Consider the following 137,508-nt stretch of genomic DNA (forward strand, 5'->3'; position numbering starts at 1 on the left):
CAGCGGCTCACATGCCCGGGAGCCGCAGAGCCCGAGCGTGGAGAGGAGGGAGCTGGGGGGTGCACGGGGGCCGCCGCCCGCATGCATCTGCTGCAGCCTGCGGGTAGGGGGCACCGGGCCGCAGCCTGGGCAGGAGGGGCGGGGGGCGCGGCTGCTTCCTGCTGGTGGCGCCGCCGCCTTTGCAGGGCTGCTGCCCCCTCTGTGCCGCACCGGCTCCTCCATGGCTGGGGCTTGCTGCTTTTTGGTGCCCCCAACCACTTGGCGCCCTAGACGACCGCCTAGTTTGCATAGTGGCTGCCCCGGCCCTGAGCGAGAGGAGGACTCGGAGAGCGCGTTGCGGTTCAGAGCTACCCCTGCAGCTGGCTGGAAAACGGAAACGGGAACGTTTTCACTGAAATATCGCCCCCTTTTTTCAAGCTGAGTTTTCCAGCCAGCCCTAGGTCACAGGCCACTGCGGTGATCGCAGGCACTGCCACCTCTCTAGCACCGCTGGCATCAGGGCACACGCCTCGTCGCACCCATACCGGCTTGAAGTGTATTTCTTTTCTGCCAGGCCAGCTGGAAATGCCCTCCCCACGCGCCCTGCAGGGAAAGGTTCCCTCTCACTTGTTTGACCCTTTGCTTTGTGCAACGTAGTGACCTCGAGGAGCAATTCCTTAACCAGTTAGCCTGGGATACCTGATAAAACACATTCCTCGGTGGGAAGTATTTGTCCTGCAGTGTCCACAAGGTGGCACTGTCGATCTCTCTTGCGAGATCAATTCTGCCACCCAAACTTCTGTATCAGATGCATGTGGATTCAAAACGGAATGAAGTTGGTGCAGGAGCCGTTTACACAGAATACGTAGCAAGTTCCCACCTCTAGCCGCATGCAGGCGGAAGTCTAGTTCCCTGTGGTTGGAAAGCTCTGTGCTTGGGAGCCTGGCCACGGGGAGCCTGGCAGCTTTGCTCTCAGGGCGCCGTTTGTCAGAGCGCAGGCGCCCAGCACTGGGTAACCAGTAACACCTGCTTTTGCTTGGCCCTGTCAAGGACGTGGCGAATTGCACTGGGGCCACCGTAGCCAGAACTGTTATTTATGAGCTGTGAATGATACAAATGGACACTACAGGGCACCCACCAGCAAGGAAAGAAACTCCTCAACGGGGTAGGGAGACTGACTTTATCTGCAAAGTCCCTGTTAGAAAGAACAGACGCGGCTCTCTAAGCAGTGGGGTGCAGAAGAGATCTCCAAGGAGAAACTTTCCATCTGCTTATCGAGAAGCATTGGAAACAGTCCCGCATTCACAGCCCAGCATCCCACAACCACCCCACAATAACGAACGAGCATGCGCAGCCCAGCAGCACTCGTCGCAGCGCAATGCTGAGATGCCCACACAACACAGCCGGTGAGCAGTGACTGCTCTGTATCGTGCTGGGCGTTACAGCCTCACTCTTAGATCATAGGAACGGCCAGGCGGGGTCAGACCAAAGGTCCCTCCAGCCCAGTATCCTGTCCTCTGACAGTGGCCAATGCCAGGTGCCCCAGAGGGAATGAACAGACCAGGGAATCATCAAGTGATCCATCCCCTGCCGCCCATTCCCAGCTTCTGGCAAACAGGGACCGGGGCACCATACTCTCCCCTTTGTTCCACCACCTGCTGTTGTATCTCCCTGTGAACCCTCATCACACACTTGCGCCTGGTCGACACACTAGAAAATGAGGTTGGCATAACTATGTCGCTCAGAGCTGTGAAAAATCCCCCCCCCCCCCGAATGGTGCACTTAAGCCAGCCTAAGTCCCTGTGGAGACCGTGCTAGGATGCTACTGCCTCTTGGGAGGTGGGTTACCTACGCTGACTGGAGAGCTCCAGATACACGGACACTGCTGCAGCATTTTGAATGTAGACAAGCCCTTAGACTGCAGGCTCTTCGGAGGCAGGAACCGTATTTTTGTTATGCATGCGTACAGCACCTAGCGCGGGGGGCCTGATCCCCAGCTGAGGCCTGTAGGTGTTACTTCAGTACACACGCCCAGCCCCGTACTCTGCAAACACCTACTGGAGGAAAAATAAGTCACAGGAACTCTCCCATTTCAAGCCCCTTGATACTCGTCCTGTATTGTAGGAAGGGGGCGGGGGGGGGGGCTGGTTTACATGTAGCTTTAGCTGAACTAGCCAAGCGCTTGGGCAATGCAGTCTGAAGCCATGTGCCGTCCCAGGGAATTATTGCTGATACACCCCGGGGAGGGCTGCTCTTTCGGGCAGGTCGAGCTCCGCTCCAGCGCAAGGAGGCTGTTGACAAACTGGCGAAGGGTCAGAGACGAGCCATGGGGCTGGATCACGTGCTCAGTAGCGACTCCAGGAGCTCAGGCTGGTTAGTTTAACGAAGAGCAGATTAAGGGGTGAGTTGACCGCAGCCCAGGGGTACCTGCCCGGGGCACAGATATTTGATAACGGGCTCGTCAGTCTAGCCGACAAAGGTCTAACCTGAGCCAGTGGCTGGGAGCTGAAGCCAAAGGAAACCCGGTGGAGATTTTTAACAGGGAGGGTCAGTAACCCCGGGAGCAGTATCCCAAGGGCAGGGCAGGGGGATTCTCCCTCACTGGCCATTTTAAAATCCAGATTGGCTGTTTCTCTAGAAGATCTGCTCTAGCTGGAACAGGAATGAAGTCAGGGCAGTCCCAGGGCCTGTGTTACACGGGAGGTCACAGGGGTCCCTTCTGGCTTTAGCATCGAGGAATTTATTAAGCCTCAGATTTCCCCTGGCCACAGAGTTTTTCTGCAGAAATATTTTCAGCTCCTCCCGTTCTGCGAACGTCCTGCCACCTCGGTCGCCTCAGCTGCTGCTGGGCCAGCTGGCTTGGCCTGGATGTGTCCCTGGATGGAGGTGGCTGCGGTGCCGCAGGCCGCTCGCCGTCCGTACACACCAGACAGGTGGAGGCAGGTACCGAGGGCAGGCAGCGTGTGTGACCCTCAGTGCCCCAGCTGGAACCAGAACCAGAACCAGATCATGCCGGCAGGCCAGGACTCCAGCCCTGCTTTGCACGGAGCTGAGCACAGAATCAGTTCCTCAGGCACCAGCCCCACTGGTTCACCTTGTTACACCCACATCGGCTGCCCCAGGCGTGCTCGATTAACCCTTTCTCTGCTGGCTCTCCACCTCGCCTGCTGTATGGAATGGGAGGGCAGCGCTGCAGAAACAAAGCTGGTACCTTCAGCCGCACAGCATGTGCTTAGGGCACTGGAGAGGGACTCAGGAGCTCGGGGTCCTTGGCCTCTGGCCTGCTGGGTCACTTCCCCTATCTGTGCCTCAGTTTCCCCATCTGTAAAATAATGATACTGGCTCTGTAAAGTGCTTTGAGCTCTACTGATGAAAAGGGCTAGAGACAAGCGAGGGGTTGTGGGTACCTGGGTAACGCTGGGATAATTAGCAGCGCTCGGGTGCCTAAGCCAGCTTTGGGCTTCCTGCTGTTTCTCTTCCGCAGCTCAGACACGGCCCCCAGGTTCAAACGTTCTCACTAACCAGCTCTTCTTCCCCAGCATTCGCTGTCACCTCCTCTCTCCCACACGCCCGGCCTCGAGGCCCCACTGGCTGGATTCTTCACACACAGCACTGATTTGATCACGCTAACGACCCAGAAAGGGGGATCTGAGCGCTGGGGAGTCGCATGTCCTGCGCTCTGCAAGGCGCGCAGCTGCTCTGGTGTAAGAGCCTGCACAGAGTTTTAACCGAGCTCGTGGCTCTAATTCTAAGAGGCTGCGTTTCCGGCTATTGGGTCTTTAGCTGGAAGAGCGTGAGGCAGGCCCCAGGAGCCGGGTGGTGCGATGCAGCTGTTCCAAATGCCTGAGGGGCTTATCCCGCACCCACAAGGTAGCGATTCACAAACAAGTGCTGAGGCTGGGAGGCGTTAGCTGGGGCAGGGAATTCCTGGCAAAGCAGCTGTGCTCCTGGAAGGACCCCGACAGCCTTACCCAAAGCGGAATCGCAGTCTGGTGTCTGTATTTGCTATTCCCAGGATGGAGCGTGCCGGACACTCAGTAGCGTCTCCTCTTTATTCAAGGGCACCTTTCCAAATGGGTCTCGCACAGTGTGCTGGCCACGCGTCCCATTGCACGCAGGGACGTGACTGTGGGCATTCTGAGCACACGGCACTAGCAACGTGTGCGATAGCGGGATCGGTGCCACGTGAGCTGTCCTGCTCTCCAGCCTGTGTTCCTGCCAGAGAGGGGCCCAGGCGCTGGCTGCCGAGGAGGCCGCTGCTCAGGGGGGCTGGGGCAACCTGAGCGTCAGCTGGGCCATGGTCACCTCCCGAGAGCGCTCAGCCGTGGCTGGGGTGGGGTTGGTGCAATCCGTGCATCCCGGGCAGATGACTCCAAACGTCACGCAGCCGGCAGCGGGTCTCAGGGCTGCTTTGCCTGGCACCCACTTTGGGATGCATCCAGGTGTTCTGTGCCCACCTTCCTTGGCACGCTGCGGGGACTGGAGCATGCTCTGTAAACACACAGGGCCAGATTCTGTTCCCCATCAGCCAGCAGCACAGCTGGGGCTGACAGGTCAGAATCCAGGCCTGGCCGCCCTCTTGTTGTAAAGCAAGTTTGGCTGAAAACAGAAGAAAACAAGTCAACAGCTGTCTGTGTTCCAGCTGGTGACAGTGCAAACGCTGCTGCCTGGGCAATAGGGGAGAGGTCAGGTGCATTGCCTCAGCCCCTCCACTCCCTATATAAGGGAACTCCCTGGGGATTCGGTGCAGCCTGACTCCTTGTCACTCTGCACAGGGAGGGATTTGGGCTGCGAGGTGCCTTCAGCCGACCATGGCCAGTTTCTCCCGCTCTGGGGTTACTCTGGGACCCAGGCTGAGCTGGGTCCGCATGGTGGGGCTGCAGGGGGCTGTTCTGGGAGGGCTCAGTGTCTGCGGAGGGGCTGGGAGCACCAGCAGCCGCCTGTTTTCCGGCAATGCCAGTATAGTCGGGCCTGGGCTGGGAGGAGGTGCCAGGGAAACAGGCCTCCTCAGCATGAATGCGAAGGACACCATGCAGGACCTGAACGACCGCCTGGCTGCCTACCTGGAGACGGTGAGTGCGCTCGAGGGACTCGCGGGGCTGGGAGGTAGCCTCACGGCTCAGCAGGAGAGCAAGTGAAACCCAGCGGGCAGCAAAGCTCTAGGCTCGTGAATTCTTCCTGGTAACCCTGTTTGGTATGGCAGTAACGAGGGGCCAGCTGGGAACGGGGCCCCGTGGTGCTGGGGGGCTGGCCGAACACAGGGCAGCCGACACACGCCCCAGTGGGTTATACAAATACCAGTGCAAGGGCAGAGCTGAGTTCTGGAGAGTGCACAAGCCGCGTGGGTGCAGAAATCTCTCTCGCTAGGCTGCCCATCACCATAGTCTCTAGGCCCCCTGGCCCTGACAGGTGAGGAGCCTTTTCCATCACCATCCGCTTGGGTCTTCACCTGCCTTCAATGCCCTGCCAGGTGCGGTCTCTTGAGGACGCCAACGGGCAGCTGGAGCGGCAGATCCGGGAAGTCTATGCAAAGAGAGCGCTGGCTGGATGCCAGGACCTGAGTGGCTACTTCAGCACCATTGCAGAGCTCAGATCACAGGTACTGGGACTCCGAGTCCTTCCCCTAAGGGGGGAGACCTGGCATGGACTCATGGCTCCATTTCCCCCCCTGCCTCCAGGAACTGCCCCGTGTTGTTACAGGGGCTGGCTGGATTTCAGGGGCTGCCCTGTGGGGGCTTGGTGAGCCTTCCTTTAAAGCACACAAGCCCTTGTAATTAAGAAGCTAATCTTCCCATTGTGACTCTGGTGTGGCTGGTGCAGAGACACCAGCCTGAGCCGTGTTTGGCCTCAGCCAATAGCTCTGAGTGGCGTGAACTGTTGCTGTTCATCTCAGAGGGGTGTTGACTCTGAACCCTAATAATGGTAATTCAATGATCAGCAGCATTCACTATTTCTCTGCTGAAATAGGGACCAACATTTTGTGCCAGTGTGAAAAATGAATGCAGCTCAGCAATGGAAAGCAGGAGCGTTCAGATTGTCTGAATCCTTCCCTGAGAGGGGTGTGTGTGTGTGAGGGGTTGTGATGGCAGATGGTAATTTCTCCTCATTCTGATTCCCATCATGCTCATATTTCCACTTCAACTGCAATGGGATTTTAAGAGCCACTATTCTGAGATCTGCTGGGGCTGACAACCCGCCCTGCAGCATTATACACCTGAGAGCTGGCGTGTGGCACACATAACAGCAGGGGGTAGCCAACAGCCCACTGACCTGTAACTGACCTACCCGACTGTCATCCAGTAAAGCAACAGCAGCACCCGTTCCCTCCTTCTGCAGGTCCAGGCAGCGTCAACCAGCAATGCCCAGCTGATCCTGCAGATTGATAATGCCACCCTAGCTGCTGACGACTTCAGAGTGAAGTAAGGGATCGTCACTGGGCACCCTTCCTCCTCCTCCTCCTCCTTGGCCTTTTTCTTTAAGGACAAAACTTTCAGAGCAGCCTCTGAAATGGCCCCAGTGACATTTGCAAGCACGTCCTCCGCAGGCGTGAGACAGGCATTTGCACATGCAAAGGAGCTCGGTGCACTGGCAGATGTTATTTATTTAGGGTTGCTACCCGTCCGGGTTTTGGTTTCTGGGTCCAGGTACCATTTAGGGTTGCCAGGTTCTTGGTTTTCGACTGGAAAGTCTGGTCAAAAAGGGGACCTTGGCAACCCGAAATGGCACCTGACCAAAAGCCTGGTTACCTGGGGCAGGGAGAGGAGCCAGGTTATCAACCCCCACCAGCCCCTGCTCTGCCAGGGCTGCCTCCTACCAGCAGGCAGGCTCCTGGAGATGATCCAGTAAGTGACGGGGGGGAGACGAGCAAGCGATGGGGGTGGGACCTTGGGGGGAAAGGCAGAAAAGGGGTGGAGCCTCCAGGGAAGAGGTGGAGTGGGGGTGGGGCCATGAGAGAAGAGGTGGGGCCGGGGTGTGGGGCCTTGGGGGTCTGGTTACCAGCAACCCTCTATTTATTATGATTTGTTTTGTGCTAGTGTCTAGAGGGCTGAGTGTGGGCGGCGGCCGCATGGTGCTGGGAGCTGTACACGTGCTCCCTGCCCCAATGGGCTCACGATCATGACGGCTGCTTTGAAAACCCAGCTGAGGTGAATGTTTTCCCGGCTGCAGCCGCCCATGCACTCTGCTCAGCCCCAGGCCCAGGGGCTGGCTGACGGCGTCGGCGTGAGGGTCCCAGAGCAGGGGCCATCGGGTCGGTAGCACCCCTAGGACAAACCTGGCCGGGTTTCCATGCTCAGCCAGCAGGGTCCCAGCGGGAGTCCAGGACCCACGGAGCGCTGACTGGGTCACTGAGACGCAGCCTCTCCATAAAGGTTTGAGTCGGAGCTGGCCATCCGGCGGGGCGGGGAGAGCGACGTCGCCGGCTTGCGCAAGGTCCTGGACGAGCTGACCCTGAGCAGAGCCAGCCTGCAGGAGGAGCTGGAAAGCCTGCAGGAGGAGCAGGCTCAACTCCAGAAGAACCATGGGGAGGTGCGGTCACTGCGAGGGCCAGACAGGGTCACTCGGGGGCCTACAACAGGAAAACTGAGAAGCTGTGTGTGATTCAGTAACAATTCCCCTCACTCCCCACACCCAGCTCCACAAACGCACCTCAGTCCCCACCCGCAGCCCCTCTGTTAGCCCAGGCCTGGCTCCTCCAACGCCCAGCTCCACAAACGCACCTCAATCCCCACCCGCAGCCCCTCTGTTAGCCCGGGCCTGGCTCCTCCAACACCCAGCTCCACAAACGCACCTCAGTCCCCACCCGCAGCCCCTCTGTTAGTCCAGGCCTGGCTCCTCCAACGCCCAGCTCCACAAACGCACCTCAGTCCCCACCCGCAGCCCCTCTGTTAGCCCAGGCCTGGCTCCTCCAACGCCCAGCTCCACAAACGCACCTCAATCCCCACCCGCAGCCCCTCTGTTAGCCCAGGCCTGGCTCCTCCAACGCCCAGCTCCACAAACGCACCTCAATCCCCACCCGCAGCCCCTCTGTTAGCCCAGGCCTGGCTCCTCCAACGCCCAGTTCCACAAACGCACCTCAATCCCCACCCGCAGCCCCTCTGTTAGCCCAGGCCTGGCTCCTCCAACGCCCAGTTCCACAAACGCACCTCAATCCCCACCCGCAGCCCCTCTGTTAGCCCGGGCCTGGCTCCTCCAACGCCCAGCTCCACAAACGCACCTCAGTCCCCACCCGCAGCCCCTCTGTTAGCCCAGGCCTGGCCTCCTCCAACACCCAGCTCCACAAACGCACCTCAGTCCCCACCCGCAGCCCCTCTGTTAGCCCAGGCCTGGCCTCATCCAACGCCCAGCTCTGCAAACGCACCTCAATCCCCACCCGCAGCCCCTCTGTTAGCCCAGGCCTGGCTCCTCCAACACCCAGCTCCACAAACGCACCTCAGTCCCCACCCACAGCCCCTCTGTTAGCCCAGGCCTGGCTCCTCCAACGCCCAGCTCCACAAACGCACCTCAATCCCCACCCACAGCCCTCTGTTAGCCCAGGCCTGGCTCCTCCAATACCCAGCTCCACAAACGCACCTCAATCCCCACCCGCAGCCCCTCTGTTAGCCCAGGCCTGGCTCCTCCAACGCCCAGCTCCACAAACGCACCTCAATCCCCACCCGCAGCCCCTCTGTTAGCCCAGGCCTGGCTCCTCCAACGCCCAGCTCCACAAACGCACCTCAGTCCCCACCCGCAGCCCCTCTGTTAGCCCAGGCCTGGCTCCTCCAACGCCCAGCTCCGCAAACGCACCTCAGTCCCCACCCGCAGCCCCTCTGTTAGCCCAGGCCTGGCTCCTCCAACGCCCAGCTCCACAAACGCACCTCAGTCCCCACCCGCAGCCCCTCTGTTAGCCCAGGCCTGGCTCCTGCAACGCCCAGCTCCACAAACGCACCTCAATCCCCACCCGCAGCCCCTCTGTTAGCCCGGGCCTGGCCTCCTGCAACACCCAGCTCCACAAACGCACCTCAGTCCCCACCCGCAGCCCCTCTGTTAGCCCAGGCCTGGCTCCTCCAACGCCCAGCTCCACAAACGCACCTCAGTCCCCACCCGCAGCCCCTCTGTTAGCCCAGGCCTGGCTCCTGCAACGCCCAGCTCTGCAAACGCACCTCAGTCCCCACCCGCAGCCCCTCTGTTAGCCCAGGCCTGGCCTCCTCCAACACCCAGCTCCACAAACGCACCTCAGTCCCCACCCGCAGCCCCTCTGTTAGCCCAGGCCTGGCCTCCTCCAACACCCAGCTCCACAAACGCACCTCAGTCCCCACCCGCAGCCCCTCTGTTAGCCCAGGCCTGGCTCCTCCAACGCCCAGCTCCACAAACGCACCTCAGTCCCCACCCGCAGCCCCTCTGTTAGCCCAGGCCTGGCTCCTGCAACGCCCAGCTCCACAAACGCACCTCAGTCCCCACCCGCAGCCCCTCTGTTAGCCCAGGCCTGGCCTCCTCCAACACCCAGCTCCACAAACGCACCTCAGTCCCCACCCGCAGCCCCTCTGTTAGCCCAGGCCTGGCTCCTGCAACGCCCAGCTCTGCAAACGCACCTCAATCCCCACCCGCAGCCCCTCTGTTAGCCCAGGCCTGGCTCCTCCAACGCCCAGCTCCACAAACGCACCTCAGTCCCCACCCGCAGCCCCTCTGTTAGCCCAGGCCTGGCTCCTGCAACGCCCAGCTCCACAAACGCACCTCAATCCCCACCCGCAGCCCCTCTGTTAGCCCGGGCCTGGCCTCCTGCAACACCCAGCTCCACAAACGCACCTCAGTCCCCACCCGCAGCCCCTCTGTTAGCCCAGGCCTGGCTCCTGCAACGCCCAGCTCCACAAACGCACCTCAGTCCCCACCCGCAGCCCCTCTGTTAGCCCAGGCCTGGCTCCTCCAACGCCCAGCTCCACAAACGCACCTCAGTCCCCACCCGCAGCCCCTCTGTTAGCCCAGGCCTGGCTCCTCCAACGCCCAGCTCCACAAACGCACCTCAGTCCCCACCCGCAGCCCCTCTGTTAGCCCAGGCCTGGCCTCATCCAACGCCCAGCTCTGCAAACGCACCTCAATCCCCACCCGCAGCCCCTCTGTTAGCCCAGGCCTGGCTCCTCCAACACCCAGCTCCACAAACGCACCTCAGTCCCCACCCACAGCCCCTCTGTTAGCCCAGGCCTGGCTCCTCCAACGCCCAGCTCCACAAACGCACCTCAGTCCCCACCCGCAGCCCCTCTGTTAGCCCAGGCCTGGCTCCTCCAACGCCCAGCTCCACAAACGCACCTCAGTCCCCACCCGCAGCCCCTCTGTTAGCCCAGGCCTGGCCTCCTCCAACACCCAGCTCCACAAACGCACCTCAGTCCCCACCCGCAGCCCCTCTGTTAGCCCAGGCCTGGCTCCTCCAACGCCCAGCTCCACAAACGCACCTCAGTCCCCACCCGCAGCCCCTCTGTTAGCCCAGGCCTGGCTCCTGCAACGCCCAGCTCCACAAACGCACCTCAGTCCCCACCCGCAGCCCCTCTGTTAGCCCAGGCCTGGCTCCTGCAACGCCCAGCTCTGCAAACGCACCTCAATCCCCACCCGCAGCCCCTCTGTTAGCCCAGGCCTGGCTCCTCCAACGCCCAGCTCCACAAACGCACCTCAGTCCCCACCCGCAGCCCCTCTGTTAGCCCAGGCCTGGCTCCTGCAACGCCCAGCTCCACAAACGCACCTCAATCCCCACCCGCAGCCCCTCTGTTAGCCCGGGCCTGGCCTCCTGCAACACCCAGCTCCACAAACGCACCTCAGTCCCCACCCGCAGCCCCTCTGTTAGCCCAGGCCTGGCTCCTCCAACGCCCAGCTCCACAAACGCACCTCAGTCCCCACCCGCAGCCCCTCTGTTAGCCCGGGCCTGGCCTCCTGCAACACCCAGTTCCACAAACGCACCTCAATCCCCACCCGCAGCCCCTCTGTTAGCCCGGGCCTGGCTCCTCCAACGCCCAGCTCCACAAACGCACCTCAGTCCCCACCCGCAGCCCCTCTGTTAGCCCAGGCCTGGCTCCTCTAACACCCAGCTCCACAAACGCACCTCAGTCCCCACCCGCAGCCCCTCTGTTAGCCCAGGCCTGGCCTCCTCCAACACCCAGCTCCACAAACGCACCTCAGTCCCCACCCGCAGCCCCTCTGTTAGCCCAGGCCTGGCCTCATCCAACGCCCAGCTCTGCAAACGCACCTCAATCCCCACCCGCAGCCCCTCTGTTAGCCCAGGCCTGGCTCCTCCAACACCCAGCTCCACAAACGCACCTCAGTCCCCACCCACAGCCCCTCTGTTAGCCCAGGCCTGGCTCCTCCAACGCCCAGCTCCACAAACGCACCTCAATCCCCACCCGCAGCCCCTCTGTTAGCCCAGGCCTGGCTCCTCCAACACCCAGCTCCACAAACGCACCTCAATCCCCACCCGCAGCCCCTCTGTTAGCCCAGGCCTGGCTCCTCCAACGCCCAGCTCCACAAACGCACCTCAATCCCCACCCGCAGCCCCTCTGTTAGCCCAGGCCTGGCTCCTCCAACGCCCAGCTCCACAAACGCACCTCAGTCCCCACCCGCAGCCCCTCTGTTAGCCCAGGCCTGGCTCCTCCAACGCCCAGCTCCACAAACGCACCTCAGTCCCCACCCGCAGCCCCTCTGTTAGCCCAGGCCTGGCTCCTCCAACACCCAGCTCCACAAACGCACCTCAGTCCCCACCCGCAGCCCCTCTGTTAGCCCAGGCCTGGCCTCCTCCAACACCCAGCTCCACAAACGCACCTCAGTCCCCACCCGCAGCCCCTCTGTTAGCCCGGGCCTGGCTCCTCCAACACCCAGCTCCGCAAACCAGGGCCGGCTCCAGAGCCCAGCGGGGCAAGCACCCACCTGGGGTGGCCCTTTCCCGGGGGGGCGGCAGGCTGGGCCGGCGGACCTGCCGCAGTCATGTCTGCGGCAGCTCAACCGGAGCCGCCGGACCAGCGAACCGCCCGCAGCTGCGGGAGGTCCAGCCGAGCCGCGCGACCAGCGGACCCTCCGCAGTCATGCCCGCGGCAGGTCCGCTGCTCCCGCGGCTCGGGGGCGCCTCCCGGGCATGACTGCTTGGGGCGGCCAAATTTGTAGAGCCGCCCCTGCCGCAAACGCACCTCAATCCCCACCCGCAGCCCCTCTGTTAGCCCAGGCCTGGCCTCCTCCAACGCCCAGCTCCACAAACGCACCTCAGTCCCCACCCACAGCCCCTTCTCCTGTTCCAGCCCTGGGCCTCTCACATACCCAGCTTGCTCTGCCAATCCTGCCACATGGGATGTTGCATCCATGACCTGGACAAACATCCTCTGGGGATTAACTAAACTCCTTCCTTTCCCTTCCCTTGGCTAAGTCACCCCACCCCACCCCACCGCCCACCTCCTGCTCCTCACAGGGACTGGTTCCCGTTACATCCCGCAGGAAACGGCTGCTCTCCGAGGTCACCTGGGAGGCTCAGTCAGTGTGGAGGTGGATTCTGCTCCCGGTGTCGACCTGGTGAAAGCCCTGGCAGAGATCCGGGACCAATACGAGGACGTCATTGAGAGGCACCACAGAGAGGCTGCGGCCTGGCACAAGGAGCAGGTAGGGGCCTCTCCGCAACAAGCCACAAGATGGTCTGTGCCTGCCCTGTGGCGGATGGTTTGCTCTGCTACTGCTCATCTCTGGCCCGTGGTCCCGTTCCTGCGCATCGCGGGAGGTTTGGTGGTGGGTGGCTGCACTGACCCGGGTCACACACCCCCACGGTCCAGGTGTCTCTCTCCATCCCATGCCAGAGAGGATGCAAAATACCCCCTGAGCCATGGGATGGCACCTGCCATTGCTAGTGTCCCTGGCCCCTGAGGCTCTTCTCTTCTGTGCAGTGTGAGTCGGTCACCCTGGAGGTGGCCACCAGCTCGGAGGCCGTCCAGGGAGCCAGGACGAAGATCACGGAGCTCAGGCGCGTAGTCCAGGGTCTGGAGATTGAGCTGCAGTCACTCCACAGCATGGTGGGTACACAGGCCTCTTGCCATCAAGGCTGGGGTCAGAGCGGCTGTAGAACGGTGCCGCGAAAAATGTTCCTTTCGGGTCGGCCTGAGACGCTCCCCCTCCCGCCCCCAATTGTTTGGCCGAATCGAAAAATCGGTTATTGGCCTCGCTCTAATGAGCCAGCCAGGGTGTCGCTCCCCCGCGTGCACCTGGGATGGCGTCAGCTGCTGGGCTCATCCTGCCTCTGCTTTCAGAAAGAGGCTCTCGAGGGCACACTGGCTGAGACCCAGGCTGGCTATGGGGGCGAGCTGGCGCAGCTGCGGGGGCGCGGCGCTAGGAAGGAGGCCGAGCTGGTGCAGCTGAGAACTGACGCCCAGCGCCAGGCTGAGGAGCACCAGCAGCTGCTGGATCTGAAGACCAGGCTGGAGATGGAAATTGCCACCTACCGGCGCCTCCTGGAGGGTGACGATGTCAGGTCAGGGATACGCAGCTCTGAGTTCCAGGGGCCTCAGGCTTGGGCGGGCGGAGACCCTCAGACGGGCAGTACTCGCTGTACGGGTAGTGTGGTCTGGGGCAGGAGCCAGGGGGATGGGAGTCAGGACTCCTGGGTTCTATTCCCAGCCGTGACTCACTGTGTGACTCTAGGCAAATCCCTCCCCCTCTCTGTGCCTCAGTCTCCCCAGCTTTAAAATGGGGCTAGTGATACTGACACCCCCCCGTCACGTTATTAATGAGGGCGAACTTGGCAAAACGCCTCTCTTAGAGCACCCCCTAGTGGCCACTGATGAGCACAATGGCAGCCTGGAACTTGAGGAGGAAAGTGAAGAACCCATGAAGGGCGGGGATTGGTCAGGGGAGTCTCAGAGAAGGGCCAGGCCCAGGCCACTAGGCCATGCTACCTCAGTGCTGAGGACAGCCCCGTGCAAGGGTCTCCCCCATCCCTTCTGTTCTGGGTATTGGCCCCATTCCCTGTATCTCCAGCAGCCAGGAGATGGGGTCCCTGGTGTCTGGCTCAGCGCTGGCACGCGAGAGCAGGGCCCATATGCAGGTGCCTAGACCTCCCCTTGCTGCAGAAAAGGGGAGGCTGCAGCATTCTGGGAGAATCACAAGGGATTGGGGGGCTGGAGGGGCAGGGGCTGGCCAGGGTCCCGAGGAGGGAGAGGCTGAGCCCAGGAGGGGCCTGGCTCAGCTGGGTGCCTGTCCTTTCTTTCTGCAGATCTGACGCCAAGTCCCCCGGGAGACAGACACCCCCAGGTGAGCGGAGGAGGGAGAACAACGCTGGCCTCACCCATGGGCAGCGTCCCAGGGGCTGTGCCCTCCCGGGGATCACCCTGCCCCTCCCCTCTCTTTATTCTGCCGGTTAAATACAGAGTTTGGTGCTGGGGGGGGGGAAGGGGGCTGGCTCTGGGGGACGGAGCCCCCTGGGTGTCACAGAGCAGGTGCAGCCCAGCCACGGCCTCTCCTTTGCCTCTGGGACGTGCCGCACGTGTGACCGCCAGGGCAGCGGGGCAGCCGGACTCTGTGGCCCAGCCAGGCTCAGCCTCTCTGCAGGGGCTGCAGCCGGAGCCCAGTGGCGGTGCTGGCCCTGGGAGGCAGGACCGAGCCCGTGGCCCGAACACTCTGTTCAGTCACTGCTGACCTGGGCCAGACGGGAACCGGCGACAGACTCGGGGGCTGACTACACCGGGGCGGGCAGGGGTCACAGCATGGCATGTCCCTGTGCCCCCGGCAGTGGGGCTGGGGTTCTCCCCACTGCTGCTGGGCAGTCACGGGGTGCCTGGCACCATGTGAGCGGGTGATTCTCCGTCCACCCCCGCCGCACGGTTAATTCCCGAGCCCCACTCTCCTGTTTTCCTTCTCCAGAGGCTGTTAACAGCTCCCCCACCTCCAGGAGGGTGAAGACCGTGATCGAGAAGCTGCTGGACGGCAGGGGGGTGTCTTCCCACCCGGAGGAGCTGGAGCAGCCCCTCTGAGGCATGCTGGGATTGGGGAAGAAAGGGGGATCCCGCCCCACCAATCGGCCCCAGCTGCCCCTGCCCCACTGATTTTGCGCTTGGTTTTCTGTGGCTTTGGGTTCCAATAAAGCAAGTGGCGCAGCGCGGGCTCAGGACGGGGCTGTTGTGTGGGGCTCTCTGGGGTGGGGCTCTCTGGGGTGGGAGACCCAGTGATCTCATGGCATGTGTGAGCCAAGGCAGGATTCCAACCCAGCGTGAGGGCACCCCCCCCGCACAGCCTCACCAGCCCCCTGCACTGCCCCACCAACCTCCCCCTGCCCCACCAGCCCCTCCACTCTGTGGACTCACATCCGTAGCAGACCACAAACACTGGCTGGTGCTTTGCAGCGCTGAACGGTGCGGTCCCAGCCCCGGAGGAGGGAGAACGTTAATGCAGGAGACAGGCCCCCTTTAGCTGCTGGTGCCTTTCGGAGGCACTGGGCTCCCGTCCCCTCTGGAGCTGCAGCCAGACGGCAGCTAGTGATTAGCCTCCTTGAGCCTGGTACAACTGCCCCCAAGGAGAGCTCCCTATGGCAGGTCCCAGAACTCCAGGAGCGAGAGACCCGCAGTCCTGCCTGCAGGCACCAGGGGGCAGCAGCGGCTAGTTCATCCCTCACTCCCTGGCCCATGAGCTCTGAGCTCAGCCCCAGGGAGGGGAGCTGGGTCCCTCGCTGGGGTCTCTGGGCCTGGGGTGGGACCTGCCCCCTGCCCTCGCCCTGGGCGGGAAGGTGCAGCCGGACCGTTAGCTGCTGCAAACAGAGGCCCCTGGGCCCTGGGCCCCCCACGGTTCTGAGATCCAGTCAGAGCCGGCTGGGAGAGGGACCATGGGGCGTGGGGAGCTCCCGGTGAACAAGCCCCAGTCACCGAAGGATGGGTCAGATTTAGCCTCCCGCCCCCTTTCTTCCCATCTGCAAGGGGGGAGGGGGGCGTTTCAGGAACAAGGGAGCACAGATCCGACCCTGCTGTCCTGGCCAGGGCGTCCAGGCCTGGGCGCTAGCCTGTGGGGCACAACCCTGCCTTGGCAGAGGCCAAACGGAGCTTTTCCATCCCTCTGTGCCATGGTTCTGCTGCTCATTCACCCGCCCCGGCGCCCCTTGGTGCCTGAGCAGTTTGGGAGACACCGATGCCTTTGGCCCGGCAGATACACCCCAAATCCTGCCCAGGGCGTTTGATTCACATTTCCCTGGCACACGTTTTTGCTCAGGCTAAAAGCCGCTACAGCAAGTGCCCTGGCTTTGTGTCCCAGGCATGGCCACTGGGTGTCAGCACAGACCAGCCCTTGGGCACAGCGACCCAAGTGGCCTACATGGAAGAGTCCCAGCTCCAAGCATCTGTACCTCCTGGGAGGAGACAATCCGAGAGTCACCTCTTTTCTGCCCCCCGAGCTGGCCGGAGCGGAAGGCCCATTCCCCTCTGGTTGTTGCTTGGGCAGCGACAGTGAATGCAGGGTGCACCCAGGCGCGCTGGGTCAGAGTCACGTCAGCTGCACATTCAGCGGCAGAACCCCCGGGTTTGGCTATCGCTCCCTGGTGGCTGCTGTCCCCCCACCCGCTGCCTGTGGGGGAGCAGAGCTGCCAGGCAACGCCCCCAGTCTGTACAAGGCCTTTCCGAGGCCCCAGTGTCTGGGAAGCACCTTGGGGCCCTGCGGGATGGAAGGGTCTCGGGACACGTGAAATGTCTCGCCTGGGGCTGCAGAGCGACGGGGTTCCCAGGGTGTTAATAACGCTGGAGCTGGGGCCCTAGGCACTGCAGCTGGGATGGGCTCCTGTTGGGGCAGTGGCTGAAGCAGCATCGCTGAGATTCCCCTGGCGTGTCTCTCTGGACAGGCTGCCTAGCAAGGAATGGCCCCATGGAGTCTGGACAGCAAAGCAGTGACCATCCAAAGAATTCAGCCCCTTCCTTGCCTTTCCATTAGCGGGGCCCGGCCGCACAGGGGTTTGCCAAAGCCCCCACTTTCTCCGTGCTCTGGAGTGTGCCAGCCTCTTCTGTCCACAAGATGGCAGCATAAGTGTTCTAATCCAGCGGGGTTCAGGTTCACCGACCCCCCTTCTCCATCCCTGCGAAAGAGGCAGGTAGCGCCTCTCCCAGCAGCGGAGGGGAGCGCGTCTGGGAAGCTCTGGGCGTTGCTGAGGTTAGGAGGCCAGCCTGGTCCTTGGACAAATCACCTGCCCTCCCTCCCTTTGGACTAGGGGCAGGGACTGGCTCTCGCTGTGTGTGTGCAGCGCCCGGCATAACAGGACCGAGCTCGGTTGTCTCTGTAGCTGTTACTGTAATGTAAGTAACAGCAAAGGTGATTTCCCTTCTCCCTGGTCATCTGCCCCGTAGCTAGTCTGTGCTGCTGGGTTCTCTGCGCTGAGAATGGGGATTGGGTTGGGGCATCGAAGGCCCAGGAGGGTCTGCACACAGCCCACCACCTGCCAGTGTCTTTTTCACCCGGAATGTGGCTGGCAGGCCGGGGTGGGCCCGTGTGCTGCCAGAATTCGCACGGGCGATTCCTGCAGAGCCCGGCCCCAGCGAGGTGGGAGGGAGTGCGGCGAGGCTGCTGTAGTTCACGGTGGACGCAGACTTTGTCGTCTCCTGCCCTTGGCAGAGTTGCCAAGTGCTCCAAAGCAGAGATGGCGAGTGATGCAATCCCTGCACAGAGCTTGTTAAAGTCCCTCGGGACCAGGCACTGTCCAATCACCCCCTGACGTTCCTGTGCTGCCGGAACGGTCACCGGCCAAGGGAGTGTAACCCACACCCCTCCTGGGGGTGGGGGTCTGGCCCAGCGCGTGGCACTGGGGCCACGTAGAGAGAGTTAATGACTCTGCTCTGCAGCCACTTGGCATTTAGCTCATGCAGTAGAGGTTCATGCACTAAGCTCCCAAGGCCCCAGGTTCGATGCCGCCCGCCCATGACTGGGCTCTGTGGGCGTTACAGGACTGTCAGCCAGGGCCTCCAAAGAGGACCCCACAGAAGGGGAATCAGGTGGAATCAGCCCGCCGCCCTGGGTCCGAACCCTGAGAGCCTCTTGGCACTAGCCTGGGCGGCAGGGGCCAGAATCGAGGGTGTCCTGCAGCAGGAGAGGAGCTTTCTGGGGAGACCTTGCAGATGTGCCAGTGGCAGCCGGACGTGGTCAGGGCTGAGCCAATGTATGGGCTCTTCCCAAACAATCCCACCCCTCAGGTGGTGCTGTTGGTTCATCCTGCCCAGCCAAGTACGTGGTGGAGGACGGCAGGCAGGTGACGGGGTGAAAGAGCAGCCCCAGGCTGACGGAGCTGGGAGGAGATGAGAGGGCGGAGAACGTCCTTCTGCCAAGAGGTTACAGCGGGATCCTGCCATGCTGCATTCCGACCATCGGGATTTCGCTGCCTTGTGCCCCCCTTGATGCTCAGGCATCTGCCCAGAGCCTCTCAGAGGGCAGCAAAATGACTGTTTCCAGGTGCAGCACAAAGCTACCAGTGGCTCTGTCAGCAAACAAGGCCCCGACCTCCACCTGGGGTGGCTCCCAGAGTCACTGCAGAGGGGGCTGCTGCAGCCTGTGGTCTCTGGATCTGCCTGTGCAGGGGGCAGCCCCAGGTGACGCCCCAATGGGCTGGGGGCTGGTGTGTGCCGCTGAGCCCCACGAGGCTCTTCGAGAGCTTTCTCTCCCAAGCCCTTCGGCAGCCCCTCAGCAGCAGGTCATTTGTGCCGGGGGGCACAGCACAAACCTAGGATCCATGTCAGCAGGAACATCTTGGGGTGCAGCACACGTCCTGACTGGGGTCCCCAAGTCCTGGCAGTGTGAGATATGACGATGGGCTGCAGGACTTCCTGGGCCAGCGTCAGCCATGCAGACAACCATGGCGAATGGCTGCGTGCTGCTAGAGAGCTGAGCCCCCCCAGCGTATCTGTGCCCAGAACGCAGGCCACCCCCAGGTACCGGGGGGCAGCTGAGCGTAGCTAACTGCCAGCTCCTCTGCCACCAGGCTGCTAGCAGCCAGGGACAGAAGCCGATCGGACCCAGATGCTCTTGAGTGCAAAGGCAGCCACCGAAATGACAAACAAACGGGAGGAAGCAAGTTTCCAAACGTTAGAACCTCGGCAAAGGCCAGGCCTGAGCTCAGGTTGGTTCTTCTCCAGACTGGCTTGCTCACCTCTAGCAAGCACCATCCCTTGGGCCCAGTGCCCCTCACTGGGTCAGCACTGGTGCCGGAAGGACAGGGATATGGCTGTTATCAGCTGGTCCACAGAGCAGCAGACGAGCCTCCCACCACGGCCGCCAAGGACTCTGCACTGCCGTGAGCTGCTGGCCATGTACCGCCGTGGCAAAGGGCGAGAAAAAGAGGGATGTTTCCTGCCAGAGCCAGGGCTGGTGACAGCCCATTGTGGTGTTTATGGAGCTGTACGTCGACCGGGCATTTACAGCCTTCCCGACAGCCTCTGATTGGGTGTCTCGCTGTGCAGCCCTGGGCTGGTCTCTGCTTACTGTGGAGTTAGCCACAAACCTGAAGGCTCCCAGAGGCCAGGGCTTTCGGAGAGAGCCGGGCAGCAGGCGCTGGCAGTTCAGCTGAAGCTGAGATGAGACTTGCCCGAGCGCCTGACGCAAGGGCACTGCCATCCACTGGGGCGAGCCGACTCCCTGGTGAGAGAGGAGACAGAGCACAGGACCTGGGCCACACATGGGAGTCCAAAGGGGGAGCCGGGTGGCATGTGGGAGGGGTGGGGCCTTTGGACATTTCTTTCCAGGGCTCTCATAAGCTCCTTGCTCCCCTCGCTTCTCAGCTGCATGGACAAGGCCTTGCTCAGCGAGGCTGCAGGGAGCCACGGCTGCAGAGCGCAGTGTTCTGGGAGATCCTCTCAGCTGGGAACAGTGGTTTGCGTCTCAGGTCTCTCTGCAGGACCACACCGGATCTGAAGGCAGGCAGCATTTGTGGACCTGCCTGACATGCCGGATCCGTAGTACTGCCCAGCAGTCGTGCATAACCATTGCACTGCACGGCCGGCCTTCCTTTCCTGCCTCGTTGCCTAAAAAACAGCAGCTGTGCAGAGCATCATGGGAATGACACGTGGCCACTGCAGCTAGGTGGGGCCTTGCCCGGGTCAGCAGCAGCAGAGCGGTCTCAGTGGAGGGCTCGGAGGGTCCAGCCAGAGGCTGCATTTGGTGGGCTTCAAGGCATGATTTTTTACTCAGATGTTTGGCTTGACAATAGAGCGACTGAGTAAGAGGCACCTCCTGATAGCAGCAGAGGGGGAGGTTTTCCACCTGCACTTTTCGGGGGTGTTGGATCTTTGTGTGTTTTCCATGTTGCCAAGGAGCCCAGATGCGAAGGTGAGGGGTGTGTGGAGGAAGGAACTAAAAGACAATTTGGGGAGAGCCGTGATATTTACATTTGGTCTTTATTGTAGAGCCAGCTGGACAGACGGATCAAAGAAACCCTCCCACCACCCTCTGTGCAAGATTTCATGACTAGTCTGCGCTTGACTCAAAGTTTTGCAGCAAGCCCTGCCCAGGGAGCCAGTAATTACTTGCACGGGAACTCACCTGGCATCAGCAGCTGGGCTGCTCTTCCACATCATGATCTGTTTCCACATGCCAATGAGCCCATTGGTGCTAGACATGTCCTGCTTTGCTGGAACTATTCCCAGATGCTCCAGCTATGATCATATCTATCTGGAAAGGCATCAGTCTCAGCAGCCAAGAAGAGGGGAGCCGGGAGACCCTCTGGGTTCTGTCCAAACCCTCATTTCTCTCTAAATAAGAGAGAAAAAGCAGAGCTGATCCCATCATTACAAGAAACAACCCGTGTCTCTGAGGTCCAAAAGTAGACTTACAAATATTAGCTCTGCTTGGTTTGTGCATCCGAACCTCAGAGCGGGGCAGTGACGGCTAGTTGGGGTCGGAAATGTCTCCTCGCCCTGCTTCCCGGGGGCACTGGCCTTTCGTTTCGTGTTGTGAGAAACCATGTGGGTCTATGCAAGGGACAGGAGGAGAGCGCTGGGCAGTGCAGTCACACACGGCATCTCTGGGGTCAGTGCAGCAATTCGGTGCTGCCCCCAGCCACAGACCCCAGGCCAGGCCAGCAGCCCCGCTGCTCTCCCAGGCCTGGGTCCACACTCAGATTGGCCAATGCACTTCATCCTTGACCTGCAGCCTCCACTGCCATCCAGCACCCGGCCCTCCCGCAGTGCCTGACCTCCGCCCCCACTGCAACTCCAGGCCTGGGCCCATTCACCGCTCTGCCAATGCCCCTCAGTCCTGACCTGCAGCCCCTCCCCTTGAGCCAGTCTCGAGCCAGACCAGGAGAAGGACGAGACCCAACAAATTCATTGTGACTCGAGGCAGGATTCCAGCGCAAGATGCAAGAGCTGAGAGGTCAAACCCCCAACCCTGGGCCCACCTGGCCCGTGCAGTTGAAAGACTCCCCTCTCCTGACACACCAGCGGCTCGCTGCCCTGTATCCTCCCCATGGGGCGTCATTCCTGGGGGGCGGGATGCTCCACAGCAGTGCTTCCCTTTCTGCCCCCTGGGGTGATTTTCAGATGCTGGAGCCTTTGTCTCTGGCCCGGTCCCTCTGGGCTAACACGTGGGTTGTTATTGGGATTCACATTTGCTGCAGACCTGGGGCTTTGGTGCCACCTGGAACTGCTGGACTGAGACCTGAATGGACAATAACTCCCGATTCCCAGCTGGGATCGCAGCGCCGGTGGCCTCCATCTTCACGCTGCTTGAACACCGTGCAGGGAACCAAACACCAAGGGAATGAGCCTGCAGTGAGGCTAATGGCAAAGGCATTTCAGCCGATGGGTCCCTGTCTGGGGATTTCTAAGGCCCGGTTGACACAGACAGTTGCATTGGCTCCCCACTCATTTCGGGTCCAGGCCAAAATAGCCCTCCAGGGTTTAACCCTCCATGGACCTGCCCAGCAGGGATCGCTCTCATCCCTTGTCCCTCCATCCTGGCCCCTGTCAGTGGACGCGTTCTCTCCTGTGCAGCTCCATGTTCCTGGCTCTCCCTCACTCTGCAACCCCCATCCCGGTGCCTCTGGAGCTGTGGTGTGAGTGGGGCCCAGGTCTGGGGTTAGTTAGCTCTGCCGTGGGGAGCTGGGTCACTGAGCTCCGCTGTGCTCACTCGTACTGGATCGCACAGAGAGCTGGGCTCCCCTTGTCTCTGTGGACGGAGACGCTGGTGTGGACACTGGTATAAATCAGGGACAACTGCGCCGAGCTGACAGAGATGCCACACGGCAATAGCGGGGGAGTGAGAGGAGAATCAGGGACATGCCGTGGATCCTATTCGCCACCACAGGCGAGGGGGAACGTCGGAAAGGACCCTGGCTCTGCTGCCTGCGCCTGCTCTGGGCCTCAGTTCTTGGCTGCTTTCCTCCCTCTTCAGATTCAGGTTTCACTTACTAGGCAAAAAAATCAAAGGGAGGAGCACATGTCTCAATCTGCAGCGTCCCGTCCCGCTGGCTCCAGCCCAGCCCCTGCATTCTCCCAGCCCCATCCCTGCCCCTCGGCCAGGCTCCCTGCCCACACATCCAGCCTCCCCCTTAGGGCCAAACACTGGCTACGTTCCAGCAGCTCCCTCCTGTGTACCTGGCAACTGGAGCAAAGCTTCCCACGGTGCACAAACACCCCACCCAGCCTGACAGGGACAACACCCAGCCCACAGAGCGATTTCCATCTGCACGGCACCAAGCAGAGACGTCACCTTCTACACCCAAGGGATCCATTCTGAGATGGGAGGGGGGGTGTTCCCTGGCTGGGACACACGGGGCCAGAGTCACTCCGGGGTCCCCCTGCTGACTTCTCTAGGGTGACGGGTTTGGCCTGGGGAGTTGGCTTTGCCCAGGCTGGATCCCTGAGTTGCCCCTCAGAGCAAAGCAGGATCCCGTCTTTTCAATGGCTGCTGCGTCAGGGGCCCAGGCTCTTTTTTACATCAGCCTCCCAGCGCAGCCGGGCACCGGGAAGGCTCTGACTCTGGGGCTCTGCTCGGGCACTCGAGCCCAGGGCATTCAGCACAGACGGGCTGTAGCCTTCCCTGTCCCTCCTGGATTAGGCCCATGGAGCTGTACGTTGTTGGGGCATCCCAGCATGCACTGGGCTGCCGGGGTCACACCCACCACGGAGCCCGGCTGCAGCACGGGGCTGGGTCCATGGGCAGCCAGGGGCACAGCCCTTGGGGTCTTGTGATAAAGGGTCAGAGGAGTATTTTAAGGTGCCAATAGTTGCTAAATTGTGCAGAGTAGTACGATGCGGCACCATCGTACTGCCCAGGGGGCAGATTCCTGCGATGTCAGCGCGGGATGCATGCTGGGACGCTCTGGGAAGGTATGTGCAGTGTGACCCATGGCTCTGGGGGGTTGCTGGGAGCCAGGCCCGGTGCGGAGCCGTCTAGCTGCACGCTCTGCTGCTCCTCACCCAAACCTGCCCGTTCTTTGCCCGCTGGCGGCAGGGCTGGGGATTTCCTGCTGTCCTGAGCGAGTGTTCTCAGCCCGTCCTCCCAGGCGCGTCGCATGGCCTGTGAGCGCATGAGCGCGTCCTTTGGCTTTTAATCCCTGCAGGCGACGCAGACTGGGCACTGTGACGGGCACAGAGCAGGGGCAGGGAAGCCTTTGTTTTGGGGATTAAACTGTCTCTGATTCTGGTTACTGGAAAGAAGAGACCAGGGCATGTCCTTCCCCAACAGCCGGGCTTCATCGTAGGCAGAACGTGTATCCAGCCTTCTCCACACTGCCAGCAGCGTACACAATCAGCCACACTTGTTCACCTCACCGGGTGCAAAACCAAACCACGCTGCCAATGAGCAAAGGCTCCACGAGGGCCCCAGACATGATCCCACCAGCCCCTGTCCCTTGGCTGCATGTCCAAGCGGAGAGCTGGCTGGCAGGTGGCCGTTTACTCCGCTGCGCAACAGGAGACTTGTCTCTCTTGGTTCTTGACACCCCAGATCGGACGCATCTAACCCGCCTCGGGCCAGGCAATGGGAAAGTCCAGCAGTCACTGCCAGCGGTGTCTGGTAGTAGCTGAACCTGCTAAGAGGCCCCAGCTCCCAGCGGCAAAGGATTAGGTCAAAAGCTGCTCTGGTTTGCTCAGTGCGATGCGGCTCTCCAGGCCGGCCAATCTCTGTAACCATCACCTGTATCACGGTAGCACCTGGAGACCCCAAACCAAGATTGGGCCCCTTGTGCTGGGCGCTGCACAGACGGTCCCTGCCGTAAGAATTCGCAATCTACACAGACAAAGGGGGGAGAAGAAACAGGGAAAGCAACTTGCGTGAGGTCATATGGCAGGTCAGTGACAGAGCTGGGAACAGAACCCAGGAGTCCTGGCTACCAGGCCAGTGTCCTAGCCACTGGCCCTCACTGCCTCTCTATGAGGATGATGTTATGTGCTGCTTTCCCTTAATACAAACGCTGCTGTGAGTGCACTGATCAGATGGTCAACTGCAAATGTGTCCAGTGTTTTTATAAGCCCGGGGAGAAAGGCGTCTTTCTTGCCATCCTGTGGGGGTACTGCCCCGATGGGCAAGTGGCCCGTGGGATGTGTCTGCCTTTTGTGCAGCGACTGGCTAGGTCCAGAGTGTTGTCTGTCTGTCCGGCTCCTATGGGCTGATCCCCACTGGGCACATCTGACGCGAGGTACCTGCCTTTGCTCTGGAGTCCCCAGCTCATGACTCAGGCTCCCCTCAGCAGAGAAGTGGGGGCCTCTGAAATGCTGGTGATTTGGGAAGGGTCAGTTTGGTTGGATCCGGGAAAGACTGGCCCACGCCTGCAGCCACATCTTTGGAGAGGGAGGCTTGTCTAACGTCTGCAACGCTCTTCCTCAGCACCCTGGGTCCAGCCTGGAGGGCCAAGCAGCAGCATCCTCCCATGAGAAAGGCTGTTCCCGGAAGCTCTCCAGCCTGGGTCCCAGCTGCAGCAGTGGAACTCCTGGGTGTTTCCCCAGTGGAGTCCCCCTGCTTGTGAGCTGCCCCCTCACTCACGAAAGGTGGGTGCTGCTGGGCTGACGTACTTGGGGCGAGAACATTCTCCCCTTCCGAAAGCTTTAGCTGCTGCGTTGAGGCCTCTCGCTTCCCCTTTGATCGGAGACAGATTTGCTTTGAATTTTGGTCTTTGTTTTATCAGCTGTCACTTGCCAAATCCCCTGTAGAGTTTGTCCCAGATTCACTCCTGAGAAGAGGCAAAACTCCTTTGGGACTCTCCTTGGTTCTGGGATTTCCCCCCACGTGTGAGGGGCTCCCAGTCGCCATGGCAGGGGACAGACCCTCACGCTACGGTTGCTGCCCACTCGGGCTCTGTGCCCACTGAGGCTCCCAGCCTGGAGCTCCAGGCCTGGTGCTTGGGTCAGAGGGATTCATCCCCCAAGGAAGGCCAGTGGTTAAGGGATGAGGGTGTAAATTCCACATGCAGGGAGACTCCTCTTTTAGCTGATGCTTCTGTTTGCCTTTGTCTCTGCTGCTCCCCACCTGCTCCCGCCTTGGTGTTAGTCACTGATTAGCAGGGAGGAGAGCTCCCGCCCGAGGCCAGCCTGCTCTCTCAGGCCTTGCCAAGCCGGGCGTGTCTGCATAACCTGCGTGATTGCACCTGGCTGCTTGTGGCTGCTCCCAGAGAGAAGCTGGGTTTTTACCTTATAAGGAAACAAATTGCTGCTGGCTGTTTTGAACGAGCCCCACCTCGGAATGCACTGACACAGCCAGCAATTCGCCCTGCGGCGGTGCTGGGCCAGGCCCGACACCACAGCCCCTCTCTGGGCCCTCCGCGGGGACCGCTGGGTGCTGCAAACCAGAGGGATTCAAATCCAAGTCACAGCCCTGCTGGATCTGACCGGACTGTGGGCTGCACACCTAGCAGCACCTCCCCCGGGTCCAGCCGTCGGACTGCGCCCTCTCCCGCTCCATGGCCTGGGAAGGAGTTCAGCAGAGTCAGGCCATGGCGTGAGGAAGAGGAAGCAGATGGAGCAAGGGCTTCTTTGGGCTTGAGGCTGGAGCTGTCCCATGTTGCAAGACCCCTTCCCCAGTGCGTGGCCAGTGCTGCAGGACCTCCCCCCCGCACATCCCCAACTGCATGGTTGGCCTGTGTTACAAGACCCCACCCTGCTCTCCCCATGGCCTGTGCTGCAGGATCCCTGACTGGACGCAGGCCCCACTGCAAGGCCCCTGCCCGTCAGAGCAGTGCAGAGCACGGACGGCCAAGGAAGGGCCGACAGCACAGAGCAAGGACACTCATTCTGTCAGTCTGGAGAATTGCCTCGTTTTCATGCCAGACCTTCCCTGTGCAGCCCCCCATCCCCATTTCCAAATTCGCCCGGGTGACAGCGGACTGTAAAACCGCACGCTGAGTTCTCAGGAGGTGTTAGTGCCCTGCTAAGGGCTCTTCAGAGAACCTGAAATTAGCAAAGGCCAATACAAAATCAAAGGGTAAAAGTCAGAGGTGGGTGAAACAGTGAGTGGTAGAGAGGAGGCCAGTGGGATTCCACGCTGCATCCCACAACGCTCTGGGAAACTCAAAGGTCCCATAGTTTAAAAGGACACATGTAAATACACTGATAAATTAACCCCTGGAGCACACAAATAGTTTAATGATCTTCACACCATGACCAGATGAAGAACAGCACATGCAGTGATACTAGCTACCAAGAGACCCCGTCCTCATGCTAGGAGGCATTAGCTGGCCCCCGGCTGGGATCAGGAAGAGAGGTTCACAATGGGACAGGATTTCACAATTAGGTGTATTACAGGGGGTTGGAGAAAAGGGCTTCATGCCTTCCAGGCTGTCTCTGGAAACAGACTATCTCCCTAGGTTGCCCGTCACTCTCTGCCAGTGCCCCACCTTGCTAAAGTTAAGTGTACGCCAGGCTGCACTGACAGGGCAGCACTCAGGCATGCTCAGTACACAAGAGATTTTCTGCAGCAATGCAGCTCTTACCGGGGTGCGTGTGTGTGTGTGGGGGGGAAGGGGGCTGGAACAATGTGTACAGAGGGGGGCTGAGAGCCATTGACCCAAACTGTAAACCCTGGATATGATGGAAACCACGTCAAGCCAAGAGGTGCGACTGCCCCCCTAGTTCCAGCACCTCTGCTCTTATGCTGCTGCGAGGATGGTTATTTAGATGTCTGGAATCTGAGCCGGATGCCTGTGGTGGGGCAGAATGCGAGACCTTTGCTGCAAAGGAAGAAGGGTGTGAAAAGCAGACGCCACAGGGTCCCAACTGGGATATTTACCAGTGGCAGCAGCTGCTCATTAATCCAAATTCCTTGTGTGTGAACCCTCTGTCCACACAGGACAGGAACATACACCTCCCCGGGGGTTGGGAACGGGATCCCACCAGCAAGAATCCAGCTGGGCTGGAGTGGCCGACGCTCTTTGCTGGACTGTGTGAAATGACTTGGCGGGTTTCAGTCCAGTCCCTACTGCATGGATCAATGTCCCACACGTGACACTATTCCGTGCCCTTTGTTGGCAGTCTCAGAAGAGGGGCCCGGGGACTGAATGGCCCTCGTCCCTGGAGGGGACGCTCTACCTGAGTGGGAAGTTTGCCCTGTGGCTGCCTGAGCTGGGCCTGCCTGCAGGGCCAGTCATACGATACAGCACCATTCACCAGCGTTGAGTGTACTTCAAAATTACATTAAATAAGCAAAAGAATAAGCCAGACTGATGCCCTAGAACCAATCCCCCAACGCCAGGCTCCTGGGCAGGTCTGGGGGGCAGCGGCTTCTGCCTGGTCAGGTTTTTGTGCCTCAGCACTCGATAGCGAGTATCCCCTGGCCCTGGCAAGTGTCTGCAGGAGAGGTGGGGCCTGCATGAGTTTCGCTGCAGTGCTCCACACCCTTCGCTGGGGTGGGGATTTTCCGGGAGCAGCTGCCAAGTTCACACACTCCCGCCGCTGTGAGTCACTGAGAAGCTGTCACTAGCAGGCACTGGGGCATGGCAGAGGACTGGCAGCGAGACATACAGATGGTAAATGGCCCTACTTGAGGGGTCTTGGTCATTAATTAAATGTACTTGCTGGCCTGTTTCTCTGAACATCCCTGCTGCCTTCTGCCCTTTTCTGAGCTTGCTGCTAAACCACAATCTTCAAACGTAGGTGCTGAAAATCAGGCCACTTATTTAGGTGCCTCTGTCAGGATTTAAGGGTGGGATTTTCAAAAGCAGACAAGTGACCTAGGAGCCTGAGTCCCACTGAAAGTTGATGATGCTCCTAAGTCACTCAGGCACTTTTGAAAATTCCACCCTTAGATGCTTGTTTAGGCCCCGAAATAAGCTGCTGGCTGCTGTGCACCTTAGGAATCAGGCTCCTTGTTTTGGTGCCTTTTTCCCCGGTTTGAGCTTCTGGGGCATAGTGTTGAAATGGGGACAACACAACTGTTTCCACGGCGGTGACATCACATGGGGCCGTCACATGCAAGACCATGACATCGCTGTAGGGTCAAACAGGAAGGGGAGCAGGAGCAATTCTACTAATCAGACCCAAATGGTTACACCAGCACCTGTCCAGAGTTACGCCACTGAAGACAACAACATGGATGTACCTGAGACAGGAATCTGGCTCTAATTGCTGTGCAGGCCCAAAGAGGAGATGGAGGCAGGATTAAATCACAATGTAAGGATACCATGATTCCCCGCAACACCGGGGAGCCCGAACCAGCACAAGAGAACCGGAGCGAGGAAGACCGTTCTCAAGGTATTGCTAGCCCAGGCCAAGCCAGAACGTATGGAGAGTGCTCTCAAGCTGGCCAAAGCTACGTGGGGCAGAGAAGCTTGGCAGAAACATCTGAGGTCCCTGGCGGTTGTCCAGAGGCTTGTGTGAATGGGCTTAGGGCGGTCTCGGTCCAGGCCTCAGGGGGTGTGTCCACATCACAAAAAGCACCACCACAGCTGGTGCTAGCTGCAGGCTTGTTGCCAGCAGAAGCAACTGGGCCAAGCAGACCGAGCATCCCTTCTTCACCAGACAGGATCTTGGCTGAGGCATAGGAGAAGGGTGCCCTGCCTGGGTCGCTGCAGGGGCTGATCTGAAGGAACCTGCTGGAGGTTTGTTTGTCACTGAAACAGGCTCCAGAGTGTGACTGGGGTGTCACCGAGCCAGGTCTCGGAGGAGAGGTGGAAGAGACCCCGTGCGTGTCACCCTGACATGACTGCAACTCCAAGGGCCCAGACTGACCACTGTGTCTTTGAGGGGCCTGATCCATGGGAAGTGGCACTTTGGAGAACGTCTGTCCCAGGCGTGGCCCCATGGGAAGGAACGTAAAACCTTTGAAGTCTTAACTAGCCTGTAATTATCTTCTCACATGTCTCAGCGGGAGACCGGAGGCCGCCCCAGCCTGAGGCAAGAGCGCTGAGATAAACAGTACCTGAAACACAGGTCCTGGCCTGCCTCAGGAATGCGCCTGAGTCACAGACAGCCAGGCCTAGTTTTGCCTGGGTCAGGGATATACAACAGCTGCCTCTGCCAGGCGAGCTCTGAGGCCTGCAAAACCCAAGCCAGGGCAGCCTGGGAAATGCTGGGGGGAGCTGCTGGTGTCATGGCAGATGGAAACGCTCTACTCAGTCCTGATCTGCCTGCCTGACCTTAGAGGGAAGTTAGCCTGGGGGAAAGGTGCCGACTTGAGAGCTCTGGAGGCTGAATGGCTCCGGAACCAGAACCAGAACCACCTGCTGTGCTCCCGCTGCCCCTCACCAATCCCTCAGCCCTGCCCCCTGATCAGCTTCACTGTCTCTCCACCTCTTCTCCAATCTCAGCTGAAACTGTATCTGCAGGGACTGGCCGGGATCAGACTTGCCTTCCTTTCGCTTCTGCAGACACAGGCAGGGAACCATTGCAAGCAGGGGTTTTGCCACCATAGCCAGTAGCCACTCGTTTTACAGGCCCGCAGATGATGCACCCATCCCAGTAGGGGGCAAGGGCTGACGAGGGCACAATCCCACTCTTGGAGCAATAGAGACATTGAGGCTTTCCCAGTGCTGCAGATGGGAGGTTGGGGACCCATGTGGGGCGGGGTGGCTGTCCACACAGGCTCGGGACGGGGGCTTATGGAAATCACAGAAGCAGTGAGCCACTTCCAGGCCATTGCTGCTTCACCTTGCTGGGGTGAGCCAGAGGCACAGGGTCCCTGAAGCTGTTACTGCATCGTATCCACCAAGCAGCTTGTCGGTGCACAGACTGCAAGCTCTGCGGGCTGGGGACCGTCTCTTTGTTAGGTGCGCGTACAGCGCCGTGCACAACAGAGCCCTGGCCTCTAGGTGCAAGTGCAGTGCAGTCACTAGTGGTACTGATAACTTAGGGCGTAGAGAGGGTACCAATGGGCAGGCCCCTCGGAGTTAAACCCACCCTGCCGACTCAAGGGCCAGGCCAGCCCAGAAGAGGATTCTCCCAGGGAGGGGCCGTGCCGAGGGCATGACACAGGATTAGTGAGAAGCCCTCTGATGATACCAGGGAACCCGAGAAACAGAGCTGCCTGCGGGGGCAGAACACCCTCAAGGTCCCCAATGGCAGCCTCTCCGCTCCCTCGTAGACATCACGCCCCCTGCATGCTCTGACGCCCCGGGCCCAGAGCCCCGTTGTGGGCGACTGATACCAGCTCCCACCGTCTGCAGAGCCTGCACCCCCCATCCCGCTTCCCCCTTCCGACCCTGCCGTCTGGCTGCACGGCCGCTCCCCGGAAGGGTGGCGGGACGCTTGGGAGCTGTACATGGCTCCTGGCCCTGGCGGCCTGGGCAGCTGGGGAGAGGGCGTCAGGCGGGAGTCACGGGGGTATTTAGGGGGCAGCTCCAGGCTCACCCGGTGCCACCAGCCTTCGCCCACCGCATTCCCAGCACCTCCCAGCTGGATGGTTAAGCAGCAGTTTGGTGCCACCTATAGGCAAGAGTCAGTACTACACCCTCCCATGCCCCACAAGTTGGCAAAGAAGGAAGCAGGGACCGAGCAGCGGCAGGGCCAGAGCCATCGGTGAAGATATCAAGTCTGGGAAGCATCCCTGCTCCGCCACGCTACCTGTGTAGCCATCAACTCTGCACCGTTACATTATTTGTACCCGGCGATGCGGGGAAACACGTTGCCTGCCCCTGCACTGGGCCAAAGGGCACGTCCTGGGGGCTGTAAGGCTGGCTGGCCTGGGCAGAAGAAGCCCTTTTGTCTAGATTTCGTCAAGATTCCCATGTTTACACAGGCCAGCACGTGTGTACATACGCACATGTATGCCTGTATATTGTCTGTGCGCCTATATTGCAACCCACCTGGGGAAAGACATCTCGGTACGAGCATAGCCACACGCAGCATGTGTAGAAAATCCTGCTGCTTTGCAAAAGCAGCGTATAATGGGTTTAATTAGACTTCAGAGTCACTGCTGTCATCCGTGACCATTCCTTACCCTGGGCACCAGTCTTGTCTCATCGCTTCCTTGCACCCCCCTCATTGCCTCTTGCCGTATACACAGACTGGAAGCTTGTCAGGGGCCATCTCTGTGTGATGCTTGCAAAACGCCTAGCACAACAGAGGGCCCCTAGGCACTCTGCACTACCAAGAACACGTCATCATTTTAAGTCTATTTTATACACTACTGCATAGAGAAGCGGATCATGTACCCAACACCCACTAGCAGGACAGCTGTGGTGTCACAGCTAGGAAGAGTGGTTGATGTTGTGTTGCAGGGTGCAGAACAAGCTGCTATTACCAGTCGCCCAAGTACATCCCCTCCGGAGTACAGTGGCCCAGTTTTTCACTTTGAAAATAGGATGCACTGGTGGGGCAGGAGGATAAATTGCTGCCTGCAGCCACTGGGGGCACCGACCTGCACTGCACACTGGAAGACATGCAATTATTTCCCTGCACAGGGAACCTTGCCGTGTCAGGATCTGCCCCTGAACTACGTTCAGAGTCTGTCTTGCTGCCGCACCGTGTACGAAAGGGATGTATCTTGGAAATCCCCAATGCCGACCAGCAATACCAAGAGTCACCAGGTGAGGGCACCCTTGGTGAACATTTGATATGGAGTGGGCGACTTGTTCCAGCACATTCAGGAGGCATCTGAGAACCTAGTGAGGCTGCCAGAATGGCTTTCTCTGACACCGGGAGCATGGGGATCTGTTGCACCGCCCAGTCATCCCTGGCTGGAAAGCGGCGTAAACGCACCAAGTAACAATAAATACTTGGTAATAATTAACCACACTACGTGAAAGCTCCTTAATTCCGACTTCTGATCTCCTGCCCCCATCTGCTCTCCTGCCTGTGAGCGAGTGGGGGATTATTCCCTGCGGAGCATCCTCTGGGGCCTGGGAAACCAGCCTGTAGTTCCAAGCGATGGGGGTCGGGGTGCAGGAGCCTAGAGGACAGTATCTCTGGGTGGCTCTGGAACGTGTCCCTGACAATGGCTCCACAACGGCTCTCCCTGAAGGGGAATTCTGCGTGTGCGCTAGACAGGGCTGCCTGGCATTAGGGCTGCGTTGGTTAGGGGTGGGATTTTTGTCACATTCCTCACCAACATGCTGACAAACCCTTCAAGTGTAGGCCAGGCCTGACTCCATCCCAGCCTTGCTGGCTCTCAGCGCCAGCCTCTCCCTCGGGAGCTAGTCAGTATCTGCCACCAGGCTCCCAGCCCTTCCTTAAGACCCTGCGAGTGTCCCCCGACCCTGCAACTCCTGCAGCAAAGCCACCGGGCTGGCGTGACCCGTACAGCTTTACAGATGAAGCTACTCAGCTCTGTGAACTGACCCAGAACTTCCCTCTCCCCGCCAATCACTGACATGTCACCTGATCTGCTGCGCCCTCCTCTCAGCCGCTAACCTTTGATGAACAGCAGCTGAGTTCTGAGCACACCAGGAGCTGGAAACAGCAGAGAGCCTGGAGCTTCTGCCTGGGACTGACGGGAAACCAGACAAATCAGCAGTTTCTCTTTGAGTTTTTGATTGATTTGAACTTGAAACTTGAAGCAAAACGCAGGTAGTGACCCCAAACTAGAAACCCCTGCAAAGGGACACGACTGAATGTCTGACCTCAGGCTGGATGGGGGAGGGAAAGGCAGACAGAAGATAAGGAATAACCAGGTTAGGGATAGGAAGCCTTTCTTCAAGTCTGAACGAAAAAGGCAGTTGGGAGAAATTAGCTGGAATATATGCAGCCGTGGAGAGCATCACACCAACCTGGCCATTATAACCATATGGCAATTGCTACTATGTGGCCAAATGTGGCCATCCCACCCAAGTGGCCATCCACCCCTATGGCTATTAGACCCACATGGCCGGCTGACCTATACAGCCCTAGATCCAGGTGGCCATCGCACCTCTGGGTCCATCCCAGGTGGCTATGCTACTTCCTGTACCCACTCCGTGGACACCCATGGACATGCACTTCATTCTGCATGGCTGTCAGCCCAGTGCCTCTCACAGCACAGTGTTCACTCTAACAAATCTCCCACTGAAGAAACACTGATTCTCAGCTCCTCAAGTTCTGTTACAGAAGCCAGCACCGGGGTATTTCCCACTCTGCCTGCTCCTCCTGCACTAGTGTTTTCTCCTGCCCCCAACTCTGAATTCCTGTCCCACAATTTAAAGGTTGGCCAGTGCGTCTCAGGAGAAAACGTGCTCCCCTGAAGGATAATGGGACTGTGGTTCAGTACTGTCTCAGAGGAGATAGTGCCCCCATCCATCACCGATGCCTTCTCCTGCAGCGCGGCACAGCACCCCCTGCACCCTACTGAGTCACCAGCACCAGTCAACTGCCAAGGTGCAGTGTTCCTTATGGGGTGCACCTTCTCTTTGCCCTGCCAGGCCAGCCTTCCCGTCTCTGAGCCTTGAAAGCACTGGCAGCTGAGCGGCAGATACCAAATGACACCATGTTTACTCCCACCGAATTCAGGTACAGCCCCGACTCCCCAGACACTTGGTCTCCAGCAGCAGGTCCCAACAAGAATCGCTCCAGAAGACAGATTGCTTCCCTGAGTGCAGAGAAGTAGCTGTGTTCCTCCCAGGAGAGGAGAGAGACAAGGTGGGGGGCAGGGACTATCTTTTACTGGACCGACTTCTGTTAGAGGAAGAAATAAGCTTTTGAGCAGCACAGAGCTCTTCTTCAGGCTCCAAACCTTGTCTCTCCACCGCCAGAAGCTGGTCCAGTAAGAGACATTCTCTCCCCTACCCGGTTTCCCAGAACCGGCACTCTTTGGAGCTGGGAGATGGCTCAAGTTTGCCAGTTCTCCCTGGGCTCTCAGATCCTTTCCGTGTTCTATTGGGGAGGGGGAAGCGGCATCTCTCCCAGAGGCCTCAGAGAACTGGATGCACAGGGAGACTAGAGTCTCTGAGATGACCAGGAAGCACTGAGAGAAGAGGCTCTTTGGGCTGACGACAGCAGGGGTGTTTGCTACCAACGCGGTTGCCTTGCACATGCAGAGCCCTGTGAGACACACTCGACTGGCCACCCAAAGTGCTACTCCCAGCTTCCCCTGGGGTATCAGGGAGGATGGCAGCCTCGGCCACATGCAGTGCCAAGACGGGGCCCCACAAGTCTCACTTCACACAGGGCCATGCAAGACCCGTGCCCAGCCCCTGCCCAGAGAGGCTAGGGGCTTTCAGGTGCTAACAGTGATGTAAGGTTCCCATGGGGTCACGGTGGTGGGCCCCGGGGGATTCCTGGTGGCAGGAGGGGAAGACGAGGATTGAGGAGACTGGTGCTCCTGATCCCTCGGGGAATCTCACACCAGACCAGCACTCTGCACCCCAGGGTGGGGGGTGGGGGAGGAGGGCGTGTGGTGCCTAGGGGGTGTATTCCAATGTGCTCCATATAGTGTTCAACATTGAATGCAGCCAACTCCCTGGTCCCTTCCCTGGCCGGCTCAGGTGGGGGCCTCTCTAGATACCAGACTTTCCCACATTCACTTCAGCAGCTGATCCTTATCAGCCTGTCTCCAGCCCAGCTCTCCGGCTGGTTTCCTGAGCTGTGCAGGAGCCCCTGGGACAGTGCTCATGTGCCCAAGGTCCTGGAGAGAGCCACGAAAGGGCCCTGGGCTCCTCCCTGCCCCAGAAGCTAAGCCTGCTGCCCGCTAGCTGCCACATCTCTGTTCGGACACGGGCAGGAAAGTGGCCTGGTAGGGGGTCTCAGCACCCACAAGTCGGCACAATGTGGTGCTGCGACACTCAGCTTTGTGCATTCCCCGGCCCTGGGCTGGGCACAGAGAGCCGAGCTCCCGGCCTGCGCCTGTGCAGCGCCGACTTCCCGGGGAGTGAAGCACCTTGTAAAGATCAGGCACCGCAGGCTGCTGGCCTGTCCCCGCAGCCCAGGGAGGATGGACGCCACACCCTGAGGCTGCCTTAGGCTCTTTTTCTAGGGGCTTCAGTTTTATTCCTTCCCCATGGGAACTGGTGACGCAAGTTCCACATCAATCATCCCTTTCTCCCTAACCCGGGGTCTTCTGCTGGGGCCACCCATTGCCTACAGCTTCCGGGAGACACCCACAAGTGGGGCGCTTTTCCTCCCAGCCCAGGGACGTCCTGCTCTGAACAGCTTTGTTCTATCCTCCTATAGGGCTGGCTTCCACCTGGGATCCCCACTACTGCCACAGGAGCCAACCTGCTCCCTGCAGTGCTCGTCACCCACCCCCAGCTCCTGCAGCAGCCTCCTTGCCCGGGCTGCTTTTATAATCCCTGAGCCTTAACTGGTGGCTCTCAGCTGGGAGCCAGCTGCTCAGTCCCAGGTGAGGCTGGCCCAGCTCCCTGGAAAGGGTCGGCCAACCCAGGACTCACACGTAACTTCAGATCCTCAGCCCCCTGCCCAGTTGCCAGCCAACCCTCTAGGCACCTCAGTTTGCACCGTGGGTATGTGGGCACAGCTGCCCCTGTCCTGCTGCTGCGTGTTTATGCCCTGGCAGGATCCTCCAGCGAGGCATTCCCCCACCTACCTCGCCCGCGGGGCCGCCTCTGCTAGGGGTGCTTACCAGATCACAACTGAGCAGGGCATGGTTGTGCTGTCTCTCTTATTCCCACTAGCCCAGTGGCTAGTGCACTCAGCCATGCTGCAGGAGACCAGGTTCAAATCCCTCCTCTGCCTGGTTCAGAGCAGGGACTTGGCAGCCGGTCCCCCACCTCCCAGGTGAGTGCTCTAACTCTAACGCCAGGATGGCCGGCTCAGTCTCCTGGTGAAACTCTTCCACTTGGTCTAAAATACTCACGTATCCCTTGGGCCAGGGAGCAGGAGAATGACTCTATGGACTAGTGGGTAAGGCGTGCACCCAGCTAGCTCCAGTCCCTGCTCCAATAAATACCGTATTTAAGCATTTCATACAAAATGGAAGAGCTTTCCCAGGAGAGGATTCCTCCCCAGAGTACCCTAGAGCCCAGAGGTTAGGGCATTCAGCGAGGTGCCTGGCTCCGACAGCAGGGTCACAGCTATGACTTGTCTCCCTCCGGCCCGGGCCCGGAGTTACACGGAAGGGTTGTGCTTAGGCCACGCCCCTCTCCCTGGCATTTCCCATGTGCTAGTTGAGGTGGTTCCCGGCTCAGCTCGCCAACTTCTGTGGATGCCACTCGGAAGTGCCTAGCACCCCCCATGTGCTGTCCAGGGTGCCCTACCTTGGGGCTGAAGATCCCACTGGGTGGCAGGGGGCCTCGAGTTGGGTGTTTGCAATGCTGTGCCCAAGTGCCCTCAGTGGGTCTGGCCCACACCGTACGTATTGGGCTAAGAGGACCATCTGCACTGACAGGAAGTAGGATAAAACCACAAAGATTGTTAACGTTCATGCCTTGGATGTATGCTGGCCACCACCTATGGGTCGGGAAGTGTCTCTTCCACCCCCATGGTGTAGAGGACACACTTGGATACACCAGCGGGGCGGGTTATGGCTTCCTCTGAAGTATATGGCATTGGCTACTGATGGAGACAGCTCACTGGACTAGGCAGAGCATTAGTTTGGCAGAGAGCAGGATATTGGACGAGATGGACCACTGGACTTTTCTGATGTAAGGAACGGACTATTGGGCCAGACAGAGCCCTTGTCTGCTCCATACGGGCCCTGTATAACAGTACTCGCTAACTCAGGTACTTGCGGTTTCCTGCAGCGATGCGCCCAGGCACTGCTATCTAGAGTTCCAGAGATGCTGCTGACAAAATACAAATCATAATTACCTCTCTCATGTCAAAGTTATCAGCTGTGCTGTGGGCAGAAGGCAGGTGGGGAGCTGAGCTAACCAAGGAAGAGAGCCAGGCCCAGAGACTCTAATTGCACCTTCACATACATGTCTGGCAGAGCGGCTTTGTTTTCCCTTGTTGAAGTCTTGTAAATAATCATTACAGCTCCAAGGCGGGGCTGGGAACTGCTGCCAGGAGCCCTGCAGGGCCCTGAGCCGGGAGCAGAGAGCCCCAGTGCCCACGGGGAGGAGCTGCCACTGGGAGCAGTAAACAAGAAACTTGCTGTCTGTGGCCATGACACAACGCATGCTTGGGAGTGCAGAGGGGGCAGCCAGCCAGTGGACTGAGGGGATGAGATCTCTCAAAATCCAGAGAGAAACGGCAATGGGAATTGCTTAAAGAACTGGTGGGAACCTCTGGAGCCTGAGGTTCATGCAGTTTGAGTCTTGACAATGGAACCATAAAACCGGTTGCCAAACACAGATTAATGGGAGGCAAAAATACTCTTGTACCATGGGAGGCTCTACTAAAGTCTAGTTCCAGGAACTCCTTTGGGCGGTGCAGTGTGGGTGCAGCTCAGTGACACAGAGCAGGAGTAGCTCAGGCGTGTAGAAGGCGAGAAGCTGATAGAGGCTTGTGGCAGGTTGGAGGGAGGCGTTTGGGGTACAGTGCGTAAATGCTCTTTCCTGTCCTGTTTCCAGCATTCGGACTCTAGCTCAAGGTGTCGTGTAGTGTAGTTATGTACTATGGACATTTACTATAAGCATTTTACCACGCAGTGCACAATTAGCCTGTGAAGTCAGTGCCGCTAGATATCACTGAGGCCAAGAACTTAGCAGGAGTCCAAAAGGACTGGATATTTCTATGGCTAACAAAAAAATCCAGATCTACAGTAACACGGATTAGAAACCACGGAATTTTGAAAGGGGTCTGAACCCGCCTGCTTCAGGGCATGAGCCAGCCTCTATCTGATGGCTGTTGGGGAGAAACCCTGGGGGCAAGTTATTCCTTAATGACCTATTGCCTCACGAGCAACTGGTGCTGGCTCCAGTCAGAGACAGGAGACTGTGCTAGCTGGATTCCTGGGCTGATACAGTCTGGCAATTCCTATCTTTCTAAGGACGCTGTCACTGTAGAAACTGGGCAAACTTCCCACAGTTTAGATCAGAAGCAAATAAGATTCTCCCCCTGATCAGGAGCTTATGCACTACAATGCCCTGCAGCACCAAAGAGCCTTGGAAGGGTCAGATTCCATGGGCAAACCCAGCCAGCAGATCAGATCCCGGGGGATTCCAAACCCTGGAATGGGTGGAATGCAGCTCGCTCGAAGCCGGATGGCCAGGCTCAGGCTCAGCCTCAGGGGGTGAATTTCAGTGGGGAGGGCTCTCTGCCAGATGTGGAAGATTGACTCTGAAAAATGAGGTGGGAAATCTCCATGCCTATATTCTGTTAAACAGACGCCTTTAATAAACACACTACAACTTCAGGAGTTTGGCTCCTTTGAGGCAAAGAACTGCTTCTTTGTCTTGATAAAAGAAAAGCTGCTTTGTTCTACCACTAGAGCTCTTTGATGTTTCAATTATCAGTGCTGTATAATAACGTCATACGGTGTCCTCAGCCTAACCTAGGAGATCCCATCCTCACATCAAGCAGAGCGGAACTCGGTAGCTTTGCTTATTAAACCACCAATCCAGAAGCAGAACTGTCTCTGCGATGGCCCACGATGGAAATAGAGAGCCCCTCGAGGACAAGAGCAGCCAGGGGCAAGTGATGACCTTCTGCTTCATAAATATGGAATCCGAGTTGCTCATGGAGTCTTAGCTCCACAGTGGGGTCGGCTCCATATCACAAAAGCAGGTGTAGGTGGGTTTGTGTTACTAAAATGAGTGCTGTAAATGAGCACTGCTCAGCCACACCCTGCCCCGAGGAGCATACACTGTAACCGGACAGTGAGAGCAGTTCCACGACTAAGAGGGTAAATGAATTGAAGCACAGCTTGCGTTATCATTTGGAGGTTGTTGCTCTTGGATCGGTCTCCACTCACCCAAGCAAACCCCAGTTAATTGCTGTTCTGTGCATTCTCCTTCCCTTTGGAGGAGGCCACTGAACCAGGTGAATAACTCATTGTGTGAACTGCCTGAACTCACAACTGTGAATCACTGGGAATCTTTCACACACACCCACTGCAGTGGCAGGAATTCTTCAGTGCATGTTGCAACTGGAAATGGACAAGCAAGAGTCAGCCAGTCACCCCTCCCTGCCAGAGAGCAAGGGCGCAAGAAAAGAGCGTTCAGGATGGTGCTTTATGGCAGGTTGCTCATTGGTGGAGCTATGGCTCAAGGAATTTGATGGGGAGAGGGCCCACACGATGCTCTGCTTTGATGTTCTGCACACTGAAGAGCCCGGGTGCTGGAAGCCGGAAGGAAGGGGTGTCTATCTGCCCCATAACATTTAATTAAATGAGAAAAAAGAAGCATGCGGAGAGCCTACCAGCTGACGTGGCATTAAGATAAAAGACCCTCCTAACCTTCAGACTGAGGCCAGGATGTGTGTTCTGGGTCCTAACGGATAGCAACCGAGCCAGGACTGGCCTTACAATTTGCAAGACCCCAATCTGTTTGGAGCGGGAAGAAGAATCAGGCCTAAAATTGCTTTCGTTCCTGGTCCCCGAGGCAGAACTGGACCTTCTGCTTTGGTGCCACAGCCTCCTTCTCCACTTCTACTGCTAAAGGGGATCAGGCCACGACTTGCCCTCTCCTCCACTCCAATCTTCTTGGCAGGGGATGGGTTGGACTATGAGGGTATGGGGGAATGAAAATGTGCAGGCCCCAAGCAGTCGTGTGTCATGCTTTTGCTTAAGGCCAGTTTTAAATGGGGCTCTCAGAAGAGGGGGGGGCTTCCTTCCTGCCAGTGCTCCAGCCCAGCTGGCATGGGGACTGTACACAGGCCTACTCAGAAATGTGCCTCTGTTGTATTCAGGTCATTTTAGGGGTTCCTTTCATGCAAACACACTTAGGGAACATTCTTTCCAGGTGCTGAGTAGGGGGCTGGTAGGAGCAGCCGGGGCGGACAGTAAATAGTTAGGAAACTGGACAGAAACAAAAACAACATGCTGGACTCACACCTTGGTATGTTATTGCCTAGCAACACCTGCATTTCTGCAAGGATGCCTGGCTCAGAGAGGTGAAGGAGCAAAGCTCTTGCATTTCCACTCCTGCCAATACCTGAGCCCTTTCTCCATGTTACTGTCTCTTTGCTCAGGATTCTGCCCTTTACCTCTAGACACCAGTTGGTGTCTTTTCCATTGCTTGGTTTCTCTTGGCTGTACGTATCACTGCGAGCAGCACTCACCAGGAAACTGGCCTGAAGGGGAATCTCCAGTTGTTTCTAATTAGCTTTTTCATTCGATTAAAAGCAGAGTTTACTGTTCGATCATAATTTCTACAATGCAATTATCCAGGTCCATTCAAATCCGTTCCTCACACTGAATTGTGGCATTAGTTGCAGGAAAATAACATCTGCAATGTGCTTCTTGTTGGAACAGACTCCGATACCATCTCCTGCATTATTATTGGTTTTATCTCAAGTGAATTTATGGCTGGACAGAGGTGCAGGACCGACAGCCTCAGAGAGTGAAGTCCTCTGTTCCTCTACAACAGTGGTTCTCAAACTAGGGTTGCCACTTGTTCAGGGAAAGCCCCTGGCGGGCCGGGCCGGTTTGTTTACCTGCCACATCCGCAGGTTCGGCCAATAGCGGCTCCCACTGGCCGCGGTTCGCCGCTCCAGGTCAATGGGGGCTGCAGGAAGTGGCGCGGCCCGAGGGACGTGCTGGCTGCTCTTCCTACAGCCCCCATTGGCCTGGAGTGGTGAACCAGTGGGAGCCGCGATCGGCCGAACCTGCCGACACTGCAGGTAAACAAACCGGCCCGGTCCGCCAGGGGCTTTCCCTGAACAAGTGGCAGCCCTAGCTTGAGAACCACTGCTCTACAACATAGTTACAGCAGAGAAGGCTGCCCTGGCACTCTCCTACTAATGGGAATCACCACTGGCCTGGGGATCTGCTAGGAGTGGAGGGGAAATCTCAGGCTTAAGGGCCTACTCAGTCCTTTGCTGTTCTGCTGGGCCAGCAAGGTGACCGGCTTTGGGGGGATGTGGAAACCTGCTCCTTAGGGACTCCACTGGAGGTCAGTAAGCAGCAGTTGAATGATAATGAATTTGGGTCACTATTAGCACACGCTGGATTCAGCCCAGTGATAGAAAGAGAAAATGTTCCATCACCTATTCCAGACCATTGGCTGGTCTCCTCCTTGGCTGAGATACAGTAACGCGTTAAATGAAGAGAAATGCCACGGCAGCTCATGTACAAAGAAGGGACCCAAATCAGAGATTTTATCAGTGAAGGGACATAGCAAAGTTTGGCTGGTTTTATGGCAATTTCAGCCAAATCCGGAGAGTTCTTCCATGCAGGGGCTCTGGAAGGGCAAGGCTGGCACTTTTAGCACATTGACTATCTCATAAGCAGCCTCCACTGCCAATTTCAGACCGATTAGGAATCTGAGTTAGGTTGTAGCACTGGCTTTTGGAATGGGGAGCCTGCCATCCCAGCAACATCTCTAGCACACAGCAACAGGGAGTGGCCACCCACAGCAAAGGGGACAAGACCCGGAGGAGGAACGAATGTTTGTTAGAACTCACCAGACAAAGGGAGAATGAAACAAGTGAATTTGGAGATTAGAGCAAACGCCACCTGCCCAGACAGAAATGAAAATCCATTGTACATCAACGCTGAGGCAGTGCAGCCTAGCAGACAGAGCACTGGACTGGGACTCAGCCAAGGAGAACCAAGACCCGACTTTAATGAAAGATGTCAGAATGGAAGAGACACACCACAAACTGCTTCCAGAATCCCAAGAAGATCCCCATAAGTCACCGTCTTTTGCTACTCCACCAACAGAGACGACCCAGGCCAGCCGAGAGTAGGGGAGCAAAGTGAGGGTGGCCAGCTTCAGCAATGTTACTGAGCACGCTCAGTCTGTGTGAGCATGCTCGGTACAAGCCAAGCTGCAAATCGGGCTGGGGGGGCAGGCGGGGAACGTGACCCTGCAAGCCCTCCCCACACATGGCTCTGCCCATAAGCATCTCCCAGAGAAAGAAGCATCATTTCACATTATCTGTCAGTGCTACCTCTGGAACCGTCAGGCCAGTGGGCTGGGTTTGCAATTTGCCTCTGCACACTGCAAGTGATAGCTGGCTCCTGGCAATGTAAAACCAGAGCAGAGAATAGGGTGACCAGATGTCCCGATTTTATAGGGACAGTCCCGATATTTGGGGCTTTTTCTTCTATAGGCGCCTATTACCCCTGACCCCCATCCCGATTTTTCAAACTTGCTGTCTGGTCACCCTAGCAGAGAATGGAACAGTGCTGCTAATCCCGGCCTGGTTTTCCTGTTGCTTCCTCACACCAATAGCTGTCCAACACCGTTATTACACTGATTACTCTCAATCCCTTAATAACATATTACAGGAGCGGCTCCTTTCTTTTCAGATGGCTTTGTTGCTTCATCAGCCTTTGGGTTTTCAGCCCTGCCCTGCTCTGTCAAAACTGTCTGCTTCCCACTTACTGGTTAGTGTCCAGTGCTCAGTACAACGCAAACACTGCCCTTAACCCAGCACACACTCTGAAATACTCTCCAGTTCCCCTGCTAAATTGGCCTGGACAATATTCTCTTGTGATTGCAAATGAGCTGAAATACAAATTCATACAGAAATACAAATTAAAACTGGTCACACACCTCCCAAAGGAACAGCACGCAGTGTGGCCGGGGAGCTAAACTCTAATGTTGTATCAATTTGTATATAGCACATTCTCTAACGGGGGACGAGATTCTGCCTTAGCAGGGCAATGGACTGACGTTCTTAGATGTTTTTCCAATCCCTTCTATGATCCTAGCCAACATCAATACATAGACAGAAATTACCAGTGGGAACAGTCTGTGGAGCTACAGTGTTTTTGCCCTGCAGGGCTCAGAGAAGTTTTCACTGCTGCTGCCTGGTCTGTACCTGTCCCATGGATAAAGGGCCTGATTGGAAGCACTCCAATGACTTCAGTGGGCTTGGGATCCAGTCCAAAGATTTGTTCCCACAAACCTCTCACATCAGCACCTTTTGCAAACAGATTTGTAAATATTTTCATTTAATTTAAGATGGATTCACAAACTGCTAGGTGGAGTCTGAATGTCTCTGTGTCTCCTGCGTAACAGTGTAAAGGTATGTTAAAATGTGGCCTTGAGCAATGAGCCTGCTATTCTGAATCACACCTCACCCTTCCTTTGGGAACAAAAATGAAACATAGAAACACTCTTTGTGAAGTGAAGTGTTTCTAGTGATATGTGACAAAAGTATGAACACATCAAGGAGAAAAATGATGACTCTGGAAGTTGGCTCAGACTTTAAGGGTGATGAAAACCCTGGGGAATGTAAGAGAGAAAAAAGGACCTTGCGGTGGCAACGCCCCCTGTTGTGGGTATAAAAGGAGCTCAGAGTCAGGGAAGTTAGCAGCACTCTCCTTCTTTCATAGCTGAGCTGGGTGACTCTCTTGGGCTTTAGATCCTCAACTACCTTTCACCATGACCACCAGCGTCAGGCAATATTCCTCGTCTACATCCCTAAAGGGGTTAGGTGGATTAGGTGGATTAGGAGGTGGCTCCACACGGGTTTCCTCAGTGAATCTTGGAGGTCCCTACAGAGCCCCAAGTATTCATGGGGGATCTGGTGGCTTTTCTGTCTCCTCTTCTAGGTATGTCTCTGGAGTAGGAAGTAGCCTGGGTGGTGGCTATGGGGGGAGCTATGGTAGTAGCTTTGGAGGTGGCTATGGGTGTGGCCTTGGAGGTGGCTATGGGGGTGGCCTTGGTGGTGGCCTTGGTGGTGGCTTTGGAGGTGGCTATGGGGGTGGCTATGGGGGTGGCTTTGGCGGTGGTGATGGCATTCTCCCTGCGGGTGAGAAGGAAACTATGCAGAACCTGAACGACCGCCTGGCTACCTACCTGGACAAGGTGCGCGCTCTGGAGGAGGCCAATTCTGATCTGGAGATTAAGATCAAGGAGTGGTATAAGAAGCAGGGACCCAGTCCTGACCGTGACTACAGCCCATATTACAGGACAATTGAAGACCTGAAGAGCAAGGTATGATACTATTGTTAAAAAGGTCTGATGTCTCTTGTCTGAGACTCTTCATTAAACTGGCACAGGGGCACTGAATAATAATTCTGTAACTAAAAGCCGGCAATAAAAGGCAATCCAATTTTCCCCTGTGCCAGATATCAAGGAAGGGGATTTAGTAGTTTATCAACTTCAGTTATTTAATTACATTCCTCCAGAAAGAACAAATGGTGTATTCCTTATTATTTGATTGTATGAAACAGACATAAGAGGCAGTGAAGCAGCAGCAGAGTCTTATTGATATTGGTCTATGTTGATAATATGGTACAGTTTGAATACTCTATAAACAAACTAATCTAGAGGTAAGGCAAACCAGGATAGACTTAGTATTATTGTATATGCACAGAAGCAAAGAATTTGCAAACTCCTGTCAATTGCTTTAGCTCATTAGTACTAAGCTGAGTGCAGAGGGTTAAAAAGGAAAAGGTGGAAGCACTGATAAATTCCACAGCCTTCTTCCAGGAATGATCAATGCAAGGCCTGACTTGTCCTCTAATCTCAAAACCAGGAGCATGTGGAGCAATTTCTCTCCATTCTGATTTGGTTTCCTGGCTTCACATCGTGAGAGGAAAGCCCCAGGGTTGATATTTTTCCTCTTACTGTCATTATTAATCGCTTACAAACCATCATTAGTAAACATAAGGGAAATCCGAGGAAAGCAGAAGCAGAAAGCCTCAGTGAGGCAGGGGCAGGAGCAAACTAGACACATTATTTTCCCTTCCTCTCACTGGCACCATTTTTGATGTTCCTTCCTCAAAGCCTGGCTTGGAGTTCTCCTCTCGGGAGCCTTGGGTGGATTATCTGTATCTGAGTATGTATCACAAAAATCAGATATGATGAGGACCTGCTCACTACACCTTGTTCAGCTTCTGCAAGGAGTTCGTGTGAATGAGCTCCATTACAGAACACATGGACACAGGCTTTGCCATACAAGAGCACACTATGGGTCCACATGTACTGCCTGTGGCAGTCACCAGTACCTGATGTTTCCGAGGATGGCGAGTCTCCCCTCCCCCTCCAATAGTCCTGGTATGACACTTGCACACAGCAGTACATGGTGGTGGGGCTGGGGAGAGGAAAGGTTGGTTCTTTCTGGAGCCACGTGGGATCAGCAAATGCCCTGAAGCATGAGACTGAGTGTCCTTATCAGGCCTTGCACATACTCAGATATTATCATGCTGCCTTTTGCAATTCACCCTGATGGATAAGCAGGAAAGGGAGGCCGCAGGGCAGCCAGACACTGCCCAGTCTAACTCAGCCCTGTTGCATTTCTCCATGGCACAGCTTGGTAAATCCCTCTGCTGCTCCTGGCCCGTCCCTAACATTCACCACTGCTTGGATCCTACAATCAGCCAACAACATGAAGAGCTTTTGAGGCTTCTTTCCCACTTGCTCTTTCACTCTCTTTCCCCCAGATCCTTGCTGCCACTGTCGACAATGCGAGCCTCCTCTTGCAGATCGACAACGCTAGGCTGACGGCCGATGACTTCAGAACCAAGTAAGTGCTGCTCTCCCTGGGAGTGAGATCTGTATGGGGATCCTTTTGTGCACGTCAAGCTTCCCCACATGCATCATGACTGGAAAAGAGGGAGAGTTCCTCTCTAAGAGGGAGCTTCCCATTCAGTTCCAATGAGACAACTGACACAATGAGGAAAATTCACTGGCAAACAAGGCATGTAAAATAAATGTGCATTTTGCAAAGCAAATAGGGACTAAACATTTGGGCAATGTCTTGCTTCCAGTAGAACCTATCTTATTTTATTTAGTTTGCATGTAGGACTTGATCTAATTTACATATCACTCAGCACACATAGGCCTGGGGCAATGGTGCTACCAGTATTTTAATAGGAGGCAAGTTACACATCGAAACAGAAGCACTCACCTCGGAGCTCAATATAGAATATGCCCCAAAGCTGCCCAGTAAAGTTACTGCTCTTAGCAGAAATTTGACCAACCAGCGCTGTTCCATCCATTGGACACTGCATCTCACTCACTGTGTCCCTCATTCACCCAACCCCCCCATGCAGCAGAAAGAGTTATAAGACATTGAAAGGTTGACAGCAGCATGGAGAGAAAAAAGGGGTGACAATTCAGTAGTGAGCACCCTTTTTATGCTTGAAGGTTTGAGACGGAGCAGGCCCTGCGCATGAGTGTTGAGGCTGACATCAACGGCCTGCGGAGAGTCCTAGACGAGCTGACCCTGGCCAGAGCTGACCTGGAGATGCAGATCGAAAACCTGAAGGAGGAGCTGGCTTATCTCAAGAAGAATCATGAGGAGGTGAGGACGAACCCAAGCACAAAGGAGGGGATTTATAAGTTGTAGCTAAGGGACAATGAAAATCAGGCCAATCAGCAGGGCTATTTCCAAGCATTAGGGTTGTTGGGAGGGCATCTGGGGATAAAGAAGCGGGGAATAATTAATTCTGCACAGCAACATGTCCTGTGTAGGCCTCAAGTCAGACTCGCCAGTATCTACAGCAACAGAAACCTGCTTCCCAGGCTGTGGAGCCACCTGTTGTTTGGGATTTAGTCGCTGTACAGAGGCAACTGAATCCCCATATGGAGATTTCTTAGGAAATTATTTTTATTATTTTACTTGTTGTTGACAGTTAGGGTCACAGTCCCATTGTGCTGAACAAACACACATTAGGAGATGGTCTCCTGTCTGAAAAGCCGCAAAGTGAGAAAACCCCCTCAGATGCACTGCAGTGGGTCTGTATAGTTAAGATGCAGCTTAACACAGCGTGTCTCTCTTGTCACAGGAAATGAAAATACTACGGAGCCAGCTGGGTGGAGATATCACTGTGGAGATGGACGCCGCTCCTGGGGTTGACCTGACCAAGATCCTGGCTGACATGAGAGAGCAATATGAGAGCTTGGCAGAGAAGAACCGTAAAGAGGCCGAGCAGTGGTTCTTCACCCAGGTACACAATGCCTGAATGAAGAGAAGCACTTTCCTGACACTTATGGGTGGGGGCAGAGCTTTACACACATCATTCGTGCAGTAACTAGATTGCTTTCCCTTGTTCCAGACAGAAGAGCTGAACCGAGAAGTAGCCATGAACACGGAACAGTTGCAGAGCGGCAAGTCGGAGATCACAGAACTAAGACGCACCGTCCAAGGCCTGGAGATAGAGCTGCAGTCCCAGCTCAGCATGGTAGGTGCCACTGGCTTCCCAGGGAGACACACACAAGGGCAGGCACAGAACTGAGTGACCCCCTCACTGAATTCTTTCCCCTCTACTCTGCATTCCCAGAAAGCCGCTCTGGAAGGCACCTTGGCGGAGACAGAATCTCGCTATGGTGCCCAGTTGGCACAGCTCCAGGCCCTGATCACGAGCGTGGAGGAGCAGCTGGCCGAGCTCCGATGCGACATGGAGCGCCAGAACCACGAGTACAAGATTCTTGTGGACGTAAAGACGCGCCTGGAGCAAGAGATTGCCACGTACCGCCGCCTGCTGGAGGGCGAGGATGCCCAGTACGTAAAGGGAGTCAATTAGATAGAGTGCCATGAAGCAGGGCCGGCTAATAATGACATGGCTAAACAACTGAATAACCTGTGTCCCTAGAGGCTCATTTTTAAATAAATAATCCAGATTCCTAGGTAGTTGTGAAGAAGACTAATAAGTGATGGCTCAATGGTTTATCCCATTACCATCCTCAGTGAGAACTCTGTCCTGGGAGGTATTTATTGTCTGAATTATGGAGTGTAACATAACATTTCCATCTTGGAGAGGCAGCATTGTCTAGTAGCTACGTGAAAACTCTAGCTTTCAGGGCTTTTGGGGGTCTATTCCTGGCTTCTTCAGCGATTGCATGACCCTGGAAAAGTAGCTAATAACACTAACAAACCTCACAGGAGGGTTGAGAGGCTAATATAATGTGCCTAAATCCCTTCACACCTTGAAAATCCTTCCAAGATCACATGTTCTGCTCAAACCTTAACTCTAGACAATTTCAAGGAGAGGACATTGGGGACCTGCAAATTGACATAATAATTAAATTAATCAGACTTGTGTCAAAATAATTATTTCTCCCCATAAGAGGCCTGCACCTTTGTTCTCTCACTGCAGCCTCTCCTCTGGTGTCTATATTTCTAATTTTCTCTCTTTTTTCTCCTCTTGTAGCATTGCCTCCCAGTACGCTTCAGCAAAAGAAGGTAAGAATTTGTCTTATCTGAAGTAATGATCACACATTTCTGCATCACATCCTTAGCAAGCTTCTTTCCATAGGCTCTAATTCATTAGTGGGTGCAAAACTGGAATGATTCCTTTGAAATATTGAAGATATTATTCAGACAAGTATTTGCGTAAAATGGAATATAGGATATGCCTTTATGACACTCAATTCTGCAGATACACTAGCGAGGATAAAAATTCCAAAGGATGATCAGATCCTTAGGACAGCTGATAGTTTCTTCTCTCTCTTTCTCCCTTGTAGCGTCAATGACCACCCGACAAGTCCGTACAATCGTTGAGGAAGTCCAAGATGGAAAGGTGATTTCTTCCCGCGAACAGGTCCATCATTCCCCCCGCTAAGACTACACACCACTCCACAGGCTCCAGTCCTGAGCACCTTGGATGCGTCAATATAGAGATCGTCACAGAAAAGGAAAAAGACTCCAGTCCATGTGCTGTAGATATGTAATACTGTCACCAAGGCTGTGTAGGACTGGGCTCCATTCGTGTGTTCCTTCCCTTTACATTCTGCCTCTGTCTCCCTCACCCTTGTTTGAGTGCTATGCTGTGCTCTTCCCATAAATGTCAAATAAAGCTTATCTTCTCATTCATGCAAACTAGAGTCTTGTCTCAGTTGTTCAAGGGGGCTAATGACACAGGCTCTGTAGGGGGAGATTGGTGCTGTTTGCTAGAGCTTCCATCAGCGCTCATGGGCAGCTAGAAGGAATTGTTCAGATGGTCACTACAAGGCATTGTACGCTAGATCACTGAGTGATCTGAATTAATACACCAGGACTAAACATTAAGGCAAGGAACTAGTGGCTTTATTGATCACATCCAACCTGGCTGAAATTCTGCAACTAAACTGTATAAACAGTGTCAGATATTCTGCCCTAAGTTGCAATGGTCTCATAATTTGAAACCTGAGAGAGACTCCTCAGGAACGGTCTCCCATTTGGTTGTTTCACAGTTCTGCTCAGGGACACAAGTGGCTATTCCACAGAGGAAGGTAAGAGATGGGGCTTCATCAGCTCACTGAGTCTGAGCCAAGGTGCATGGTGCACAGTGAAAGAAAATGAATCACAGACACCATCATACCAGCTCCCTGCCAACTGTCAGCCACACACCTCTATCAGTGCTGGCTGCGTTACATAGGTCACAACGCTTGGTGGTAAAATTAACTTGTGCGGCAGCTGTGTTAACGGTACCATTGGCTGACCCCTTCCTCGGTAACACAATTTCAGTTTTATTCAGTGTGACTTTCTTGGCAACTGTCCAGGTGTTTCCAAAGGGTCAGAAAAATGCAGACTCCTCAGATAGCTGTCAGGGGGTGTGTGACCTGCTTAGGATAAGGCTATTACATGCTGTGTTTGGGGTTTGATCCCCTGTGCCAATTTGTCATTACTGCCCATTCCTGATGCAGTGGGACACTGACACACTCCATCTCGACTGGCAGTTCCCGGAAGACAATTTCAGCTATCAGGGTACGTCTGCACTGCAATCAGGGGTGTAACTGCAGCACATGCAGACATACCTGAGATCTTTAACTGAGCTAGCTCAAGCCATCATAGCTGTGAAGCCACAGCGGCATGGACTGCTCCGTGAGCAGCCACCCAAGTAATTACCAAGGGTCTCAGGCAGGCTTGTCCAAGCGGCCAACGGTACATCACTGCCATTGGTATGTCACGCCTGAGCTAGCGAGGTTGAAGCTAGCTCAGGTGTGTCTACATGTGCTGCAATTACACAACCTGATTGCAGTGCACGTCTACCCTCAGCCATGGCTAGGTTCTGCCACCCTTCCTCCCTTTAAGTAGTACCTGGCTCCATATGTAGTGCTGTTGGACATCAACAGGATGATTCTGAGTAAGATATTACTGAACGTGTGTGAAGCTGGCAGAATCTGGTCCTCCTATTTTAAGCCCCTGTTTTTAGGGACCTTGGCCTGATTTTACCTGGCTAAGCTCTGGTATAGCTAGAGAGAGCTCTGGTTCTCCCTGAAAAGGAGCCTTTCTGTCCTCTCTCTGGTTCAGAATCCCAGAACTTACATGACCCCATCATCATTCCACTCAGACTCTGTTCAGGTACATTATAAACACGAGCCATGAATGCAGGGTTATGATCAGCAAAATGACTCTGTAAGATTAGCATCCTCTTACCGAACACATCTGTGCATTTATATAGCATCATTGATGTGCCTGGCATTTTACAGGAGGGAAATACATGGACAAGATTCCTCTTGCTAAGGATGGGTTGTTGGAGTCCTGTCTGCTCAGTTCTTCAGCTGAAGGCAGGAAACTTGCCTTTGTATGTTTCTCTTGTAAACGCCAGGTACACCCACAACGCAAGAAGACTTTTGTTGAAAGAACAAATCAAACAATTAAAGAACTAGACCAGGGGTGGGCAAACTTTTTGGCCCGAGGGCCACATCGGGGTTGTGTAACTGTTTGGAGGGCCGGGTAGGGAAGGCTGTGCCTCCCCAAACAGCCTGGACCCCGCCCCCTCCCACTTCCCGCCCCCTGACTGCTCCCCTCAGAACCCCTGACCCAGCCAACTCCCCCTGCTCCTTGTCCCCTGACTGCCCCCTCCTGGGACCCCGACCCCCTATCCAACCCCCTGCTCCCTGTCCCCGACTGCCCCGACCCCTATCCACACTCCCGCCCCCTGACAGCCCCCCCTGGGACCCCCACGCCCTATCCAACCGCACTCGGCTCCTCGTCCCCTGACCACCCCCTCCGGGGATCCCTCCGTCCCTAACTGCCCCCCCGGGATCCCCTTATCCAACCCCCCCTGCTCCCTGTCCTCTGATTGCCCTCCCGCCCCCTATCCACACCCCCGCCCCCTGACAGCCCCCCCAGGACTCCCACTCCCAACCCTCCCTGTTCCCCATCCCCTGACCCCCACCCCGCCAGAACCTCCACCGCATCCAACCGCACCCTCCTCCCTGACTGCCCCCCAGGACCCTCCGCTCCCTTACCCAATCCCCCCGCTCCTTACCCCCTTACCAGCAGCAGGAGCTCACAGCTGCGACACCCGGCCAGAGCCAGCTCTGCTCCCTAGCAGGAGCGGCGGGTCAGAGCGCGGCCCGCATGTTGGCCCAGCTGCAGCGGAGGGGGAACAGTGGGAGAGGGGCCAGGGACTAGGTTCCCCGGCCGGAGGCTCAGGGGCCAGGCAGGATGGTCCCGTGGGCCAGACGTGGCCTGTGGGCCGTAGTTTGCCCACGTCTGTACTAGAAGAAAGAATTAAAATTATTTCAAATGTAACTAGAGAAGTTCAGATTCAGATTCTCTGCTGTGTCTACTGGGTCATGGGTGAGATGGTTCTGGGTTCCTCTGTCTCACGTTGCTTGTACACTGCTGCAGCACAGGTAATAGTATCCCAAAAGTAAATGTGTGAGCTGGGGAACCATGGTCCCTGCCTGCCCCTACACCTGTGCTGCAGGGGGATTGGCAAAGCACCCAGCCACACTGGCTCTGTTCTAGCAGCAGACTCGCCTACCCCAGGAGCATCCGCACATGAAAGAGAGAGGTTATAAACCACACATTGGTTTAATAACACAATTAACCGTTACCTCAACTGGGTTTCTGATATTCTTTGGATTTGTGTTCCTTAGCTAAAGTACAGACTGGAGAATTACTATAAACTGCAGTGACAAGGTTAGTAGGATCGCTTCACATGTGATCCTTGCTCTCTGCAGCTGCCAAGCAAATCAGGCCTTATGGTCGTTTAGGTCTTATACCATTCTGGATGGTTTACCTTACACATTTTCTGTGTTGTCACTACATTCAGCTGGGACAATGCAGGAAGTTTCTGGTTCTTTTCTTCTTTTTATGTTTCTGGCATCAAGTGGGGGAAAGAATCTGGACCTCAAAATTACAGGCCTTGCCTCGTATCTTGTGTTGTCATTTACACCTGGACAAAGTGAGTGTAAACTGCCACCACGTTGCAATGGTAGGATTTGACACCCACTTTGTACCCATGTTGTACCTGTGGATGTGACCATCCATAGATGTCATAGATTTTACGGCCAGAAGGGATCTCTTGAAATATCAGGTTCACCTCCTATCTCACCCGATGCTTGTACAAAGCTGCTTCAGTAAATTATAAACACATGAAAGCTTTTGTGCCATCATTTTCTCTGCTATATCTAGAATTAGCTGTAATGTAATAGTAGTAAATATCCCAAAGACACATCCATCCCTATTCTCACTCATCAGTTCCATCCCCTTTCCTGTAAAAGGCTCCAGCCCGGGTGGGACGGAGCTGAGCAATCAAAGCCTGCTCAGAAATATACATCTGTTGCTTGTGAGACATAGTCTCTTTCCCCTTTTATGGAAGCTGATCTAAGGAACGTAAGTTTTAGCTTTGGGGAAGGGGACTGTTAGGGCCTGTCTAGGAAGACAGTAAAGTGGTTGACATGGTACAACATGTGTGAAATATGCTTTCCTCCACACCCTGGAACATTATTAAATAGTGCCACTTAGATCTGTACCCGAGGGTTTTCAGCCTGGTAGGGAGTTTAGTATTGAGAATTGAGACAGCAGAGCTCGACCTTATTCAACCCTGCAATTTTCTGAGCACCTTGGCTCTTCACAGGCAGTTAGCATCTCTTGAGCAGTTGGTTTACATTGGGTGTGTACATCACTCAAAGGGTGCGCTCAGGGCAGGGAGCCACAAGGAACATCTCTGGTAACATCTGATTAACTTGTTCATTAGATTAACGATACAGAACTGTGTTGTTCTGAGCATTATTCTTAATCCCCAATTCTTAAATCCAATAACCGGTCCCCAGGCCATTCAGACTGTTTTCTTGGCTCGTTCTTTACACTGAACTCTCCTCTTTCTTAGAGAGTTCCATAATTTCTAAAGTTCTTCCCTCTAATAGCCATGCCCTGGATTTTAAAAAATGACTCGGGGGATCGCAGTCTAGTTCTTAATGGCAGATGTTGACATCACAAAATCAATGACCGCATCCAACACTAACTGGGCCTCTTAATGGCTGCCTCAGCAGCGAGGCCAAGCATTGAATTGGCCAGGGGGTCTGAAGTCCCCTCTCACCTCCAGAGGAGATCTTCCAGGATGAGGTGAAGGTACGTCGCCGGGGAGCGTTATGGAGGAAGCCTGCACGTTTGCTGCCAATTGTGTCTGTTCTGTGGTTACACAGAAGACTTGGGTTCAGAGCTGTCCACCAGACCTCTTTCACCAACACCATGCTCACAAAACTAAAGACACACATTAGAGCAGGGGTTCTCACAACATTTTTTTTGGTGGTCTCAGAGTGTGACCACCAACTCTTGCTGGTGGCCACTCACACAATTTTTCCTAAAATACTTAATGAACTTTAGGAAAAACAAATAAATATGCACATGTCCGTGTCCAAATCATAACAATGTATTTATGTGGGTTTTTTTTGTTTTGCAGACTCAATAATAAAAATAACGTACAGTTGTCTCTATTCTTTACTGGACCTAAACAGAATAGAAACACAAACAAGGTGCTTTGCATGTTCTTGTCTTTTGTTGTTGTTGTTCCTTTTGCTTTTTTGGCTGCATTTTTTAGACTTGCTAGCCAGTAAGTCTGCTTCTATGAAAAGTGATATTGGTATGTTTGTTAATATCACTGTTCAGAGCAGCAGACTGTTAGTTGGCTGAGAGGCAGTGAGAGGCGATATTAACAAATATACAAATATCACTTTTCACAGCAGACCTACGCAGCCTTGGCAAGTCGGGGAACAAATTAAGACTTGGATGGGGAGGTGGGTAGGGAGGCAGTGGGGGCGATGAGGGGGGTGGTGAGACTGGGGATGGAGGCTTGCAGCTGAGGGATGGAGCTCACTGCCTCGCAGTCAGAGCCAGTGGCAGGAGCCTGCTGCCACCCGGCCGGAGCCTAGGGCTGAAGCCAGAAGCCAGAGCCCCACTGCCCCGGGAAGGTGGAGAACTCACACCGGCTGTCTGCTCCCCTGGTGTTTGTGGCTCCAAAGGGGGGCAAGGCAGCCCCAGAGGAGGGGCCGCTTTGTCCCCTGCCCCCCAAATCACCATCCAGGAGGCTGGGGCTGCAAGAAAAGCCCCCGGTGGCCATGGCGGCCGCATTTGAGAAATGCTGCATTTAAGGTTTTATTTAAGGTTCTTCCTGAAAACAGCAACGATCACAAGAGATTTACCAAGCACGCAGTAATTACTGAGAATGGTACTCGGTAAAACCCAAGAAAGAAAGATTTACTTCACAGAAATGCACTGGAGGAGTCTGAATGGCTCTGTCTCACATTCGACAGTGTGACATAATGTAAAAATGTAGCCTGGAGCAATGAGCCTCCCACTTGGAATCACACCTGACTGTACACTTATTAGAAACAAGAAGAAACATAGAAACACTCTTTGTGAAGTGAAGTGTTTCTAGTGGAATGTGAAAAAAGCAAGAACACATCAAGGAGAAAAATGATGATTCTGGAAGTTGGCTCAGACTTTAAGGGTGATGAAAACCCTGGGGAATGTAAGAGAGAAAAAAGGACCTTGCGGTGGCAACGCCCCCTGTTGTGGGTATAAAAGGAGCTCAGAGTCAGGGAAGTTAGCAGCACTCTCCTTCTTTCATAGCTGAGCTGGGTGACTCTCTTGGGCTTTAGATCCTCAACTACCTTTCACCATGACCACCAGCGTCAGGCAATATTCCTCGTCTACATCCCTAAAGGGGTTAGGTGGATTAGGTGGATTAGGTGGATTAGGAGGTGGCTCCACACGGGTTTCCTCTGTGAATCTTGGAGGTCCCTACAGAGCCCCAAGTATTCATGGGGGATCTGGTGGCTTTTCTGTCTCCTCTTCTAGGTATGTCTCTGGAGTAGGAAGTAGCCTGGGTGGTGGCTACGGGGGGAGCTACGGTAGTAGCTTTGGAGGTGGCTATGGGGGTGGCCTTGGAGGTGGCTATGGGGGTGGCCTTGGAAGTGGCTATGGGGGTGGCCTTGGTGGTGGCTTTGGAGGTGGCTATGGGGGTGGCTTTGGAGGTGGCTTTGGCGGTGGTGATGGCATTCTCCCTGCGGGTGAGAAGGAAACTATGCAGAACCTGAACGACCGCCTGGCTACCTACCTGGACAAGGTGCGCGCTCTGGAGGAGGCCAATTCTGATCTGGAGATTAAGATCAAGGAATGGTATAAGAAGCAGGGACCCAGTCCTGACCGTGACTACAGCCCATATTACAGGACAATTGAAGACCTGAGGAGCAAGGTATGACACTATTGTTAAAAAGGTCTGATGTCTCTTGTCTGATTTTCTTTATTACAGATTGCCTTGTGTCTAAAAACTGATTACCAAGGGATTAACTGATTACAGGCAACAGATATAATAAGGGCTTCATAGCAATCCTGTGCCCAGACACAAATGAAGGAGATTTAGCAATTTAGGGCTTGTCTACACTGGCACTTTAAAGCACTGCAACTTTATTGCTCAGGGCTGTGAAAAAACACCCCCCTGAGCGCTTCAAGTGTCAGTGTAGACAGTGCACCAGCGCTGGGAGCTACTCCCCTTGGGGAGGTGGTTTTTTATAGCGCTGGAAGAGTTCTTTCCCAGTGCTGGTGCTGCAACAGCGCTTTAACGTTGCTAGTGAAGACATGCCCTTACACTCACCCGTGATTTAATTATATTCCTTCAGAAGGAGCAAACTGCATTTCCTGTTAAATGATTTCTAATAGGGAAACAGACTTCGGGGCAGAAAAGTAGCAGCAGAAGCCTACTGGTTCATGTTGATTAGATGTTCCGTCTTGGGTGCTGCAGCACCATTAGAAGGAAGCGGGCTGCAGCAGCAATACTGCTGGTAGGATTATACACAGATGGCTGAGTACCGGATATTACTTACGCTCCAAGTATGTGCTTCTTCTGCCAGATGTTTAGCTCATCAGAAGGCTGTGAGCTCTCAGGGCAGGGACGTCTTATCTGTTTGGCACCATTCACCTATTGTAGGACACTTTGTGAACACACGGATGCTAAGATAGTCATAATGATTATAATAATCACTTCTAGCCTGTTACTAGGCTGAATTTAGAGGTTAAAAAAGAGACCAAATCAGATGATAACAAGGATGTGGGACCTTTGCAATTCCAGAATGGCTGACACAAGACCTAACATTTTCCATATGCTCAAAACTAGGAGGATTCAGAACAATTTGGGCCTGATTCTGTTCTCTCTTACACCAGTGTAGGTCAGGAGTAACTTCACTCAAGTCACTGAGAGCAGAACCAGTCCTGTCATCTTCATTCTAATTCATTTTTGTGTCTCAGCATTTGCACAGTAAGGTCTCATGAAAAGGCCCGAGGGATGCCCTCACTGCAGCACCAACGTTCACGCCACTCACTGGTCACTTGTGTCGTTTGCATTCATTTTATTTTACGTTCCTTTCAGTAGGCTAGGTTGTGACATCCTTACTCAGTCCTTACCCAGACAAAACTTATTGAACGTAGAGTCATTGGGGGTCATGGGGAGTGTCTCCTGAGTAAGGATGCAGTCACAAATGCAACATTTGTCTCGCTGTCACTATCTTCTCCTTACAAAGCATCAGCAGTGAATGTCAGCAAAACATCAGGTGTGCAGAAAGTGAGACTCTCAGCGAGGCAGGTGAATCAGACTTCGAGCTAATAAAACGCCCATGGTATTTTCTTTTCTTCATTTTGGCTCCACTTTGCTAACTTTACTTAGAGTCCCAGGTTTAGTTTTCCTCTCCCTGGAGCTTCGGGATGGGTTCTAAAGGGAGCTCAGACACAGTGAGATTTTCTGCTCAGAGAATTCCACTCAGCTTCTGTCCCTGCCTCGTGCATGAGAGTGTGACTGACAGCAACGGACGTCCTGGAGCAAGAGACTCAATGATTATTGTTATTTATTCTTTGTATTACTGTTGTGCCTCGGAGCCTTGGCCACAGAGAGTCAAACCCAGGCCCAGCTTGAAAACTGCTTCACAGGGGTTTTTTAACTGACTCAGAACTGAAAAGCTCTCAGCTGCATTGAACCTGAACTGACCCCCAAACCAGTAACTGGTTTAAAACAACAGGTTCAGTGATCAGGTGCTGAGAGATGGTCTTTGGGAGTGCTGAGGAAGGGTCTCTCTCTGCTCCCACCCTACAGAGAACGAGGCAGGGGCCACACTTCCCAGGAAGCCATTGGAGGAGATGACACTAGAGGGAGGCAGGAGAAAGGCATTCTGGGACTGGTAGTTCTCCTGTCTGGCATGCCCAAGGAGAGGCCTGTCCACGGAAGGCAACTACGACTCCCAGAACACCTCCCTCCCCTCTCTGTCCCCTCCAGTTTCTTGCTGAGTGCATGTTCCTTCCTGCTGCAGAAGTCAGCATAGAAAGGGCGTTTTCTGGGCTGAATTTCCTTTTCCATTTCCTCAGTGATCAAATATGACGGACAGAGTTCTGGAGGATGTTGTACTAGGGCGTGCAAATAATTTGTTTAAAAATATTTTTTCACAGTGAAAGAAATATTTATCGTTGTACTCTTTGGTTAGGAGTTACAGTGCAAGCATAAGAGTGTGTGACATTAATCTGCTGGCAATGTATCCGAACTGGTTCCTACTGTTTAAGTGGTTGCATTGGTCACTGATCCATCGTTCGAAGTTAGTGTCGGAACCGAACAGTTAGGAAGTGTTGATGAACCTGAACTGGAACTGCCCCCAAATTGTAATGGTTCGACTCCCTGCTCAGCCATTGACCAGGACCCGATTGTACATAGGCGCTGGATAAACACAGAACGTAAAGAGAGTTCCTGCCCCAGAGAGATACAGTCTAAGTATAAGACAAGAGATAACAGGTGGATACAGACAGACCAGCGGGGGATCACAAGGAAACAATGAGACAATACTGGTCAGCATGACGTGCTGTGGTCTCGGCACACCAACAGCCTAACCATTTTCTACAGGCTTTATCATATTAGATCTGACCAGTGGTCAATCGAGTCTCATATGCCGCTTCCTGTATGGCTAATACGTGATGATTCAGAGGAAGGCAAGTCTGCCCCCTCCCTAATATACACAACGCTGTAGGTGAGGAGAAAAATCTTTCCTGACCTCTGTAAGTTACTGTCATATGTCCTGAAGCATGAGATCTGAGCACCATGACCTTAGCATGTAGCTGCAAACATTATTAGTCTTTAAATTATCCAGCTCTTTTAAAAATCCAGCTAAAATATTTGAAGTTGAAGGAGAAACTATATGGGATGAGACACTGCTTGCTCACTACCTTTCTTTCAAATGAGCATAGTTCCCAAGATGAATACCCAGAGTTTTATAGGCATGCAGATGATACAGAGATATGTACAAAATAAGTATCTAGAGAGACAGATATAGGGTGCCTGATTCTCATTTACACTAAGCTCATTTTATACATGCTGGCCATGTATAAGGTGGGTATAAATTATATTTGCACACACAGTGGGGCCCGTTTCCATGACTAGAGCAGTGCAAAGGGCCATTAGTGCAAATGAGAATTTGGTCTATACCAGCTTGTCTCATATCTCCACGGTACAGTTATGCAAATTCTACCACATAGGAGCAGAAGGCCAGTGCTGCTCCTGGCCCTTCTCCTGATCATTAATTTCTGTTTGCATCCCTCAATTAATCAGCAATATGCAATTTTTGAAACTTCTTTTTCAATCCCTTTTATCTCCTCTTTTCTCTTCCCCAGATCCTTGCTGCCACTATCGACAATGCCAACATTGTCTTACAGATTGACAATGCCAGGCTGGCAGCTGATGACTTCAGAACCAAGTAAGTCCAGGGCTCCTTGGAGCTCTGATGAGAAGGGAAATGTGTAAAAAGGCCATTCTGCTTGAAGATCTCTGTTGTTTATTGCATTTGAAGATGCTTCCCATGTTCCTATGTTATGGAATGGGGGAGCCTGTGTCAAGCGTGACCTTCATTTTAGCTTCCATGAATTCAGAAGAAACTTTTGAAACACCGAAGGAAACTCTGTTAGCAAACATGCCATTCAAAAATATAAGAAAGTTGGGGAGGAAAAGGGAGTGAAAAATCGGTATCAGCTGGATGTGCCTGAGTTTTTGACCTTTTTTACACTTCAAGGTTTGAGACAGAGCTGGCCCTGCGCATGAGTGTTGAGGCTGACATCAACGGCCTGCGCAGAGTGCTGGACGAGCTGACCCTGGCCAGAGCTGACCTGGAGATGCAGATTGAAAACCTGAAGGAAGAGCTGGCTTACCTCAAGAAAAACCATGAGGAGGTGAGGACGAAACAAGGCACAAAAGAGGGACCTATAAATTGTAGCTAATGCACAATGGAATCTGCACAGGCCAATCAGTAGGAACAGTTCTGAGATTTGCAGTTGTTGGGCAGGGATATGGGCAGGTAAAGAATAGGCTCTGAACATCTGTTCTGTAGGTACCAGGTAAGTTACATCCGCTGCTTACAATTCAGGTAGTTTCTACTGGAGCCAAGTCATTGGCTATAGGAACAGAACCGTACATTGGTTGCTAGGTTGAGAAGTCACCTGATGCTTGGGATTTTATTAGCCAAACAGAAACAATTGAAACGCCCATAGTATTTTTTTTAGGTCTCTATGCAGGGTGCAAGTGGGAAAAACCTCCTCAGATGCACTGCAGTGGGTCTGTATAGTTAAGATGCGGCTGAACACAGCGTGTCTCTCTTGTCACAGGAAATGAATATACTACGGAGCCAGCTGGGTGGAGATATCACTGTGGAGATGGACGCCGCTCCTGGGGTTGACCTGACCAAGATCCTGGCTGACATGAGAGAGCAGTATGAGAGCTTGGCAGAGAAGAACCGTAAAGAGGCCGAGCATTGGTTCTTCACCAAGGTGCACAATGCCTGAATGAAGAGAAGCACTTTCCTGACACTTATGGGTGGGGGCAGAGCTTTACACACATCATTGCCTGTTAGGTTCACTCCCTCAGGGGCACCTGGCATTGGCCACTGTCGGTAGACAGATACTGGGCTAGATGGACCTTTGGTCTGACCCGGTATGGCCTTTCTTATGTTCTTATGTTCTTATTCGTGCAGTAACTAGATTGTTTTCCCTTGTTCCAGACAGAAGAGCTGAACCGAGAAGTAGCCATGAACACGGAACAGTTGCAGAGCGGCAAGTCGGAGATCACAGAACTAAGACGCACCGTCCAGGGCCTGGAGATAGAGCTGCAGTCCCAGCTCAGCATGGTAGGTGCCACTGGCTTCCCAGGGAGACACACACAAGGGCAGGCACAGAACTGAGTGACCCCCTCACTGAATTCTTTCCCCTCTACTCTGCATTCCCAGAAAGCCGCTCTGGAAGGCACCTTGGCGGAGACAGAATCTCGCTATGGCGCCCAGTTGGCACAGCTCCAGGCCCTGATCACGAGCGTGGAGGAGCAGCTGGCCGAGCTCCGATGCGACATGGAGCGCCAGAACCACGAGTACAAGATTCTTGTGGACGTAAAGACGCGCCTGGAGCAAGAGATTGCCACGTACCGCCGCCTGCTGGAGGGCGAGGATGCCCAGTACGTAAAGGGAGTCAATTAGATAGAGTGCCATGAAGCAGGGCCGGCTAACAATGACATGGCTAAACAACTGAATAACCTGTGCCCCAGAGGCTCATTTTAAAATAAATAATCCAGATTCCTAGGTAGTTGTGAAGAAGACTAATAAGTGATGGCTCAGTGGTTTATCCCACTACCATCCTCAGTGAGAAGCCTGTCCTGGGAGGTCTTCATTCTCTGGACTCTGGAGTGGTTAGAGCATGGGACTGGAATGAGAAGAGCTGGGCTCTGGTGCCAACTCATTGAACAAGCTTAAAAGTTAATTGACTTCTCTAGCCCTTGGCTTTCCCATGTGTAAAAGGGTGTAAATAACATTATTATTGTGCCTCACAGGAGGGCTGAGAGTTATTTGACAGCTCTGTAAAGTGATGTGAGATGCTTTGATCTTTTTGAAAGGGTTTTCTCCTAGTGTTATAATACTGGACAATTTCAGGGAGACTCAGCCTGTTGCAGGAAGTGAAAAGCAAGGTTAAGTCAGAACAAATATTGTCAGGTGTCATTCTAAATAATTAATTTACATTTTTGGGGGGTCTGTGATTTTTTATCATCTGTGACCTTGCTGTCTCTCCCCCACCACTGAATACAGACTGTGGGATCCCGAAGCCGTGTTCATGTTTCTAATTTGCCCTTATTATTATTCCCCTTGTAGCATTGCTTCCCAGTACTCGGCAACGCTGTCCTCGCAGGCTGGGAGAGATGGTAAGGATGTACCTTATCTGAAGTGTAACTTGGACACATCTGTAGCAAGCGGCTTTGCAGTGTACAAGCTAATCAGTTAACAAATTGTGCAATCTGATTACTAACAAAGTATTCTGTGGAGAATGGGTATTTGGAAAAATCTGAAAAATCAAATAATACCTAAACCTTCAAATGGTCACCTAATTTTGTTTAGTTGGGATCAAGTGTGAAAATCCATCACTGGAATCTGGAGATGGAGGTACTGGTTCAAATATGAGCTCAAAATTATATGCAAATAGCTCAATCTTCACTTTAAAGGTCTACAAATTGTGGTGACCTTTCCTATGAATCCAGGCTGAGATTTTGCTTTCTCTTGACTTGTTTAGGTGATTTATACAAGTTAACTTTTGGAATCACATTTTTTCTTTCTCCCCTCAGCCAATGAAGGATTCTTTGAAACAGTATATTCAAAATGCCTAGGGAACATACATCATATCTTCTCTATGCTCCAAATAACTGTTTTTCTCTCTTCTTTGAAGTAATCTCATCCGCTCGTCAAGTCCGCACGATTGTTGAGGAGGTCCAAGACGGAAAGGTGGTCTCTTCCCGTGAGCAGGTTCAGCTTTCCACCCGCTAACAGTACAGAGCACTCTATGGATCCCGGTCTCAAGGCCGGAGCCGCTCAGAAACAATAAAGCAAGAGATTCACTGAATGATCCAGTCGCTGTATCTGACTGGGCCATGGGGAATACTCAGCTCAGTTTGTGCATTCTCCTTCACCTGTCTTTGAGTGCTGCACTGAAGTCTGCAAATGTCTAATAAACCTTTTCTTCTCATTCATGCAAAATTGAATCTTGTCTTTGTCACTCTAAAGGCCTGAGGCAAACCCTTGGTGGGAGGTACCATATAGCCAAGAGTCACCCACGGGCAGCCAGAAGATGGAGTTGTTCTGAGGTTGAATGAAGGACGAGAGCAAGAGGGATAGGTTTCCCAAATGCAGCATAAAGAATCTTGGGGAATGTTTTGTTACTCAGCGGATTGCTAGGAAATACCTGGGAATGGCTGAGCGAAGAACTTTATAGGATTTATTGATGGTGGAGGTGATGGCTGGGGGATTGTGCTTGAGACTGAACAAAATGTAACAGTTTGCAGGAGTGCTCATTAAAGCTAACAATACTGGGCTCAATTCTGTAACCGTTAATCACACTGAGAAGCACCTACAAAGTTGTATCATTGACTTCAATAGGACTAGTACTTTCATAAGTATTACTCAGAGCAAGTTAGGATTGCAGCATTGAGCTTACTGCAATTTAACTGACCAATCTAGGCATTAAAATATCTGCAAAAAGGACTCTGTTCATGAGAGACGAAGGTTTTACTTTTATGAAATGTTCAAGTTGAGGAGCTCCCAGTTTCATGACTTGCATAGAGATATCATTTGGATATATTTATCAGAAAAGGTAGGAATCGCTCCAAATCCCTCTCTGTACAGAATTCCACTGTATTTCTAAGTCACGTTATAAAATTAGAGTAAATTAAATATAAAGCTACAAACACAAATGTCATTTCAGTTCCTGTTTTCTTACCTAACTTATAGGGTAACCACTTTACTAGGCATATTATATATAAAATGTTCACAGAACATTTTGCAGGTGCCTTCGCATTACCTTGTGATCACATTTAACAGACAGCAACAAAACCAATAAAAGTTTTAGAAGACCTGACCTATGAGGAAAGGTTAAAAACCTCGGCATGTTTAGTTTTAGGGAAAAAGTAAAAAAAAGTGACAGAAAAGGGGAATCCCTCACAAACAATTCAAAACTTGCTTTTGAAACGCTACACACTTTCAAAATGAAACAAAATATGCTGAAGGTTTTTTTGTTGAAAAATAAGAGTGAAATGTTTTGAATGAAATGTAAACTGATCATTATCTTTACAATTTGTGAAAAAACAAGATTTTGACCAGAAATTCTTGTAATTTACCATTGCTACCTCTCCACCAGTCATAGCAATAGCAGAGACTGTCGGGTAAACACAGGCATTTTTATCAGAGTGTCGTCTAATTCTGCTCGGAGATGGGTTAGATAACCTGATGGTAAAAGTGTACAAGGCTTGTCTACACTACAGTCTCAGTATTGACATCACTAATGGAGCTGCAATAATGGTGACTTGTGTGTCCTAAATTTGCCGGTGTAGCTGCAGCATAAATTACATTTATTAATTATGGCCAAGGTATTGTTGGCACCACAAAGGGCTGAAAATAAATAATCAAGAGCACCTTCGAGCTATTATATATTTGTGGTGACAAGATGAGCTCAGCCAAATAGGACACACAATACTTGGGAAAGCCAGGCTCTGCAGGACGGGACACACTCTCCTCGAGGATGACAAGAGTTTGCCAGAGAAAATGCTGAAGAGTGAACTTTTAATGGGTAGAATAAAGCAAACACAGGAAAAGATGGACTGCAACATATGGGGAGATACAAGGGCAAACAAATGAATGTGGGGAACTAAAGAACCATGTGACAGATCAAATTTCCAAGTAAGCTGTGCTGTATTACATGAGCTAGATGGTATTGTTCTAATTGAGAAAGGAGTTAGAGCCCAAATAACAAACACTACTGCATTTTCCCCACCCTCCCCTGTAATGGGACTCCTCTAGCTTCTCTTCCCTAAAGCAGTGGTTCTCAACCAGGAGCCCACAAGCAGGTTTCAGGGGCTCCGCCAAGCAGGGCCGGCGCTAGACTTGCTGGGGCCCAGGGCACGAAGCCGAAGCCCGAACAACCTAGCTTCACAGGGCCCTCTGTGGCATGGAGCCCCGGGCAATTGCCCTGCTTGCTACCCTCTAATGCTTTTATATGCAGAAAAAATAGTTGTTGTGGCACAGACGGGACATGGAATTTTTATAGCATGTTGAGGGGGGGAGGGTTAAAACGAAAGAAAAAGCTGGAGAACCCCTGCCCTAAAGGAAAACCTGCTCAAAAGTTGTAGAATGGAAGATAACCATGTGCAAAACTAGTTATTCCAGGCAGTAGCTGACAGACTGGCCAACCTACAGCTTCCAGAAATGTCTATTCAGGAAAGGAAGGAGTGGGCTGGTGGCAGGGTACTTTCTTTGCCAACTACCAGGGAGTTGGCAAAAGGGTCTAAGAGTAATATCCAGACTCTTAGATATTGGAGCTAGAAAAGACACGTATAGATGGCTTGGCTGGCATATCTGTCTAGATCTACAGACCTGTAACATTAGTCCAAGTCAATTCAGTGGAATGAGCAGGTTTGATTCATCAAGTTCCTTCAGTTCATTTATGTGGGAAAAGCTGACACTAGAATTGGGCAGATTGGATTTAGTTTCTATAAAAGCCAAAAGGAAAATATATGACAATATGCACCACTGAAAAATGTAACATCCCCATGCAGGATCCGCATCCCAGAGTGACTAGAACGCCCAGGTAGATCTGGAGACATGGTTACATGTAGGAAAGTAATTCTCCTCCCTAGCACAACAGTCAGTGCTGCCCACTCCGTTTTGGTTAATCATCACCCCCAAAAGCACAGTGCTTGCAGAACTCATTGATACCCAGGGAATGCTGCTCTGCTTCCAGTGACAAATTCACAACTAGCGTAGACAGGTGTGACTCTGTTGGCTTCAGTGGAGATGTGACCAGCACTAGAGATGTGTCAAAGATGAGTCTCATAAAGAAGCTGTTCATTGGCTCCCCGAGGTGGTTTTTACTACTTTTTGCTACAGAAGTGAACTCACTATGTTTGCTGTGGGTTCTCTGTGCAGGAAATGAATTGTCTGAGAAGCCAGTCAACTGGTGATATCAATGCGGAGGTGAGTTCCTGTCCTGGTCCAGATCCTAGAGATGAGATGCCAATATGAAACTATGATGCAGCCCTGTAGCCAGAATCCAGCTTACTTTCTAGACCTTGGTCTCTCCCCTGCTGACAGTACACTCGGTTCTTGTGACCCCTCTCCTTTTACTTTCACCCTTCAGCCCCAAGTCACAGGGCATGGTTGCATAGAGACTGTGACAGGATCCACGGGGTGCAGCCTGGAACTGTGGGATCACTGTGCCCCCTTAACTCTTCAGGCTGAGTTGTCTCTCGCAATGCCTTGCTAGTGACCAGCAGCAAACCCCTCCAGGTGCTATGATCACTCAGCACACCCTGCTAGTTTGCATGGATGCTCCCAGAGCCACTCATGAATCATACAGAGAAAGGCACCAACCATATCCCACCAGTTCCCAGCCTTGTACCTCAGGAATATACCGTCTTGCACTACACAAGACCTTTCTTGAGCAATGCAAGTTTATTAATTGGTTCACCGCTTCATCAATGGAAAGAGGACATACACTAGCCTCTGTAACCTGAGCAGATTTACCAAACACATCAGGCAAACTCACTGGTAAAAATAAACAGTAAAACAAGTTTATTGACTACAAAAGATAGATTTTAAGTGATTATCAGGCAAACAGTCAGAGAGAGTTACCAAAGAAAATAAAATCCCAGCATGCAGTCTAAACCCTAACCCTTACCATACCAGACAGTATTTAGATCAAGCAATGTTCTCACCCCACTGATGTTACAGTCCTTAATATACAGGATTGTCTCTTAAACCTGGGCCAGTCTCCTCTGTTGGAGTCTTCAGTCTTCTGAGCATTCTTGTTGCTTGCAGCATAGGTGGGGGCAGGACAAAAGGCCAAGCCTGTGGCCACTGTGTTCTGTTTTATACCCTCAGTCCATGTGCTTGGAGAACACAAGTCCAGGCATGTCTGGTGGGCATTGCTGAGTCACAAGGTGAAGCAATACCCCGGTGTCTCTCCTATGAGTGAGTCACTGAACTGTAACTCCTTGGCTGGACAATCGCTGGTGATGTCTGCTCAGCACCCATCCAGGTGTTGGCTACCACCCTTGTCGTTGTCTCTGGAGCGCTAATATCTGGGCACTTCCCAAACCCACAGCATATTTTAGTGACAACCATACAACACAATTCTTATAAGTTTATATGCATTGATGGGATACATATTTAGATTGAACAATGGCTTTCACCGGATCATAACCTTTCCCCTGATACCTCACCTGGCCGGCTTTATATGCAATATCACAATTATATATAACTGAGGAATATGGGGGTTACAAGGTGTTCCCCCGAGGTATAGAGTGTCACAGAGACCATTGTTCTCAACATTGACCACAGATTAGTTCAGTGGCTCTAACTACTCTTTCAGCCACCTGCTCTGCAACTCAAGGAATTACTCAAAAAGGTAAATTCTAACCAGCATCCTTAGGAGCTGCCTGCTCTGAGACTCTGTGTTCAGAGAAGAGACAGTGTTTAACTCACACAATATCCTCAGCAACCATCTGGGTGTGCTTGTGTAGCCAGCCCTTTGGCAAGACCTTATCTATGGAGAGCTCTGTATCCAGTTCATCTAGTTCATCTCTAACAATAACTGGTCCCAGGCATTTCACTAGTGCTTTGGCCACAGCTATGCTTATACGGCACCCCGAGCTAAGTGTGCAAAATGCTTTACAGAAAGAAAAGGCGGCACAGTCCTTGCCCCAACAAGTTTATAATCGAAATTAGACAGAGGAAGTGATGACAACAGGCAAAGATGAAAGGAGGGAAGGGAGGAAGGAGGGTTACACAAAGGAGAGAAGACGTGATTCATGTTATGTGGGGAATGCCATTTATAAGCTTTACGTTTTTTCTTTTCTCACTTTTCCTACATGAACAATGTACAGCAAGAGAGGACGAGCAGGTGATTGACAGGCCCAGGCTTAGGCTGAAAGTCACGAGTAAGACTAAGATTTTGTCATGGTTATTTTTAGTAAAAGTCATGGACGGGTCACGGCCAAGAAACAAAAATTCACGGAATCCGTGACCTGTCTGTGACTTTTGCTGCTGCAGCTCCCTGGTTTCCCCCCGCACCGTGGTGGCTGGGAGCTGGGGGTTCCCCCTCCACCCATGGAAGCTGGGAGCAGCAGGTGACCTTAGTTCCCAAGGACTCAATGACCTTTCAGGGTCCCTTCCAGCTCTATGAGATAGGTACATCTCCATATATTATAGCAGTTGTGGTTAAAATGAATTGTGCTCCCATTGGGAGGCAGAATCACCAGCCCATCCATGGGGAGCAGAAATGAATACAGATTACAGCATCATCAAAAAGAAATTTCTGTAGGGACAAATGAACAGATGCTACAAGGTGTGAATGAGAAGACTGAGGTTATGGCTACACTAGAGCATTTACAACAGTAGAGCTGGAGCGACGCAGCTGCACTGCTGTAAGCTCTGTAATGTAACTACTCTAAGCTCACAGGAGAGAACCCTCCTGTCAGCTTAACAACTCCAGCCCTGCCAGCGGCAGTACTAGCTATGTCAGTGGGAGAAGCGCTCCTGACAACTGTCTAATCTATCTATCAATCTGCATGTCAACACTGGCAGTTAGGTTGGTGTAACGTACATAGGCGGCAGGTTTGTATAATTTTTGGTGGGGCCCAAAATGGTGGTGCCCCCCCCGCTCCCGCCCTGTAAGCCGATATAAAATGAAGCGGCTGGGATTTAAAGGGCTCTGGGCTCCCCGCGGCTCCAAATATTGGTGGAGCAGAGCCCCTGACTTTGAATATTCCTGGGGCTTTAGACCCAGGAGCCCATATAAGTTGGCGCCCATGGTAACGTACATTGTTCAGGGGTTGGCTCTTTCACATCCCAGAGCTACGTAAGTGCCTCCGTAGACACCACTAGTCACATGTTTGGAATCATCATGAAATACTGCATATTGCAAAAAATTATACAAGACTATGTTTATCCTAGATTTTTTGAATACTCGTGTATTTTAAGGTATGATGTAGCTACTCTAAATTCTCCATAAAAGTCTATTTTATGATGTAGATCTGATTTTCTGTATTTATTTATTGTATGGTTTGTAACATTTGTAAAGATTTATGTAAGTGTAAACTCCCATGATGATTACCAACCCTCAGGCTGTGAGCTCTCAAGGCCTGGGACTGTCCTCGCGTTGTTTGTGTGTCCAGTTCCTAGTACAATAGGGCTTCTATACTTGTATGAGATCTGTATATACTACTGCAATACAAATAATATTTCACACCTAGTCTAACACTTGCTTAGTATCAATGGCCGTAAATGCTATAAGCTGTGAGGCAGTCATATGAATGAAACATCACAAATGTATTGTACAATATTTGTACAAAATGTAAATATAAATAAAAGAATCATTTAAGAAGAAACAGCAAGTTGGGTATACCTCTATCTATCTATCTATTGTGACAAAGTTCCTCCTCCACCTTGGTGGGTCCTGCGCTTATTCACAGATTCACCCTGTGGGCTGGGAAACAGCCCAGAGACCTTCCCCTCTGGTAGAAGCCACAGTCCAGGTCAATTCCTCCTGTGTTTGATCAGGAGTTGGGAGGTTGGGGGGAACCCGGACCCTCCCTCTACTCCAGGTTCCAGCCCAGGGCCCTGTGGACTGCAGCTGTCTAGAGTGCCTCCTGGTACAGCTGTGCGACAGCTACAACTCCCTGGCCTACTTCCCCATGGCCTCCTCCCAACACCTTCTTTGTCTTCACCACTAGACCTTCCTCCTGATGTCTGATAACGCTTGTACTTCTCAGTCCTCCAGCAGTTTGCCTGCTCACTCTCAGCTTCTTGCACGCCTCTTTCTCCCAGTTCCTCGCACGCACTTCCTCTCCTCTGGCTCCCTTTGGCCTGACTGGAATGAGCCTTTTTATAGCATTAGAGGGGCCTTAATTAGAGTCAGGTGCTTAACAGCCTCACCTGACTCTTAGCAGGTTAATTGGAGTCAGGTGTTCTCATTAGCCTGGAGCAGCCCCTGCTCTGGTCACTCAGGGAACAGAAAACTGCTTATCCAGTGGCCAGTATATCTCCCTTCTACCACTCTGCTGTTCCCAACTGGCCTGGGTCTGTCTATCTAATCTATCTATCTAGCTATCTATCTGCATTGAACTGACCACCTTAATGTCTGGTGTTTGAAGCACTTTAAATAGTCCAGCTCTGTTGCTCACTTCCCACATTCACACAGTGCTCTACCAGTACATTTCCATGTTCAGCTGCAGGCTCCGGCATTGTCTCCTATTCCAATCCATCACTGCACACACATCCCAGCAAGAAAATATAAAAGGAGGGTGAACCTGCTGTGCCTTCGCTCCCTCTTCATTCTTCCTGGTATTCCCTAAGTAAGTCTCCGGGACTCTTCTTTGCCATGATAATCAATGATGCCCCCAGTATGTAAATGCCAGGACTTTTTATTGCATCATGAAATATCAGCAGACTCTGCAAGCAGATTAAAGCCTCCAGACAAGAAATCGAGTAGGTTAGGGATGAGCTTCTATGAGTAGATGATTCTGCTCTTGTTGCACACGCTCTCCACACCTCCACTTCATCACTAACAAATGTGCTGAGATAACTCAAAGCTACGAACTAACCACCAGTGTGAGAGAAACTGAAGTAATGTACAAAACCGGCACCTTGGAAGGCATATTTAAGACCTAGGACCACAATCAATGTTGCCAAATTCAGCACGGTAATGATTTCATTTACCTGCTTGGAATTTTGTCAGACATGGTCATTACTGACCCGGAAATCATTAGCCAGATAAAAAGGCATAGTCTGAATTTGAAAGGTTGCAACACTAAAACTGCAATCAGCACAGTATCCCACACCCACATGCAAAAATCAAAGTCCACAGTTACTGTAGAGTCTTGATTTCCAACTTACTCTCCGTCTGCACATCAAAGAACTGGAAAAATTTAATAGATGACGCCTGGCAGTTATTATGCAAATTGTATAAGGTAATTATGACAAGTGACAAGATAAAATCATGTCTAACAATGTTGCAGAAACATCATGGAAGCAATGCTTACGAAAGAAAGTTCTGCTGGTTTGGACACACCCTCCTCATGGAGCACCCAGGGCTCGGAGAGAAAATATTCTACAGTGGACTTTTGATGAACAAAAGAACCAGACAGAGAAAGAGAGAGAGATGTCCTGAAAATTAACTCTGCCCATTGTTATAAAAAGCCATCGGTGGGAAGGTGCAGCAGGATATTAATCATTTTGGTGGGAAAAACAGTAACACATGCTGCTGCAAGTTTTGAAGCAAAAGGACAGTTTGCTGTCACAGAGAGCAGGAGAGAGTCGGAGTTAATGAGATGAGTAGGAAACATAAATGCGTTTCCCTCTCGGATCCATGGCAGGGCCTGTACATCAAGCAATGGAGTCTTTAGCTAACTACAAATGTACAAAGATCTTCCTATAATACTGAACGTGGAATTGACAATAAACCTGTCTGGTCTGCATGTAATTCAGGCAACCGGATGTGCTGGCAAGAAAGTGGAACTCTGCAGTGCTAAAACGATACCTCTGAAAGCAGGGACGGCTTTAGCTATTTTGCCATGCCAAGCACGGCAGTCAGGCAGCCTTCAGCAGCTTGCCTGTGGGAGGTCCGCCGGTCCCACGGCGTCGGTGTACCCACCACCGAATTGCCGCTGAATCCACGGGACTGGCGGACCTCCCGCAGGCAAGCCACCGAAGGCTGCCTGACTGCCACCCTAGCAGGGACCGGCAGGGCACCCCCCCGCGGCTTGCCACCCCTGGCACGCGCTTGCTGCACTGGTGCCTGGAGCTGCCACTGTCTGAAAGAGGAAATGTTATGTAACTTCATCCAGAAATACTGCTTGCTGTGGATTGTGGCTGGATCATTTTTCAGTTATCTTACACAGCCCAACCAAAGCTTGAATCCAGCAACAAAAACATCATATTAATTTCTTTTCATCCACAGATCCTCACCCTGACTCCAATGGTACTCCACAATGCAAGTGATGAAAATCAGATTTTCCTCCTTACCCCTTTCCTCCTTACTCATGAGTGAGTCTTTGCTGAGTGGTATGTGGGGATGGACTGAGTCACAGATCTGAAGGAAGGACAGGCTTGTTTTTAAGGTATCGTAGCCTAATTCAGCAGCTCTAGGTTAAATTCCTGGCTCAGCCACAGCTTCACTCTGGGAGCTGGAGCAAGTCATTTCTGTCTTCATCTCCCTACCCTATTGGAAGTATTATTCCAGTGCTGCTGGGATTTCCATGTACTATATAATTAATGAATGTGTCAGGGTGCCTACAGCCTTGGATAGGCATCTAAATCTAAATCTAAATCAATCAGTCAGTTAGTGGAGATCATAGCACCCTACCTCACATGGATGGGATGAGGATAAATCCATAAACACTTGAAAGGCAGTTGGAATGCTGGGGTGATGGGAGCCATATAAATGCCTAGGAGAGACAGCTAATCCCACCAGTAAATATGAGATGGTTTGAGAAGTGTGACTAGGAGTTTAATCTTACACTATTTTCCAGGGGAGAAGGGTTGGAGAACTAGGTGCTCACAGCAGCAAGCAGTTTTTCAGTAACTCTTTCTTCTCTAATGTGGAATCTCTTTCTCTCTCATTCAGGCAACACTATTTAGCCTCTCCTTGTATAGAGAGTTCCTGATTGCTCCTAATTTTCCAGTTAGGGCTTCCAGAACCCTAGCACAATATCTCATGCTGGCGAGTATTGACTGTCCAGCGTTGACTGGTTCTGGCTGGATGTAAATAGTTCTAACTCTTTCGCAAAGAAGCCCCTCTCTTCTGGGGTGGCAGCTGACATCCTCTCTGTCTTCTCTCAAAGCATCACAGTCCATATAAATGAGGGTTGATCATAACATCTCCCGTAAAGGCCTAACTGGTTGTTTGTGAGACAAAGGCCAACTACTACTAACAGTTGCTTGAAAATTTCCATCTATTAGAGAATTTGTGTGTTTGTGCACTTGAAAAGAAAAGCATCCCATCATTAAGATTTCCTCTTGGGCTTTTGGGCAGTGTGCCAGGTCTGTGAATCCTCTTAGTTTGTCCCTGTATATTATAGCGGTAGTGGTGTCCAAGCTCTCAGAGCTTTGCTAGGAGTGTACTGGACCTAGTATCTACCACTGTGCCAAGGAGCAGACCTGAGTATTTCTATCATGGTGTGTCAGATCTTTCTACAGTGAGGTTTTCACTTTATCAGAGCAAGACTCCATACTTATTCATTCATTCATTTTGATCTTCTATATCTACACCGTAGCATCTCATATGAAAAAAATGCTTATTAAAGACAAAATAAAAATGAAAATAAAATAATTACAGATTAAGAGTTCTCTGTTGCAATATGTTCTATGATTTATTCCTGGCATATAATTTAGGGCCATGTTTTTTCCTGGCTTCTTGTAAAGTTTTCATCATAAGGAAAAGCTGATGATTCATAAAACATCATTGTGAGTGTATTTTTGAAACAAACTGCTGACATGTAACTTAAATTCCTTGTGTACTGGGATTTCTGGAAGGAAACTGCCTTTGGGAAATTATTCTTGGCATAAAAAGCAAGACTAGCCAGCCCCATGGGAAGGAGAAATACCCTACTGGTGACACACACTGTGGAAGGTATAAATAGAGATCTGTGGGGATAGAAAATCTGCAGTCTGAATTCATATCAAGCTGTGCCTCTTGCTTTGGGCTTTGGGTTGGATTCTTAATCGCTGTCGCTATGAGCTGCAGCACCAAGCAGACTGTTACTCTCTCTACCAAAGGGAGGAGTAGCGGTGGTAGCTGTGCGGTTGGAGGTGGTGGTGGAGGAAGGATTTCTTCAGTCTCTTCTGGAAGATATAGCTCTTGTGGGATAGGCAGCAGTGGAGGCTTTTCGGGTAGGAGTTACAGTGGTGGAGCAAGTTGTGGAGCGGGACTGAGTGCTGGTAGCTTTTCCGGAGGTAGCTATGGAGGTGTCTTAGCAGGAGGTCTCCCAGGATATGGCTATGGAGGTTGTTCCAGCATTGGGTTTGGTGGTGGCAGTACCCGCTGTGGATATGGAGGTGGCTTTGGTGGTGTAGTTGGAGGTGGCTTTGGTGGTGGCTTTGGTGGTGCAGTTGGTGGTGGCTTTGGTGGTGTTTGTGGAGATGGCGCATTTGTCACCTGTGATGAAAAGCTGACCATGCAGAACCTTAATGATCGCCTGGCTTCTTACCTGGACAAGGTGCGATGCCTGGAGGAAGAAAACGCTGCCCTAGAGTGCAAAATCAGGGAATGGTATGCCCATCATGGACACACCGGTGAACCAAAGGACTACAGCTGCTACTATAAGGAAATAGAAGATCTTCAAAATCAGGTGACATTTTTTGGGCTGTATTCCCTATTCTAAGAGCTTCCCTCTGAGTCTCTGTTCAGATCCCATTTCACTTTTGTAAAATGTTCTTTGCAGACATAAATTAAGGCAACTCCTTCTATGAACTACGAGTGAGGATGTGAAAACTTATGATTCCATTTACAATTTGCCTTTTCTTGACCAGATTTGTACAAAGAGAAAAAGGTTACATAGGCAGGGAACAATCGGCCTGGTCAGTACTCCTCCTGAATGAAGTTTGTAACAGGATGTTTTAATATATTTATACCCAAAAGGGAGACGAGAAGAGAAATTCATTCATTAATCCACTGAGTTATCTTCATTATTACATAGTGTCCTGTCATCAGTTTTCCCGAATTCTAGTTACAATCCCATTTCTATTTCAACAGAAATGGGGGTGGGGAAGGGGACTATTCTCCTAAAGAACAATAAGAAAAAAATAATACTTTGTCATCAATAGTTTTGATTGGGCAATTGAATTTTTGTAAAAAATATTTTCCAAGTGTATTCTGAAGAAGGATTAGTCAGATAGGAAAAACAAAGCGGACAGATTCACAGGGTACAGGAGAGAGATACACGCCAAATCCTGGGCTGTAATGTAAGTCTTGCGATGAAAAACATATAAACTCGTAGTTACGAACTCTAGACCAAGTTTGAAAATGTGAGGTTTGTTACAGTAGGCACCAGGGAACACTAATTATCATTACAAAACTGTTAGCTTCTTAACTGTGTGTTTTTATACATTTATGCATTTCACCTATTTCATTTCACACACTTGGGTATTTCTGAAACATTTCTCCGAGGATCAGAAATTTTCTGTGCTTCCTCTCTGTCAGAATTTGAATACTGGGAGAGTAAAAAGACTGAAATTTGCAATGTGGCACTGAGTGTGACATAAGTAAGAGATTTCATGGCTGAAAATCTCCCGGACTCTCTTCTTTTTCAGATTGTTTGTGCTACCCTAGACAACAACAAGATCATTCTGAACATTGATAACAGCAGGATGACAGCTGATGACTTCAGACTGAAGTGAGTACCTCTCTGTACAAGACAAACCCTATCATTCTCCTCTTGTTCCCTCACATCCTACTTACAAATTGACAATTACTTATACTATTCCCAAATTAAGGTATCTCCTAATGGGGGGTTACTGGAATTTCCAAATTGGGACAGGTGGGATTTTTGTGAGATTTTATCAGTTAATTATTTATAATATCATGGCACCTATGAGCCATGTTATGGACCATTGTGCTAGGCACTGTACAAACACAGAACAAAATGACACTCACCGCCCCCAAAGAGCCCACAATCCCATTAGAAGACAAAAGACAACAATGGATACAGACAGACCGAGGGGGGAGCACTCGGGAACAATGACACATAAGTGGTGGTCTCAGATTTTGAGATGTGCCTTCGGTCTTTGACTCTAGAGGTGCCAGAATAGGGGCATTTCCAGGACAGAGTGTTTGAGGCACAAAGAGTTTGCTTGTGGGGCTTAGGAGGCTAAAATATAGGGACAATGGATGCATGTTGGCATGAGTCCATTGAAGGCAATGGAGCTATGCAGAGTCTGGCCCACGGATTTTTAATAAAGAAAAGAGTTTAGATGATTTCCCAGGGGAAGTGCAGGAAAATGAGTGTGTGACATCTTTGTAGTAGTTCCAGTAGAGAGGAGAGGGGCAAAAGAAGCTGAAGAGGAAGGTCTGTTGTGAACCAAACCCCTGCCTGTGAATACACAGAGAGACCAGGCCGCAGACCTAGTGTGTGATGCTTTAAGCAGAGCTATAAAGGTAAAGCTGAAAGAAGTGAAACCCAGACCCATTCATAACCAAAGGGCAGATGCCAGGAATCTTCAGCGGTGGGTTCTGCCAGGGGCTGACTTTTCTGTCTTTCTTGTCCCTGGCTTAGGTATGAGACTGAGCTGGCCCTTCGCCAGAGTGTGGAGGCCGATATTAATGGCTTACGCCGAGTTCTGGACGAACTGACCCTGTGCAGGTCTGACCTGGAGGCGCAGCTTGAGTGCCTGAAGGAGGAGCTGTGTTGTCTGAAGAAGAACCATGAGGAGGTAGGAGCTCATTCCCTTAAATGGGCTGGTTTTTTTAGATTTTGTACATTACTTACTACAGCAGTGGGGACCTGATCCTGATTAAAACAGCAGGGCACGAGTGCAACTACGACCAAGAGAATATTAATAATAATCTGCATTATTATGATATTGCTCCTTTCACAAATCCCATTTCCTAATCATATTCATTCTAATTTGAAATATACAAATGGTGGATCCTGTGCCGGAGTAATTGTCACAAGTAGCCCAAGAGCTCAGGTCCAGCCCTCTAAAGTTTCTGAACAATGTAGGAGTTGAGTCTTAGGAAGGAATATCAGGCTTCTGGGAGCTCCTGGGCTCTGCAAAAGGGGAAGGGGAGAGAGCTACCTCAGAGACTAGCAGTGAGTTGGATAAATCTTCCAGCTGATTTGTCAAGGCCGATTACTTAACTTAACTTACTTAACTCAACTCAAAACACTTCATAAACAATTAATTAGTATTAACATCATCCCTGTGATGCTAGTATTCTCTCTGTTGTGAAGCCAGGATATCTAAGGAATGGCTAAGAGAAGTGTCTTGCCCAAGATCACTTGGAATCTCAGTAGGAGATCCAGGAACAGTAGGTCAGGAGCTCTAAGCACTGAACGAAGCTCCCTTCTCTTATAATGTAAATATGAAAGGAAAAAATGTGAAGAGAGCCAACATATTGTGACTAATCTAAGATAAGGAACAACTTCTTTGTCAAAAAGAGGCCAAGAGAACCTGTAACACTAGTCCAAACCCATTCAGGAAAATGAGTGACTTTCATTCATCAAATTTAATTCTCATAGAATCATACAATATCAAGGTTGGAAGGGACCTCGGGAGGTCATCTAGTCCAACCCCCTGTTCAAAGCAGGACCAATCCCCAACTAAATTATCCCAGCCAGGGCTTTGTCCTTAAAAATCTCTATGGATTGAAATTCACCACCTCTCTAGGTAACCCATTCCAGTGCTTCACCGCCCTCCTAGTGAAAAAGTCATAATATGTATGCAACAAAAATGACAGTGGAAATGTGCTGACTGGATCTGGTGTACAGAAGAGAGACACACAAAAATGGTAGCTGTTGTGAAAACATAAACTACTAAAAAGCAAAATGTAGAGACTATCACAGGAAAACATGTCTTATGCAAGATCCAGTGACACAAAGACCCAGGTGAAGATGAAGCATAAAAAATGTCCCTTTTTCCTGCAAAAATAGTCAGGAATTCCTTAATTTGCTGTTAATAACCATCACACATCCCAGTAAACACCCACTGTTTCTGTACCTCAGGAGTGCTCACTGTGGAGTTTTGCTTGGAAATCATCTGTGGTTTGTTTCCCCATCGGGCTGGGTCTATACTGGAGAAGATGCATCAGAGACAGTTGTTGTGACTGTCAGAAATGGGCCCCAGGATGTAGAGGCTCACGGACAGTGGCTTGCTGCTCTTACTTGCCAGAAAACTCAACTCACATTTTTTTCTTTTTAAACAAGCTGATCTGGGTTATCTTTGCAGGAAATCAATTGTCTGAGAAACCAGACCACTGGTGATGTGAGCGTGGAGGTCAATTCCTGTCCTGGCCCAGATCTGAAGAAAATCCTAGAGGAGATGAGATGCCAGTATGAAGCAATGATTGCGCAAAATCGCAAAGAGGTTGAGGATTGGTATGAATGCAAGGTAAATTCATCACAACTATAACGCTCTCATGCAAAAATACAGGAGCTATTTCAGAATCACACAGTCACGCCGTGGGGAGAATTTATTCCTGTATCATAAGTTCCAAACATTATCAGCACAGGTGTATAGTGACCTGGTGCACAGGGCATGGAGGCCCTGTGCATGTACGGTGCGTGTGTCTCATGGAAGAACAGGGTTTGCTACATGTCATTATTGAGGGGTGTTGGTGGAACAGTGGGCGAGCCTGTCAGTTAGGCCAGAGGAGAATTACTGGTAAAGTTGAGGGGTCTTAGCATTGGAATAGCAAGGGGAGTTACAAGCAATAGATGAGATCGATTCCAGTGTGCAGAAAACTTGCCCAGCCACTACCCATCTTACATCTTTTGTTACCCACTCCTAGACCCACCTGACAATTAAAAAATCCCCCTGAAGCCCTTTATTCTGTGTTTCTGGTTTTCAGATTGAGGAGGTGAATCGTGAGGTCATCACAAGCAGTCAGGAGGTTGAGTCGTGCAACAGCCAGGTCTCTGAACTTAGACGTCAGTTGCAGTGCCTGGAGATTGATCTACAAGCCCATCTTAGCCAGGTATGTGATGTTGTCACCATTGATATCTCACCTGTGACACACTGACATCTGCATTTCTGGACTGATGGGGACCAGCCCGGCCTGGCGCTCCACGTAGCCGTGACGATATCGCTGACAAACCGATCGTCAGCAACAATTTGCTTTTATTTTTGCATAGGAAATCCTCAACTTCCTGCATCCAGATGGGTTTAGTTTAGTGCATGGCTAAAGTACATGTGGGTTTTTTGCTTCAATTCTTAGAGGGACAACCTGGAAGCCTCTTTGGCTGAAACCGAAAGTCGCTACAACAGCCACCTGTGCCAGTTACAGCAACAGATCACCTGTGTGGAGCAGCAACTGGCTGACCTGCGAGCAGAAATTGAGTCCCAGAACCACGAGTACAAGGTCCTCCTGGATGTCAAATGTCGACTGGAGCAGGAGATTCACACTTACCGCTGCCTGCTGGAAGGAGGACAGCGTGACATTGTGTACGTAGACTACGGACACAGCGGGGCATAAAGCAAACACCTATGCTGTGATCTGTGCAATGTGTGAGATCTAAAATCACAGAGAGTGTGGAGATTCAGTTTAGATAGGTATCCAAAGCTTGAGCCAAACCTCATTCCTTCCTTGTGGATTGGAGAACTTCTAATGAGATGAGGTGCCTTCCAATATTGTAACTTATGGTATAGCACCATCTCGTATTGTCGTGCACTTCCTGGTATGTGCTAGGCAACAACTACCACAAGGAGAGGATTAATTGCAATATTTTGCCATTTCTGCTCCTGACAGAAGCATGGGGTGCAGAGGCAGCTGTGAAAACGAGAGAGAATTGTAACAAGAGATTAACCTAAGTATTTCAAACCTGCATAAAAGACCCGGTGTGAGATTTTGCCAAAAGTCCAGGTCTTTCCTTCTTTTATCCCAAGCATCTGGCATGTCCCCAACTCCACTTCACTGTGAAACAAGTGGTATAAATAATTAGGCAAAGATTTTTCCTGATTTGGAAGCAAGGGATACAGCAGACCCTGTTTAAAAAGCCCATTGGCAATGGTAGCCTATGACTAGTTTATCCTTCGTGGGCAAAGTTAGTGGGCAGAATGACTGGCCTTGTAGTGATGTGCTTTTGCTTTTCTGCTTGGATGAAGTGGAGTGAGGGTGCTGGGGAGGCGTGCTGGCCAGGGCCTGGCTCTTTGCTGGATGGGGAGTGATTGAGGACAGGCAAAGTCACATGGCTTCACTGAACCTACAATCCCGTTGTAAGGTTGGTTTCTGTTTCGTTCACCAAACATTCTTTCCTTGTCACAGGGGCTCGGAAGGCGGGATTGGCGTAGGAGGTGGAATAGGAGGAGGAACGGTCATTAAAACTTCCCACTGCTACTCTTCATCTTCCCACTCTCTCCCCCATGTCACATCTTGCCACCCTGGTGATCTAAAAGGTAAGAACTGACTTGCCCTATAAGGGAAACTGTTTCTTTAGTCCTCTTCTTACCAATAGGGCAAGAGAGAAGCTGTCAAACCCACTCTCTGTTAGGTGGTTCTGAGGTGCTGTGGCTCACCTTTCAGGACCCTGTTGTAAGGCAACTGGAGAGTCTGGTAGGACACGGTGACACAAGAGTGGTATGGTGTGGGGAGCGTTGGCAAGAAACAGGACCCAATGCCGCTGTGACTCTCTCACTATGAATTATGAATGGTGCAAGTGAGGGAGAAGAGAGCTAAAAGAGAGGGAGGAGGAAAGCGGGAAGAGAAGGAAGTAGCCTGAAGTGGAAGCAGGGAGAGAGAGGGAGAGAGTCTAGAGAACTTGGAGAAAGAGGCTGGAAATGGAGGCTGGGTGTTTTGTAGGGTGAAGTAGGAGGCAAAACGTCTTTAAAACAGAGAGATGGAACCAATGAGAATCATAGAATATCAGGGTTGGAAGGGACCTCAGAAGGTCATCTAGTTCAACCCCCTGCTCAAAGCGGGACCAGTTCCCAACTAAATCATCCCAGCCAGGGCTTTGTCAAGCCTGACCTTAAAAACCTCTAAGGAAGGAGATTCCACCACCTCCCTAGGGAACCCATTCCACTGCTTCACCACCCTCCTAGTGGAAAAGTTTTTCCTAATATCCTATCCTCCCTCATTCTTCTCTTCTGCAGACTAAACAATCCCAGTTCCCTCAGCCTCTCCTCATAAGTCATGTGCTCCAGCCCCCTAATCATTTTTGTTGCCCTCCGCTGGACTCTCTGCAATTTATCCACATCCTTCTTGTAGTGTGGAGCCCAAAACTGGACACAGTACTCCAGATGAGGCCTCACCAATGTCAAATAGAGGGCACATCCCTTGATCTGCTGGCAATGCCCCTACTTATACAGCCCAAAATGCCGTTAGCCTTCTTGGCAACAAGAGCACACTGTTGACACATGAGGTGTTGGTGGAGGATGGGAAAATGGCTCCAAGGCCACAAACAGTATCTCCGGGAGGTTCATCCAGCCGAGGGGGGAGCACAACAATGTACATTTGCAATCTAGGAAAAATAAAACACCTTTGAGGGCAGAGTGAGCTGGGTGTCTAGGGGATGGACGTGGCCAGGGGGAGGGCACAAGGAGCTGCACTCGTGCATTCCCAGCACAGCAGCTGGCTCGACCTGTGGGATTTGTATTCTTTTCTTGTATTCTAAACACATAAACAATTTGGGGGAAGTTCTGGAGCTCATCAGAGTTTATAGTCAGCAGGGTATCTGTGTGCAGCCCCCACTCTTAGGGTATATCTCAAAGCCTGATGCTGCAGGGAAGGTTTTACTTCCTTTCTAAGCAAAGTAATGTTCTATTTATCCCTCTCCAGGGCATGGCAAAAAGATTTGTGACTAAGAAGAGAAACCTGGCATCTTCCAGTGTAAGACCCAGCGAGCAAAGACCCACCCACAGACAAAGCGAGAGCTCAGCCAGCACATTCACTGTGCACCTCTGCAAAGAGCATGGAGAAGAGCTCTTCAGAAGTACTCAACACTGCTAATGCCAATACTAGTGTCCTAAGGGGCCCATGTGAGCTTTGGTCCACCTTCCTGCCTATCATGCTATTTGCTTCTTCCATTCTGTGATGCTCTGTGTGTCCAATCACAAGAATTATTTACTTGAGATAATCTGTACAACTCTAATAAAATTTTGCTTCTGCCTGATGCAATAAGAAACCTGTGTCTGGGAAATTATTTCCTCTATCAAACTTTCCAGTGGTCTCTGGTATTGAGCTAAACACAAAGCCATGTGCTTTGACTTACAAGGAAAGGGTGTGGAAACTGGGTTTATTTTGTCTGGTGAAGAAAAGAGTGAGGGGGGATTTGATAGCAGCCTTCAACTACCTGAAGGGGGGTTCCAAAGAGGATGGAGCTCGGCTGTTCTCAGTGGTGGCAGATGATGGAACAAGAAGCAATGCTCTCAAGGTGCAGTGGAGGAGGTCTAGGTTGGATATTAGGAAACACTATTTCACTAGGAGGGTGGTGAAGCACTGGAATGGGTTACCTAGGGAGGTGGTGGAATCTCCTTCCTTAGAGGTTTTTAAGCCTGGCTTGAAAAAGCCCTGGCTGGGATGATTTAGTTTGGGTTGGTCCTGCTTTGAGCAGGGGGTTGGACTAGATGACCTCCTGAGGTCTCTTCCGACCCTAATCTTCTATGATTCTATGCTCAGATAGGTCTCTTAGACTGTGCCATAGTCCCCAAAGGGAAGTGGTGGAAACCTCATCCCTATAAATTAAGGAGAACAACTTTGCGTTGGCCAACGGGGCTGAGGGAATGGACTAGCTAACTGAACACGTCTTTTCCAAAGCTAACTTCTATGTCAGAAACTGCCTGTTACTGTATAAACTGCTATTGATCCCAGTCTATAAGTACAGCCCATAGGGGCAGGTTTAGGTGAGTTTGCGGGTTTTTTCAGAACACTATGCTACATTTTAGGTTTTAAAATAAAATGGGGGAATTGAGCACAGCTGAAAGAATCGGGCTGACAGCTGTGGAGACTGAATGCCTCAGTATAATACTAGAAGACAGGCCTGGTGACTTCTAGGTTGTCTCCTAAGAAATGGACTAAAGTAACCAATTCTCTTCACAGAGGTCACTGGGCTATTCCTCTGGTCACTACCAGCCAAACTGAACTCGGCCTAGTAATCTAAAGGTGAAAGGTTATGTAAGCCATTACCAACCCCCAAACAATCCAGTCCCACTCTGAGCAACACACTGGGTTGGGTTCTCAATGGGTTTGTGACAGCTTCTGCAGAACCTGGTCGTTTGTGTTTGTGCCCCTGGGGACACACTTGAACCAGACACATTTTCTCAAATTCTAAGATTTTGTGAAACTAAAGATTCATATGTCCCTTGATGCTTCAACCACCATTCTAGGGGACATGTGTCCATGCTGATGGCTGGTTCTGCTCGATAACATTCCAAAGAAGAGCTGATGGACGCATGTTCATTTTCAACATATCAGTCAGATGCCACCAGCAGAAAGCTGTTTTTCCTTTTTGGTGGTTTGGGTTCTGTAGTTTCCACATCGGAGTGTTGCTCTTTTAAGACTTCTGAAAGCATGCTCCACACCTAGTCCCTCTCAGATTTTGGAAGGCACTTCAGATTCTTAAACCTTGGTTCAAGTGCTGTAGCTATCTTTCGAAATCTCACATTGGTAACTTCTTTGCATTTTGTCAAATCTGCATGAAAGTGTTCTTAAAATGGACAACATGTGCTGGGTCAGGTCATCATCCGAGACTGCTATAACATGAAATATAGGGCAGAATGCAGGTAAAACAGAGAAGGGGACGTACAATTCTCCCTGAAGGAGTTCAGTCATAAATTTAATTAATGCATTATTTTTTTAACGGGTGTCATCAGCATGGAAGCATGTCCTCTGGAATGGTGGCCGAAGCATGAAGGGGCATACGAATGTTTAGCATATCAGGCACGTAAATACTATGCAATGCCAGCTAGAAAAGTCCCATTAGCTCTTCTTCTGCCTACATCTCTGTGGGTCCTGGCCAGACAGGCATTCTGACCCTGGAGGTATCTACTTAGACCCTGGTCTTGAGTTGCTGGGAATATAGCCTGCATGTCCCTGCCAAAGAAAGCCAGGCGGAAGAAACCATAGGTGCTTGAACTACCAGTGCTGGGAGTGCTGCTTCACCTCCTGGCTTGAAATAGTTTTCATTAGATCCAGGGTTTACAGTTTGGTTCAATGGCCCTCAGCACCCCCACAACAAAAATTGTTCCAGCACCTCTGGCAGGAACCACCGAGTGAGAGAGGTGTCTCTTGGTAGTGTCCCTCAGGAAGCAGGTAGGAGAACTGCAAGAGGAGGTGGCTGGTCTGAGTAGCATCCACAAGCATGAGGACTTCATCAACAGGACACATGTGAAGACATCAAGATGGAGGATGCTAGCTGACTAGAAAAGACTATTGCAGCACCAGAAGAGAAAGGAAAACCAGGTGCTCCGCAGGGAGGAAACTTAGCTGCTGGCCAGCTTGGGCAGTAGGCAAAGATCCACCCCTCCACCCAAGTCCCCCATCCATTGAGGTCAAGAACTGGTATGCTGTACTGCCAACAGCAAGAGAGGAGCAGGTACCAAAGGCTGAGGAAGAGGAGCCATCTGCCCCAAGGCTGGGGGTTCACAGTCCCCACACCCAAGAGAACGAGATGTAGGGTGGTGGTGACTGAGGACTCCCTTCTGAGGGGAACAGAGACATCCATCTGCTGACCTGACCTGATGTCCTGGGAGGTGTGCAGCATGCCTGGAGCCCTGATCCCAGACAGTACACGAAGGTTACTGAGGCTCATCTGTCCCTCTGATCACTAACCCACGCTGCTCATCAGCGCTAAGTGTGCAAAATGCTTTACAGAAATAAAAGACACAGTCCTTGCCCCAACAAGTTTCTAATCTAAATAAGACAGTCAGAGGAAATGATGACAACAGACTAAGATGAAGGAGGGAAGGGATGAAGGAGGGTGACAACAAATAGAGGAGACGTGATTCATATTATGTGAGGAATGCTGTTTATAAGCGTTGATTTTTTTTCTTTTCTCACTGCAAACAATTACAGCAAGAGATGACGAGCAGGTGACTGATGTGGCACAGGCTTAGGCTGAAAACCATAAGTTTTGAAGAGGAATTTAAAGGTGGAGTGATGATGTTCGGTGTGCTGGGACGGGGAGGCTGTTCCAAGAGTAGGAGGCAGTATGAGCAAAGGCACTAAGATGCAAGTAGGAGAAGACAAAGAGAACAACAAGGAAGAAGTGTGGGCTGAGCACAAGGAAGGAGTCTCAAGGCTCAGTGTGGAATGGATCTTGGGAAGCCGTCAGCATTGATGCCAACAGTTGTGGTTAAAATGAATTGTGCTCCCATTGGGAGGCAGAATCACCAGCCCATTCATGGGGGAGCAGAAATGAATAAGGATTAAAGCATCATCAAAAAGAAATTTCTGTAGGGCCAAATGAACAGATGCTACAAGGTGTGAATGAGGAGATCAAGAGGAGACGACTAGTCACACAGAGTGCAAACTGTTTGCAAAAAGCATCTATTAAATACTGGGTGTTGAAAATAATTATACAAGACTATGTGGAGTCTAGATTTTGTTGAATACTCGTGTATTTTATGGTACGATGTAGATACTCTAACTTCTCCAGATAAGTCTGTTTTGTGATGTAGATCTGTTTTTCTGTATTTATTTATTATACAGTTTGTAACATTTGTAAAGATTTATGTAAGTGTAAACTGACGATTACCAACCCTGAGGCTGTGAGCTCTCAAGGCTGAGACTGTCCCCAAGTTATTTGTTTGGCCAGTGCCTAGTACAATACGGCTGTTATGCTTGTGTGGGATCTGTACATGCCACTGCAATAGAAATAACAATAAATAATAGTTATAATTCACACCTCTTCTTGTCTATTGTCTCCACCTAGTCTAACACTGTGTTAGTATCAATGGCTGGAAATGTTCAATGCTGTAAAGTGGTCACATGAATGACAAATCGTAACTGTATTGTACAATATTAAAAAAAATTAAATACAAATAGAAGAATCATTTCAGAATCTATCTATCTATCTATCTATCTATCTATCTACCTGGCTGTCTGCTTGCATTGGACTGACCACCTATTGTCTGGTGTTTGAAGCACTTTAAATAGTCCAGCTCTGTTGCTCACTTCCCACATTCACACAGTGCTCTACCAGTACATTTCCGTGTTCAGCTGCAGGCTCCGGCATTGTCTCCTATTCCAATCCATCACTGCACGCAAAACCCAGCAAGAAAATATAAAAGGAGGGTGAACTGGCTTTGCCTTCGCTCCCATTTCATTCTTCCTGGTATTCCCTAATGTAAGTTTCTTTGGATTCTTCTTTGCCATGATGATCGATCGACGATGATGCCCCCAGTATGTAAATGCCAGGATTTTTTTTGCATCATGAAATATCAGCAGACTCTGCAAGCAGATTAAAGCCTCCAGACAAGAAATTGAGGAGGTTAGGGATGAGCTTCTATGAGTAGATGATTCTGCTCTTGTTGCACACGCTCTACGACACCTCCACTTCATCACTAACAAATGTGCCGAGATAACTCAAAGCTACGAACTAACCACCAGTGTGAGAGAAACTGAAGTAATGTACAAAACTGGCACCTTGGAAGGCATATTTAAGACCTAGTGTTGCCAAATTCAGCATGGTAATGGTTTCATTTACCTGCTTGGAATTTTGTCAGACATGGTCATTACTGACCAGGAAATCATTAGCCAGATAAAAAGGCATAGTCTGAATTTGAAGGGTTGCAACACTAAAACTGCAATCAGCACAGTATCCCACACCCACCCACCCACAAAAATCAAAGTCCACAGTTACTGTAGAGTCTTGATTTCCAACTTACTCTCCGTCTGCACATCAAAGAACTGGAAAAATTTAATAGACGACGCCTGGCAGCTATTATGCAAATTGTATAAGATAATTATAACAAGTGACAAGATAAAATCATGTCTAACAAGGTTGCAGAAACATCATGGAAGCAATGCTTACGAAAGAAAGTTCTGCTGGTTTGGACACACCCTCCTCATAGAGCACCCAGGGCTCGGAGAGAAAATATTCTACAGTGGACTTTTGATGAACAAAAGAACCAGACAGAGAAAGAGAGAGAGATGTCCTGAAAATTAACTCTGCCCATTGTTATAAAAAGCCGTCGGTGGGAAGGTGCAGCAGGAAATTAATCATTTTGGTGGGAAAAACAGGAACACATGCTGCTGCAAGTTTTGAAGCAAAAGGACAGTTTGCTGTCACAGAGAGCAGGAGAGAGTCGGAGCTGGGAGTGACCAGACAGCAAATGTGAAAAACTGGGACGGGGGTTGGAGGTAATAGGAGCCTATAAAGGAAAAAGACCCAAATATCGGGACTGTTCCTATAAAATCGGGACATCTGGTCACCCTACGAGTAGCGAACATGAATGCATTTCCCTCTCGGATCCATGGCAGGGCCTGTACGTCAAGCAACGGAGTCTTTCGCTAACTACAAATGTACAAAAATCTCCCTAAAATCCTGAAGGTGGAATTGACAATGAGCCTCTGTTTGTGCTGCATGTAATTCAGGCAGGTTTGCTGTGCTGGCAAGAAAGTGGAACTCTGCTGTGGTAAAATGATACCTCTGAAAGAGGGATCAGAATGTTACCCCCTCCACAAAAGCTGCTTACCGAGGACAGCTATTGGCTAATTTCTTCAGAGATCCTACACAGCAGAACCAAAGCTTCAAGCAATAAAAGCATTATATTAATTTCTGTTTGTTCTTGGAGCCTCACCCTGACTCCAATTACACTCCAGAGCACAAACAATGGAAATCAGCTTTTCCTCCTACAATATTCCTCATGTTTGTGTCTTTGCTGACTTGCATTTGGGGAGTGGGTGGGGCACATTTCTGAAGGGAGGACTGGTTTGTGTTTGTAGCACCGTAGCCTAATTCAGGAGCCCTGCATGTAATTCTTGGCTCTGCCACAGTTTCATTCTGTGACCTTGAGGCAGTCACTTCATCTCTCTGTGGAATGATTATTTTAATACAGTTGGGGGTTTCCATGTACTGCATCATTAATGAACGTGGCATCTAGAGCCTTGTGACAGGCATCCTCTTTACCATTTGAAATCTAAATAAATAAATCAGTCACTTAAATGGGGATCATAGTACCCCTAATTTACATGAATGGGATGATGATAAACCCATCAAGATTTGGGAGGCACTTGGATATTATGGGATGAGAGCCATATAACTGTGTAATACAGATAGCTATTCCTACCAGGAAACAGGAGATGGTTTGAGAGGCATGAATTTGGAGGGATTGTCTTTCAGATCCCAGAGGAGAAGGACTTGGAGAATTAGGTGCTCACAACAGCAAGTAGTTTTTCAATAAGCCTTTATTCTCTAATATGGAATCCCTGTTATATCCTTGGGGCAGCCGGTGTAGGAAGCAATCACTTGAGGCCAGAGAGCAGGCAGCTAACCAAAACCTCCATTTTATTTACAGATATACAGAGAGCTCACTCAGCCGGTTGAAACCGGCTGAGCTATCCCTTAATAGTCTAACTCAGTTGCCATAGTTACAAAACCCATGACAACCAAATACACAACAATCCCTTTCTCTGTCTCATTCAGGCAACACAATATAGGAATTTAGCCTCTCCTTATACAGAGAGTTCCTGATTGCTCCTAAATCTCTAGGTTAGGGCTTCCAGATCGCTGGCACAATATCTCACGCTAGTGAATCTCAGCTGTTCACAGCTGACTGGTTCCGGCTGGGTGTGAATAGTTCTAATCATTTTGCAAAGAAGCCCTTCTCTTCTGGAGTGGCAGCTGACACCCTCTCTGTCTTCTCTGACCGCACCACAGTCCAGCTAAATGAAGGTTCACCACAACTTCTCCCTTAAGAAGCTAACTGTGGGGAGGGAGGAGGTGAGACTGAGCCCAATTACTACTAATAGTTGCTTGTAAATTGCGATGTTAGGGAAAGTGTGCCTTTGTGCACTTGAAGAGAAAAGCGTCCAATCATTAAGATGTCCTCTTGGCAAATGTTACTGGCCTTTTCGGTAGTATGCCAGTTCTGTGAATCCTCTTCTAGTTCCCACCTGTATCTCATAGCGGTAGTGGTGTCCAAACTCTCAGAGCAAATCAGAATGTTTTAACACCAATTACCGTGCAGTTCAGAAATGAGAACAGCTCTGCTCACTTTCATTTCCCTGCTCAGTATAGATTCTTAGACATTAGCAATGGAAACGACCTATTCGGTCACACCTAGTCCACCTCCAGTGCTATCAGTGGTCCAGATTAACATTCTCTATTTCACGAGTTCCCAGAGTTTTTCACACACATATTAACAGGGAAATTGTCCATGGACAACCCCACCCCCATTCACCACTGCCTGGACCATCTCCCCTTTCACTCACCATCACAAAACATTCAGCTGGCATCTACAGCAATTACTTACATGGGAAAAGTAACATTAGGAAAGCATTTAATGTATTTTTTGCTCATTTTAATGCAGTTTTCAGCTGAATACAAGGAGGAGGGGAACCAGTTAAACAGTCAACTCTCCATGGACCACCAGCAAGTACTCCTTGTGGATCGTCAGTGATCCACAGACTATAGTTTGGGAACTCCTGTTCTACTTCCACAGCCTAACAATTCTCTTTGTTAGGAGTGTATTGGACCTAGCATCTGTCACAGTATTAGGAGGAGACCGGAATATTTATATCATGATGTCTCAGATCTTTCCACTGAGAGGTTCATCACTATTTTCACTTTACTAAAGCATGACTCCATGTTTATTCATTCATTCACTTTGATCTTCGATATCTACACCCCAGCATCTCATATGAAAAACATGCTTATTAAAGAGAAAATAAAAATTTAAATAAAATAATAAGATATAAAGAGCTTTCTGTTGCAATAAGTTGCGTTATTTCTTCCCTGCATATAATTTAGGGCAGTGTTTTTCTGGCTTCTTCTTGTAAAATTTTCATCATAAAGAAAAGCTGATGATTCAGCAAACATCATTGCGAGTGTATATTTGGAACTAGCTGCTAAAGTGTAAATTAACTTCCTTGTGTACTTGGATTTCTGGAAGGAAACTCTTTGGGAAATTATTCTTGGCATAAACAGCAAGACTGGGAAGAAGAAACACCCTACTGGTTACACCCACTGTGGAAGGTATAAATAGAGATCTGTGGGGATAGAAAATCTGCAGTCTGAATTTATATCAAGCTGTGACTCTTGCTTTGGGCTTTGGGTTGGATTCTTAATCGCTGTCGCTATGAGCTGCAGCACCAAGCAGACTGTTACTCTCTCTACCAAAGGGAGGAGTAGTGGTGGTAGCTATGTGGTTGGAGGTGGTGGTGGAGGAAGGACCTCTTCAGTCTCTTCTGGAAGATATAGCTCTTGTGGGATAGGCAGCAGTGGAGGCTTTTCAGGTAGGAGTTACAGTGGTGGAGCAAGTTGTGGAGCGGGACTGAGTGCTGGTAGCTTTTCTGGAGGTAGCTATGGAGATGTCTTAGCAGGAGGTCTCCCAGGATATGGCTATGGAGGTTGTTCCAGCATTGGGTTTGGTGGTGGCAGTACCCGCTGTGGATATGGAGGTGGCTTTGGTGGTGTAGTTGGAGGTGGCTTTGGTGGTGTAGTTGGTGGTGGCTTTGGTGGTGGCTTTGGTGGTGGTGGTATTTGTGGAGATGGCGCATTTGTCACCTGTGATGAAAAGCTGACTATGCAGAACCTTAATGACCGCCTGGCTTCTTACCTGGAGAAGGTGCGATGCCTGGAGGAAGAAAACGCTGCCCTAGAGTGCAAAATCAGGGAATGGTATGCCCATCATGGACACACCGGTGTACTAAAGGACTACAACCCCTACTATAAGACAATAGAAGATCTTCAAAATCAGGTGACATTTTTTGGGCTGTATTCCCTATTCTAAGAGCTTCCCTCTGAGTCTCGGTTCAGATCCCATTTTACTTTTGTAAAATGTTCTTTGCAGACATAAATTAAGGCAACTCCTTCTATGAACTATGAGTGAGGGTGTGAAAACTTATGAGTCCATTTACAATTTGCCTTTTCTTGACCAGATTTGTACAAAGAGAAAAAGGTTACATAGGCAGGGAACAATCTGGGCCTGGTCAGTACTCCTCCTGAATGAAGTTTTTAACAGGATGTTTTAATATATTTATACCCAAAAGGGAGATGGGAAGAGAAATTCATTCATTAATCCACTGAGTTATCTTCATTATTACATAGTGTCCTGTCATCAGTTTTCCCAGATTCTAGTTAAAATCCCATTTCTATTTCAACTAACTTTAGGCTCCTATCCAGAGGTGGGGGTAGGAAAGGGGAATATTCCCTTAAAGGACAATAAGAGAAAAAGAATACTTTGTTACCACTAGTTTTGAATGTCAAGTATCAGAGGGGAGCCGTGTTAGTCTGGATCTGTAAAAGCAGCAAAGAATCCTGTGGCACCTTATAGACCAACAGATGTTTTGGAGCATGAGCTTTCGTGGGTGAATGCATCCGACGAAGTGCATATTCACCCACGAAAGCTCATGCTCCAAAACGTCTGTTAGTCTATAAGGTGCCACAGGATTCTTTGCTAGTTTTGAATGGGCAATTGAATTTTTGTAAAAAATATTTTCCAAGTATATTCTGAAGAAGGATTAGTCAGATAGGAAAAACAAAGCAGACAGATTCACAGAGTGCAGGAGAGAGATACACGCCAAATGCTGAGCTGTAATGTAAGTCTTGCAATGAAAAAATATAAACTCGTCTGAATTTCCTCTCTGTCTGAATTTGAATACTGGGCAGGGGTGGCTCCAGGCACCAGCCGCCAAGAGCGTGCCTGGGGCGGCAAGCCACGGGGGGCGCTCTGCCGGTCGCCGCGAGGGCGGCAGGCAGGTTGCCTTTGGCATCTTGCCTGCGGAGAGTCCACTGGTCCCACGGCTTCAGCGGACCTCCTGCAGGCGTGCCGCCGAATCCGCGGGACCGGGGACCTCCCGCAGGCAAGCCGCCAAAGGCAGCCTGCCTGCTGTGCTTGGGGCGGCAAAATACCTAGAGCCGCCCCTGATACTGGGAGAGTAAAAAGACTGAAATTTGCAACATGACACTGAGCATAACAGAGCGAAGAGATTTCAGGGCTGAAAATCCCCCGGACTCCCTTCTTTTCCAGATTGTTTGCGCTACCCTAGACAACAACAAGATCATTCTGAACATTGATAACAGCAGGATGGCAGCTGATGACTTCAGACTGAAGTGAGCACCTCTCTGTACCAGACAAACCTGTCGTTCTCCTCTTGTTCCCTTGTACCCTAGTCCCAAATTGACAAATGAAGCAATCCCCCAACCAAGAATTACTGGAATTCCTGATTCAGAACAGGTTGTATTTTTGTGAGATTTTATTCTTATTAATTAGCTGTATCAGAGTAGCAGCTATGAAGCTCAGTCATGGACCAGGACCCCATTGTGCTAGGCACTGTACAAACACAGAACACAATGACACTCACCGCCCCCAAAGAGCCCACAATCCCATTAGAAGACAAAAGACAACAATGGATACAGACAGACCGAGGGGGGAGCACTCGGGAACAATGACACATAAGTGGTGGTCTCAGATTTTGAGATGTGCCTTCGGTCTTTGACTCTAGAGGTGCCAGAATAGGGGCATTTCCGGGACAGAATGTTTGAGGCACAAAGAGTTTGCTTGTGGGGCTTAGGGGGCTAAAATATAGGGACAATGGATGCATGTTGGCACGAGTCCATTGAAGGCAATGGAGCTATGCAGAGTCTGGCCCACGGATTTTTAATAAAGAAAAGAGTTTAGATGATTTCCCAGGGGAAGTGCAGGAAAATGAGTGTCTGACATCTTTGTAGTAGTTCCAGTAGAGAGGAGAGGGACAAAAGAAGCTGAAGAGGAAGGTCTGTTGTGAACCAAACCCCTGCCTGTGCACACACAGAGAGACCAGGCCGCAGACCTAGTGTGTGACGCTTTAAGCAGAGCTATAAAGGTAAAGCTGAAAGAAGTGAAACCCAGACCCATTCATAACCAAAGGGCAGATGCCAGGAATCTTCAGCGGTGGGTTCTGCCAGGGGCTGACTTTTCTGTCTTTCTTGTCCCTGGCTTAGGTATGAGACTGAGCTGGCCCTTCGCCAGAGTGTGGAGGCCGATATTAATGGCTTACGCCAAGTTCTGGACGAACTGACCCTGTGCAGGTCTGACCTGGAGGCGCAGCTTGAGTGCCTGAAGGAGGAGCTGTGTTGTCTGAAGAAGAACCATGAGGAGGTAGGAGCTCATTCCCTTAAATGGGCTGGTTTTTTTAGATTTTGTACATTACTTACTACAGCAGTGGGGACCTGATCCTGATTAAAACAGCAGGGCACGAGTGCAACTACGACCAAGAGAATATTAATAATAATCTGCATTATTATGATATTGCTCCTTTCACAAATCCCATTTCCTAATCATATTCATTCTAATTTGAAATATACAAAGGGTGGATCCTGTGCCGGAGTAATTGTCACAAGTAGCCCAAGAGCTCAGGTCCAGCCCTCTAAAGTTTCTGAACAATGTAGGAGTTGAGTCTTAGGAAGGAATATCAGGCTTCTGGGAGCTCCTGGGCTCTGCAAAAGGGGAAGGGGAGAGAGCTACCTCAGAGACTAGCAGTGAGTTGGATAAATCTTCCAGCTGATTTGTCACGGCCGATTACTTAACTTAACTTACTTAACTCAACTCAAAACACTTCATAAACAATTAATTAGTATTAACATCATCCCTGTGATGCTAGTATTCTCTCTGTTGTGAAGCCAGGATATCTAAGGAATGGCTAAGAGAAGTGTCTTGCCCAAGATCACTTGGAAACTCAGCTGATTTGTCACAAACCGATAAAATTACTTTTCTCTTCTTTGGTATATTTCATCCAAAGAACTTAACTCAAAACAGTGCAAATGTTTCATTGCAAAAAAGCAATGAATCAGTATTAACAACTCCACTGTGAGGTTGGTATTATTCTCTCTGTTGTGAAGCCAGGATATCTAAGGAACAATTAAGAGAAGAGTCTGCCTAAGATCCCTCGGAAACTCTAGAGGAAATCGAAGACTAGTAGGTCAGGAGCTCTAACCACTGAACCAAGCTCCCCTCTCTTAAAACATAATAATGAAAAGAAACCATATTCAAAGAGCCAACACACTCAGACTAACCTAAGCTAAGGCAGTAGAAATGGGCTGACTGGATTTGGAGTATAGAAGAGACACACACAAAAATGGTAGCTGTTGTGAAAATATAATCTGTAATGTGGCTATCACAGGAAAACACCTCTTATGCAGGATCCAGGTCACTAAGTGACACACAGACCCATGCGAAGATGAAGTATAAAACATGTCAATTTGTCCAGCAAAAATAGTCAGGAATTCCTTAATTTGCTGTTAATAACCATCACACATCCCAGTAAACACCCACTGTTTCTGTACCTCAGGAGTGCTCACTGTGGAGTTTTGCTTGGAAATCATCTGTGGTTTGTTTCCCCATCGGGCTGGGTCTATACTGGAGAAGATGCATCAGAGACAGTTGTTGTGACTGTCAGAAATGGGCCCCAGGATGTAGAGGCTCACGGACAGTGGCTTGCTGCTCTTACTTGCCAGAAAACTCAACTCACATTTTTTTCTTTTTAAACAAGCGGATCTGGGTTATCTTTGCAGGAAATCAATTGTCTGAGAAACCAGACCACTGGTGATGTCAGCGTGGAGGTCAATTCCTGTCCTGGCCCAGATCTGAAGAAAATCCTAGAGGAGATGAGATGCCAGTATGAAGCAATGATTGCGCAAAATCGCAAAGAGGTTGAGGATTGGTATGAATGCAAGGTAAATTCATCACAACTGTAACGCTCTCATGCAAAAATACAGGAGCTATTTCAGAATCACACAGTCACGCCGTGGGGAGAATGTATTCCTGTATCATAAGTTCCAAACATGATCAGCACAGGTGTATAGTGACCTGGTGCACAGGGCATGGAGGCCCTGTGCATGTACGGTGCGTGTGTCTCGGGGAAGAACAGGGTTTGCTACATGTCATTATTGAGGGGTGTTGGTGGAACAGTGGGCGAGCCTGTCAGTTAGGACAGAGGAGAATTACTGGTAAAGTTGAGGGGTCTTAGCACTGGAATAGCAAGGGGAGATACAAGCAATAGATGAGCTCGATTCCAGTGTGCAGAAAACTTGCCCAGCCACTACCCAACTTACATCTTTTGTTACCCACTCCTAGACCCACCTGACAATTAAAAAATCCCCCTGAAGCCCTTTATTCTGTGTTTCTGGTTTTCAGATTGAGGAGGTGAATCGTGAGGTCATCACAAGCAGTCAGGAGGTTGAGTCGTGCAACAGCCAGGTCTCTGAACTTAGACGTCAGTTGCAGTGCCTGGAGATTGATCTGCAAGCCCTTCTTAGCCAGGTATGTGATGTTGTCACCATTGATATCTCACCTGTGACACACTGACATCTGCATTTCTGGACTGATGGGGACCAGCCCGGCCTGGTGCTCTACGTAGCCGTGACGATATTGTTGACAAACCGATCGTTAGCAACAATTTGCTTTTATTTTTGCATAGGAAATCCTCAACTTCCTGCATCCAGATGGGTTTAGTTTAGTGCATGGCTAAAGTACATGTGGGGTTTTTGCTTCAATTCTTAGAGGAACAACCTGGAAGCCTCTTTGGCTGAAACCGAAAGTCGCTACAACAGCCACCTGTGCCAGTTACAGCAACAGATCACCTGTGTGGAGCAGCAACTGGCTGACCTGCGAGCAGAAATTGAGTCCCAGAACCACGAGTACAAGGTCCTCCTGGATGTCAAATGTCGACTGGAGCAGGAGATTCACACTTACCGCTGCCTGCTGGAAGGAGGACAGCGTGACATTGTGTACGTAGACTACGGACACAGCGGGGCATAAAGCAAACACCTATGCTGTGATCTGTGCAATGTGTGAGATCTAAAATCACAGAGAGTGTGGAGATTCAGGGGGTGCAGAGGCAGTTGTGAAAAGGAGAGAGAATTGTAACAAGAGATTGACCTAAGTATTTCAAACCTGCATAAAAGACCCAGTGTGAGATTTTGCCAAAAGTCCAGGTCATTCCTTCTTTTATCCCAAGCATCTGGCATGTCCCCAACTCCACTTCACTGTGAAACAAGTGGTATAAATAATTAGGCAAAGATTTTTCCTGATTTGGAAGCAAGGGATACAGCAGACCCTGTTTAAAAAGCCCATTGGCAATGGCAGCCTATGACTAGTTTATCCTTTGTGGGCAAACTTCATGAGGAGAATGACTGGCCTTGTAGTGATGTGCTTTTGCTTTTCTGCTTGGATGAAGTGGAGTGAGGGTGCTGGGGAGGCGTGCTGGCCAGGGCCTGGCTCTTTGCTGGATGGGGAGTGATTGATGACAGGCAAGGTCACATGGCTTCACTGAACCTACAATCCCGTTGTAAGGTTGGTTTCTGTTTCATTCACCAAACATTCTTTCCTTGTCACAGGGGCTCGGAAGGCGGGATTGGCGTAGGAGGTGGAATAGGAGGAGGAACGGTCATTAAAACTTCCCACTGCTACTCTTCATCTTCCCACTCTCTCCCCCATGTCACATCTTGCCACCCTGGTGATCTAAAAGGTAAGAACTGACTTGCCCTATAAGGGAAACTGTTTCTTTAGTCCTCTTCTTACCAATAGGGCAAGAGAGAAGCTGTCAAACCCACTCTCTGTTAGGTGGTTCTGAGGTGCTGTGGCTCACCTTTCAGGACCCTGTTGTAAGGCAACTGGAGAGTCTGGTAGGACACGGTGACACAAGAGTGGTATGGTGTGGGGAGCGTTGGCAAGAAACAGGACCCAATGCCGCTGTGACTCTCTCACTATGAATGGTGCAAGTGAGGGAGAAGAGAGCTAAAAGAGAGGGAGGAGGAAAGCGGGAAGAGAAGGAAGTAGCCTGAAGTGGAAGCAGGGAGAGAGAGGGAGAGAGTCTAGAGAACTTGGAGAAAGAGGCTGGAAATGGAGGCTGGGTGTTTTGTAGGGTGAAGGAGACAAAACGTCCTTAAAAGAGAGAGACAGAACCAACGAGGTGTTGGTGGGGGATGGGAAAATGGCTCCAAGGCCACAAACAGTATCTCCGGGAGGTTCATCCAGCCGAGGGGGGAGCACAACAATGTACATTTGCAATCTAGGAAAAATAAAACACCTTTGGGGGCAGAGTGAGCTGGGTGTCTAGGGGATGGACGTGGCCAGGGGGAGGGCACAAGGAGCTGTGCTCGTGCATTCCCAGCACGGCGGCTGGCTCGACCTGTGGGATTTGTATTCTTCTCTTGTATTCTAAACACATAAACAATATGGGGGAAGTTCTGGAGCTCATCAGAGTTTATAGTCAGCAGGGTGTCTGTGTGCAGCCCCCACTCTCAGGGTATATCTCAAAGCCTGATGCTGCAGAGAAGGTTTTACTTCCTTTCTAAGCAAAGTGATGTTCTATTTATCTCTTTCCAGGACACGGCAGAAAGATTTGTGACTAAGAAGAGAAACCCGGAATCTTCCAGTGCAAGACCCAGCGAGCAAAGACCCACCCACGGACAAAGCGAGAGCTCAGCCAGCACATTCACTGTGCACCTCCACAAAGAGCATGGAGAAGAGCTCTTCAGAATTACTCAACGCTTCTAATGCCAACACTACTGTCCTAAGGGGCCCATCTAAGCTTTGGTCCACCTTCCTGCCTATCATGCTATTTGCTTCTTCCATTCTGTGATGCTCTGTGTGTCCAATCACAATAATTACTTACTTGAGTTAATCTGTACCGTGGTTGGTAATTTACCTTCTGCTGAAAAAGTGTCTCTAATAAAACTTTGCTTCTGCTTGATGCAATCAAGAAACCTGTGTCAGGGAAATGATTTCCTCTATCAAACTTTTCAGTGGTTTCTGGTACCGGGTTAAATACAAAGCCATATGCTCAGATAGGTCTGTTAGACTGTGCCTTAGTCTCCAAAGGGAAGTGGTGGAAGCCTCATGCCAATAAATTAAGGAGAACAACTCTGCCTTGGCCAATGTGGCTGAGGGAATGGACTAAGTAACTTAGCACATCTTTTGCAGCCCTAACTTCTATGTGAGACACTGCGTGTTACTGTATAAACTGCTATTGTTCCCAGTCTATAAGTACAGCCCATAGGGGCAGGTTTAGGTGAGTTTGCGGGGTTTTTCAGAACACTATGCTACATTTTAGGTTTTTAAAAAAAATGGGGGAATTGAGCACAGCTGAAAGAATTGGGCTGACAGCTGTGGAGACTGAATGCCTCAGTATAATACTAGAAGACAGGCCTGGTGACTTCTAGGCTGTCCCCTAAGAAATGGACTAAAGTAACCAATTCTCTTCACAGAGGTCACTGGGCTGTTCCTCTGGTCACTACCAGCCAAACTGAACTCAGCCTAGTAATCTAAAGGTGAAAGGTTATGTAAGCCATTACCAACCCCCGAACAATCCAGTCCCACTCTGAGCCACACACTGGGTTGGGTTCTCAATGGGTTTGTGACAGCTTCTGTCAGAACGTGGTCATTTGTGTTTGTGCCCTGGGGACTCACTTGAACCAAACATGTCTTCTCAAATTCTAAGATTTTGTGAAACTACAGTTTCAACTCAGAAGTTGGAGAGGGACAGTGGCCATCTTGAAAATGTTCCTTTTATGGGTAGAAATTAGATGGGGAGAAAAGAGGCTGAGAGAGAGAGAATGTAACATTTTATATGTGATATTTATGTCATTGAATACATATTTCACATATAATGGATGCACTTAAAATTAATTCTGATTTTAGTATTACTAGTTCCAGAAATAGTCCCCATTTTAAATCTCACTGGAATGAGTAATACCTTTAAAACCAGAATGAACTATTTAAATGTGCCCATTGAACAGAGCTCTTTGGCACTGTGGTAGAGAGCAAGGAAGATGCTATCGCTGTAGCACATGTTGACGAGGAGGGCAGAATGTAGTCAAGGGAGTTGGGCCATTTCCCTTTAGAGGCAGTACACAACAAGCAGTGTACCATGTGTCTACACTGCGACAGGCCATAGTTTGAGCAAACATCCAATGAAAGTAGTGTAGAAGCGTGTCTGGAGAACTCACTGGTAGTTAGCATTTGGCCAGGTTACTCCAAGAAAGAAATAAAGAGGAAGCCATCCGGGTTCATCTACCAACTTCCTAAACACAGCATCCCACAGTTGTACATTGCATGTCAACAGTCACAAATATCATCTGAAGTAGCAAGAACTTTGCTGGCTTTTGTTTTAAAACAGGACCCTACAGATGTTTCAGTGACTGTACAGATGGAATTATATGTAAAGACTAGGGCTGTCAAGTGATTAAAAAATTAATCGTGCGATTAAACAATAATATTTGTGAATGTTTTCTACATGTTCAAATATATTGATTTAAATTACAACACAGAATACAAAGTGTACGGTGCTCACTTTATATTTATTTGTGATTACAAGTATTTGCACTGTAAAAAAACAAAAGAAATTGTATTTTTCAATTCACCTAATACAAGGACTGTAGTGCAATCTCTTTATCATGAAAGTTGAACTTACAAAAGTAAAATTATGTAAAAAAAACCTGCATTCAAAAATATAACAATGTAAAATTTTAGAGCCTGCAAGTCCACTCAGTCCTACTTCTTGTTCAGCCAATCGCTCAGACAAACAAGTTTGGTTACATTTGCAGAAGATAATGCTGCCCGCTTCTTGTTTATACTGTCAGTTGAAAGTGAGAACAGGGGTTTCCATGGCACTGTTGTAGCCAGCGTCACAAGATATTTATGTGCTAGAAGCACTAAAGATTCATATGTCCCTTGATGCTTCAAACACCATTCCAAAGGACATACGTCTATGCTGATGACGGGTTCTGCTCGATAATGATCCAAAGCAGAGCGGACCGATGCATGTTCATTTTCATCATCTGAGTCAGATGCCACCAGCAGAAGGTTGTTTTACCTTTTTGGTGGTTTGGGTTCTGTAGTTTCCACATCGGAGTGCTGCTCTTTTAAGACTTCTGAAAGCATGCGCCACACCTAGTCCCTCTTAGATTTTGGAAGACACTTCAGATTCTTAAACCTTGGTTCAAGTGCTGTAGCTATCTTTCGAAATCTCACATTTGTACCTTCTTTGCGCTTTGTCAAATCTACAGTGAAAGTGTTCTTAAAATGAACATGTGCTGGATCATCATCCGAGACTGATATATCATGAAATATAGGGAAGAATGCAGGTAAAACAGAGAAGGGGACATTCAATTCTCCCTGAAGGAGTTCAGTCATAAATTTAATTAATGCATTATTTTTTTAATGAGTGTCATCAGCATGGAAGCATGTCCTCTGGAATGGTGGCCGAAGCATGAAGGGGCATACGAATGTTTAGCATGTCTGGCACATAAATGCCAGCTATGAAAGTGCCATGCAAATACCTGTTCTCACTTTCTGGTGACGTAAATAAGAAGAGGGCAGCATTATCTCCTGTAAATGTAAATACACTTGTTTGTCTTAGTGACTGGCTGAACAAGAAGTAGGACTCAGTGGACTTGAAGGGTCAGAAGTTTTACATTGTTTTGGTTTTGAGTGCAGTTATGTAACAAAAAAAATCTACATTTGTAAATTGCATTCTCTCTCTCTCTCTCTCTCTCTCTCTCTGGCTGTCTGCTTGCATTGGACTGACCACCTAATGTCTGGTGTTTGAAGCACTTTAAATAGTCCAGCTCTGTTGCTCACTTCCCACATTCACACAGTGCTCTACCAGGACATTTCCGTGTTCAGCTGCAGGCTCCGGCATTGTCTCCTATTCCAATCCATCACTGCACACACAACCCGGCAAGAAAATATAAAAGGAGGGTGAACTGGCTTTGCCTTCGCTCCCACTTCATTCTTCCTGGTATTCCCTAATGTAAGTTTCTTTGGATTCTTTTTTGCCATGATGATTGATCGACGATGATGCCCCCAGTACGTAAATGCCAGGATTTTTTATTGCATCATGAAATATCAGCAGACTCTGCAAGCAGATTAAAGCCTCAGGACAAGAAATCGAGTAGGTTAGGGATGAGCTTCTATGAGTAGATGATTCTGTTCTTGTTGCACATGCTCTCCACACCTCCACTTCATCACTAACAAATGTGCTGAGATAACTCAAAGCTACGAACTAACCACCAGTGTGAGAGAAACTGAAGTAATGTACAAAACCGGCACCTTGGAAGGCATATTTAAGACCCAGGACCACAATCAATGTTGCCAAATTCAGCATGGTAATGATTTCATTTACATGCTTGGAATTTTGTCAGACATGGTCATTATTGACCAGAAAATCATTAGCCAGATAAAAAGGCATAGTCTGAATTTGAAGGGTTGCAACACTAAAACTGCAATCAGCACAGTATCCCACACCCACCCACATGCAAAAATCAAAGTCCACAGTTACTGTAGTCTTGATTTCCAACTTACTCTCTGTCACACATCAAAGAACTGGAAAAATTTAATAGATGACGCCTGGCAGCTATTATGCAAATTGTATAAGGTAATTATGACAAGTGACAAGATAAAATCATGTCTAACAAGGTTGCAGAAACATCATGGAAGCAATGCTTACGAAAGAAAGTTCTGCTGGTTTGGACACACCCTCCTCATAGAGCACCCAGGGCTCGGAGAGAAAATATTCTACAGTGGACTTTTGATGAACAAAAGAACCAGACAGAGAAAGAGAGAGAGATGTCCTGAAAATTAACTCTGCCCATTATTATAAAAAGCCGTTGGTGGGAAGGTGCAGCAGGAAATTAATCATTTTGGTGGGAAAAACAGTAACACATGATGCTGCAAGTTTTGAAGCAAAAGGACAGTTTGCTGTCACAGAGAGCAGGAGAGAGTCGGAGCTAGGAGTGACCAGACAGCAAATGTGAAAAACTGGGACGGGGGTTGGGGGTAATAGGAGCCTATATAAGAAAAAGACCCAAATATCGGGACTGTTCCTATAAAATCGGGACATCTGGTCACCCTACGAGTAGCGAACATTAATGCATTTGCCTCTCGGATCCATGGCAGGGCCTGTACGTCAAGCAACAGAGTCTTTCGCTAACTACAAATGTACAAAAATCTCCCTAAAATCCTGAAGGTGGAATTGACAATGAACCTCTGTTTGTGCTGCATGTAATTCAGGCAGGTTTGCTGTGCTGGCAAGAAAGTGGAACTCTGCTGTGGTAAAATGATACCTCTGAAAGAGGGATCAGAATGTTACCCCCTCCACAAAAGCTGCTTACCGAGGACAGCTATTGGCTAATTTCTTCAGAGATCCTACACAGCAGAACCAAAGCTTCAAGCAATAAAAGCATTATATTAATTTCTGTTTGTTCTCGGAGCCTCACCCTGACTCCAATTACACTCCAGAGCACAAACAATGGAAATCAGCTTTTCCTCCTACAATATTCCTCATGTTTGTGTCTTTGCTGACTTGCATTTGGGGAGTGGGTGGGGCACATTTCTGAAGGGAGGACTGGTTTGTGTTTGTAGCACCGTAGCCTAATTCAGGAGCCCTGCATGTAATTCTTGGCTCTGCCACAGTTTCATTCTGTGACCTTGAGGCAGTCACTTCATCTCTCTGTGGAATGATTATTTTAATACAGTTGGGGGTTTCCATGTACCGCATAATTAATGAACGTGGCATCTAGAGCCTTGTGACAGGCATCCTCTTTACCATTTGAAATCTAAATAAATAAATCAGTCACTTAAATGGGGATCATAGTACCCCTAATTTACATGAATGGGATGATGATAAACCCATCAAGATTTGGGAGGCACTTGGATATTATGGGATGAGAGCCATATAACTGTGTAATACAGATAGCTATTCCTACCAGGAAACAGGAGATGGTTTGAGAGGCATGAATTTGGAGGGATTGTCTTTCAGATCCCAGAGGAGAAGGACTTGGAGAATTAGGTGCTCACAACAGAAAGTAGTTTTTCAATAAGCCTTTATTCTCTAATATGGAATCCCTGTTATATCCTTGGGGCAGCCGGTGTAGGAAGCAATCACTTGAGGCCAGAGAGCAGGTAGCTAACCAAAACCTCCATTTTATTTACAGATATACAGAGAGCTCACTCAGCCGGTTGAAACCGGCTGAGCTATCCCTTAATAGTCTAACTCAGTTGCCATAGTAACAAAACCCATGACAACCAAATACACAACAATCCCTTTCTCTGTCTCATTCAGGCAACACAATATAGGAATTTAGCCTCTCCTTATACAGAGAGTTCCTGATTGCTCCTAAATCTCTAGGTTAGGGCTTCCAGATCCCTGGCACAACATCTCATGCTAGTGAATCTCAGCTGTTCACAGCTGATTGGTTCCAGTGGGTGTGAATAGTTCTAATCATTTTGCAAAGAAGCCCTTCTCTTCTGGAGTGGCAGCTGACACCCTCTCTGTCTTCTCTGACAGCACCACGGTCCAGCTAAATGAAGGTTCACCACAACGTCTCCCTTAAGAAGCTAACTGTGGGGAGGGAGGAGGTGAGACTGAGCCCAATTACTACTAATAGTTGCTTGTAAATTGCGATGTTAGGGAAAGTGTGCCTTTGTGCACTTGAAAGAGAAAAGCGTCCAATCATTAAGATGTCCTCTTGGCAAATGTTACTGGCCTTTTCGGTAGTATGCCAGTTCTGTGAATCCTCTTCTAGTTCCCACCTGTATCTCATAGCGGTAGTGGTGTCCAAACTCTCAGAGCAAATCAGAATGTTTTAACACCAATTACCGTGCAGTTCAGAAATGAGAACAGCTCTGCTCACTTTCATTTCCCTGCTCAGTATAGATTCTTAGACATTAGCAATGGAAACGACCTATTCGGTCACACCTAGTCCACCGCCTTGCAGGCAGCCAGTTGTTCCTCCAGTGCTATCAGTGGTCCAGTTTTACATTCTCTATTTCACGAGTTCCCAGAGTTTTTCACACACACAACAAATATTAACAGGGAAATTGTCCATGGACAACCCCACCCCCATTCACCACTGCCTGGACCATCTCCCCTTTCACTCACCGTCACAAAACATCCAGCTGGCATCTACAGCAATTACTTACATGGGAAAAGTAACATTAGGAAAGCATTTAATGTATTTTTTGCTCATTTTAATGCAGTTTTCAGCTGAATACAAGGAGGGGGGGAACCAGTTAAACAGCCAGCTCTCCACAGACCACCAGCAAGTACTCCTTGTGGATCGTCAGTGATCCACAGACTATAGTTTGGGAACTCCTGCTCTACTTCCACAGCCTAACAATTCTCTTTGTTAGGAGTGTATTGGACCTAGCATCTGTCACAGTATTAGGAGGAGATCGGAATATTTATATCATGATGTCTCAGATCTTTCCACTGAGAGGTTCATCACTATTTTCACTTTACTAAAGCATGACTCCATGTTTATTCATTCATTCACTTTGATCTTCGATATCTACACCCCAGGATCTCATATGAAAAACATGCTTATTAAAGGGAAAATAAAAATTTAAATAAAATAATAAGATATAAAGAGCTTTCTGTTGCAATAAGTTGCGTTATTTCTTCCCTGTATATAATTTAGGGCAGTGTTTTTCTGGCTTCTTCTTGTAAAATTTTCATCATAAAGAAAAGCTGATGATTCATGAAACATCATTGCGAGTGTATATTTGGAACTAGCTGCTAAAGTGTAAATTAACTTCCTTGTGTACTTGGATTTCTGGAGGGAAACTGCCTTTGGGAAATTATTCTTGGCATAAACAGCAAGACTAGCCAGCCCCATGGGAAGAAGAAACACCCTACTGGTGACAGCCACTGTGGAAGGTATAAATAGAGATCTGTGGGGATAGAAAATCTGCAGTCTGAATTTATATCAAGCTGTGCCTCTTGCTTTGGGCTTTGGGTTGGATTCTTAATCGCTGTCGCTATGAGCTGCAGCACCAAGCAGACTGTTACTCTCTCTACCAAAGGGAGGAGTAGCGGTGGTAGCTGTGTGGTTGGAGGTGGTGGTGGAGGAAGAACCTCTTCAGTCTCTTCAGGAAGATATAGCTCTTGTGGGATAGGCAGCAGTGGAGGCTTTTCGGGTAGGAGTTACAGTGGTGGAGCGAGTTGTGGAGCGGGACTGAGTGCTGGAAGCTTTTCTGGAGGTAGCTATGGAGGTGTCTTAGCAGGAGGTCTCCCAGGCTATGGCTATGGAGGTTGTTCCAGCATTGGGTTCGGTGGTGGCACCCACTGTGGATATGGAGGTGGCTTTGGTGGTGTCGTCGGTGGTGGCTTTGGTGGTGCCGTCGGTGGTGGCTTTGGAGGTGCAGTTGGTGGTGGCTTTGGTGGTGGTGGTATTTGTGGAGATGGCGCATTTGTCACCTGTGATGAAAAGCTGACTATGCAGAACCTTAATGACCGCCTGGCTTCTTACCTGGACAAGGTGCGATGCCTGGAGGAAGAAAACGCTGCCCTAGAGTGCAAAATCAAGGAATGGTATGCCCATCATGGACACACCGGTGTACTAAAGGACTACAGCCCCTACTATAAGAAAATAGAAGATCTTCAAAATCAGGTGACATTTTTTGGGCTGTATTCCCTATTCTAAGAGCTTCCCTCTGAGTCTCGGTTCAGATCCCATTTTACTTTTGTAAAATGTTCTTTGCAGACATAAATTAAGGCAACTCCTTCTATGAACTACGAGTGAGGGTGTGAAAACTTATGAGTCCATTTACAATTTGCCTTTTCTTGACCAGATTTGTGCAAAGAGAAAAAGGTTACATAGGCAGGGAACAATCTGGGCCTGGTCAGTACTCCTCCTGAATGAAGTTTGTAACAGGATGTTTTAATATATTTATATCCAAAAGGGAGATGGGAAGAGAAATTCATTCATTAATCCACTGAGTTATCTTCATTATTGCATAGTGTCCTGTCATCAGTTTTCCCAGATTCTAGTTAAAATCCCATTTCTATTTCAACTAACTTTGGGCTCCTATCCAGAGGTGGGGGTAGGAAAGGGGAATATTCCCTTAAAGAACAATAAGAGAAAAAGAATATTTTGTTACCACTAGTTTTGAATGTCAAGTATCAGAGGGGGAGCCGTGTTAGTCTGTAAAAGCAGCAATGAATCCTGTGGCATCTTATAGACTAACAGACGTTTTGGAGCATGAGCTTTCGTGGGTGAATGCATCCGATGAAGTGGGTATTCACCCATGAAAGCTCATGCTCCAAAATGTCTGTTAGTCTATAAGGTGCCACAGGATTCTTTGCTAGTTTTGAATGGGCAATTTAATTTTTGTAAAAAATATTTTCCAAGTATATTCTGAAGAAGGAATTAGTCAGATAGGAAAAACACAGCAGACAGATTCACAGAGTGCAGGAGAGAGATACACGCCAAATGCTGAGCTGTAATGTAAGTCTTGAAATGAAAAAATATAAACTCGTAGTTACGAACTCTAGACCAAGTTTGAAAATGTGAGGTTTTTAAAGCAGGCACCAGGGAGCACTAATTATAATTGCAAAACGGTTAGTATCTTAACTGTGTGTTTTTACACATTCATTCATTTCACCTATTTCACTTCACACACTTGGGCATTTCTCCACGGATCAGAAATTTTCTGTGCTTCCTCTCTGTCTGAATTTGAATACTGGGCAGGGGCGGCTCCAGGCACCAGCCGCCAAGAGCGTGCCTGGGGCGGCAAGCCACGGGGGGCGCTCTGCCGGTCGCCGCGAGGGCGGCAGGCAGGTTGCCTTTGGCATCTTGCCTGCGGAGGGTCCACTGGTCCCGCGTCTTCAGCGGACCTCCTGCAGGCGTGCCGCCGAATCCGCGGGACCGGGGACCTCCCGCAGGCAAGCCGCCAAAGGCAGCCTGCCTGCCGTGCTTGGGGTGGCAAAATACCTAGAGCCGCCCCTGATACTGGGAGAGTAAAAAGACTGAAATTTGCAACATGACACTGAGCATAACAGAGCGAAGAGATTTCAGGGCTGAAAATCCCCCGGACTCTCTTCTTTTCCAGATTGTTTGCGCTACCCTAGACAACAACAAGATCATTCTGAACATTGATAACAGCAGGATGGCAGCTGATGACTTCAGACTGAAGTGAGCACCTCTCTGTACCAGACAAACCTGTCGTTCTCCTCTTGTTCCCTTGTACCCTAGTCCCAATTGTCAAATGAAGCAATCCCCCAACCAAGAATTACTGGAATTCCTGATTCAGAACAGGTTGTATTTTTGTGAGATTTTATTCTTATTAATTAGCTGTATCAGAGTAGCAGCTATGAAGCTCAGTCATGGACCAGGACCCCATTGTGCTAGGCACTGTACAAACACAGAACACAATGACCCTCACCGCCCCCAAAGAGCCCACAATCCCATTAGAAGACAAAAGACAACAATGGATACAGACAGACCGAGGGGGGAGCACTCGGGAACAATGACACATAAGTGGTGGTCTCAGATTTTGAGATGTGCCTTTGGTCTTTGACTCTAGAGGTGCCAGTATAGGGGCATTTCCAGGACAGAATGTTTGAGGCACAAAGAGTTTGCTTGTCGGGCTTAGGGGGCTAAAATATAGGGACAATGGATGCATGTTGGCACGAGTCCATTGAAGGCAATGGAGCTATGCAGAGTCTGGCCCACGGATTTTTAATAAAGAAAAGAGTTTAGATGATTTCCCAGGGGAAGTGCAGGAAAATGAGTGTCTGACATCTTTGTAGTAGTTCCAGTAGAGAGGAGAGGGGCAAAAGAAGCTGAAGAGGAAGGTCTGTTGTGAACCAAACCCCTGCCTGTGCACACACAGAGAGACCAGGCCGCAGACCTAGTGTGTGACGCTTTAAGCAGAGCTATAAAGGTAAAGCTGAAAGAAGTGAAACCCAGACCCATTCATAACCAAAGGGCAGATGCCAGGAATCTTCAGCGGTGGGTTCTGCCAGGGGCTGACTTTTCTGTCTTTCTTGTCCCTGGCTTAGGTATGAGACTGAGCTGGCCCTTCGCCAGAGTGTGGAGGCCGATATTAATGGCTTACGCCAAGTTCTGGACGAACTGACCCTGTGCAGGTCTGACCTGGAGGCGCAGCTTGAGTGCCTGAAGGAGGAGCTGTGTTGTCTGAAGAAGAACCATGAGGAGGTAGGAGCTCATTCCCTTAAATGGGCTGGTTTTTTTAGATTTTGTACATTACTTACTACAGCAGTGGGGACCTGATCCTGATTAAAACAGCAGGGCACGAGTGCAACTACGACCAAGAGAATATTAATAATAATCTGCATTATTATGATATTGCTCCTTTCACAAATCCCATTTCCTAATCATATTCATTCTAATTTGAAATATACAAAGGGTGGATCCTGTGCCGGAGTAATTGTCACAAGCAGCCCAAGAGCTCAGGTCCAGCCCTCTAAAGTTTCTGAACAATGTAGGAGTTGAGTCTTAGGAAGGAATGTCAAGCTTCTGGGAGCTCCTGGGCTCTGCAAAAGGGGAAGGGGAGAGAGCTACCTCAGAGACTAGCAGTGAGTTGGATAAATCTTCCAGCTGATTTGTCACGGCCGATTACTTAACTTAACTTACTTAACTCAACTCAAAACACTTCATAAACAATTAATTAGTATTAACATTATCCCTGTGATGCTAGTATTCTCTCTGTTGTGAAGCCAGGATATCTAAGGAATGGCTAAGAGAAGTGTCTTGCCCAAGATCACTTGGAAACTCAGCTGATTTGTCACAAACCGATAAAATTACTTTTCTCTTCTTTGGTATATTTCATCCAAAGAACTTAACTCAAAACAGTGCAAATGTTTCATTGCAAAAAAGCAACGAATCAGTATTAACAACTCCACTGTGAGGTTGATATTATTCTCTCTGTTGTGAAGCCAGGATATCTAAGGAACAATTAAGAGAAGAGTCTGCCTAAGATCCCTCGGAAACTCTAGAGGAAATCGAAGACTAGTAGGTCAGGAGCTCTAACCACTGAACCAAGCTCCCCTCTCTTAAAACATAATAATGAAAAGAAACCATATTCAAAGAGCCAACACACTCAGACTAACCTAAGCTAAGGCAGTATTGGAGTATAGAAGAGACACACACAAAAATGGTAGCTGTTGTGAAAATATAATCTGTAATGTGGCTATCACAGGAAAACACCTCTTATGCAGGATCCAGGTCACTAAGTGACACACAGACCCAGGTGAAGATGAAGTATAAAACATGTCAATTTGTCCAGCAAAAATAGTCAGGAATTCCTTAATTTGCTGTTAATAACCATCACACATCCCAGTAAACACCCACTGTTTCTGTACCTCAGGAGTGCTCACTGTGGAGATTTGCTTGGAAATCATCTGTGGTTTGTTTCCCCATCAGGCTGGGTCTATACTGGAGAAGATGCATCAGAGACAGTTGTTGTGACTGTCAGAAATGGGCCCCAGGATGTAGAGGCTCACGGACAGTGGCTTGCTGCTCTTACTTGCCAGAAAACTCAACTCACATTTTTTTCTTTTTAAACAAGCTGATCTGGGTTATCTTTGCAGGAAATCAATTGTCTGAGAAACCAGACCACTGGTGATGTGAGCGTGGAGGTCAATTCCTGTCCTGGCCCAGATCTGAAGAAAATCCTAGAGGAGATGAGATGCCAGTATGAAACGATGATCGCGCAAAATCGCAAAGAGGTTGAGGATTGGTATGAATGCAAGGTAAATTCATCACAACTGTAACGCTCTCACGCAAAAATACAGGAGCTATTTCAGAATCACACAGTCACGCCGTGGGGAGAATGTATTCCTGTATCATAAGTTCCAAACATGATCAGTACAGGTGTATAGTGACCTGGTGCACAGGGCATGGAGGCCCTGTGCATGTACGGTGCGTGTGTCTCGGGGAAGAACAGGGTTTGCTACATGTCATTATTGAGGGGTGTTGGTGGAACAGTGGGCGAGCCTGTCAGTTAGGCCAGAGGAGAATTACTGGTAAAGTTGAGGGGTCTTAGCATTGGAATAGCAAGGGGAGTTACAAGCAATAGACGAGCTCGATTCCAGTGTGCAGAAAACTTGCCCAGCCACTACCCAACTTACATCTTTTGTTACCCACTCCTAGACCCACCTGACAATTAAAAAATCCCCCTGAAGCCCTTTATTCTGTGTTTCTGGTTTTCAGATTGAGGAGGTGAATCGTGAGGTCATCACAAGCAGTCAGGAGGTTGAGTCGTGCAACAGCCAGGTCTCTGAACTTAGACGTCAGTTGCAGTGCCTGGAGATTGATCTGCAAGCCCTTCTTAGCCAGGTATGTGATGTTGTCACCATTGATATCTCACCTGTGACACACTGACATCTGCATTTCTGGACTGATGGGGACCAGCCCGGCCTGGCGCTCCACGTAGCCGTGACGATATCGCTGACAAACCGATCGTCAGCAACAATTTGCTTTTATTTTTGCATAGGAAATCCTCAACTTCCTGCATCCAGATGGGTTTAGTTTAGTGCATGGCTAAAGTACATGTGGGTTTTTTGCTTCAATTCTTAGAGGAACAACCTGGAAGCCTCTTTGGCTGAAACCGAAAGTCGCTACAACAGCCACCTGTGCCAGTTACAGCAACAGATCACCTGTGTGGAGCAGCAACTGGCTGACCTGCGAGCAGAAATTGAGTCCCAGAACCACGAGTACAAGGTCCTCCTGGATGTCAAATGTCGACTGGAGCAGGAGATTCACACTTACCGCTGCCTGCTGGAAGGAGGACAGCGTGACATTGTGTACGTAGACTACGGACACAGCGGGGCATAAAGCAAACACCTATGCTGTGATCTGTGCAATGTGTGAGATCTAAAATCACAGAGAGTGTGGAGATTCAGGGGGTGCAGAGGCAGTTGTGAAAAGGATTGAGAATTGTAACAAGAGATTAACCTAAGTATTTCAAACCTGCATAAAAGACCCAGTGTGAGATTATCCCAAGCATCTGGCATGTCCCCAACTCTACTTCATTGTGAAACAAGTGGTATAAATAATTAGGCAAAGATTTTTCCTGATTTGGAAGCAAGGGATACAGCAGACCCTGTTTAAAAAGCCCATTGGCAATGGCAGCCTATGACTAGTTTATCCTTTGTGGGCAAAGTTCATGAGGAGAATGACTGGCCTTGTAGTGATGTGCTTTTGCTTTTCTGCTTGGATGAAGTGGAGTGAGGGTGCTGGGGAGGCGTGCTGGCCAGGGCCTGGCTCTTTGCTGGATGGGGAGTGATTGATGACAGGCAAGGTCACATGGCTTCACTGAACCTACAATCCCGTTGTAAGGTTGGTTTCTGTTTCATTCACCAAACATTCTTTCCTTGTCACAGGGGCTCGGAAGGCGGGATTGGCGTAGGAGGTGGAATAGGAGGAGGAACGGTCATTAAAACTTCCCACTGCTACTCTTCATCTTCCCACTCTCTCCCCCATGTCACATCTTGCCACCCTGGTGATCTAAAAGGTAAGAACTGACTTGCCCTATAAGGGAAACTGTTTCTTTAGTCCTCTTCTTACCAATAGGGCAAGAGAGAAGCTGTCAAACCCACTCTCTGTTAGGTGGTTCTGAGGTGCTGTGGCTCACCTTTCAGGACCCTGTTGTAAGGCAACTGGAGAGTCTGGTAGGACACGGTGACACAAGAGTGGTATGGTGTGGGGAGCGTTGGCAAGAAACAGGACCCAATGCCGCTGTGACTCTCTCACTATGAATGGTGCAAGTGAGGGAGAAGAGAGCTAAAAGAGAGGGAGGAGGAAAGCGGGAAGAGAAAGAAGTAGCCTGAAGTGGAAGCAGGGAGAGAGAGGGAGAGAGTCTAGAGAACTTGGAGAAAGAGGCTGGAAATGGAGGCTGGGTGTTTTGTAGGGCGAAGGAGACAAAACGTCCTTAAAAGAGAGAGACAGAACCAACGAGGTGTTGGTGGGGGATGGGAAAATGGCTCCAAGGGCACAAACAGTATCTCCGGGAGGTTCATCCAGCCGAGGGGGGAGCACAACAATGTACATTTACAATCTAGGAAAAATAAAACACCTTTGGGGGCAGAGTGAGCTGGGTGTCTAGGGGATGGACGTGGCCAGGGGGAGGGCACAAGGAGCTGTGCTCGTGCATTCCCAGCACAGCGGCTGGCTCGACCTGTGGGATTTGTATTCTTCTCTTGTATTCTAAACACATAAACAATTTGAGGGAAGTTCTGGAGCTCATCAGAGTTTATAGTCAGCAGGGTGTCTGTGTGCAGCCCCCACTCTCAGGGTATATCTCAAAGCCTGATGCTGCAGGGAAGGTTTTACTTCCTTTCTAAGCAAAGTGATGGTTCTATTTATCTCTTTCCAGGGCATGGCAAAAAGATTTGTGACTAAGAAGAGAAACCCGGCATCTTCCAGTGCAAGACCCAGCGAGCAAATACTCACCCACGGACAAAGCGAGAGCTCAACCAGCACATTCACTGTGCACCTTTGCAAAGAGCATGGAGAAGAGCTCTTCAGAAGTACTCAACGCTGCTAATGCCAATACTACTGTCCTAAGGGGCCCATGTGAGCTTTGGTCCACCTTCCTGCCTATCATGCTATTTGCTTCTTCCATTCTGTGATGCTCTGTATGTCCAATCACAATAATTACTTACTTGAGTTAATCTGTACTGTGGTTGGTAATTTACCTTCTGCTGAAAAAGTGTCTCTAATAAAACTTTGCTTCTGCCTGATGCAATCAAGAAACCTGTGTCTGGGAAATTATTTCCTCTATCAAACTTTTCAGTGGTTTCTGGTACATACAAAGCCATATGCTCAGATAGGTCTTAGATTGTGCCATAGTTCCTAAGGGGAAGTGGTGGAAACTCCACAACATCAATCATTTAAAACTGGTCTGGAGAATAAACGATGGAGAACAATCTGGCTTTGGCAAAAGGGCTGTGGAAATGGAAGAGTTGATTTAGCAGGTTTTTTCCTACCCTAATGTCTATGGTTATGTATCAGACACTTCCTGTTACTATCTGAGCTAATATTCATTGGATACAGTCCCCTTTTGCAGCTAATGCATGAAGGTTTATGCGAGTTTCTCTCATATGACTATGCGGAATTTTAGTTTTAAGAAGAGGAGAATTAAGTGCAGTTGGAAGTGTCTGAATGACCCTTCGGAGATCTACTGAACAGGCAGCTTCAGTACAAGCTCCCACACACTCACACTAACCACCAGCAATATATTGCAGTGACAATCTCTGTGAGGGGTGAGATGAAATTTTGTTCCCTATAAGCCATTGCATCTCTGCTGAGATCACCAACAAAAAGGCCTATTTCGACAATGTTGACACCTTCTCACTAAGAAATGGACTGAAGCAACCAATTCCCTTTGTACAGGTCACCAAAGACTCATGGGACCACTCCTTTGGTCACTACCACTCCAGCCTAAACTGAACTTAGGTTAGTAACCTAAAGGTGAAAGGTTATGTAACCCACCCCCGAACAATCCAGTCCCACTCTGAGGCACACACTGGGTTTGGTTCTCAATGGGTTTGTGACAATTTCTGTCAGAACCTGGTCATCTGTGTTTGTGCCCATAAGGACTCACTTGAACCAAACAAGTTTTCTCAAATTGTAGGACTTTGTGAAACTATAGTTTCAACCCAGAAGTGAAAGTGGGTCAGCGGCCATCTTGAAAATGTTCCTTTTATGGGTAGAAATTACCCGGTAGATAGGGAGAAAAGAGGCCGAGAGAGAGAAAGAATGTAACATTTAGTATGAATGTTTATAGGTTTAGATCTATTCATCGTATGCATATTTTATACAAATAAAATGGAAGCATTTAAAAAGTTAATATAAATTTTAGAGGTATTACTGGCTCCACCAATATTCCCTGTTTTAAATAATAGGAATGTTGCTAGAACTGTTTACACCTTTAAAACTTTTGAATGCATCCACTTACAGATCTTTGGAATAGTGGCAGAGAAGCAGGGCAGAGGCGCAAGGAAGGTGCTCTGGCTACAACTGATGATGGTGAGGTGGGCAGAACGTAGTTAAGGCAGTTGGGCCACTTCCTTTAGATGCGGTACACAACAAGCAGTGGTCCATGTGCCCACTTTGTGGCAAACAGGAGAGCCATGCTTGGAGCAAACAAGCATCATAAGTTGTTAGCATTTTGCCAGCACAGTCCAAGAAAGAAAGCCAAAACCATACCCCACCCCTCAACAAAAACAAAGCCAACACCCCCCTCGTGCCCTCCACAACAGCACCACGTAAACACAGCATCCCACAGTTGTACATTGCACACAGGAAGTCACAAATACCTGCAGTAGCAAGAACTTTTCTGGCCTTTGTTTTAGAGCCGGGCCCTACAGATATTTCAGTGATATGTAACGGCACAATGTGGTGAATCAATAAGTATGAAACCATGCCACGTGGAAGTGAATATTACACACACAGAAGTGACAGATGCCAACGAAGCCAACGAGGCAGCTGCACAGACATAAAAGGAAGTGTGTGTGCATAAGTATGCATGTGCACGAGACCTGGGAGACTACTCATATCCTGTGGGTTAATTCACTTGCATCCGAAGAAGTGGGTATTCACCCACGAAAGCTCATGCTGCAAAACGTCTGTTAGTCTATAAGGTGCCACAGGATTCTTTGCTGCTTCTACAGAACCAGACTAACACGGCTACCCCTCTGATACATATCCTGTGAGAATCAGGCCCCTCGTAACTGCCACTTTTAGCTGTCTGCTGTGCTGGGGTACAAACTGGTGTCCTCTGAGGACAGTCGCTTTATGTTGGAACATGCCCGCTACAGGGGAGCTGCATCAGTAACAACAATGCGGAGAACCGATGGCGGGGAAAGACTAGTGCAGACAGAGCCCTTTGACGTGCAGAGCTATCCAGACTACTAACCCTTATTTACATGCAGATTGGAAAACATATTCCCAAGTAGACATACAAAATGATCGGCTCTAAATTTGCTGTCAAGAAAGAGCTCTTGGAGTCACTGTGGATAGTTCTCTGAAAACACTGCTCAATATGCAGCAGCAGCCAAAAAAGTGAACATCGTTAGGAACCATTAAGAAAGGGATAGATAATAAGACATTAAATATCATAATGCCATTATACAAATCCATGGGATGCCCATACCTTGGATACTGCATGCAATTCTGGTTGCCACATCTCAAAAAAGATATATTAGAAATGGAAAAGGTAGAGAGAAGGTCAATAAAAATTATTAGGGGAATGGAACAAGCTTCCATATGAGGAGAGATTAAAAAGACTGGGACTATTCAGCTTGGGAACGAGACAGCTTGTCATAAACATACAGTTAAGGGTTAATTCCTCTTGTACCTGTAAAGGGTTAAGAAGTTCACATAGCCCAGCTGACACCTGACCAGAGGAACCAATGGGGGGACAAGATGTTTTCAAAGAGGGAGGAGGGAAATCAGTCTTTTGTCTGTTCAGAAAAGTTTGTGCCGGAGTGAAGGATCCAGGAATCAGCCATCTAACGTTTCTTAAAAGTAGGAAGTGTTTAGAGAAGGAATGTATTAGATTATGTTTATTTTCCTTTGTGACTTCATTTTGCATAAGAGGGAGAATCAAATTGGGTGTCTTTGTGTAACTAAGGTTTTTGCCCAGAGGGACATCCTCTGTGTTTTAAATCTTTTGTCTGTGAGAGTAGCTTGCATGCTAATCTCACAGAGGTAGTCTTTTCACCCTTTTCCTTTAATTAAAAGTCTTCTTTTAAAAAACCTGATTAATTTTTCCTTGTTTTAAGATCCAAGGGTTTTTTGGATCTAGGCTCACCAGGAATTGGTGGGAGGTGAATCAGTCTCAATCCTGACAGGAAAAAGGGGATAAAGAGTGGGGAAATATTTGGGGGGAAGACTGAGTTTCCAAATGACTCTTCCATAAACATTTGTTTAAACTATTTGGTGGTGGCAGCTACTAGATCTAAGCTGGTAAATAAGCTTAGGGGTTATCTCATGCAGGTCCCCACATCTGTACCCTAAAGTTCAGAGTGGGGGTGACACCTAGACACAGCTAAAGGGCGATCTGATGGAGGTCTATAAAATCATGACTGATGTGGAGAAAGCGAATAAGGAAGTGTTATGTACTCCTTGTCATAACACACGAACCAGAGGTCACCCAACAAAACTAATAGGCAGAGGGTTTAAAATGAACAAAAAGAAGCATTTCTTCACACAATGCACAGTCAACCTGTGGAACTTGTTGTCAGAGAATGTTGTGAAGGCCAAAAATATACCTGGGTTCAAAAAAGAATTAGATACATTCGTGGAGGATAGATCCATCAATGGCCATTAGCCAAGATGGTCAGGGATGCAACTCCATGCTCTGGGTGTCCTAAGTCTCTGGCTACCAGATGCCAGGACTAGATAACAGAGGATGGATCACGCAACAGATACCTATTCTATTCATTCCCTTGGAAACATCTGGCATTGGCTACTGTTGGAAGACAGGATACTAGGCTAAATGGACCTTTGACCTGACCCAGTGTGGCCACTCTTATATTCTTATGGCTGTGAAAAAAGACCAAAATGTGTGTGTGAGGGAGGAGGGGGACAAATGAGCAGTCATGAGACAAAGAAAGATTCTAATGAAAACACAAATTCAAGGAATCCATTTGTGCTTGCCCAATTTTGGCAGGGGCAAGGGTTCTTCTACCCCTAATACAGAAAACTCACTTCTCTTTAGCTAGAAAAAATAATTGTATAATTAAAATAGATTGAATCACCTGAGGAAAAAAACATGGGTTTAAACCAGAGAAATAAAAGATTAATTCAATCCAACTAGTTTTGTGAGGACCCTCGTGAACTATAGTTTCCATGGATGCTGAATGCTTGGCCACAAGGTTTGGCTTTGGGAAATCTGAGTGCCAGTCCAGTTAAGACTTTCAGAGATCCTGAATATCCTGAGCAGGACTTTGCAAAGATGTAAAAATCAGCCCAGGTTCAGCCTAATGGACAATACATAAACAGAATGATTTTGCTAAATCCGAGCAGAAATATTATGGCTGCAATTGCTAAAATCAAGTCTGGAAAACCTACCTTATGGTGAGAGACTCAAGAAGCTCTAGCTATTGTATTTATCAAGAAAGAAAGTTAAGAGGTGACTTGATCATGGTCTATAAATACACTGGGAGAAGATTTTGGATAGATTTCTGATTTTCTTTAATCTAGCGGACAGAAACACAACATCCAGAGGCTGAAGGCTAAAGCTAGACAAATGCAGGCTGGAAATAAGATACATTTTTAACAGTGAAGGTAATTAACCATTAGAACAACTTATCTAGCGGTGCAACTGTGTGTTCATCACTTGACGTCTTTAAATCAAGATTGGATATCTTCCTAAAAGACATGCTTTAGCTTAACAATAAGTTATGGGCTCAGGTGGTAAGAATGGTCTCTTCTGGCAAAACCTTTTGTCCATAATGGGGTTTTTTAAAAATAAAAAATGTGAATTCATACCAATTTTGCCTAATTGTTTTGGCCAGGGAAAAAAAAGAGTTGAAATATTTTAGAAAAAAACAAGTTTCATTTTGACATTTCCAAAATGAAACATTTCTATTTTTTAATTCAAAATGACATTTTGTTAAAAAATTTACTTTAATTTTATTTTAAAAAATTAAAAAAGCTCAAAAATGACAGGAAATATTTTGTTGAACATTTTCTGTTTTACCCAAAATGAATTATCATTTGATTTTTTCCCCAAAAAAAAATTTCAAAGAAGTTTCATTTCTGGCCAAGTTGAAATAATTTTTTTTTTCAGTACCGCCACTGAATTTAAAATCAGTTATTTACACATCTCTATGAATAAACGTGAAAAGCAATTAGACATCAAAGTCATATTTTACACAATCGGCAATTTACTACACTCACTTAAATCAATATTTGAAAAATTTCAGTCGTATCGTAACATCTGGCCTGATCTCCACTCTGTCATGCTGGTCTTGCAGCAGGTTAACTCTATGGACTTCAATCAATTTACATGGGCATAAAACTGGTGAAACAAAGTGCAGAATTTGCTCTTTCATTTCTGTGTCTTAATTTAAAAAAATGTAGGTGCATAGGAATGGTGAGCACACCCTGGAAACGTTTTCTGAGACATTCTCCCTATCAGCTTTCTGCACAGGGTGGGGAATATGAAAGTACTGCAAGGTCGGGTACAATATGTTGGGGTGAGCTGTCTCTCATCGACAATCACCCACAAAGAAAATCATTCAGAGTCAGGTGTCCTGTCACTTTGATCATACAAATTGCATGATGGAACCAGAAATTACTGTTAACAAACACAAGAGAGCCACCTAGAGGGAGGAAATAGGAGGTGTTTGATGACTGCAAGTTTTTAGCATATACTGCATGTTCCAAAGCATGTCTCTTAGTCCCACAGATAGAGCAGTGGGTGGGAATCCTCTGCTTAGACATTAAGCATTACTTATGTCGGGGTTCGAGTCCCTGACATCTTCAACACTTATAATGCAGAAACAGATAAACTCTCCCTAGAGGAACAAAGAAATCATCATATTTGGAAGAGAGCAGTGATCTCTTTGGTCTGGTATCCAATCTCTGGCAGTGGCTAGTGCTGGATGATTCAGAGGAAAGTATAAAAATTTCCTAGTATGTCATTATATTGCCTATACCATACATTAGGAGGGACTGTCTTTCTGACCCCAGCTGGGGATCAGTTTGTGCCCTGCAACAACAGGGTTGACTGAGGACCTGGGGACGGATAAGACTTTGGCTCTGACACACCAACAGAGGAAGCAAGACCTACCTCTGGTATATAGGGAGAAGAGAAGTCAGGGAGTTAAAAGAATACAAACTTCTTTGGCAAGGGGTGACATACTCTTCAAATGGACAGAAAAGTCTCAGTTCTTGCCAAACAAGAATGTTTCCCAGCTTTTGCCAGAAGAAACAGGCTTCCTTAGATCAACAGGCAAAGCTGTGTGCTCAGACAGCGGCCTCTAGTGCTTAGCAAAAGTGCACAGAAAATATCAAACAAAGGCAAGAGACATCTTCTAATACCACTATTCACAGGGCGCCTTCTAGTTCAAGTGTGGGGAAGGGGCAGAAGCTACTGTGGAAGAGATAACTGCCTCTTTTAGCATTATACAGCATCTGGCACTTTGTAATTCTGAGACCATTTATTTATTTTCCTGTGTTCTTATATTAGTACCTATTCTCTATAGTATTTGAGTGCTGCTCAGTGCCGACCGCTAGTCTGATTTACAAAGCATGAAAAAAATGTGGGAATATTTTAAAGTTCTGGCTCCTGCTGCTTATTTCTTCACTTAACGTTATGAGGTCACAAAATGAAGATTCTGACTAAGGAGAATGAAAACAACAGTAGTGGAAAGTTTTTTCAGTAGTGGAAAGTTGGTGAAAAGTTGGAGCCAGTTTTTCACAGGAACAAAACCTCTGATAGTTTTGCAACTGTTTTTTCACTGTTTTACACAAAAATCCAAAGCTCATTTCTGCCATCTCAAATGTGAAAATAGCAAACTAACCTGAAACTTATGTTTACAATTTATTCTAGGAAGGAATTTCATTAGATTTTTGCAGGAAAAAAATGTGTTTGCTCAGCTCAGCAGGAAATGCAAAAATATTACCCTTTATTAAATCTGCATCAAAACTTGAAAAGTCTTTTTGTTATGACTCAAATATATGTGATTTCAGGTAGGCAAACGTAAATTAAGAGCAGTTATAATCAAGAAACCATCATTATGTTTCCATGCAAATGCCACTAATGATAAATAACAAGAGAAATAGAAGTGCTTGATAGATCCCAGGAGGGAAGATCATTTCTGATGTTTTTCAGAATTTCCTTATGATGTCAGAAGCTGTTTAACAGACAAATCTAAATGAATTCCCAGCCTGCCAGTGCTGTGCTTACGTATGCTTGTTTTAGTAGAATGGTTATCCTGCCCTGGTGTCCAACTCACCCAAACACTGACAGCTGTGCACAATCATAAAGAGAGAAAGAGAGCCTGAGAATGCTAGGTAAAGAACTGGAGAACATTTTACTAAGGGTAGTGAGATGTATAGCAAGTTTTTTAATACACCTCTACCCCGATATAACACTGTTCTCGGGAGCCAAAAAATCTTACTGGGTTATAGGTGAAACCACATTATATTGAACTTGCTTTGATCCACCGGAGTGCGCAGCCCTGCCCACCCCCCCTCCGGAGTGCTGCTTTACCGGGTTATATCCGAATTCATGTTATATCGGGTCGTGTTATATCGGGATAGAGGTGTAGTTCCAAGGGGATAGTGTTTGATTAATAAATATAAATATAATATAAACTGCAATAGCTTCCAGAACCTCATTGTACAAGGCTCTATTCCAACACATATGGAAACACAATCCCTGCCCAATAATGACACAAAGTATGATACTCCACAGTCCTGCACCTTATGTCATTGCTTATACCTGTGCAAAAGGGCTGTCTAATGCTACCACTGACACAGGTGAGTGGTGAATTCTGATCTGGAAGCACTGTACATCACTGGATTCAATTTACGCAGGTGTAAACGACAGCACAAGATTGAAGGTTCAGTTTTGTTGTTCCCATCGTGTTCTCCAGAGGGCACTGTGTTGTTAATGATGCATTGTCTATGTTGTTTCTTCACGTAGGCAATAAAGCCATATTTTAAACTCCAGCTTTCAGGTGTGTTTGTTTTGCTAATTCTGGGAATTAAGAATCTCTGGCTGTTTAACAGAAATATGCTGGAAAGCAGATAAGGCCCTATCTGTGGAATGTGATAAAACGTAATCCTGTGGAAATCCCGTCAACTGAAAATGAGGAAACTGACTAAAAAGATAAGATTCCAACTGCCTGCCTTGGCTGCCCGTTGCCCCAGCCCAGTTACCCATCTTAAACAGTCAGGTCCATGAGAACTTTGAGATGAGCCTGACTTTGCCTAGGTTACTTTCTTGGGAGATGGTGTAAATGTATTTCCCACCTTCTCTGGGATTCCTGACCACATTCACCTTTGTATGGCTGATGGAATTATTGCCTGCTGCTCTGGAGGTTGTGGTAGTGATTACAACCAGCTGCCAGCAGCCAGAGACCAGATGACGTTGGACAGGCCTGCTGGATTTATCGAGCGATAGACCAGTGCACTGTCAGAATGACTTTGGCATCTTTTACCTAGTAGAGATTGTGGCATGTGTTTAGGAATAAGCACAGTGTATTCCTGGCTGTACCAGCTGGGCTGTGTCTACACTGAGCAATTCATTTAATTCTCCAGCTCTTGACCCAGCACTGGGGTAGTTTCTCCCCTCTGTTGAGCAAATTATTGGACTTCTTATTTATTCTTTGTGTTACTGTGGGACCTAGGAACCCTCATCATGGACCATGCCACGACTCCACTGTGCTGGGTGCTGTACAAACAAAGAACAAAGAGATGATACCTGCCCTGAAGAGCTGGCGTGCTTCGGGGAGCAAAACTCTTTCCCAAAGCTCGGTGCTAGAGCTGTAGTCTGGCAGATATGAGTACTGAATACATCTGCCCACTCATAACCATCAACTCGCTGTTTGGTCGATGCATCTTCAACAGGCTGCTCTGTATTTTGTGAATACTAGTGTATACTAGATTACATAACAAATTAGCAAACAGATTAAGTATACTGCATGAAACAATGGTTTATTCTCTAAAGGGCAAATATTTGGTTAGGATAGTGTATTCTTGTCTGCACCTACTAGGGGGCAGCAGACTGCCTATGAGGGATGATATGCAAAGCAATTTTTCATTGATGGGTGCAGGATGAATGTTCTATTTGATCTTCATCTTCTGAAATCAGTGAACACAGTGAGTGACTGCCTCCAGTGGGGTGTGGGTCAGATGCAATGGGCGCACAATCTTTTCTTGGAATTTGTACTTTTTATATATTATAAACACAGCAGAGTTTTGCGGGTCTCTTAAAATATATTGTTTTAAGATATTAAATAATTAATTTGATATTGTTTTAAACACAGAGAGAGAGAGAGAGAGAGAGCGAGCGAGAGAGAGAATGAATAGTACCTTATTTTGCTATTAAATAATCCTAAAAACACCTGCTGTTGAAGTCCCTCTTTGGGAGTAAGGGTATATGATCTTTGACCAGCTGCATCTGCAGACAGTGGCAGTATTCTCAATTTATTTCAAGGTCAGAACTAGAGCTGCTTGGGCATTTTTCAACAAAATGTGTTTTCATGGTAAAAGGCTGATTCATTGAAACAAACTTTTCATGGGAATGGGTCAGTTTGGGATAATTTCTGGATTCAAAACATTTTTGAAAAAAAGTTTTCAGAATGTCAAAATATCCTGTTTTGATCTTTTCAAAATCAAAAAAAAAATCTGGTTTTCCAGTTGAAAATGACTTTTTGTTGAAACTAATTAGAGGTAAAAATGGTTGAAATTGAAAAAAAAAATTTCAATGTTATCAAAACAAAACGTTTCCATTGACCCAAACCAACATTTTGTTTGAATTTTCAGTCTGCAAAAATTTTCAAGATTTTGACATTTTGTCCCAGTTTGGGATGGGGAAACTTTCTGAAATCTCGAATTGTTTCACAGGATGGACAAACCATTTCCTGCCTAGCTCTTAGCTCTTTGTTGCTGGTGGAATGAGAGATAGCACAGGTCCTCAGAGGGAGAACAGTGCCTTATCTTCAGCCCCTTATGTGCTTGGAGAACTATACTGTATCTTTAGCACAGAGAAATGCTTTTAATTCACTGGTGATTACGAGATACTAATAAAATTACATGGTTTTACTAAACAATGGGAACTGGATTATAATGTGTAATTATGGTAATGAATCATAACCTTCAAGCTGATGAGCCACGGATTTTTTCTGTGTAGCAACACAGGCAAATTGAATTTTCCTGGCAATGATCCAGTCACAGGTGAACAGGAGGGACAAAGTATCAGAAGGGGAGCCGTGTTAGTCTGGATCTGTAAAAAGCAACAAAGAGTCCTGTGGCACCTTATAGACTAACAGACGTATGCAGGGACAAAATACTCTTATTCACCTGAAAACACAATCAACAGTATTCACCCCAAGATATATTCAGCAGCCAAAATTCTTGAGCTGCTCATGCCAACCCTCACTCCAAAACACAATCAGAAGGATTACTTTTCAAAACATCTTCATGAATTTAGAACTCAGAGAGAGCTGGCTCAAGCCAGGCATAATGCAGACACGGGCTGCTTCTCACACATAGGTCTGCCAAATCACTGCACTCCTAATCTGTCATACTCGCTAGTCCAGTCCTTAGCCCCCCAACCCCCAGCTTTTCTGATGCACCTGCCCTTGGAACTGCAACACTCCCTGCTATTCATGCATAGAACCTGCATTTGTCAAATTGCCAAGGGGATTTTGTGCACAAATGGGGTCTGGGAGGAGGGACTGCTGGCTGGACTCATTTTATTTTCACCTGAAACTGGAAATGGAACAGAGTGATACCACTGTGCCAAGTCACATAGAGCCTGATTCTTCCACCTTCACTTAAATGTTAAATAGTATTTTACTCCACACAAACAAATCCATTGAAATCGGTGGCCCTACTCATGGAGAAAGGTGAGTAAAGGTAGCAGAATTGAGTTAAAGGCAATTGCTGCATTGAAATAACATCCAGCTGATGTGGAGATGGCAGAGCTCTTGGCTCTCTCTTCTGCACTTGGTTCTGGAATTGGTAGTAAACAATGAGTGAGTCCAAAATGAAAATTCCATCGATCATCCTCCCAGCCTGCCCCAAATGTCCCCCATTCCTGCCCTCACAACATTGACTTCATCAATATCAACCACTCTGCAAAGAAAATCACCTCCTTCCTTCAACTGCCTCCAAGCTCTGGTGTACAATGGAGAAGGCATGTTAGAGATGCAAGAAGCAGACTTCAGAGACAGGCATCATGAGGGAAAAGTTAATTAACAGTCATTTTTCAGACTTTGTCACGGAAGTGAATTCGTCATTAGTTTTTGTTTGTTTATTTGTTTTGGGTCTGGGCTTTTCTGCAGGAGATGAGAGGTCAGTGTAGCTCAAGGAGGGGCTCTGATGGCAAACTAAATGAAATGAGATGCAAATATGAATGCCTCATTGAGAACAACCGAAGAAAGGTGGAAAGCTGGTACGACACCAAGGTAAACTGCAGTACATCTGTTGCCGCCAAAGATTTGCTTTTTTCTATTTGGCCCCAAATCCCAATTTCCTGCATCACAAATGGGTTAAACTTGCCACAGGCCTACAGAGCCTGTATTTCCTTTTCAATTCTCAGGTACGGTCTTTGCAATCCTTCTTGGATGATGCAGAATGCCACTGCAACAGGGGTGGGCAAACTTTTTGGCCTGAGGGCCACATTGGGGTTGCCAAACTGTATGGAGGGCTGGGTAGGGAAGGCTGTGCCTCCCCAAACAGCCTGGCCCCTGCCCCCTCTTTGCCCCCTCCCACGTCCTGCCCCCTGATGGTCACCCTCAGAACCCCTGACCCATCCAGCTCCCCCTGCTCCTTGTCCCCTAACCGTCCCCTCCTGGGACCCTCTGCCCCTAACTGCCCCCCAGGGACCCCACCCCCTAGCAAACCCGCCCTGTTCCCTGACTGCCCCAACCCCTATCCACACCCCCACTGTTGACAGGCCCCCTGGGACTCCCACGCCATCCAACCCCTGCCCCCGTTCCCCATCCCCTGACCCCCCCCAGAACCTCTGCCCCATCCAACCGCCCCTTGCTCCCTGTCCCGACTGCCCCCAGGGACTCCCTGCTCCCCACCCCCTTACCATGCCGGAGCCAGTCATGCCGCCATGCTGCCCGGGAGGAGCAGAGCGCTGGCTGTGGGGCGTGCTGAGGCTGCAGGGGAGGGGGACAGCAGGGGAGGGGCCAGGGGCTAGTCACCCCAGTTGGGAGCTCAGGAGACAGGCAGGATGGTTCTGTGGGCTGGAGTTTGCCCACCTCTGCACTACAACATGCAGCTGCAACAGATCAGGGCATGATTGTCTCTGTGGAAGAACTGGCCAATACCCAGTGTGAAATGGAGAATCAAAACCAAGAGAACAAGATGTTCCTTGGCCTCTAAACTTGACTGTAACAGGAGATCTGCCAATACTGGGAGATGCTTGAGGAAGGATAGAATCATAGAATATCAGGGTTGTATATTAATTAAGATTCTTGCTCAAAAATGTAGCCAAATTGGGTTATTAAAGCAGGAAATGATCAACATAAAGTTTATTTGCATAGGACAGCCTACTGATAGTGGCCAAACCATGCAAATCTTCACTTGTTAATTGTCAGAAATATTGCAATAAACATTACGATAAAGAAACCAACTTGAATGATGGTTTGAAGTTACTTGCCTTCCAGGCTACCCTAAACTGCATACCTCAACATACTCTTTAGTCTTAATTTTTAATTATTAAGGATTTGGACCTGCAGATATGTACTGTGGTAATATGTCTTTCTAACTAAAACATTCTAACTATAAGGATAGGTAAGTACTGGAATAGGTTATCAAGGAGGTTGTGGAATCCCCTTCATTAGAAGCTTTTAAGAACAGGGCTAGACAAATACTTGTCATGGATGTTATAGGCATACTTGATCCTGCTTCAGCATGAGGGATGGCCTAGAATGATGATCTCTCTAGGTCACTTCCAGCCCTACACTTCTGTGATTCTATGTCAATGTAAATGACATGGGCAGTTGCCACTAACCAACTAATTTGTGATAAGCAAAATAAAATGCAACGATGTATCACTTTTTTTGACTTCTGAAAAATTATTGTAAACACACACACACACACACTCATGTAAGGCCTGTTTCTGAGCTCATTTATACTGGATTTACATCTGTATAACTCCTTTAATTTCAATAGTGCTACTCCTGATTTACAGTGGTATAAAAAAGAGCAGAATAAGAGCAGAATGAGACCTATATAATTGATATAAATACACACACACACACACACGCAGAGTCTGATCTCTGTTGCCATACACTTTTTCCAGACCTTTACACCAGTACAAAGTGTGCAATGTGGATGTAAAATGCTGCCAACACAGAATGAGAAGTGTTTCACACCCACTTTGCACTAGTTTACATTAGTGGTAAATTACTATCTATCTATCTATCTAATTCTCCCCACGCTTCCTAGTTAAACTCAAATAAACATTCTCAGGAAGTTATTGAATTTCTCTGTTCTCACAAACCATCCAAATGTTTGAGTTATGAATCTCTTCCTATCCCATACCCTAACCTGCCTACTTGTCTGTCTGTCCTTCCTTTGGGAGATCCCCAGAGCCAGAACTGTTCTTCTTGAATGTTTGGAAATGACCTGGCACACAGTGCTAAATAAGTAATAAAAATGTGGTGTGAGATATTTTATTCCCCCTTTTTAGCAAAATTATGTTTTCTTCTGTCTCTCAGTAGGTTTTTCAAGACAGTGAATCTGGCATCCCTCAGTGCTAGCCCCTTCGAGCAGAACCATGGACAAAGTGAAAGCATACACTGCATGTTCCATGCACACCTATGCAAAGAGCAAGGAGAAATACTTCTTCCAGTTACTCAACACTGCTGATCATACCTATCCAAAGAGGCCCATCAGAGCTGATCAAATGGCCACCTTCAATCCTATCATGCCACCTGCTTCTTTCATCTTGATCTCTTTGTGTGCCAATCACTGTTACTTGAGTTAATCTTTACCATAGTTGGTAATCTACCTTCTGAATAAAAATGTCTCTAATAAAACTTTACTTCTGTCTGATGCGACCTGAAACCAGTGTCTGGGAATTTCTTAATTCCTTTTAAAAAACGTTTTGTTGGAATCTAATTCAGGAGCAAATACTCAGCCATACATGCAGAGTGTACAGTGATGGGTCACTAAGACTATTAAACCATCTCCCAAGTTTAGTGGTGGAAGTCCCAGCATACGCACCATTTAAAACTGACTGGGCAAAACCCTGAAGAACATAGTACAGAGAAAAATTCTGCGAGGGTGCTTGAGGTGGGAAAGATGGCCAGAGAATTCACTTCTTCTGCTAATTTCTATGATTCTGTATTGTTTAGTAATCATTTCCTATAACCACATAACCTACTGTTTTAAACCATATATCTGTACAGACAACAGCTCAAAATGCATACAAGGGTTTGTTAATAGCAAACAAGCCTTGGCAGAAAGCTATAGTCAAAGCTGTACCCAAGGGGAGAGTACATAAAGTTATAAAGTTTGAGGCCAGAAGGGATCACGAGTCTGACCTCCTGCAGACTAACAGCACCACCCAACACCCACACACTAAATGCAACAATTGAAATTGGACCAAAGCGTTACAGCCCACAAGAGACTAGACTATTATGTGCAACAGGCAAGGAGGGAACAAGGTGCATCAGTGCCCAAGGCTCCTGAAATGGCGGGGAATTGATTAAGAAAGATGGACCCAGATGATTCTGGAAGGCAACCTGCCCCTCATGCTGCAGAGGGAGCAAGGTCACTTTTTTTGCTTTTGTAGTAGCTTATTTGCTGTAAATGGAAAATACAGGTTTAATAGCTGCAAGGTGATTCTGGGATGCATTTTAGAAAAACTCCTAGCCAGAGTCGTCTTGATAGTTAAAGATTCCCAAGCAGGGTCACACAGTAGCTTTTGGCAGCACAAGTGTGTGAGGTCCAGATAGAAACAGCTGGAGCATGGTTGTAGCAGTTGCTTCTCCTTACTTAGACGCAGGCAGGTGGACTCTTTCAGTCCTAGCTCAGGTTTTTATCAAACTTGGCTATTTTCTCCCATCAGTCCCTGTTCCTCTCACAACAACCCCTACCCCCTCCCAACATCAATAGAAAACCTGACATGACAGAGGTGGAAGATCTTTTTGTGAAGATCCTTCTCTGTGAAGTCTCAAATTTGTATAGACAATTACAGACCTGGCTGATGTTGCTGAGTCTGCTAACCAGATGCTACAGGCTCCATGTCTCCCTCCATCCTCCCTTTCCAGTTTTTCAATTTTCACCAAAATCAATAAGATTCTGCCCATTGGTGCCTAGAACATTCTCTGAAATTTTAGAATTGAGCAGATGTGGCATTTCAAAATTATCATGTTCCATCCAAACAGAGAAATGCCATCAAGCTAGGCGTAGGCTATTATTATGCTGACGACACCCATCACTAAATCCTTCACCAGTCCCACCCCTGAGTCTATCTTCACCTATCTCAAATATCAACATCTGGCTCTTTCGTAACTTTTTTCACCTGACTTATTGACAAATGAATTTCTCTCAAACTCTCTCAATTCTGGCCTCTCTTTTGTCTCTACTGTCTATAATCTTGGAGGCCCCATAGCTTTTCTTTGAACCTCATATTGTTAAAATCTGTATTTCTGTCTACTATCCAAAATCTGTATATCGGTCTACTGGATCTATTACTTTCATGCATTCACCATTCCTTCTTTGATTACTCCAATTCCCTCCTCTTTAAACTCTGTGGTACTCATAGACAAACTCCAGTCTGTTCAGAATAGGGTAGCACATCCAGTGAGGGAGCATTGTTTAGTGCCCTGTTTCTCAACCAGTGGGTCGCAAACCCCAGATTGATCTAAAAGGCAAAAGGGGGTTGTGAGGTGTTGAAAATTTAATTATGATTTTAAAGCAAAGAAAATAAAAATTCCAGAATAACTTTAGGGTAGCCAAAATCTTTAAAGTTTGTGACGTCAAATGTATTAATAGCGCCACCCATTTCAAGTTCACACACGTAACCCTCTCCTGCTCTCTCTCTCCCTCACTCCCTACGCATCTTCAAGGTCAAGTATTCTCTGTGAACCTCTCAAAACACATGCACCACGCACACGCGCACACACACACATACGCACATCAATTATACAGGCTTATCATGGATACATTTTTACTGTTACTTTTATAGCAAATATAAAGAGGTAACACATTTTTTTGATTTCACATAAGGGATCGCCAACCCCAGAAGTGGTTTGATCATGGAAATGGGGGTCTCGAACACCTGAGCTCCTCATCCATCTGTGCCAGTGACTCACTGTGTAGCTTTATTTAAGTCACTCAGTTTATGTGGGTCTGTTTCCTCATCTTGAACAAGGATAAAAGCATTTTCTTGCCTACCGTGTAGGGTTGTTGTCAGGATTTGGTTAATGTTTGTAAAGTGCCATCTAAATGCTAAGCATTATTAATATTCTCACCCTAAAATACAAACATGATTACATCAGCTGCTCAGTAAGACCTTCACTGTCTCCCTAGCTACTACAAAATCATGCTCCTCATCTTTAAGTCCATTCTTAGGTATTCTCCACTTTTAGCTCTCCCTCTAGCTCAGTGGTTCCCAAACTGGGGTTCGTGAACCCCCAGCGTTAGAGGGGGTTCTTCGGAAAAAAATCCCTAATGGTGGACAGAGCTGTCCATAGGGACCCCGGGCAGCATGGGGCAAGCAGCCCGGAGCCTCTGGACTTCCAAGAGCTAAGCAGATCACAGCAAGCATATTTATCACACTGAGGAGATTTAAACTTCAAAACTCCTTATAAGAAATGGAAAGGGAGGTGGATATTTTTTGCTGTTTTTAAAATAGACAGCTAGTATTGTTTTTAAAATTATTATGAAGAACAAGTTTAAGCTTTGTTGTAATGTGTGTTTGCCTGGACTGCTCAAGACCTGAATGCGTGTGTAGGAGGAACTCTGAGCTGGCTTCTTAAATACCTTTATGTTGTTTCACATCTGAGACTCCTTGATGAAACATAGGAGCCTTGTCTTATAACAGGCTTATTCAAAGTGATACAAGCTACGAAAGTGAGATCTTGGAAGAGTGTTGCTGTTTTCATAATGTAATGAAAATACTTTAATTATAAATAATAATAAATAATAAATAGTGTGTAATAAAATGTGTTTTTATGACATGCTTATATTTCTAAGCTCACTACTTTTTATAATTCATACTCAGGTAAAGGAGAAAATCCCAGGAAAGATTCATTTTTAGGAGGGGGTTAGCGAGACTTGACATATTAGTGAAAGGGATTCACAGGTTGCTAAAGTTTAGGAACCGCTGTTCTAGCCCTATTTATTCTCTTGGCTCTGTGAGTTCTGTCTTTCTCTCTGTTCCCAACTGTCTCCTTTTATTGCAGAGATATAAGCCACAGGGCGAACTCACTTGCCTATGAACCAAGGAACAATCTCTAGACATAGGATTCTAGTCCCCTTTCATCCAGTGTAATATGTCCCTTTCCCCTTGGCTAGTATATCTACAGATGCCTGCCTGGCTGCCAAGGTGGTGTTGATCTTCAAGCTATCATCTGATCTCTCTCATGATGGCATCATCTGGGAGGCAGCTGTTTAGTCACAGCTGAGGTGAGCCCAATTGCTCAGAAAAGACCAGGGTGTACTGTTGCTTAAAGCAGAACCTCATTATAATAGAGTTACAAGTGACAACAGGCAGAACACAACCTGCAAGGTTGGAAGCTATTGGGAGGAGAACTCACTAAATAGTTGAACACTAACCTGTCTGAGAGCAGACAGTTAAATATTACATGTGACAAACTCCTGAACTAGCACTAACTGGAATGTTATCAATATTAATATATTGTATTTTTCAATGTGTTATATAATCATAGAAACGTAGGGCTGGAAAGGACCTTGAGATATCATCAAATCCAGATCCCTGTGCTGAGGCAAGACCAAGTAAATCTAGACCAGGGGTGGGCAAACTACGGTCGTGGGCCAGATCCGGGCCCTCAGGGCTTTGGATCCGGCCCGCGGCACCGCATCCCTGCAGCCCCTGGGGGCAGGGGGGGCAGAGGGCTCTATGCATTGCCCTTGCATCTAGGCACTGCTCCCCGCAGCTCCCATGGCCAGGAACGGGGAACCGCAGCCAATGGGAGCTTCGGGGGAGGTACTTGGCGGCCCAGCAAGGGCAGCACATGCAGAGCCCTCGCCCCCCCCCCCCAGGGGCTGCAGCGCTCTGGGAGTGATGCGGGGCCGGGGACAGGGCAGGCGTGCAGGGAGCCTGCCCTGGCCCCGGTGCACGCCGCTGCCACCCCGGAGCCGCTTGAGGTAAGCGGGGCCAGGCCAGAGCCCGAACCCCTCCTGTATCCCACCCCCAACTCTCTGCCCTAAGCCCCCGCCTGCACCTTGCACCCCTCCTGCACCCCAACCCCCTCTGCCCTGAGCTCCCTGCTGCACCCTGTACCCCTGTGCACCCCAGCCCCCTTCCTTGAGCCCCCTCATACACCCCACACCCCTCCTCTGCCCCATCCCTTGCCCTGAGCCCCTTCCTGCACACCACACCTCCTCCCACACCCCACACTCCCTCCCACACCCCAACCCCCTGCCCAGGCCCTGCATACAATTTCCCCACCCAGATGTGGCCCTCGGCCCAAAAAGTTTGCCCACCCCTGATCTAGACCATCCCTGACAGGTGTTCACCCACCCTATTCTTAAAAAGCTCCACAGATGGGGATTCCACAGCACCTTTGAAAGCCTATTCCAGAGCTTAACTACCCTTATAATTGGAAAGTTTTTCCTGACAGCTAACCTAAATCTCCCTTGCTGCAGGTTAAGCCCATTACTTCCTGTTCTATCTTCAGTGGACATAGAGACTAATTGATCACAGTCCACTTTACAACAGCCCTTAAGACATTTCAAGACTTATATCAGGTCCTCCCTTAGTTTTCTTTTCTTAAGACTAAACATGTCCAGTTTTTTAGCCTTTCCTCATTGGTCAAATAAGTTTTCTAACCCTTTTATTGTTTTTGTTGCTCTGGACTCTCTCCATTGTATCGAAATCTTTCCAAAAAGTGTGGCACCCAAAACCAGGGCCGGCGGGGGAGGGGGGCGCGAGAATCCCTCCCCTGGCTAGAGGCACCTTTTTAATTTTTACTCACCCGGCGGTGGTCCGGGTCTTCGGCGGCACTTTGGCAGTGGGCCCTTCACTCGCTCCAGGTCTTCGGCGGCACTTCGGCGGCAGGTCCTTCAGTGCTGTCGGAGACGCGGAGCGAGTGAAGGACCCGCTGCCACCGCCGCCGAAGACTCGGAGCGCCGCCCAGTGAGTACAAGCGCTGCAGCGGGTGGCGCCTTTCCTTATGTCCGCTCCCCCGCTTTGCCTTAGGCCCCCTGAGTCCTCTGGACGGCTCTGCCCAAAACTGGACATAGTACTCCAGCTAAGGCCTCGCCAGTGCCACGTAGATTGGGACAATCACCTCCCATGTTTTACAAATGCCATTTCTGTTAATATATTCCAGAATATTATCTTTTTTTGCAGCTGCATAACATTGTTGACTCGTATTCGTTTAGCGATCCCCGATAGCCCCGTGATCGTTTTAGTAATACTATCATCTGACCATTACTTCCCATTTTGTAGTTGCACATTTGATTTTTCCTTCCTAAGTGAAGTACTTTGCACTTGTCTTTACTGAATTTCATCTTGTTGATTTCAGACCAATTCTCCAATTTGTCAAAGCTATTTTTGAATTCTAATCCTGTTCTCCACAATGCCTGCAATCCCTCCCAGCTTGGAATCAACTGCAAACTGTATAACCATATTCTCCACTCTATTATCCAAGTCATTAATGAAAATATTGACAAGTACTGGACCCAGGAAAGACCCCTTCAGAAATCCACTAGGTACAGCCCCCAAATCTGATGGTGAACTAGTGATAGCCACACTTTGAGTATGGTCTTTCAACTAGTTGTGCACCCACTTTACAATCATTTCAAAAACCTTACTAAAATCAAGATATATCATGTCTACCGCTTCCCCCCATCCACTAGGCCAGTAACCCTGTCAAATAATGATGCTGACCTATTAGGAGTTATATTTGCAGTTAGTAGGGTTATAATAATATACAGTTTGCAAAAGAATTTTTGATTCTTCAAGATGGAATATGCTATGTGAACGTACTATAAGGCAACACTTTCTGCAGTATTTTCCTCCCTATCTAAAGTCCACACCTGTTCTCACACATCATGTAGAATTTCATGGTTGTAACTGCTGTCTTTGTAAAGCAGGTTGTAGTAAAGACGCATTATAAAATTAGAGTGCATCATTAAATCATTTATTTTAGACCCTGAAAGTAAAAGAAAATCTAATGAATCCCCCCTTACATTACCTAGAGCAGGGAAGCATGAACAAAGCCAGAGCAAGCCAGGCAGGTTTAATATTTTATGCTCCCTGGAGCATAGCTTGCCAACCGCTCTCATTTTTTTTCTGCTTGTTTTTTGATGCCAGTATAGTAAGGCGTGCTTTGGGTTATAATTGAGGTGCACTGGCCGAGTTGTACGGGAAATCCAGATCTGGAATAGTGGGGATAGTGCAGGCAAAGCGGGGATAGACACATGACTAGAAAAGCAGAAGCACTGAAGGCCAGGAATTAAGTACATTAGCAGAGCTGTGTGGGGTACCGTAGCTGAAAATGGAGGGACTGCTGTAGGTGAAGTTTGGGTAGTATTGATAGAGCTGTGTGGAGAACCTTGCACAGTATCTGCATTCATTATGATTAATCAGCATTATCAGCTCTAATCTTATGAGCATCAAGTCCTGCAATTTGCAGACTGTATCTGATGTTTCTATTAGTTACTCAAGAAGCTTACTGCAATACATGTTGGAGCAAGATCTTCTGAACAGCCATAGGCAAAAATAAATTAGCACAGACAATCCTGCAAAAACCTTTCACTCTCAGAATAATTTGTTTTCTGCAGTTGAAAGAATAAATGTAAATTTGTTAGCACATTTCAAATAGCCTAGAGAAGATTTAAATTAATCCCATTATTTCTTAGGTTGATCTAACTCGCCGGATCACGTGTAAGTGTACAGAAATACTTCCTGCTGAAAAAACTGCTCCCTTATTGGACTACAGCGGGGGAAAAAAACGGAAGAAAAGAGGCAACATTCTTTAGTTTGATGGTAAACTGGCAAACTTTCTCCTTAGAAACCATCCATCTCCATCATGTATTTCCTGGTGCTTTCCCTATTCTTTTTATGAGCAGGGGATCTTGGTTGCTTAGGGACATATTTACTTTGAATATTTATTTCCAACTATAATTTCCTATTTGTAACATCAGAGTAAGGTCCTTAGGAAATTATCATGATTTCACAGAGTATTATGAAATTAGCTGGACATAAACAGCTAGGGCAGATTCCTAAGCAAAATCAATCAATCAATCAATCAAAAAATCCTGTTTTCAAGCAGAAGTTTCTGGTAACAGTTGGGGGGAAGAGACTGTCATATATAACAGCACAAAGGTTTACAAAGTTTGCCACAAGGTATTAGACGTTGGATGTACTCGTACATATTTAACTTCCTCGGACAGACACACAAGCGTTGGTGTATTTTTTTGCAAGTCCATTTCGTATACAACAGCCTCATGAACTGCCTAAATTAAGAGTCTCTGGGTTGTGGTGAAGTACACAATGGGGTTAACTGTTTGTGGACTTTGTCTTTGGTCTGATGCTCACCAGCTCTATCATTGATATGTACTGTTGGGGCCTGGGATAGAGGCAAAGAGAGAGAGTCGAAGGAAATCAGCATAATTTTAAATCCATCACATGCATGTAGATTTAACAGCTAGTTTCAATGGTGGCAATAAACCAGCGGAAAGCTATATCATAAGATCTGAATCCTTTGCAGACTTTGGGCAAGTCTACACTATTGCGCTACATTGGCGCAGCTGCATGGCATCTGGTGAAGATGCGCTATGCTAAGGGGAGAACACTCTGCTGTCGACATAATTACTCCCCCTCCACAAGAGATGGAAGCTATGTCAGTGGGAGACATAGTGCCAGTGTGGACAGTGCTTAGGTTGATGTAACTTACTTCGCTCAGACTGTGAGTCTTTTTCACACTCCTGAGCGATGTAAGTTACATTGACTTAAGCAGCAGTGTAGACAGCCCTCAGTAATGCCGGCAGTAGTAGTCATGAATCTGTATGCAGGCAACCCAGAACATTGGTCATTCTGCACTGGACTTGAAAATAGCAACAGCATTTAGTGGATCTTGGCCGGCTCAAGAGCGTACCTGGATCGGAATCACAGTGCTCCTCAAAGATAGAAAGGAAAAAAGGGTCTAGAACAGCCGCCCTAAAATTGTCACTTTCTTTTAGGCAGCCCAGGAAACCAGGGCTTGTAGGTCACCCATCTGGCAGTTATTTATGTGAACAAAAATGGATAAAAAATAATGATTATTGTTGTGTCTTGAAACACCAAAACAGCTCGGGATAGGACAGATTGATTCTGCCAGAGAGAAAGTGTGCCCTGTTTTTCAAATAATTAACATATAACCATACAAGCGACAAAGAGTCCTGTGGCACCTTATAGACTAACAGACGTATTGGAGCCAGAGCCGTAACTAGGGATTTTTGCACCCGAGGCAAGGGACAGGGGCGGCACATCTGGCTCTTCGGGAGTGGGTTCCTCTTGAAGGGAAGGACCCACCGCCAAAGAGCCAGATGTGCCGCCTCTCTCCCTTGCCGACGACCGACGGCAATTCGGCGACGGGTCCCTCAGTCCCTCTCACAGGGAAGGATTTGCTGCTGAATTGCCTCTGAAGGAGACTTTCTGCGCCCCTCACTTTCCACGCCCGAGGCAAGTGCCTCACTCGCCTTGCCCTCGTTACGGCACTGATTGGAGCATAAGCTTTCGTGGGTGAATACTCACTTAGTCAGGACTCTGTCGCTTTTTACAGATCCAGACTAAAACAGCTACCCCTCTGATACTTGACATATAACCACACAGATACAGCTGCATTAAGTCACTTCCCAAGAAGACTGAACTAACCAAAGTTTGTGTGTGATGGAGAGCTAACCTAGTGGAGGAAATCACAGGAACCCAAACTTGCTGGTACTGGATTTCAACATTGAAATAACTTCATTTAACAACTTGATAGCTTCGAAATGGGAAAGGTAGGGCTGGCTGAAAATCTGCCATCAAAAGATTTTTTCGATGGAAAAATGGGATTTTGACTACATTAAAATATTCATAGAAAGTGTCTGATTTCCTCAGGTTTTTCTGGTTTTTCACTGAAAAACTGAAAATATTTGACACTATATAGGACAAAAAGTCAATTTTCAGTGGGGAAAAAATTCTGACCAGCTCTAGTAATAAGTGTGTGGTGTATGACACTCAATTGCCACTTTAACAAAAAGGCCATGCTTCCTGCAGTGTACTGTACAATGCATGTAGTTTGACTAATAGCAATGAGAAAAAAGGGGAATTTGTACAGCAAATTAGATGAAGCTATCAAAAGACCCCCAAATGCTGAGACATGTCTCCTTTTAAGTGACTTCAGTGACCAAGAAGGAGCTGACAGTGCCACCTATTATGGGTTGACTGGATGAGTGTAGCTAATGGAAACAGCAGCAGATCTTTGCTACACCAAAATAAACATCAGTGGACTCATAAAAAGAAGGCATTAGGATTCAGGTGATGATAACGAAATAATGGCAATATTGAAAGAAAAAAAGGAAAGCCCCACAGGTATACCACTTCAAAGTTACTGAAGTTCAAGAAGCTCATACTTTTGTTCTATCTTTCAATATAACTGATGACAATTTTTAAGTATTAGAGTGAGACTAAAAGATTCTCTGAGACTAACTAAAGTACTGAAGGTAGGATAGAGTGTTATTAGGGATTTTAAAAAGACAGGACTAGGGGAAATCTCATGTCTGGAAATCTCATATTTTGGTCTCTTGTAATTATATTAAACACTTAATTGTGAAATTCTTCATTTGTTTAGCATTATGTATCCAGTTTATATTGTGGGGAAAGAATTTAAAACATCTAAAAATCTTTATAATTTTTTATTATTTTACAGCCCCCGCAAATGTGCTGGGCATTTCTAGAGAGGCAGTAAGACAAGACCTTGCCCTGAGGAGCTTTCAACCTAAAATACATCATATAAGACAGGAGGAGGGGAAAGGATGCAGGTTCTTTAGCTTGAGCAGACTGAAAGCCTCCATCAAAGTGACCAGGTTATATCAGAGAACTTGATGCAAATACTTTTGCTCTTGTTGCACACACTCCAGAGAACCTTCAGCTCATTATCAACCCAATGTATATAAAATAGGTATGATAAAATGAAAGTAATGTACTAGCCTGCGCCTGGGACAGCATATGTAAGACACAGCACTGGAATCAGTGGGAAACTCAGCGTGATAATTGATTTCAGTTACCTTATGGAATTTTGTCAAAGAGGGCCCTCACTGACCAAAAATATGCTACCTGAATAAAAAAAGACACAGAAAAGACATTTTGCATATGGCAAATTGTATCTTTCAGTCAGGCACCAGTAAGGTATCACACCAAAGACCAAAGTCTACATTTACTCTCTTGTAGGTTGCCACCTTGCTCTCCATTTGTGAAACAAGGACAAGTTACCATCTCATCAAGGAGAATAAAATATTTCAGCACCATTAAGGTATTATGCATAACAAATGGCAAGATAAAATCATAAACATTGAGCTTCTGCAAAGAGAATGCATAAAGAGCAACCAAGCAAACACAGATGCATAGCTTTATCGGACAGGACGTGTCCCCAGATGGCACCCAGTGGGCTGAGAAAGGAAATGTTGTATAATGATGTTAAAGTAAAAACAGACAGAAATGAAGACGCAGAAAGATATCTGGAAAAAGAACCTTGCACATTGTGACAGATGGCAATTCGTGAGAGTGACTGCAGCAAACCAAACAGGTTGCATAGTCAGGGTAACATTTGCAAATCCATAGAGAGCTTGCAAAACGGGCCATCAGAGATACAAGGACAAATGATGATGACACTCTAGGCGTGCCTCACTGTGCTCTTAGCTTGTGGAGTATGGGGTGAAAACACTGTGTCCATACCAGTTGCTAAATCTCACAACAGCATCACAACTCACTAAACCAGCAAGCACAAAATATCACAAAGGCAGGATAATGTTAAAAATAATTCAGTACTATCCAACACTTGATAGTGCAAAAACAGTCCAGTTTCCTCAAACCACAGCCGCCAGGGGATTTGTGCTCCTCTGAGGTTTAATCTGCATGAGGAAGATCACAAGAGTACTGATAGGCGAATCTTACAACGTTCAGAGGCTGACTTCAAATAAGCAATCCAGGGTTTGGATGTTGACCTGAATTTACTAAACCTCGTATGTATACAAATATGGGCTGGAAATCTCACAAGACCAGACTTCTGGGCTGCAATGGGGTTGAGGTTCTGGATCTGGCAAAGGAAAAAGTTAATTAATCAATTAACAACAATTCATACCATCAGACAAATGCTTTCTGGAGGTGACTGACACTGGAAGCAAGCTGTTATACTCAGTGTTGGTTGGCCATTTCCATGACAATACTGAGAATACTCTTTTAGCTTTCTCAGAGACAGGGCTGGTGTCCAAACAGTGAAAATATTAGGCTTGTTTGGGGGTACTGCCTCGCCACAGACTGCTTCAACAAGCATGCTTGGC

At 48.9% G+C, this 137,508-nt stretch overlaps 5 protein-coding genes across 11 annotated transcripts; all 5 read left to right on the forward strand.

Annotated features, from left to right (window-relative positions):
* Positions 1-4,790: 4,790 nt before the first annotated feature.
* On the forward strand, positions 4,791-15,013 carry LOC123356444 (keratin, type I cytoskeletal 47 kDa-like). The gene is made up of 9 exons (XM_044999703.1): positions 4,791-5,051; positions 5,450-5,578; positions 6,316-6,398; positions 7,350-7,506; positions 12,421-12,582; positions 12,861-12,986; positions 13,221-13,441; positions 14,183-14,220; positions 14,830-15,013. Exons 1-9 carry the CDS (start codon positions 4,791-4,793, stop codon positions 14,937-14,939), a joined length of 1,287 nt encoding a protein of 428 aa, XP_044855638.1. The 3' UTR covers positions 14,940-15,013.
* Positions 15,014-28,353: 13,340 nt separating this feature from the next.
* LOC123356432 (keratin, type I cytoskeletal 14-like) lies at positions 28,354-62,431 on the forward strand. 6 transcript variants are annotated; one of them, XM_044999688.1, is made up of 9 exons: positions 43,566-43,916; positions 43,965-44,209; positions 45,661-45,743; positions 46,367-46,523; positions 47,008-47,169; positions 47,278-47,403; positions 47,503-47,723; positions 48,373-48,404; positions 48,659-48,995. In XM_044999688.1, the coding sequence occupies exons 1-9, from the start codon at positions 43,655-43,657 to the stop codon at positions 48,781-48,783; spliced, it is 1,413 nt and encodes a 470-aa protein (XP_044855623.1). In that variant the 5' UTR covers positions 43,566-43,654; the 3' UTR covers positions 48,784-48,995. The 6 variants fall into 6 exon arrangements, with proteins under 6 accessions (XP_044855624.1, XP_044855623.1, XP_044855622.1 ...); XM_044999683.1 differs by lacking the exons at positions 43,965-44,209; positions 45,661-45,743; positions 46,367-46,523; ... (3 more) ...; positions 48,373-48,404; positions 48,659-48,995 and adding exons at positions 55,112-55,635; positions 59,082-59,164; positions 59,477-59,633; ... (3 more) ...; positions 61,592-61,641; positions 62,160-62,431 and having other exon boundaries at positions 43,567-43,706; XM_044999689.1 differs by lacking the exons at positions 43,566-43,916; positions 43,965-44,209 and adding an exon at positions 28,354-28,523 and having other exon boundaries at positions 48,686-48,995.
* A 10,781-nt stretch (positions 62,432-73,212) lies between these two features.
* On the forward strand, positions 73,213-80,995 carry LOC123356433 (keratin, type I cytoskeletal 19-like). Its single transcript, XM_044999690.1, has 8 exons — positions 73,213-73,827; positions 74,789-74,871; positions 75,751-75,907; positions 77,423-77,584; positions 78,045-78,170; positions 78,411-78,637; positions 79,458-79,588; positions 80,970-80,995. The coding sequence occupies exons 1-8, from the start codon at positions 73,213-73,215 to the stop codon at positions 80,993-80,995; spliced, it is 1,527 nt and encodes a 508-aa protein (XP_044855625.1).
* A 6,785-nt stretch (positions 80,996-87,780) lies between these two features.
* On the forward strand, positions 87,781-96,891 carry LOC123356430 (keratin, type I cytoskeletal 19-like). Of its 2 annotated transcripts, none has more exons than XM_044999682.1 (8): positions 87,781-88,074; positions 91,325-91,407; positions 92,278-92,434; positions 93,847-94,008; positions 94,469-94,594; positions 94,835-95,061; positions 95,671-95,801; positions 96,662-96,891. In XM_044999682.1, exons 1-8 carry the CDS (start codon positions 88,021-88,023, stop codon positions 96,685-96,687), a joined length of 966 nt encoding a protein of 321 aa, XP_044855617.1. In that variant the 5' UTR covers positions 87,781-88,020; the 3' UTR covers positions 96,688-96,891. The 2 variants fall into 2 exon arrangements, with proteins under 2 accessions (XP_044855617.1, XP_044855616.1); XM_044999681.1 differs by lacking the exon at positions 87,781-88,074 and adding an exon at positions 89,432-90,052.
* Positions 96,892-104,097: 7,206 nt separating this feature from the next.
* On the forward strand, positions 104,098-112,691 carry LOC123356570 (keratin, type I cytoskeletal 19-like). The gene is made up of 8 exons (XM_044999937.1): positions 104,098-104,727; positions 106,169-106,251; positions 107,121-107,277; positions 108,672-108,833; positions 109,294-109,419; positions 109,660-109,886; positions 110,466-110,596; positions 112,681-112,691. Exons 1-8 carry the CDS (start codon positions 104,098-104,100, stop codon positions 112,689-112,691), a joined length of 1,527 nt encoding a protein of 508 aa, XP_044855872.1.
* The last annotated feature ends 24,817 nt before the right edge of the window (positions 112,692-137,508 follow it).

Source organism: Mauremys mutica, chromosome 25 (genome assembly GCF_020497125.1).
Source record: "Mauremys mutica isolate MM-2020 ecotype Southern chromosome 25, ASM2049712v1, whole genome shotgun sequence".
NCBI classification, from domain to species: Eukaryota; Metazoa; Chordata; order Testudines; family Geoemydidae; genus Mauremys; species Mauremys mutica.

Coding starts and splice junctions, on each gene's coding strand:
- LOC123356444 (XM_044999703.1), top strand. CDS start 4,791: ATGGCCAGTTTCTCCCGCTCTGGGGTTACTCTGGGACCCAGGCTGAGC. Junction 12,583..12,860: donor CGGCCTGGCACAAGGAGCAG/GTAGGGGCCTCT, acceptor TCTTCTGTGCAG/TGTGAGTCGGTCACCCTGGA. Junction 12,987..13,220: donor TGCAGTCACTCCACAGCATG/GTGGGTACACAG, acceptor CTCTGCTTTCAG/AAAGAGGCTCTCGAGGGCAC.
- LOC123356432 (XM_044999683.1), top strand. CDS start 43,655: ATGACCACCAGCGTCAGGCAATATTCCTCGTCTACATCCCTAAAGGGG. Junction 60,228..60,457: donor AGCATTGGTTCTTCACCAAG/GTGCACAATGCC, acceptor CCCTTGTTCCAG/ACAGAAGAGCTGAACCGAGA. Junction 60,584..60,682: donor TGCAGTCCCAGCTCAGCATG/GTAGGTGCCACT, acceptor CTGCATTCCCAG/AAAGCCGCTCTGGAAGGCAC.
- LOC123356433 (XM_044999690.1), top strand. CDS start 73,213: ATGAGCTGCAGCACCAAGCAGACTGTTACTCTCTCTACCAAAGGGAGG. Junction 75,908..77,422: donor TGAAGAAGAACCATGAGGAG/GTAGGAGCTCAT, acceptor TTATCTTTGCAG/GAAATCAATTGTCTGAGAAA. Junction 78,171..78,410: donor TACAAGCCCATCTTAGCCAG/GTATGTGATGTT, acceptor TTCAATTCTTAG/AGGGACAACCTGGAAGCCTC.
- LOC123356430 (XM_044999681.1), top strand. CDS start 89,432: ATGAGCTGCAGCACCAAGCAGACTGTTACTCTCTCTACCAAAGGGAGG. Junction 91,408..92,277: donor GCTGATGACTTCAGACTGAA/GTGAGCACCTCT, acceptor TCCCTGGCTTAG/GTATGAGACTGAGCTGGCCC. Junction 95,062..95,670: donor GGAGGACAGCGTGACATTGT/GTACGTAGACTA, acceptor TCCTTGTCACAG/GGGCTCGGAAGGCGGGATTG.
- LOC123356570 (XM_044999937.1), top strand. CDS start 104,098: ATGAGCTGCAGCACCAAGCAGACTGTTACTCTCTCTACCAAAGGGAGG. Junction 104,728..106,168: donor TAGAAGATCTTCAAAATCAG/GTGACATTTTTT, acceptor CTTCTTTTCCAG/ATTGTTTGCGCTACCCTAGA. Junction 107,278..108,671: donor TGAAGAAGAACCATGAGGAG/GTAGGAGCTCAT, acceptor TTATCTTTGCAG/GAAATCAATTGTCTGAGAAA.